This window comes from Bombyx mandarina, chromosome 01 (assembly GCF_030267445.1).
Source record: "Bombyx mandarina strain Sakado chromosome 01, ASM3026744v2".
NCBI lineage: Eukaryota > Metazoa > Arthropoda > Insecta > Lepidoptera > Bombycidae > Bombyx > Bombyx mandarina.
In genome coordinates, this window is record NC_143208.1 from 4,689,758 (window position 1) to 4,802,744 (window position 112,987).

Consider the following 112,987-nt stretch of genomic DNA (forward strand, 5'->3'; position numbering starts at 1 on the left):
ATATAGTGAGATATTTCTTTTTTACTTCCATAGTTAACAATTGTTGGAATTGTGTTTTTGAAAATTTTAACAATCAGGTAAAATGATTGAAGTTATTATAATTATTAGACATGCACTTCTTGTATGTATGTACGTGTAAGAACTGGGCGACTTCCTACTCTCTTTTTTTGCAATACAACTCCATATTATTTCGAGTATTTTATAATAATACATTTTCAGCTGAAATTGTTATGTATCTTCATCCTTTATTTTGATTGTCACATTCAAATTCCATTTTGAATTAATATTCCATTTTAAAACCTAAAGTAGCTGCAGTGCTACCCGACTAATTAAAAAAAATCAAATTACGTCTGACATGATCTGGCCAATACGTGTATGGCTTACCCTATAACAAGTGAGAGGGGTCTAAAAACATATATGGCAGGCGCAAGTGCTACTTATAAATCCCACTATGTGGCCCCAAGAAGATGGGTATGGAATATCAGTCTTAATAATTCCTATCTCCTTGTGTTGAACGAGTCAAAATGATAATGATACGAGATTTGAGTTATAAAAGAAATTTTAAAAGATTCTCCCAACTTCTTAATATATTATTAAGAATTTATAGCAGAATGTCTCTTCAATCTGAGTCGCCATATGATTTGTACCAATATAGCATGTATTTCATAATTTTGTGTTGATAATAAGCTACAATCAAACAGCGGTCTAATTTATTTGATGGTATAATTGATACACAGAAATACATGAAATGACAAACTCTAATAAGTATGCTTATACTAAATAAGGATCAGCACTCTTATTTAAAGTAAAACTACGTAATTTACTACAAAGATTTTTTTTCTATCATACGAAGAAGAAATTTCAAGTTGTTAACTTTCTTCCGTAGGTTTATCTGAGTTAAATTAAAAAACTGATTTCGACACTTATGTTGACGCATCCATGAATTTTTACTAAAGTTCGAATAATATTCAACACAATCTCAGCACAGTGCATAAAAGTTAACCCATTTTGAGCGTTACCTACATCTTACATACAGATCATTTGGATGTATCGGATTAGAACAAAAAACCATTAAAAAAATTGGCTTTATGAGTAGTCCCTATTAATAGCAACGCTCTTGTAAACAAATGTCACAACGTCATTTGGTTTGTCGGATCAGCTGAATGTAGTAAGTTAAGGATCCATTTTGTAATGAGTTTCACAAATGATTTACTGCAATTGCCTATTTTAGACTGCATCTGCCTATTTTGAAAAAGGTAACTAAGTAACTAATTTAATATGTGTTCATCTCTACAAAGGCGAATAACTAAATAAATAAAGGTACTTGAAGCTAAATTTAAAACTGGATTTCGCTCTGCTCTGTTGCGACTTTGTGGAAAAGAACACATACAATAAAATAGTGTAAAAGCACAAAAATCTAAAAACAGTTACAGTGCTATGCTTTCTAGACAGAGATGAGTCTTTTCAGAGACGCCATCAGAGTGCTATAATCCGTCCTTACAACTAAGTAGGTTTCAGTTACTGAATGAATGTTGGCTACTGTAGAATATTAAGATATTAATTTCACACATAAACACTACTAGCTATTAATCGATTAAGTGTATATTAAACATCAGCGCTTCTAAACTTTGTAATTGATAGAACAAGCCAATGAAATTTTAATTAAATAACGCTAATATTAATTATCACTTACGATGAATTTCAAAACGAATCTAATCATTTGAAGAACCCAACGATATTTACTATCAACATACTAACGTAACTAACTATCCTCTATAATTAACAGAGTAAAAAGCTGCAGATATAAATTATCTCTAACATATCAATAAATTCTAATTAATTGAAAAACACTCATGCTAAATCTTTGAATACTTAAACGGTTACGTGTTTAATTCTAGAACACTGACTATAAATTGAAGCTTTAATTAAATAACATCGATTAAAAATTAAAATGCTTACTGGATTTAATTGTTGGGGTTTTGATTGGCCTATTCAATGTACATATTACGAACACGGTTATAATGAATGTTTATTATTGTGTGCATATCAGAGAAATTGGTGACACCCTGTATCATCCTTACTGTCAATGAACTTCTACGCTGTCCGAAGGTAGAAACCGACAGTAGAAAAATTCATTAATGCTCACAAAGCTTCCATACGTAAACAAACAACGTGGCCGACAATCTTTTGCATCAGCTTCAATTATCCATTCAAAATAATATATAATTTATTCATATATAGCGTGTTCAAGTTGTTGTCGTTGTGATTTCGTGTTTATTTGTCGACCAAAATGTTTGGTTACGGTTCTGGCCTCCAATCCGTCAACAGGTGATCTGTCGCTTTTAATCGAAATTTTGAATACTGTTTGATTCACATCTGTAAGGGTTGCGACCGTTTCTCTATGCACCTACGAACGTTTCTGTTGTCGATTGTAATGAAGCATGATTGGTTCAGTAATGATTATTTATCGCGCTTTAAGTTGGTTATTAGTATATTTTCGCCAATCAACAACAAAAACGATCACAATCAGTAATGTATCCTACTTTATTTTCTACTCTAATAATTATATGTAGTATATTTATTAAATTAACGCATAGTTTTTCTAACATTAATACATTAATTGTAAATGTAATGTAAACACGTTTACTAAAAGTATCAATATGTCGCTAGAAATGTTTTTGCAATAACAGGTTGAAAGATCGCAGAGCCCCGTACAAGCAGTCTCAGTTCCGCGTTGTCAAAGCTTGAAACTGAACTCCTCAGAAACAGGTAACAAACGAAGATACATCGTGCTATTTGGAGACACGTCTACTGTATAAGGTGAGACCTGAAAGGTGGAAAATATGAGAATTCGCTCAATGCAAAACCGCATAGCAGAGAAACGGTCTCGGATTGACGACCGGATCCGTTCTAGATGGAGGATACTTGTTAAGGAGAAGTACGTCCGAATCCTTTAGGCGTTGGACTCCTTGAGGTCGGTGAGTCTCGCCAGCTGGGCGGGCTCTAGTTCATCGGGGATGGAGGCGCGACCGGCTCGTGGGGCAGCGGGTGGGGAGTGCGGGCCTGTTGAGTCGCCCTCCGAGCCTGTGGAGCTAGAGGTCGGCTGCGGACGCACGCACACCGCGGTCTGCTCGGACAGCGACGACTCCTCGTCGTCGTCGTCGATCTGCGGTTGCGGCTGCGGCTGCGGCTCTGCAGGCGGGAACGGTAGTTCCGGCTCCTCGACCATCGGGGTGGCCGCTGTGATCACAATCTGCGCGACCCCCAGCCCGCACTCGCCAGCACTTGGCAGCTCAACTGGCGGCGGCACAGGCTTTACCACCGGCATCGGCTGCGGCATCTCTTCTTCGTCCTGTGGTAAATTAATGATTAATATTAATACGTGAAGCAAAAACTTTGTATCCCTTTTTACGAAAGTTGCTCGGACGGAGGAATATGATATTTTCCACATTTATAGAGAATATAGAGAAGAAGTGCACAATGCTAATAATTTTTAAAATAATGCATAAAAGATACATTAAATCAATAAAGAAAACATTACACACACTACCATGTATTTGAGACACACGCATGCATACTATTTGTTTATTGTCAAACTTTTCTTTGCAGTCTGTCAGTTATATGCTGTTAAATTAAGAATAGATTCAATATTGTTTTCTCTTAATTAATATTTGTTTAAAGTGTAGTCTTGACGAAATCTGTGATTATTAAAGAAGTATAATAGTCCTTGACAATAGAATCATAATAGTGTACAAACTTATAATTTCCATTAGTTATAGTCGAATTTCGACTACCAGGGGACCACTAGTGATTATTAATAATTATAACTTGATTTACGGTGATACCGCCTAAGTAGTAGATAAAATTATGGAAATAATAAACAGATAAATAATGTAAAAGACGTCAATATCTAAAAACAGTGCATATGTTACGGTAAAAGTAGATATTGCGGCAAATGTACACATTTTCCGGTAAATGTGCACATTTGCCCCTTCGTTTGGCTAATGTGCATTCAACTAAAATTTCCAATTTCAAAGAAGGGTAATGTACATTGAATTCAATTGTAGTTGAATTCACAAGTACATATACATTATATTCAGTTCACATATACCTAACTTTTTGGCAAATGTGCACATTTACCGGTAAAAGTGTACATTTCCTAAGAGTGTACATTTACCGTAACACATACACATTACGAAATGACTGTTGTTTCAATATTATCATGGGAAGTTCAATAACATTCTCAGATTGGATATTAATCAAGTAGTTAAGCTAAAGGCTATTGACCTACAAAGCGGTAAGGATTTATGAACCTAATTGATGTTCGGTGACGTAGCTAGGACCGTTCGTGACTCCGTCCAGCCGGAACTCATGTATTGAGTCATTTAAGGGGCAAGATACTAAATCAAGTCAAAGGCTTTAAAATTCGAATGAGTATTTCATATAGACTCTCATATCGTGGCCCTAATTACGCCACTGTTGATGGCGGGGTAACTTCATTGCAACTTGCCCAAGTTCCCTTGAACTATGGTAATATAGTAAATTATACGTAAGGACATGCTAATTGTAATTGGTAGTGGACTTAACGCACAAACCGTTAATGTTATTGGTATCATTTTTAAATTTATGCCATTCCATTGTTTACTATTAAAGGTCACTGGTGGAATCATATTATATTGTAGTTAGCAATTCACAAAAAATATTAGGTCACTATATGAAAAGCAGTCACGCGAGCCGATAACTTACTAATAAAAACTCAATTTCAGACAAAATTATAAACAGACAGAACATTCACAAGCACATGCCTGAAGAGAGGTGAGCTAAAATTATCTCCTAAAAAAACGTTAAATTCTTTAGCCATAACAAAACGTAAATATGTTTTCCGAACAATAAGAAACATTTAAATAAATTGTTTCAAAACTCATATATCCGATACGAACTGAGCGAATGCTTTTACGTTTTGTTATGACGTTCCTTTTTTAATTAATAACTTTATAAAAGCAACATAAAAATAACAGGTCAGCACGTAAACGTTACACAGACGTCACATAGCGATTATATTTATATCAAACCTCATCATCGAAATTATCGCTGGCAACCTCATCAACTGTAGCATGGAAGAGAACGAATTATTTACTAATAATATAAAAATAATTTTCACAAAGAAATTTACTGTAATCATTTAATTCGTTTTTCTACTTTTCTTTCTTTTTTACTTTTCTTTTTTCTGCAGAATAAATGGCGATACAAAGTGTTTTATGTCTAAAATATCTAGTCGGAAACGAGATCTGTATGTTGAAAAGCCATTCGCTTTCGTGTTGTCGAGGACACTGAACCGAACTTTTGTATCGTAATACACAGCAATGCAATTCTAAAGGCCTACAAAATCCCGGATATTTGAATATACCTAGTCAGGTCATAAGTATTGTCACACAGTAAAAACTTTTCTTTTAGAATGCTGGCCACAAAAAAGTTTACTGAATTCGAATTTCGAATTGTTCATGAAAATAAAAATGTATACTTTATAGAATTTTACTCATTTTTAAATATGGAGTGGACGCTTAAAGAAGACCGTGTTGCAGTTATTGCGTTGCATCGTTGCGGTTACGCGCCAATTAAAATTTTTAACATACTGAAAAATTTGAATGTAACCAAAAGATTCGTTTATCGTACCATCAAACGATACAATGAAGACTCTAGTGTAGATGATAGGTCAAGAAGTGGTCGCCCTCGGTCCGTTAGGACTCCAGCAGTGATAAAAGCTGTGAACGCGCGAATTCAAAGAAATCTCAAACGTAAGCAGAAACTGTTGGCCCTTCAGATGGGGTTAAGCAGAACCACGGTGAAAAAGGTGTTAAATGAAGACTTAGGGCTTCGGGCATATCGAAGAAAAACAGGACATCGTTTGAATGCTCGTCTAATGGACCTGAGAATGAAGAGATGCCGCGCTTTGTTGAAGCGGTATGCGGGATAAAAATATCGGGAAATTCTTTTTTCGGATGAAAAAATTTTTACCGTAGAAGAGAGCTACAACAAACAAAATGATAAGGTGTACGCACACAGTAGTGAAGAAACGAGCAACCGTATTCCGCGTCTCCAACGAGGTCATTTTCCATCTTCGCTCATGGTATGGTTAGGAGTTTCTCATTGGGGCTTAACAGAGGTACATTTTTGTGAGAAAGGTGTAAAAACGAATGCAGTTGTGTATCAAAATACAGTCCTGACGAACCTTGTGGTACCTGTTTCTCATACCATGTTCAATAACAGGCACTGGGTATTCCAACAAGATTCGGCGCCAGCTCATAGAGCGAAGAGCACACAAGACTGGCTGGCAGCGCGTGAAATCGACTTCATCCGGCACGAAGACTGGCCCTCCTCCAGTCCACATTTGAATCCATTAGATTACAAGATATGGCAACACTTGGAGGAAAAGGCGTGCTCAAAGCCTCATCCCAATTTGGAGTCACTCAAGACATCCTTGATTAAGGCAGCCGCCGATATTGACATGGACCTCGTTCGTGCTGCGATAGACGACTGGCCGCGCAGACTGAAGGCCTGTATTCAAAATCACGGAGGTCATTTTGAATAAACTTTAGTGTCATAAGAATCTATGTTTTGTTAAGTTCATTTTGGTATATAAATGGTTACATAATGAATAAACTTGTTTCAATTATTTTACATTAAACATGTGACAGAATTTATGACCTGACTAGGTACATACAAGGTTTCAAAAAGATAAAATCATTTTCACTTTCTGACTATATCACGTATCCGATTTTCAAGAAACTTAACTTCCATCTTGCTTTATGTATTTCAGGAAACTAGATATACCTATTTTTTATTTGTTTAGGCTTACAACTTACGAGCAAGCCCTTAGGTATGTACCTTCAAAAGATATCGTTACTCAAATATGTAGTATCAGTGCATTTATGGGTGCATTTCGGCTGTGTAATGTAATATGGAATCTTTCATTGTATGAATTGAACATAAAAAATAATGTAGTCAACTTTGATTCGGGGAAACCTATATATGAGTATATTTTAATTGTATATTGTATAAGTGTAGCTATAACAATCATTTAAGTATATATTTCTATTGTTATAAACAGCTACGTCAAAAAGGCGAGTGCGGATCTACAAAAATGAAGAAATCTCAGCAGACATATTACGGAAATTCTATTCTTCTAGCAGTTAATACTAGTTTATATTTCAATTGTACCAAAAGAGGAAAATTATGACGAGAGGCATTTGATTTGTTAGTTCCAGTAGTTTTTGAAACAGTACTTGCGTAGGTTTAGTTAATTGAAAATCAATATCTTGGGTTAGCCTTCTAAATGTCTTGGTTAGTCTTTTAAAAAATTTTTTGTTATTACTCATGAAAATCGTTTGAATACGTCGCTTACCAACAATAGTGACTGGGGGCGGCACGGGTGGGCCCGCGGGCTCGGAGAATTGCATGCCGTATTGCTCCTGCTGGTTCCTGGTCAACTCCAGGTTAAAGCTAAAGTCGGGCTGGCTGTCCATCGAGTCACCGAGATCAGCTGGCGGCGGTGGTGGTGGTTCAAGAGGAGGTGCCGCGCTGCTCTCGTTTACCGCAGCTAGCAGCGTCCAGTTACCAATTTATGATCAGTGTTTGAATTCGGAACGTCAAAAGTGTCAACGAGCGACGTCTGCTATGACACTTTTCCTTTTTCAATTCCAGCCGCCAAGGGCGACGCATCTATTTAATATTTATTAAATTCATATATCTTTAATTTGTCATGTATGAACTAATTAAAATATCAAACTAATAATACAGTCCACTCTCATTCACCAAATCGCAACAATCAGCGTTCCAAATATGAACGAGTGCGCGAAGAAAAATCATAATTTTAATATAACACGAGCTTATAAAAGTATTGTAAATGCAACCGAACATCCGATGTGACAAGTCTAGAGTACATACGCGAGTCACGCAGAATATTTAAGAGTCGTTCTGTTCTGAGGGACGTCTGACTATGAACTGATACAGTCATCTGCGAGCTCTCGAGACTAGTGTGGGTAGTTTTAAATCAATCAAGGCCCAGGTGGGGTGTGCTGCACAGTGTCCTAGTTAAACTGAACAATTTTCTGGAAATTTCTAATGAATTAACAAGGTGAAGCTTGTATCCTGTATGCCTGGTTCGAGAAAGCTACGGGAAATTCACTTTAAATTATACGGAAAAGCCAATTATTGGTGTAGGCCGGAAATGTTGCTACGCTTGCTTCTTTAATATGATTTACTCATCGAACCCTAATTGAAATTGTTAATAGTATTATGGGAAACAAATGGGACCACATACTTCGCGTCCATTACGACAACCATTAATCGAGTTTCACGACCATTTGATAGTTTTAAATTGTTAGAAAATTTACTAGACGACGTATTCAGGTTCCATTACTGAATAAAACAAGTTTTCACGCCAATTTCTCGCACTGAGCGTACTCCACTTTCTACCTATTGCCATAGGTTTATTCGATAAAGCGGTTGCGATACGACTCTGAAAATGTTTACGCAAAACCGGTACTGATTTTCACGTACAGCTTTATTAAAATCAATACATTGTCTGCTCCGAGTATACAATTTTACAATTGCTTAAATAAGCCCCGTATATTCCATAATGTTATAATCCATGCAAATTTAGTTTGGCAACTCTAACTCATATATGTATTTTGACATGAATATGGAGTGATGTCCTAATTGTGTTACTTGTAACTTGCGTAGAACTCCGTTTCAGACGAACTATTAATTAAATGCATCTCTCCCAGTCGCTAAACGTAATATCGTGATCGCCTAATTGCCTCCGGAGCCAATAGAAAATAGTTTGTATTTTCAAGAGTCACTTTTTGGGGGATATTTATATTAATTTCTGTTTCATTTAATTGGCCTTTATATGAATTTTTAATGGTACTTTATTGTATCTGATCTGACTAGCATGAATACTATTAGTAGGTATGTGTTAATTAATTGCAAGTGGCTATTATAACTAGAACGTTAGTTTAATTCTGATTATAACTGGAGTCTTTTACTGGGTATTCTCACAGATTATTACAAAACGTAGGTACTACAAAATTACATGAAAAGTGAGATTAGGGAACTCAAAACGTATTTATGTATGGTGCAGTTGCAATGAATTAGCTCTTAGAGACTCGAGTTAACAAAACTCATTTATAATGGGCCTTCTTGGTAAGTTTTGTTGAATTGTAACACAATTTAATTCATTGCGTTTAACGTGGAACTTTCTTGAAACTTGAATTTCTATTTTTACTTAAAAGTTTGTTGTTTGAGTCAGTTCAGAGAGAAAAAGAGAGCAGCCGCAGGGAATCTACAATGTTCGTCGACAAAAGGGAGAAGTTGACATTCTTATGAACACCAAACTACTTAATATATGTAGAAAATGTAGATTGTAGACAGTCGAAGTCGTCGTAGCCTAAAGGATAAGACGTCCGGTGCATTCGTGTCGAGCAATGCGACTGTGTCGGTGTTCGAATCCCGCAGGCGGGTACCAATTTTTCCAATGAAGTACGTACTTAACAAATGATCACGATTGACTTCCAGGGTGAAGGAATAGCATCGTGTAATAAAATTCAAACCAGCAAAATTATAATTTGCGTAATTACTGGTGGTAGGACCTCTGGTGAGTCCGCACGGGTAGGTACCACCACCTGACCTATTTCTGCCGTGAAACTGTACTGCGTTTCGGTTGGAAGGGTGGAGCAGCCGTTGAAAGTATACTGAGACCTTAGAACTCATATCTCAAGGTGGGTGGCGGCACTTACGTTGTAGATGTCTATGAGCTCCGATAACCACTTACCACCAGGTGTATCGTGAGCTAATAAAAATAAATCGACCATCTAAGCAATAAAAAAAATATATATTCAAGATTTCATTACTGAAGGTCAAAGAGGTTAAAGTACTATGATTTAAATAAAATTTCGTATAAAGAATTGAAATTTGATATGAACGGTGTACCATTTAAAAGGAGAGCTAGTAGCACGTATTGTGGCAAAAAAACATATACGAGTAGATAACAATACAAGTTTAATGTCCATATTTAACAAGAATTATTAACAACATTGTTATTGCAAACTTAAGTAGTATTTGAGTAGCATCATATTTATCGGACCTGCTCAGCACGTGTATGTACCGCATGTATAGTAGAGCGAAATGCATATCTATAATTTATATTGTGCACTGAGTTTCTCGCCGGATCTTCTCAGTGGGTCGCGTTTCCGATCCGGTGGTAGATTCTGCGAAGCACTGCTCTTGCTAGGGTCAGTGTTAGCATCACTCCGGTTTGAGCCCCGTGAGCTCACCTACACGCTAGGGAAACGCTGATATAGCATAGATAGGAAAAAAAAATTGCGATTCCATAGCCCCACATAGAACAATCAAGTAAAGAGTTATAGTTTTTATATACCTTCATCTGAAGCACCCGGTGGTGAGGTCGGTGGTGAAGCGAAGACCGGAGGAGCGCATCCAGATGGGGTCCAGTCCTCTTCAACGACACTCAGTGGTTCTCCATTCTAACAGTATATGAGTTTTAGATTAGCTGATCCATTTCAGAAGTTGTACCACATTGAACACAACATTAATTGAGTCCGAGGAATGGTCCTGACGCTAATACTGAGATCTTTTTTTTTATTGTTTAGATGGGTGGACAAGCTCACAGCCCACCTGGTGTTAAGTGGTTACTGAAGCCCATAGATATCTACGACGTAAATGCGCCACCCGGCTTGAGATATAAGTTTTAAGATCTCAAGTATAGTTATAACGACTGCTCCACCCTTCAAACCGAAACGCATTACTGCTCCACGGCAGATATAAGCAGATTGTGCTGATCAAGAGGAATCTTTCTTCAAACGACATTTGAAGTGTTTCCCAAAGTGATTGTGACGGGCAAAGTAGAAGAACAGCTCACGAGACAGGCAACGGTCAAGTTTCAGGGACACGACCTTCAGCAATGAAGAAAGCGGCAAAGAAGAAGAAGAAGTGTTTCCTCAGCCGCAGGCAGTGACTAGCCTATGTCCACGAGAAACGGCTATAAATTACCATCTAGTGGACCTTATTATATAGTATGCTCAAATCGGCCATGAATTAAAATAGGAATTTAGAAATATATTTATTGTATTTTAAAATGAACATAAAGTAGAACATTTCTTTTTTTTTTTTTATGTGAATTACGTACTAACAAAATTAGCATTCGTATATGTACCAATTAAGACAACTGTCAGAAACTCAAAACTAAAGTTTGGTCGCTTCAAAAGTTCGCAAACAACATACAATGTTGTGTTATATTAGGAGCAACTACAAAATACATTATGCGTGTATCTGACATCGTTGTGGAGCGAAATTCAAATTGAAACTGAAAAACAGTCCTCTCTGTACGAGTCGAGAGGCTCTACACTGAGCTAATTAAACTTTATTGTCTTTGTTTGAATTGTAGGATGTTTAAAACTCAATACACAATTTAGACTGCTTTCACCTACGTTTGTTTATATAAAGACGACCCGAAACATGTTTCTGTGTGCTTAGTGCGAGTTTTTTAACTTCTCGATCGCGTAAAAGTTAACTCAAATTTGCATGAAGTTGGAACAGCTTCCCTTCGTTTTCCGTTGTTTGATGTTCCTCGCATGTTTTCGTTTTCCTTTTAGAATTTTAAATCCAGGATGAATGCTTACTTTGACATTTAATTCTGTATTCTTTATGAGATGTTTGAAATTTAACCATTGTTCATGTTAATGAAACTGACGACTTGCTTAAGTAGCGGTTGCTACTTACAGTTTAACCACTTCAAAAAAAGAGGAAGTCATCTCAATTCGATTTTATACTTTTATGTGTTATGTGCACAACTTATTTCTAGCTGACCCGATTTTGATAATATTTTTATTTATTTAAAATAAAGATAAAGAAAATAGGGTACAGAATACATTTTATTAAAAGAATCTACTACCCTAGAGATCCTTTTTTTACATGAATGCGAACAAAGCCGCGTGTAAGGGTAACGTTTCCTGTAAAAATAGATAAAACGCATGATCGTGACCCAATTTACACCAAATACATGTAAATTGAAAGGTAAAATATATTTATATTAATTGTAAACTATAGAAGTAGCTTACCTCGTCACATTCCTCGACAATGAGAGACGGAAAATTTCCCACAATGCCATTTGTCTCTCCGCGCCACCAACCGTCGTCCACTTCATGAGCATTACGGGACACAACGCGAATAATCTGAAGAATACACAATCCATGTTTTTATAATAGGTAAACAACATTGTTACCTCAGAAAACAATGGTAATTGTGTAAACATACCTGTCCCTCTTCAAGGTTGAGCTCATCGCACGCCTCAGCCTCGTAATCGTAAAGAGCAAAGCAGTAACCGAGAGTCGGTAGGTCGACTTTTGGTGGCCCCTGGGCTACGGCAGCAGCCTCGCCCTGAGCTGCTTCTGCGACTTTAGTCGGTTCATCAGGCTTGCCGACGGGGGCCGAAATCACAGAGATCTGATCCGGTGACTGGACAACGTCAGCGTCTTCACCCTCCACAGTGTAATCCACAGAAGAGAAAGATATTTGGCTTACCAAACCTGGAGCGCTAGATGCCTGATTGTAACAATTGAAGGTATGAATACTAGCTAAATAAATAGAGCGACAATTTACTGAAAAATCACTAACACGTACTTAATATTGTTTTGTAAACGGAAAAGGTAAATATCGAAAGAATAAAAGTTCATGATGAAAAAACATTTCCATGAAAATTAAGTAGTAATCATGCGATAAATAGACTATATTTTTCAGTAGTCTCTTAATTGTCCGAATTTCATTTCAGGACGTATTTGAATTGGAATGAAAAAACAGCAAAAAGTCAAAAACTGCATATATGTATTGCATATATCTGTGTCAAAAAACTTACCGATGGGCTTGTATTTTCGATAAACATTTAGGTAAACGCTTTTGTAATTACAAGTAATTAACTAATATAAGGTTTTTTTTATTTCGGCAACACATACTATATGATTCTCAAAGCTTATTTCATTACATCAATGTAAAGTACATAAAAAAATTAGTACAGCCACTATCATATGGTCATTACAGAGGACAAGCGCGGACGAATTTTGTTCTCGATTTTATTGTGTGTTTTCATAATAAATACATACATGTAGGTATATATAAAGGTATACATATGTTTAACCTGATCATGGTCGACATCGAGATAGTTGTGTGGCACGTAGCCTTCTTCTCCGCGATAGTTCCGAGCCTTCAGCCAACCGTCACCATCGCCTTCCCCAACCACTTCAAGCTGTTCATTCTCAATGATAGACAACTCATCCGGATTCTGAGCCTATTAACAGAAATGCAACAGTTTGTTTTCGATACAACTGTGTAGACCAAAGGTTCCCAAACTTTGAGAATAAATTATTTTTTAGCGCCCTCATTTTTTACCTACTTAAAAACCACTATAAAGAGAGCTCCGACAGTATCTAAGAGTCCTCCTGGATGAAATTACAAATCGCCTCCCAAGCCTCTACATAATGTCCCCTTTTTTTTCTGGCTCTCTTACCCCCTTTAGCCCTGCAACGCCAAGGGGGCGTTATCACCCACTTTGGGAAAGGCTGGACTGTAGAGAGAGAAGAAGTGTTAATATGTCTATGGGCTCCGGTAAGCACTAACACCAGGTGGGCCGTAAGTAACACCCATTAAAAGCAGTTTAATTATTATAAAAGTTTTAGTTTTGAGAAAGCACAAGAAAAGCATAAGTTTTCAGAATTGTCACACTTAGATGTTTTGTTATGATTCTCTATAGCTTCTTCTATATATAATTCGTTTATACTCACGGTGTAAGAGTAAAGAGCAGTACACTTGTAAAGCGGTGGTGCTGGTGGTTCTATAGGCTCTGAAGTAGAGGGCTCTGGGTCGGATTCACCCCAGTTCACTTGAGTGGGATCATCCCATCCTCCCGCAAGTTGCTCGATTCGCTGGCGTTCAATCTCAAGGGCAGCTAATATCACAATTTCAATTAAAAATTGTACCATTTTAACGCAATGATTATTCACAGAAGAGATTATTAAACTTCGAAGGCATCTAAAGACGATCTTCAAAATTTACCAAAACTTTTAACGTAAGTAGAAATCGCATTTAAGACATAAAAGTTCTAGAACTGTTCGAGAGTCTTCACATCAAATTAGTTCCGCAGGAAACCACTAACATTTTCAATTCATCCAAAAGTTGGTTTCAAATGAGTACCTGCAAAGTTTGAAATTCCACTCTACAAAACCGTTGGTGAAGTTCCTCGACTTAATCTTAAAGTTTTAAACGAGAAAGGCGCATTTCCTTGCCGCGTTCTAAGTTTCCGTCAGGATCAGAACTAAAAACCGATACGACCTAGACGACGTTAAGGATCAAACTTTCACATCAATTTTTAACGTATACTAAGCAAGTGATGTCGCGGTCCACTTTGTCTGAGTTACTGCACCTTAAGTGCCGACACCCTTCATCGCTCACCGCGACGCACGCACTGCTCACGAAGATGAAGTCTAATTGCAGGGCGTCATATACCACGTCATATACGTCAAATATACCATAATTACTTCACGGTATATTTTGAAGTCGTTGTGACTTAAGCTATATACTCGTATAAGACGCTCGGTTTACACATATCAACCGATGCGACCATGTCGGTGCTCGAACGCCGCAGGGCAGATAATAAGCCTTTTTATTTTTTGTTTTACAATTTTAGGTGGATTATAATATTACATTAAACAACAAATATTATGACTTTTGTTAGCAGTTAGCTTAAATTATGTTAGTAATATAAATACGTGTATTAAAATAATTGTAACTTAACAAGAAATCCCGGTTTGGGTTGAGGCCTCCTCCAAAGACGTGTATTAAGAATCCCACCCCAAACACTAGAGGGCAGGGCAGATACTAGTCGTAAAACAGCCATTGAATAATATTTTTATTATTTTTGTAATCTTTGTAATATAGATAAAATTCTCCACTACTTTTTATATAACGGCTCTTATTTGCACTTAAAACAACGCCATACAAAACGGCGTAGCACCAATATACCTAAAAACGTAAACGTACCGTCAACCTCATCTTCATGATCGTCCTCATGCTGAGAGCCCGAAGTGGTGCGTTGGTGGCCACCAGAGCCACTGGTGCCGGCCACCGAAGCAGCTGCTTCACCCTCAGTATTGTCGCTATCATAGAAAGAGTCCGAGCTCGGCTGATCCTACGAGGAATACGTAATGTTCAAGTAGATCACCTTTGCTAAAAGGTTGCTAAATTTAATCTAAGCCACGAATATTGCTTAGTAACATAATTATTTCATACAATTTTTTCTTAATTGAATTCAGCTAATCAAGTTCTTGGTGTTAAAAATCATCTGACTGTTGTTGTTTTTCAAATATATTGTAGTTGTAATTGTTTATATTGAACGTGGTGTATTAAACATGGCTGGCTACTCACGGCGGCTCCGGATGCATCAGTTCTAACACTCAGCAGGCTGCTACTGCGTGGCAGTGTCTCCTGGACAGCCAGCAGATCGATTTCCTTTAGCCAATCATCTACAGGAGCACCTCCGACTCTTAAGCATTCCAGTCGAGCTTCGTACTTGGCCTTAGATATTTCAGAGCGACGGATTGTGGCACGCAATTCATCCATCTTTACTTCCAACTCAGGTCCGTTGGGTTCGTTCGGGTCCACCTACGTAAATAAGTTACAATACACTTACTATAAAAAATAAAGCCGTGAAGTTTCAAAACAGCTACAGAATTCAAGTATGGAAATTGAGCTTGGTACCAAACGTTTTGTAGAAGGAACGAGAAGATTGTGAAGTGATTCTCATTATGGTTCATGGACCAAATATTTTAATAGTGACTTCTATGAATAAAATTGCCCAATGAAATGAAAAATTCAAAATCATTCTAACATTCTGAGTGTAGTAAAACAATATGTTTATGGGGCCATAGCCCTGAAAATGAGAACCTTAGGAAATCTTAATATCTATCTCTCTATGTAGAGTCATTTACTTTTTATGTCAAGACGAGTGAACGAACCCACGGCTCACCTGCTGTTAAATGGTTACTGGAGTCTTTAAATGTGAATATCACAATTTCCATTGTGTAGAATAGTCACTGCTCACCCTTCAAAGCGGAATCTATGTACATATAATACGCTTACAATATGCCATACCAGCAGGTAAGTGGATCCCGTATGGTAACTTGTAGTAGGCACTAAGCAATTTTACAATACAATAGATTGTCAGCAGCTGACATCGATACGAACCGACCTTTCATTAAGAGTCACGCGAAGCGATAGTGCGCCTGTCAGTAGCATGTCAAAAATGTGGACGTCTAAAATTTAATCAACAATTTTCTAGAAAACTTTGTTTTGCTATTATTAAGGGCTGACGTTACATTCAGTTTTCTTTTGCCTATGGATGCCTTTAGCTTAGAATTAAGCTGGTTATGTCAATATATTGATGCCCTCTTAATGATATCCAAGTATGACTGATCAAGATTTCCAAAATCACTAGTGCTGAAGCAAGTAAAGACAAAGTTTGATTTTGAGAAATTCTTTAATATAGTACAAAACAGATGATAGATGCTAATTCTTTTACCTTATGTCCAGACTCCCGCATAGCTTGATAAGAACTGATTTTGCGATTCGCATCCCGGACGAGGGATGCCTCGCGAACTACGCGGGTGGCCCAGCGGCGTGCTTCTTGAGCCAAAGTGACAGCCACGGATTCGTGCTCCATGGTGATAGTGTCAATCGGATCATTGTCGCAAGGCTCGAATTCGTACTGTTACGGAATTAATGAATCAATAAAGTACTTAGGAACATCAATCGGAATTATATTAAAGTAGAACGATTCTTTTCTTTTTTAATACGCTTTTATTAGCTTCAGACGTATGTATCTTTGTACCGGAATCTTTGAACATGATTTTTCAAAACGTCGGATTAACTCGAAATTTGGTATACTTATTAAGGACCGATTGAAAAAAAAAGATTGAAAAAATTGAAAATCAACTAAAAAATTGAAAATAAATAATAGTTTAAAAAAACTAACAAAATGCGCTTTTATAGAAAATCCAACAAAAAAATTGAAAATAAATTGCCAAAAAATTCAAGCATTTAAAATGAAATCTTCAAGTTTTAATTTCATCGTGTTAATGCATCACATAGCAAAACTATATACATCAATACGTATTAGATCACGTCACGCTGTGGTTTGCACGGCATTAATTACCGTTTAGGTCAATATTAGAATAGCCGTGCATGTGTTTGACGATAGCCAACAATGAGTGCGCTCTCGCCTCTTTGTCACAGATGCAAATTAGTCTGACCGAAGACCGAGTCTACACCGAAACGTTGGGATTAATTAACGCTCTACATAGCTCTACTATAAATTAAACAGCCTACATTTTAGTTTGTGGTTTTTAATCTGGTTCATTTGGATACCTAATAAATAATTTAATACGAACTATCAGTGAAGATTTTGCATGTACTTGGAATTTGAAGAATATAAAGGTTATATTTATAAACATAAAAGATATAAATTTACAAAATAAATGTATACATTATTTTACAAATTTATTAAAATAATTATATTGTTAGATTTCTCTATGTGTGTATTGAGTGCAATGTGTTGTAGAATTTAATAATTTATTTATTATAAAAAAAAAGAACACAGGTTTTCCTATCCTAAAAGTACATGTTATTATCCGCAACATGCTTCGTCAGAATTCGTTGTAGAATTGTCTTTCTCTTGTTGTTTAGTTGTCAATTTGTTTTAAACTGTCTTACCTGGATATGTTGCTTCAGCACTGGATAATATAAATACAAGCATTGCAAGTTATATTCCCTGGTCAGCTGCTGCGCTTGATCCCTGATCTTCCCAAATGAGTGCTGGGTGGCAGAGCAAGTCAAGAGTTCCGTGCGTCCCATAAGCGTAAGGTACTCAGAAACCTTCTCGTACACCGAGGACTCCATGTTTTGCATGCAAGTCTGAAGATCCACTAGGAAGTAGCGATTCTGAGAAGATAATCTATTATTACCATCTCTTATAAAAGGCTTATGAATTCCGTTGATTCAATCTTAATACATATGTATTTAGATAGTTGATTGTCGGATTGATTTGCTTAATAATAAATAGTGATATTATTTTCATAGTTATTTAAATCCTCCTCAAAATTTACAGAATGACACAATTAATAAACAATATAATTTATTTAGTACTATTAAATGGTTTATTCTAACTTAAGCAAACACCTCAAGTTTCGCTTGTAATATAAACATAAATTAATCAGTAATCAGAAATAAACGGTGTATAGAGGAACAATTGTTTTCTCTGTCGTAATTAGTATTTATTTCTTTGATAACTCTTGAGCGTTTTTTTTTTAATCCTAGAATAAAACGATACTAAACATATTATATCTAAAGCTTAGCTTGTAGTAGTTTTCAATACATTCTTTGGGCTTTCTAATTGAGGCACTGAAAATTTTATACGTGTTTTAAATATGGAATATTTTAATATGGAATATGGCATTTAATTCTGAAATAAAATTTATTATTATTATTATTAAATTCCGAACCTGGTGAGCATTAGCAGCTGCAATGCTTAGGATATAATCGTTCCTGGCGCCAGTGGATTTCTCCTCCAGTTGGTCACGGCGGGACGAAACCTTGGCGCTGTTCTTCTGCAGCGAAGTAATCGATTGGAAGAACGATCCTTTTTTCTTCTTCAACCTGGTAGGAACGATGCTTTTAAACCTCTAATAATCGGGCTCTATGTTTCTATAATTCATTTGACAAAATAACTATACAGCATCTACTTAATACTATAATAATAAACAAAGTGTAGCTTTGTATGAGCTACTGGCGCATTGCCTTACGCATTTCAAATAATATCTTAGCATACATTCGGAAGTTGGTAAATAAATGGAAGGAGCACTGCTGTTTCGTAATAGTAATCACAGTATAGGTACTTACAGGCTAAAAGGAAGAATATACCACAGTTAGGAGCACGCAATGCAATAGGGGGTAGGGGGCTTGGAACATGCAGAAACGGACTCATAACATACAAAAATTAAAAATAAATACATTCATGTACATCGATGTGAAATAGAATATGTTACCAATATTTATCTACAACTAGGTCATTCCTTTCTGGCGGTTGATGTTTCGGTGATCCCCGGGAGCTACTCGGTTTACTGGATAAAATGGACTCAAATGTATTATCGTAATGAATATCTCACAGTATTAAATAGTAAATGAGAGCGATTATTGCTTGAATTCTCATCTGTAAATGTTTAAAAATTCAAAATATTATTTGTCTATTCAGTGCCTTTATGCTGCCGTAAAAGCAAAGCCTTCTGTTATTTACATAATAATCCAGATCAATTTATTTTGATGTATATCGTTTTTTTATTAACTCTTGTCACATCCAATTTCCAGAGTATCTGAATTTAAAATATAATGTTGCGACAATTTCAAACTAATTAGGACCCACTCACATTCAATTCAATTAATGTTGTACTCAGCAGCTTTTGACGTGGACATTCTCAAATATTGAAGTGCTTTGCTTTAGGGCAACCTAAAAGCATGTCATTTACTGCACTTCCTTTAACCATATCACATCAGACAACACCAAATATGGTTAATTAATAATGGGATAATGCAAAAATGATCGTCACGAAAAAGCAAAATGAGAGATTTTAAATTATAAACAATGTTAATTGAACGTGACCCTTTAAAATATTAGACACAAAGTGTTTACTGATGATTCAACTTGGCTTAGCTTAAAATAAAAAGCAACTCCACAGTAATTGAATATTGTGAACAACACAATGCATTTCCGCACAAAACTTGTAGTTTATCATTGAAAACGTACATGTGAAAACCCGAGGGAATACGTGAGAACAAAAAAGACACTTCTTATATTTTTGTTTTCGACTAGAAAATTATTTTATACTTCGATGTTTTAGGTTCAGATTTCTAAAATGAACAACGGTACGAGTATGTCGTTTTACTCTAATATATATTGAATTTCAATGGTTTGCGCAGCTGAAACTTGTTTTCAAGAGACTCCTTCTGTGAGTTCAGCTACAAGGGCTTGTATTTGAAAACAATATAATAATATGGTTCTTCAGAGATTTTTTTAAATTAATATTATGTTTTATCGAAACGGGTTTCTTCAAATTCCATATTTTTCCATTCATCTTCTTAGCATTTTAGTTTATGATTTGCTATAGCATAACAAAATATTTACATACATTAAAATTTATGAACAGTCCCACCTTTCTATTTTTATGATTTTATTATTCGAATTTTATGTTTGTATTGACGTGTCGTTGGTTTTCCGAGGCTGTTAGCCATTTCATTCGTTTTGTGAGTAATTTCAAAAACCGATAATGCGTTTACCGTTTCAGTCAGATGCAAAATGAATGCCAAAACTGTGTTTATTGAAAGAAAATAAATCCGAACAATTTTGTGTTTTTGAAAATAAACTGAATCCATTTAAAAATCTACATAATTATCGATAGATTCACTTTTATATCATTTCACGTAACATATTGTGTTGTTTTATTTATTTACGGAAACATGCGGAGTAGTACATCTTTTCCCTTTATTAAGTTAAAATTTGTTATAAGTTTTTTGCAACTAGTTTTATTTTTAAGCCAATTCAAGTTTTTTTAATTAAAAAATTTAGAAAAAGCGTTTCTTGCCTGATTAGTTCTTCCACCATCATTCGTAGTCATCCACTGCTTGACATAAGCCTAATTAATCTACATCATTGAGCCGATCCTCCCCCTTTCCTAATCTATTCTATTTCATATCAGATAAGTTCTATTCGTGTTTTATTAAACTGTGTGCCGTAACGGTAATGCCCGTTATCATTCCCATACCGCCACATGTCCATACCGCCTACTTACCATTTTTTTTTATTAGTATAAAATTAAGTTCCTGTCTCGTAATTTTCACACTATCTAAAACTAGCACACTAGCTCTACAATTAATGCAGTGAGTAAACGTTAAGTGACCAATAATTTCCTACATTTTGCGTTTAAATATTTAGGGTTCGACAAAAAGTGGAAATATTTCAAATGCAAAAAACATAATATCGAGTAATCATAATGCGTTGTTATGCGGAAATCCATTAGCTCAAAAACTTCTCACTTTGTCTTTTAGCACAGAAAAGGAACAGTGCATGTTCTAAAAAAAATCCCAAAAATATTCTAGTATTCAACGCTTTCATTATAATTAAGCTGGAAAAATACGTAATTAAGCACGCTAAGATTTGACTTGGAAATATCAAAAAAGTTTTAACTTCAATCCGTCAAAGGTTGATGGTGCAGAAACAGCTAAAAAACTATCTTTCAAATAATTCTAAATAGACTCGTATGTAAAATTCAGCTCTTCGAATCTGCGTGATTGTATTTTCAATGCATAAAATGCAAATATAAACAGGACTTAACATATCTATGACGGCGTATTACTTATCTGGGAATGCAGTCATGTAAGCGAAGGCTCTGCACCGATATCCGAACAAATAGCTCAACGACTTCCCTATCTTTTCCTCCGTTTGTATGTGATTCAATTCAAGAGCACTTAAGTGAGAAGCTTTTGACTGAGCAATTTTAAAATAACGTACGCCGCTTAGCTCTTTTGTTGGGAATGCCTCGACTTACTTCTCCTCGATGTCTTTAGCTTTGTCGCGCACGTCATGAGCAGTATGCTCCTCGTCGAAGTACAGCTTCTTAGTCTTGTCAACTTCACCTACAGTCATCTGCAGCTCCTTGTGGGCTTGAGCAAGGCCCTCCGTAAACTGAACGATAAATATTTTCTTTCATCAATTTCTACTTGAAGGGAAATTAAAACAGAATTCCTAATGACGAATTTCTAAAAGTAACAAATTATTGGGTTGTTCGGAAAGTAATTTCGTTTTTTTTTTGTGGAAATGAATCCATATATCGAGCTTCGAGGACAATCCCAGCCCTTTCAAGTGGTCATAAACTGTTGAATTTGATAAATTTAACCTCAATCCGATCTTACGTGTTGTTATTTTTTTTTGTGCTTACATGAGTGGCCTAGCTCACGTCCTTAACGTGGTGTTAAGTGGTTACTGGAGCCCATAGTTTTTATTACACGATGTTATTTCCTTCACTGTGGAAGTAAATCGTAAACATTTGTTGAGTACATATTTCATTAGAAAAATTGGTACCCGCCTGAGATACGAATACCGGTGCATCGCACAACACGAATGCACCGGACGTCTTATCCGTTAGGCCACGACGACTTCAAAACTGTTATTCGCCGGTTCGCATCAACTAATGCCGTTATGGCGTCTTTATCAGTTTCAACCGGCCTTCCCGAACGTGGTGCATTTTCGACAACAAAATTGCCGGATCAAAATTTACCGAACCAGTTCTGGCTCTGGCGTACTGTCAACACATCTTCTCCATACACATCGGTCAATTTCTTTCTAGCTTGAACAGCATGTTTACCCTTTCGGTAGTAAAAGAGTAAAATATGTTGAAAATACTGCTTATCACTCTCCATATTTAAAAGGGCACCAACCAAAAACTACTGCGTAGAATTAATTGGATTTTTTTACACACAAGCCTTGCTATATGAGCTCTCAAAGCACATAAAAATTATACGGCTTCAATGTGAAGTTGGGTGCAAAAAAATACAATTAAATCCTCTGTCGAGAAAAAACGAAATCACTTTCCGAACAACCTATTAGTTTGTTATTTGAAAATAAAATCTTAATTGCTGTCTCTACCCAAGAAAGGTCAATCCTAATTCAGTCACTAGGTATTAATTGATAACGTTTACGCATAAACTAATTATAGTACAAACAATATAAGCTTAACGTTAAGCCCAATCACATGTCAGGTTTGCGAGAACCGTGCCAGCTTAATAGCTCAACGGCATTTATCATCTGCAACCAGCTAAATATATACATGCATGCAACATGATAATATGGGAATTGCCGACAATGAATGTTCGTAACAGTACAGTTAATTCCTATACGAGGTGTTTCATGTTATTGTTTATTGTGATTAATTCATAGTCACAATTGATGCATGCTATAATATTTACGAAATAATTAATGCAATTCAGATATGTCCATATTCGTTTCGTCAATAAAATATTATTTATATAAATGATTTAATTGAGGCTCCCTATTTGCTTTCGCCGAACTCGTCGGCTATGAGTTCGACGAGTGAACTAACCCAGATCTTCTTAGTGGGTCGCGATTCGGATCCGACGGTAGATTCTGCGAATCACTGCTCTTGCTAGGGCTAGGGTTAGAAAGTTATCTCAGGTTGAATCCGTGAGCTGACCCATCCGTCGTCTTAGGCTACCAAATAGGTAGAGCCTACCGGTTAGCGATTGTATTTTCTAAAATAGCAAGCCCAATGTTTGTAGCTTAGAGATACGTACGCAGCTTATAATTGGACGTCTGCCAGAATCTGCTGTCGCTACCAAAAATTCATCCTAATTGCCAAATAATATTACTGATAAAATTAGTCAAATAAATAAAAATAACCTTAAAAAGAACTTTTGTTTAGATATTGTAAGTTATTATAAACATCGAAATATAACCTAAAAATAATTTATATACGATATTAACGATTATTACATACCACAATCGATCAATCAATGAACACAAATTTTATGAATTTTTTTTTCTACAAAATTTAATGACTATAATAAACTACATAATTATTGATAGTACATATAAGTGGTTAGGCATTCGTAACCATGCTAAACCACATAAAAATCGGCAATTTGCTGTGACCAAATAATGATTAAATTTTAATGATTTAAATTAAAATATTATTGATATGCAATTTTGATTACGGATATTATGATTTAATTAAAACTACCTTTAGGTTTAATTTTGCGTTTTTAAATCTATCTGACTTTCAGTCGTCCGTTGCCAAGAAAACTGCAAAATATTCAAAACGCCGGTAATAATTTAGTGATACAGTACAAAAAATACATATGTATCATACATTGTATCATACATTTGTATTTTTTGTACCAAAACTGTAAACAAACCCTAATTAATTACAACCAGAAAATTTTAATTGGGCGAAATTCAAGTATAAATGCATGGATAAGGTATTTTATGAAAGCAGACTTCACAAGCGATGACTGCAATCATTTTGCTAAAAATAAGTTGAAGAGAAATCCACGGTGATGCTTTTCACTTGGAAGCGAGGAGCTTTAAAGCTTAATACCTGAGAAATATTGAATTTCAACGTAACTTTCTACCGTAGCTGGGAGACAGATATTTTTAGAAATAGAATTTCCAGATATTAATATGTGCCGATGTCGCACAATAAATGTCAAGGGAGAATCATAGTGTATTATTATACATTTTCCGAGCATCTCCCAAGTACTTCTATATATATACTTGATGTGATAATTTAACGCTGAAATTTTTCGAACTAATTCACTGAACACAGTAAATGAAAGGTCAGGGATATATAGTTAAGATGACTAGTATTGTTGGTATCGTAGAATTCATTAGTATTCATATCATGATCATCTAAATTCATTTAAAATAATCTGCCAACTTCGGTGTGTGTAGTGATATTATATCTAGAAGTATCATTGATAAAAGACATTCATTTCATAGTTAAATTTCTCAGATTTTTCTATAAACTTAACTCTTTTTTGAACATAAAAAATATCCAACTATTAAAAATGGCAAAGTACGGCAGATAATCCAATGAATACGCAAACTGTAGTATTATAACTTTGTAAACTATGAATGATGATTGGATATCAAATAGTATATAATATAATGAATGATGATTCCTATGTAAATGCGTAATATTATTAAAATGTATACCTACATATTTATTAAAGTCACAGCAATAAACAAAAACATATTCTATTCGAAATGGCCACCTTTGATTTTTATACAGGCCTTTAATCTGTTTGGCTACGAATCTCGCCACTGTTTGCTCCAAAGATTTTTTAAGAGACTCAATGTCGCCATGTCGTTCAGAGCAGGCCATGTCCTCTAAAACTGACCACAATTTGAAGTCTAGAGGGTTGAGGTCTGGACTAGATGAGGGCCAGTCTTCAGCTCTTATAAAGTCCGGAACGTTAGTTTCAAGCCAAGATATCATATATCATGTACCTAAATTTTTATGTGACATATTTTGCTTCGTACTACGACTCTTCAGATTACTGTGCGGATTTAGCGATATGCATCAATCGAAAAAAAACCTTTCATGTTATTAAAACGTTGAATTCGCAAAGGATTAATTTCGGTAAAACCGAGTGATCTGCTCAAAACTACGGAGGCATATTTTTTCACAATACGATTCGTAGAAGAATCATCGATGCATATCATAGTTATAACTTATTGATATTGTAAACATAATAATTAATTATAAGTATTAGCTGTTTAAAGGCTATGTTGGAAACGTCTTTTTGGAAATAGAGAATATTAGTTATTTTAAAAGTTTAAAAAATTTTTAAATTTAATTTTTTTTTTTAATTGCTCATGTAAGGCTTGCTTTAGGTGTCAACTTTTTTTTAATAAAAAATACAATTTAATGCGGTATTCCTTATTTTATTTTGTTGCTACAGAATTTATATTTAGCTCATAACTAAACAATGTAATCGATATTAGTTACATTAAAGACCCAGCAGTTCTAAAACAAAATAATAAATAACAAATCATAAATAAATCGCGCACCGTCATCTGGCCTCAAATATATACTAATATATAAATCTGGAGTGGTTTGTACGGATGTTCCGTTATAACTACTGAACCATGCGTCCGATTGACTTGAAACTTGGTATCCATGTAGAAAATACATGTACTTAATGGATAGGCTAATATTTATATGAGTATTGGACTTCCTAATAATAATGACAATAAATAATAATGTTAATTTTAAATGCCTAGCAAAGCGGGCGAGTATGGCTAGTATATGAATATTAATCATCCACGCATAGAGCAAACAAATGTGTTCGTCACAAGAATATGTGTCTGAATCGAACCCAGGGCTCTCGGCCCAGCGTAATAAACACCACGTTAGTATTTTTAGTAATTTAGTTTGCACCTTCGATTTTCATATTTAAGCAAATTCTAAACGTTGAACGAGGTCTAAAATTGAAAACTTCCCAATAAAATTGACCTGTGGTTATCACAGTGCTCGAAATCCTACACATCTAATTAATAAGGAATTGATGTTTCTCAAACTATGTTTAAATAATCATTTCGATTAATGGAGCTTCATTGTTAAGTAGATAATATAAATAACATTTAGCATTTGTTCTTCTTAATTTATATTTATTTACTTACTAGCTGACACGGCAGACTTCGTAGTGCCTCAATCGAGAAATAAAAGACCTAAACTTTTATAAAATAAACTTAAAACAAACAAAAGGAATCCGTTCTACGGGGGACACATCAAAGGAAAAACAAACAAAATAGTTATTTTTAATTATATTCCGAGCATTTTTATATTTATCTACCCTTTAAACCTTCTCTGGACTTCCACAAATAATTCAAGACCAAAATTAGCGAGACTAACGAACAGCAATTCATTTATATATATACCTATTCATTTATAGTTATATAGATAAGAAGATAAGATAAGATTAGAAAAATTCCTGAGCAACAAATATTTTATAATCCTTCAGCTAAATCTTTCGGTTCAGCGATGTGAAATCTATTCCTTTGTGTAGCTCAGCGCCATTGTGACGGCTCATACCTTTTATGAACTTTTAGCCGGCAATCAACCGAGTACTTTTTATTGTTTCCGTCGGACTGCCGACCGAGACACGGGAAAAGCGTTCACATCACAAGTGATATTTTCGACGGGAAAAAAATCGCTCAAATTTTCTCCCGCTTTTTTAAATATAGTTCGTTACAACTGTATTCATGGGACGCGGAGGCGAACTGTTTCTGAGTGCATTCCACACGGCACTACCAAGGGTTTCAATTTTGCGAGAAAATAAATGTGTACGTTTTGTTGGTATTCGTTTTTTTCATACTGTTTATCTAGGTTTTGTGTATAAGTAAAATTTTATTATGTCTTAGCTAAGAATTTATGTTAAGCGTACTTACCTCACGTTAGAATAAACAACGTTATAGAGAGAGAAACGAATCAGTGCAGAATTTGGTAGTGTTGCATAGTATTTCATAATTGACTGATAAAGTTTGATCGATTCTACAAATTGCGCTGTATGACATTTTTATTACAAATGTATAGTCTGTTTAGTAAACAAAGATTTTACCTTCCTAGCAGAGCTGAGCTTCTGGTGTCGGAGCAGCTTCGCTTCATCAGTGATGTGCTGTTGGAACACTTCGACGGCTGCGAGACGAGCGCGTGCTAGCTTCTCGTTCTCTTCCAGCACCGTGCGCCACACATTCCACATGTTCCTGGTTAATGATAACCGGACGGGTTAATTAATAGTAATAAAACTAAAGATTCATCATTATTGTTTTTAACAATCCCAAACTCTCCGCTTGCAAATGAATAGTAACAAGTGATAAACGTATTTTGTAGACATCACAACTTGAATGTGAAAATTCCATTTGAGACAAGTGACAGATTTCTTGTATGATATTCGTCCAACCACTGCAGCGAAAAAAATGTGTAGGGTAGTGGTACCTATCCGTGCAGGTCCAGAAGATAACATATTAAAAGTTATTCAGCAAACCTCATTAGAAACAACGGTTTCTGTCTGCGAGATTTGAATAGCCGCATAGACTTGATTGATAATATTCGCCCAGGTGTCCAAGTCTAGACTAATTAAATGCTACTTTTACTTCAACAAATACTGTGGACAATAATCAAACACCGACGAACCGAATTCAGAAGTGATAAAATAGAAATTAATGCGAGATTAAACTAATAGTAGTTTTGATTATTTTTACGATTAACAAAAACTTACTAACGCTACGACTAATTATCAGCCCGACCGATAATGCATATTGTATATTAACTAATTGTATTTTCCTTTTGTAAAAAAAAACTGATTGCTTTTACAAGAATATTTGGTTAGATCAGAATTGGCTTTTCATAAAAACAACGTGAAATTTCAAATTCGTCCGAGGATTGCATACGAGCTTTCTGAAAATGGTTACGTCGGTCGCGGCTGTCAGAATTTCCCGGCGAAAAGCTAAAACACTCTATACTGCTATATTTTTTGCCCTCTATTAATAATCTTTTGATTAGATTTTTTTCTCTGGTTTGTTAAAATAAACCTATTGCTGAATGTGGCTGATCAAAATAAACCTATTGATACAACGGGCAGATCTAATTCTAGAATTATTATATTCTGACCAACCTTACAAATAAACAGTAAAAAAACAAATTAACATACAAACATTTAAAGGTTTTTTCGTTTATATACATATATTCCATCCTAGTTCAGCGTTTTCGCAAAGCTAAATCACTGTATTAGGAAAGTTATGATTCAGGTCAAACTAATTAAACCTAAGGTAAGCGAATAGAAGCAGTTTCGTTTAGACACGGTGAATTATATACTCGTACACGGGTTCGTTTACAATGCTATGTAAAACATTATTTGGTCTCTCTCTCTTTCTCTTCTTCAATCCGTGTCCACAAAATGCTGAGTGTAGGTCTCTTCGAATGTACCCCATTCTCTTCGGTCTCTTGCCTTTCTAATCCAGTCTCTATTTGGTATCTCAATGTTAATTAAGCCGTGCTGACTGTGAATATGGCTAAACGAACCTATACATACTATACGGGCTTGATGTGGACACCATCGCCGATATAGAAAGAAAACCACCAGCAAATGGTTCGCTAGTGGCTTCTTTTGAGTTGTTGTTACTGGTGGTAGGACCTCTTGTGAGACCGCGCGGATGGGTACCACTACCCTGCCTATTTCTGCCGTAAAGCAGTAATGCGTTTCGGTTTGAAGGGTGGGGCAGCCGTTGTAACTATATTTGAGACCTTAGAACTTATATCTCAAGTTGGGTGGCACATTTACGTCGTAGATGTCTATGGGCTCCAGTAACCACTTAACACCAGGTGGGCTGTGAGCTCGTCCACCCATCTAAGCAAAAAAATAGTAATTGTAATTTATTTATTTTAATAAGATAATTTAAAAAGATCAAAGGCTTCTATCATTAGCTATTTACAAAAGCCGTTATCGAGAGAATGGCTCGATCGATTTGGCTGATTCCCTTTTTATTGTATTTGTAATTGTCACCAGCAGTTTTGTTTGAAAGAATTTTCAAAGAAAATCTGCTGGCACGTAATGAGAAATAAGCACACACTGTGAGTGGTCTGGTTTTATTACGTTGTTTATATGTTTATATTATGTTATGACCAAAAAAAAATCGTTTGATTCATGTGAGGTCCGTTTACAAAATCCATAATTAGAATAATCACAGTTTACAAGTGAGACTGTTTGTCATTTTTTATTAATTGAAACTCGAGATGAAATCGCAATGTCCTTATTATCGAAATAATTTTCAAAAAATATATAAAGTATAATACAATCAAGTAACAACTATCATCAAACATAATGGTTTGTTCCAAATCAAAATTTCATTCATTGCAGTTGAACCTCGAATCCGGATTGGGTTGCATCCTGAAACATTCGCCTAGAACTACCATTGAATTATTACAGAATGCCGCGGCTTAATTAATAGTTCGAGACGACCCGCATTCAGAAATATAACAAAAGATCTCTGGCGTTCATTTCAAAGTTTTATCTAAAGCTTCACAGTTATGGCATTGCATTTAAGTATACTAGTGATCTCCTAGTAGTCGAAATTCGACTATAAATAATTGAAATATAAGTTTGTACACTATTATGATTCTATTGTTAAAGACGATTATACTTCTATAATCACAAGTTTCCCCAACATTACACTACAAAAAAATATTATTAAAGACAAACAATTTAATCTATTCTCAATTTGACCACAGACGTCAAGAACAAAAGTTTGACAATAAATAAATAGTATGCATGCGTGTGTGCGTCAAATACATGGTAGTGCGGCTTATGTTTTTTATTGATTTAATGTATTTTTAGGCATAATTTAAAAAAAAAAATAGCATTTGGCACTCCTTCTCTATATTTTCTATAAGTGTGGGAAATTTCATACTCCTCCGTCCGCGAAATCTATATATTAATACGTGAAGTAAAAACTTTGTGTCCCTTTTTACTAAAATTGCGCGGACGGAGGATTATGAAATTTTCTACACTTATAGAGAATATAGAGAAGAAGTGCACAATGCTAATATTTTTTTTAAATAATGCATAAAAGATACATTAAATCAATAAAGAAAACACTACATACCATGTATTTGACGCACACACGCATGTCTACTATTTACTGTCAAACTTTTGTTCTTGACGTCTGTGGTCAAATTGAGAATAGATTAAATATTGTTTGTATTTATTATTTAATATTTTTTTATTGTGTAGCCTTGGCGAAATTTGTGATTATAGAAGTAGAAAATACAATCATAATAGTGTACAAACTTACAATTCCAATTAATTATAGTCGAATTTCGACTACTGCGGGGCCTCTAGTTTTCATAAAAACGGATACAAAAAATTTTTCCTTCACGTATTAATATATAGATTTCTATCAAAATAAGTACAGAGTAAATAAGTAGCATGACTGATAAGTAGAGCTTAGTCCGTGATTACATTGCTAAAGCATAAATAATACAATTCATCATCTATAAACTAGACGTGTTTTATCATTAAAATAATCTTGTGATTTCAACTCGCCTGGAGTTTATGTGAAAATAATAGTAAATTTCTCTTAATTAATAATTATTTTAAATTATTGTTTAAATGTTTATGTTCACTAAATTCTGAAGTATACATATATGGAGTTAAAAAAAACTCAACTGTCAAAATATTGGGTAATAGACAGATAATCCGAGACTCCAAAACTAACATTTTTAATACTTCCACAACAATTATTATTATCAAAGTTATATTTAATTATTTCAAAATAAATCTACTGAGTCCAACTAAGCTTATTGTTAAGCGTCTTTCATAGCTGTCTTTTATTTTACCATAGCAATGGAAAGGGCAGTAAAGTAGAATAAACTCTATTGTTAAGTCCCCAAAAAAGACATTGTCTCTAATTCAATTTGAACGAAGTACACAACTTTGTTTTTTTAAGGCTACCGACTCAAAGCCACAGTTTTTTTGCCGTACAGTTTGACATTGAAGATTTTTTTTTATTGCGTAGATGGGTGGACTAGCTCACAGCCCACCTGGTCTTAAGTGGTTACTGGAGCCCATAGAGTCTACAACGTAAATGCGTCGCCCACCTTGAGATATAAGTTCTAAGGTCCCAAGTATACTTAGTCTGGCCATAAATAGTGTTACAATTAAAAATAAACAAAATATTACATTATTTTATCAGTAGCAAGAATTGAAATTAATGATTCCTGATTAAGTATAATATATCGGTTCAACAATTCATTATTGTTTTTATTACGATTGAACAGGTGATAAACAGAAACCCTTGAACAGACACGACGACGTGTATACATTCTCTCCGAATCTCAAACTTTATTGGAATACCGTCAAAATTGCATTGTAAAATAAGTAAGTAAAACTTCCTATAGAATCTTTCTAATGAAACTCAAATATTTTTAAAGATTTCGAAAAGACAATAATAGCTCAAAATAAAGACGCTAATTGAAATTCGTTTAAATTCAAAATAATTCAATGTATCCCCGCATTGACATAGATTCAGTATTTTATTGTCGTAAAAAAAATATAACAACCGAAAGTTTTTCTTAACTAACATGTTAGTAAAATTAAACAAAATAAAACTTCGAACTAAATATAGAACAATAACAATTAAACTCATCACAATAAGGCTTTATGCAATCACAATCTATGCAGTTTGATCAATGCACGCTATTAACTCCACAGCCTTTGTTCAATCAATCACTGAGCGCCATTCGAGCTTATTCCATGAAAATATATATTGCTTTGAATATAGTTTAATTATGATGGTCAAAGTCGTTATTATTTATGTATATATGAAGTACTTAAGTGTTTTCTGCTTATTACCTTTATATTTTATAGAGTATTAGTGAACATATAACATAAATGGTATAAATAAACCGTGCGGGCTTTTGCATTTTCTACGGCCCCACAAGGGTAGGTACCGCCATCCTGCCTATTTCTACCGCAAAGTCGTTAGTTCCAGTTTTAAGGGTGGGGCAGTGGTTGTACAATTTAGTTGAGACTTCGACTTGATGTCATAAATTGTGTAGTGCCTATTGTCATATATCTGGGCTCCGGTAACCAATTAACATAATTGGATTGGGATATGAGGTTGTTGCTCATTAATTCCTTCCATGCTGTTTATTCTTTATTCAAATTAATATATTGGACTAAGGCTTAGTTTTGATAGATTTCTCTACATATTGTTAATAATAGAATTCCGCAATTTACCTGCTGTATATATCTCTATAAATATCTGTTTAAAAACGAAAAACCTACTATTATTAAACTATATTTACTTATGTGCATTTGTAATAATTTCTTTGACTTTTGAAAACCGAATTTGCTAGCCGACAATTTAATATCAAAGTGGTGTACTGGACACCTTTAGTAAATCTCATTACGAATTATTTATTGTTCAATTTTGACAAACAATTATTTAATAGATACGAGAACTGCGTCTTAAATATTTTAAAAGGAATACATTAAATTTTGTATTTCATTTTATTTTCATTGTCAATTGAGTTCAATTTGTTACAAAGGAAAACTTTTGCATTGAGTACGGTATAAAGTTTGTTTTAGTGACTACAGCAGTACCCACTCCTGTGGTTCAACTAAAGTCAATCATAATTAAGTGCTGACATGGGACATGCAAGTGCTCTTTGGTAAGCTTCTAATGCTACTCGACTTAGTATTATATCGGGAATGTATCGTATTTTACTTATTTTTACTGGTTGTAGGACCTCTTGTGAGTCCGCAAGGGTAGGTACCACCACCCTGCCTAATTCTGCCGTGAAGCAGTAATGCGTTTTGGTTTGAAGGGCGGGGCAGCCGTTGTAACTATACTGAGACCTTAGAACTCATATCTCAAGGTGGGTGGCAGCATTTACGTTGTAGACGTCTATGGGCTCCGGTAGCCACTTTACACCAGGTGGCCTGTGAGCTTGTCCACCCATCTATGCAATAAAAAAAAAAAATTACACATGTTGCAACTGTTGTACTGTAAAAACTGAGACTTAGAACTTATGTCTCAAGATGCGTGGTGGCATTAACGTTGTTGATGTGTATGGGCTTAGTGTGCTTAGTGCGAGTTTTTTAACGTTCTCGAACGCGTAAAAGTTAAATCATATTTGTATTTAGTTGGAACAGCGCCCCTAGCGGCAAACGTTCCAACTCCATACAGATTTGAGTTAACTTTTACGCTATCGAGAACGTTAAAAAACTCGCACTAAGCACACTGATGACCACTTAACGCCAAGAGAAACTGTGAGCTCGTCCACCCATCAGAGCAATAAAAAAAACTTTACTTATCAAGTAACGAACATAAGGCTTTGTTATGAACTCAAACTATGATACAATTATGTGAAATTTCGTACAGGCCGCGATTAACTCGATTTGCTTCTGCTATGTAAATTCGCGAAACACGGTAACGTGAGCTCGCATTTATAATTCCAAATTCACCAGAACGCTTCCGTGAATAGAAGCAATATCGACAATTACGTAAACGTTTGAACAACGCTCATGTGAATTTAATATTCGCTGGTCCTACCCGGGTATTGCTCCGCTTTGAACATCGCATCAGTTAAAACTACTCGTGCGTCACCAGATTAACATTGAATTTATTTACTATGACATATGTGAAAGAAATTTCATTTTTATTTTTTATTGCTTAGGTCAGTGGACGAGCTCACAGCCCACTTTGTGTTAAGTGGTTACTGGAGCCCATAGACATCTACAACGTAAATGCGCCACCTACTTTGAGATATAAGTTCTAAGGTTTCAAGTATAGTTACAACGGCTGCCCCACCCTTCAAACCGAAACGCATTACGGCTTCACGGCAGAAATAGGCAGGGTGGTGGTACCCACCCGCGCGGACTCGCAAGAGGTCCAACCACCAGTAAATTGTATAAAGTTTAAATATAAACGATAATAAGCGCGAAAACGACTAAAAAAAGCACAAACACAAACACACAAAGCCGCCACAAGATGGTTGTGGGTATTGAAGACATTATTTTATAATAATCTCATAAATATACCAATGCGTAATTTAGATATCTCTATGTGACTTCAACCCATAGTTAAATTCGACAACCAAATAAAGAATATTTTTCTACCGTGTGCAAATCTATCACTGCGATATTTGAAATACTGTTTTCTGGATTATTAATCCGTGAAAATTGTTGCAGTCATTATGTTAATTACTCTTATGGTTATTTAAGTTTTCTTTCAATTCTAATAAAAAAATGTAAATTTAATGAGCCTTAAGATAGACTTTACGTAACGAGATGTCATTGTAATTTCCGTTAAATAGTTCTCAATCTTTTCTTCAATAGTTAAGAATATGTTTAAAGATTTTGCCTGCATTGATAGATCTCTCTGAATATAGTAATAATAGTGTATCACAAAATATCAGCTGTATTTTTTTTAGAATATCCCTAAATGACAACGGCTGTCTTGGACAGATCGCTTTTAGAGATAAGACCGCCTATTGTGTAAATTATACCCACCTGTTTACTTATTTTCAATGTTAATTATTTTTTTGTATGCAATAAAATATAATCTTTCCCTATCTCGCTCTGTTTAAAAATTAAAATAAGAGATAGGAGATAAAACTTGTTATTTTATCATATCGGTATCAAATGAAAACTAATTAATTAGCAGTTTCTAAAATAATATATATCCCATGACATTTCTGCTATGGACATAAATAGCCTGTAACAGTTCAATGGTGTAATCGAATCGTTGACAATTCAAATGTGCCTGTTTCACGTAATTAAATTGAAACACTATGCGTATTTGAACTTTCATATTTTTTTCAAATCAAATCAAATAAAAAAAAAACTTATTCAACATAAATGAAAGTACATACTTGTTGAACGTCAGAAGAACTACCGCCAATTCACAAAAACTAGCCTCCGTCCTGAGAAGAATTGGCAAGAAACTCAGCGGACATGCCTTTTTTTTTTAAATATTAGATGATTTTTTTTAATATTAGATTTTTTTTTTAAATATTCATTCGTTCATTTTATCTTAAAGATACCTCGAAGTGCATGTTATTACGTGCCAATAATAAAATGTAATTACAAATCGATAAGTGGACATTATTTATGCGTAATATAGATCCGATGATATCATGAATAAATAATAGTTTAAAAAAAAATTAGGATATTATCAAAATAACTCTTCTACTCATATATGTCATTAAAATATTTATAACTACTGATACCATGCACCCCACGCTTTTTTACAATAAAATCATATTTTCTTGCACTATTTTTAAACCAAATTTATTAAAATTTATTTTCTATTTTTAGTCGGATTTTCTATAAAAGCGTATTTTGTTAGTTTTTTAAACTATTATTTATTTTTCATTATTTAGTTGAATTTCATTTTTTTAATATTTTTTCTATTTTTTTAGTATTGCATTGTCATCGGTTCTTAATAAGTATACTAAATTTAGAGTTAATCCGACGTTTTGAAGGGGGTCAAAATCATGTTCAAATGTTACGTTACAAACACACATACGTCTGAAGCTAATAAAAGCGTATTAAAACATGAGAATTATTATCATACTTTAAAAACTAAATCATAAATTTTTCGTTCCAGAAATTCCAGAAAATATAGAGTTTGGATTTCTATGATTAAAGGCTCTGCACGACCTGACTGTGCAAAAGGAACGCATTAAACTTTTATAATAGTCATAAAAACGAAACGCTGCAGCGCTGCACAGATCGGATTTTAATAAGAACTAACTTAGATTGGAGTTGAGAACGCCTGAATGTACAATGGACTTCAAAAGTGCATGTAAAAAACACAAAATCAGTGAAACACACGAAAAAATATTGCACACTAATAATAATTTATTTTTATTTTTATTGCTTTTTTTAATAAGTCGAGTTCGCGAATTAACTGGTGTTAACTGACTAGCTACTTAAGACAAGAGGTCATAATATCAATTAATTTCTATAGCATAAATACTAATACTATAAATACTATAATAATGTCTTATCCATTCTACAGAGTAGAATGCATAAGCCGTATTGGAAGGATGATGGATTTACTGTGCCCAATAACGCCATAACAACAGTCTTCAATGTACAAACACATTTCTATTACAGTTTACGACGATACATATTGGAACAGACAATGGAATTTTCTAGAACAAAAGCAAAATGGCGCTAAAAATCTAATCGAAATCTTAGATAAAAAATCTAAAAGACATTTCCGAGAGAGAAATATTAAACAGATTCTTTTTTTACAAAATTACGAATAGTAATAGTCATGTTGCGATGTGCTTCGATTTGAAATATTTTAATTCAATAATGTAGAAGTGTTATATAATAATTTGCATAAGGAAAATCCATGATGTTGTTTATATTGGTGTTGCGTGCCTACGGATCATAAATTTGTTTACAGTACTTATTTCATGCTACACTTGCAATAAGTACAGCAAGTAAAGTTTTATCTTCACTGAAACACATTCACATGGCTCTTTTATAGAGTAAGAGTACTAAATTAAATGCAATGATAAACGATTTTCTAAGCGCCCCATAAAATAACTTACGTGTGCCTATCAAATGATAGGTAGAAACCATCTTAAGCCTTCATCAAACAGAACGCGTAATTAGCGCGCGTCAGTTCGCTAAACAGACGCCGCGCTATGACGCCGAGATTTGTTGTACTACTATGGTAACATACCGTCAAACAGAGCCCCAGCGCAATAAGTACGCAGCGCTCTGTCGCGGCGTTAGGACGCTTTGACGTCAGGCGTTGTAATTTTTACAAATTTTATTTTAGCGTCCGAGTGAATGTGTATTAAAATACTAGATAATGCCCGAAAAAATGATATAAATACCCATGCTTATACAATGCCACATCTGAATCACTCGATTTCTTAATACTTTTAAATGTTGACACTGCTATCGAAAGGAACTATGATTTGGCGAATGCGTTGCGTCAAAGAGCGTTAGACTCATCTAGTCAATTTGAAGAGCGCGACGTTAAGTACGCGGCGCTAAGTACGCGTTCTGTTTGACGAAGGCTTTAGACAACAATAAACTAGGAAAAGTTTAAGCTCAATCAAGTGAACTGTGTGCTAAAACGTAAACAACGAACGCGTAAAAGTTTGCATTAATCATATCGTTTTTTAAACAACTCTATCCCACAGGAAACAATGTCCGCTTCTATCGCATCTAAAGGTACATAAAACTTTTACAAGATTAAGTAAGAAGCCAATACTGTGTTACAGTGTAGACAAATACATGTTTATAGTCTCTGTGGGCTTAAAGAATCTTTTATGAAGCTAGGGCAGTGAAGTTAGTGTTAAATGTTAAAGGTTTTTAAATTTCAGAGATGACTTAAATTTTACGGGGGCTTTTCCTTATTTTAGTGGGAAAGTAATAATGCATTCGAAGATAGGACAGTCCACTAAAGCCAATAATTGACAGTTTGGTCTTACGTGTTAAAGTTCCAAGTGAAGAACCTTTTCATGTTTTTTTATTAAATATTTTCTATACCTGTTCGACACTATTAAGATAAAGAGTGGAAATTTCTATTCTATTTATCCATAGTTCATATTTTTATCATTAGTATCTTATTATATACCGGAAACAAATACATTTTCTCAGATACGTGAGACGTATGATTGCAAAAATATATATACATATAATATGTGTTTGAAATTTAAAACGAAGAGTTCAATCAAAATGGCTCTCTGAGTAAGAAAACTTACGGGTTTGAAATAAAAAAATTTTTTTTTTTTTGCTTAGATGGGTGAACGAGCTCACAGCCCATCTGATGTCAAGTGGTTACTGGAGCCTATAGACATCTACAACGTAAATGCGCCACTCACCTTGAGATGTAAGTTCTAAGGTCACAGTATATTTACAACGGCTGCCCCGCCCTTCAAACCGAAACGCATTACTGCTTCACGGCAGAATTAGGCAGGGTGGTGGTACCTACCCGTGCGGACTCACAAGAGGCCCTACCACCATTAAAAATCCAAAAAAATCTAACTATAGTTTGAAAATAATTTTTCTGTTCTTTTTTGTACTTCAATTTTACTTGACTTGCTTATGCAAAGAGACTTTATACAATACGATAAAAACGTGAAGCGTTCATTTCCGGCTGGCTAACGTTGTTACCTTCGAAGATCGAATGAAGCTAGCGACGTAATTTCCGTCGGCTAGCTTCCTAATTCCATTGGTTATCTCATCAAGTCGACAGAAATAATAATCAAAATCTATTTTATTTCACTCAGAATAATCTCTTTAAGCGAGCGAGGAAAACTAAAGAGCCTTTTTAGTGTGATTTAATTTATGTAAATAGTTCCATCAATATCATTGCATTCCATCAATTTCGTTATCTGACGTACTATCTGAAACCGGTGCAATACAACAATACAACATGCTATACAATATACAGTGCGTTTCAAGACATCATTATTGCGATGTTCTATCCGTCTCTGGAATTAACTGGAATTTTCAAAATTGTAAGAGGTATTTCGATTTTCGAACGATTCCGTAACTTAAGCCTTGATTAGTGTTTAAAGCAAACCGTAGCTTCATTGTTAAAAGGTCTTGAAGCATAGATGTATAACAAACGTATATTTTCTATTTTTATTAAATATGAGTAATACAAGGACACTTGTATAAAACAAATTTATATATATATATATATATAAATGAATTGCTGTTCGTTAGTCTCGCTAAAACTCGAGAACGGCTGGACCGATTTAGCTAATTTTGATCTTGAATTATTTGTGAAAGTCCAGAGAAGGTTTAAAAGGTAGATAAATATAAAAAAGTTCGGAATTAAATAAAAATAACCATTTTGTTTTTCTTTTGATGTGTCCCCCGTCGGACGGAATCCTTTTGTTTGTTTTAAGTTTATTTTATACAAAAGTTTAGGTTCTTTATTTATCGATTGAGGCACTACGAAGTTTGCCGGGTCAGCTAGTATAAGTATAAATTTAAGATGTAGTAATAAAAGTATTTTTCACTGGTCTAATATTCATACATTCCGTACTAGATAAACATTAAATTCTAGATATTTCTGAAACGAAATAAAACATGGAATTTAAGCAAAAAATTAAAAACTTCACTGGAGAAAACGTTCTCATTTAAATTTAAAATTTTCTCATATTTTCTCAGCAAATACTGCGCTATAAACTCGATACTGGATTTATTCAAATTTACACTGAAACTGTATCAAGCTGCGCTTTACATACGAGATATAATAGGATTTTTCTAGCGGTCTTGCTTTAGCTCAAGGTAAACTTTGTAGATTGCCATTTCACGTTTATTTAAACTCGGCTTTTTTATTTTGTAGTCCGCTTTGATGTTGAATTCTGATGTGATTTAGATTCGATTTAGATTGTAAGTTATAAAAGGGATGTGAATAATTGACATCTGAACTCTATCGTCGAATACTTATTAAATTACATTGTTTATCTAATTAATATTGCATTAGACGCATAGCATCGGACATGCATTATTTCAACAAAAAAAATTCAACTTTTATATTGCAATTGTCCTTAATATATCTCTTTAAATTAGGAAGTAAACAAAAATAATTGTTAGTTGTTTTTGTCCTTAATGCTTAATGCATTCATCTGAATGTAATCACACTTAGTACTTGTTGGAACTGCAGGTAAAGTTGCTGTCATAGAAAAATATATTAATGACCCATTTTTCACTTGTGTTTTCTTTAATTATTATTGTTATCGTTAGATTGTGTTTTTATACTTATTGATCTAAAATTTATACTCTACCGAGTATCCCATTAGACGTTTGAAATAGACTGAAAGATGACCACGATTTTATAAATGAGCATGTAATTTTTTAATTAAGTAATACTGACAGTTTCATGATTTTTTTAACGTGGTTTTTTTTTGGATTATTATCTTTTATGTATTCGTTTGATTTATTACGCGAATTTATTTATTACTTAAAATTTATTGCTTAAGAAAATTCAATTTCAATAAACGAATTATATTTTGAGAAGACATATGATGGGGTACTTTTTAATCATTTCAGAAAGCCATGTTATCGTTGTTTGCTAAATAAGAATTAATTTCACTGTTTAGTGTAGTATAGGAAGTCTATAAATAAATGCTGAATTAAACTAGTCGCTAAGGTTTTTGTTTACAATAAAAGCGAAATTAGCATTTATCGTTGCACCGCTAGTACCTACGTATAGTAACCCAGCGTTAATACTGTAAACATCCTAGCCATAGAGTCGAAATCTCAATTGTATTCTGCAATGACTGCCTCATTATGCAAAGATCGCTTGGCGACAGATATAGCTATAATAACCGTGCAACTAAACTACCCGCGCGATCTTGTATTAAGTATTAAAAGTTTTTAAATATAAACGAATCCTAGGTACCTGGTATACTGGTGGTAGGACCTTTTGTGAGCCCGCACGGGTAGTTACCACAGCCCCGCCGATTACTGCCGTGGAGCAGTAATGCGTTTCGGTTTGAAGGGTGGGGCAGCCGTTGTAACTATTCTGAGACCTTAGAACTTATATGTCAAGGTGTGTGGCGCATGGGCTCCAGTAACCAATTAAAACTAGGTGGGTTGTGAGTTCGTCCACACATCTAGGCAATAAAAAAAGTGGTATTAAAGAGCAGGATATCCGTGTGTAGGCGGCACGACCAATGGTCAACCTCATCAATAATGTATGAGCCCACGGTCATTGCAGTCCATTGAATCGCGGTCCTTGCACTCAAAGGAAATACCTGTACCTATAAATATCAATACTAGTGTACGAAAATTGAATTCGTATCGATCTTCGTTCTTAGCAAAAATTTTAACTGTATTTTCTCTTAAGGTTTGGCCAGTATTGGCTATGTAATGTTTGTGAAAAGCTATTTTGGAAGAATCTGAAATTGTCTTATAGATCAGCCATTATATCGAACATATTTACAAATTATATGCGTAAACTTTCATAGTTTATAGATCTTTCTATTAGTGGAAACAATATTAAACTAGGTTACTTGGTTTTAAAGAAATAAGCGGTGAAACACACGTAATTAGAGACGATTTAAATCTCTTTAAAGTTTTAACCATAAAGCATTTGTAAAGTTGGGCATTTTTTTTTAATAAAACACATTTTAGATAAAATGCTGAAACTAAATCACGATCCTTCTAATGTTAAGTAGTTTTCAAATTTAATGGATATAATAAGTTATCACTGCTGTTCTTGTTGAAAAATAAAATATCATTAAAGCAAACTTTTTAACAAGATTGTATGATTGACTTCCCTTCAGTTCTCCTTCAAACGTCAGTGAAACGACGACTAAGTAGCCTTTTGAATAGTGAAACATATCATATGTAAGAAGAGATATAATATGTTTTAGAAAAAAATGTATATTTATATTACAGACCGGCAAAATAAAGCCAGAATAGATATTAATCATTTCGTAATCATCAGTCACAATCATCAGCATTTAATTTCTTCGAGCATTTTATTTTATATTTATATATATTTAAAAAATATATACGAAATATTATTTAAATAAAACCCATTTATGGCAATGAACTTTACTATATTTTCTATTCCAAACTAAAAATCTATGTAATAACGGTTGGTACAAATATTCTAGACATTTCTATAGCGAAGCTGTCACGCGTTAAAACCTGAAGGTAGAAGCAGCCGCTATACGATAAAATAAGGACTTAAATTTCGTGTCTCAGGGCAGCGTTTACTTTATAACTTCTAGAGCAGTGAGCTTGTTTACCCAGTTAACGCAATAAAATTAATAATCAACATATTAAAAGCGGTACAAGCAAATTAAGACATTGTCTGAGGGCTCTACCAAGCGCAAGGGAGAAAAGGGGTAGATATTTTAGTAATCATATTAATAAATCTGCGCAGGCGGGTGCCAATTTTTCTAATGAAACACGTACTCAACAAATGTTCACGATTGACTTCCACGGTGAAGGAATAACATCGTGTAATAAAAATCAAAGCCGCAAAACTATAATTTGCGTAATTACTGGTGGTAGGACCTCTTGTGAGTCCGCGCGGGTGGGTACCACCACCCTGCCTATTTCTGCCGTGAAGCAGTAATGCGTTTCGGTTTGAAGGGTGGGGCAGCCGTTGTAACTATACTTGAGACATTAGAACTTATATCTCAAGGTGGGTGGTGCATTTGCGTTGTGGATGTCTATGAGTTCCAGTAACCACTTAACACCAGGTAGGCTGTGAGCTCGTCCACCCATCTTAGAAATAAAAAAAAAATTGAAATACAAAGTTTTGTCCGACTGAAAATATTATGCTACTTTTAAAGAGAAACGCATTTACGTTCGTGTCATTGCATCTGAGGATTGGAAAACCACGACTGCCATTGTAAATGTCGCTAATCACCTTCAGACATGAGGTCGAAGTCTCAATTGGGTCGTATAACGGTAGTTCTATCCTTCGAACTGAAGCGAATGTCAGCTTCGCGGCAGAAATAGGCAGGATAGTGGCTTGTGAGAATATAGCTTACCACAAAAAAGTTACATAGATTTGTGAATTTTTTTAGGTTTGACTTTTATCACAGAATCATAATAGTGTACTTCAAAGATAACATCCAAATCCAAATAAGTAAATAAAAAGATAATAAATCATTAACCTTAATTTAATATTAATTTCATTTACAAATAAACCAAAACTCTAGTGTGACTTAATATCCTTTCTGAATACCATTCATTCCGAAAATAAACTGGTATATAATTCAATAAAGCCGTCAAATTACAAGCTAGACTGAATTCACTTCGTTTTGGGCCATCTGTGTGGGTGTTTTATAGGCTGAGAAATCATATTTCACTATTCAATTAACGATTCAGCGAATCACGATTTTATTTAATACAATACATAAGCCGTATGTTGCATATCGACAAAAATGATTCATAGTCAAGATTAACACATCAAGATTTTTGTTTTTGATTATATCTCCATCATTTTTATACATTTTGTTAATTTATAATTAAGGGCAAGATACAAGGAAAAATGAGTGTAGAAAGAGAGAGTTAATATCGTGGATTCACAACCTGCGCCATTGTTTTAATAATAACACTCTTTCTTTGTATAAAGCTGTTTTGACCGAGACTCGAGATGTTAGAAAACTTAAAAAAAACCTTGTTAACCTGGTTTTGAGCCCAAACTTACTGCCTGATCGGTTGCTGTACAGACGATCTGGGTTTACGTTATTCTGCCTTTCTTCTGTCACTACTAACTTTTCCGTCATAGGTCTGTAGAGTACTATCTTATTTACTACTATTGTATCTCTGATATCTTTCACAAAATTCTCGTAGTTTTAACTTAGAAGTTCAAATAAGAAGTAAATACACACAAGCTAATTCCCCCCATAAGAAATTGCGTATGTACATATATCCGAGATTTAAATCATGCGGTGTACTATAAACGAATGTAGGTACAATATATTAGAACTGCAAAAGAGAGTGGGTAGTTTGCTTAACACTAATCATTTAATTACTTTAATCTTTAATTACTAGAGGATGACCGAGCTTTTCTCGTTTATTTTTTTTTGATAAATAGTTTATTTAGTTATAATATATTTAGATACGAATTACGCATCTTATATTATATTATTTGTTGCTTTCTTTCAATTAAAATAAATTAGTTTATGTTTAAGTTGATTATCGTAAAATTTGAATTATTGAAAACACGAATAAAACAACATTTTCTGAAAATAAATCGTAGCTAGATCGATTTAACGCCCCCAAAATCCCCTGTATAGTAAATTTTATGAAAATCGTTGGAACCGTTTCCGAGATTCAGATTACATACAAGAATTGCTCGTTTAAAGATATAAGATATATAATATATCATCATTATTACACTATCGTCTACTCGCACTCGTATTTTGAATATTGGTGGTAAGAAATACCGAGACACCGCGCAGGGATTCCTGCCTCAAAGCAATCTGGAGCGTGTCTAGTTAAGGAGATGCCTAAATCCTTATTCCAATGCGACAGGGTCTGTTTCAAAGTAATCTGGAGCGTGTCTAGTTAAGGAGACGCCTGAAGCCTTATTCTAATGTAACAAGGTCTGTTTCTGTTCTATTTCTAAAACCAAAATCGACGACGTAAGGTTTTTGGTGAACTGGAGATCGCTGAACATCAGGAGAAACTTGAGCTCATTAGCATATCAATGGAACAAAAGTTATAGCCCAATATAATATTTCGAATCTAGTTTGCAAACTTTATCGATCAAAATACAAACCTGTGTAGTGAAATTTATTTCCGACGATGATAATAAAAGAGAATGAAAATAGAATGTACAATTAAAAATAACGAGAGGACTTAAATGTCTTAATTCAGTTGTCGCCTCCGGAAATGCAAAAAGCGTTTTTAAAGTAGCTGCCAGCGATACTGTTCGAATGTTCTTATTGTATTTTTTCTCTTTTGAAAGACTAGATTCTATTCGCGTTTTTTTAAGTCTTCTTTCTTTTCAGATCAAAAGTTAAAATGGATTATCACGAAGCACTTCAAAGTTAGCTTTCATACTTCAACTAATTAACAGATTCCTCTGACCCCGTCTGGAATTGATTACATTTTATAGTTATTGTATTTTTTTATGCTTTCACCAACTAATTTCATTCTAAAACTGATCTGACTGACTGATCGAACTGACGTAGTTTTGATTATTGATTTATTGCGGAGTATGAGTTCTTTGATGTTTTTGCTTCTCATCACAAGTGATGGTATGAAAAACCTATGAACGATGTGCTATAGAGAAAAAAAAATAACTTCGCTCTGAACCAGCAACGAACTTAAAGAGAAATTTTGACTCTCGCCCCAGCAAAGCGTTAGAGACAGGGTTAAATTGAATTATATTCGAATCTATGGAAACAACGTAGTACACATTCACTACGGCTTCTCTCGCTCTCCAAAATTGAATTTGAATACGTCGATTTTAAAGTTTCAATAAATTCAAAGAATTGCTTAAAGTATTTCTGATTTTTTTTTGGAACGAAGTTCCTTACGGCAAGCTTGGCGGGGACAGGGATTTTGCTGCGCGACCAAACTGAAAAAAATGTGATAGTAAAACCGTAAGAAAAAATCCGCGGAAAAAAGTGCGTGGAATAAAACCGTTAAATGAGACGTGCGCAGGCGCGACAGTCGTATACACAAGCGAGTAGTGTATAATACCTTTCTCTTTCTCCCTCTTTCGTTTCGTTCTCTCATCCCTTCTCTCTCTATTTTGTAATTATTTCTATTTCTATGTAATTTTATGTTGTCAAACAAAAATAAAGAGACATATTTTGTTATTTTAATTGATAATTTGAATTACGATTTTATTTTTATTTTACGTAATTTATTATTTCCTAAAATACTGAATTTCCTAAATACTTTCCTGTACTTAAATAAAAAACTAAACAGCAAAATTTAAGAGAAAAATCAAGAAAACCAACATAAAATTGAGCACGTTTTTTTTTTTTGCAAATTGTGTCGATTCTACATTAGCCGAAGGAACTTCGTTCCTACCTGGTGTCCCACGACACCACATTTATATTTATATATTTTTGTAATATTATTTTACAAGCGTCGTATTAATAAACCAGCAAAGCTTTCAGTCACAATAACTTAGCAATACTCTCCCTCGGTCGCGTAGTATGTAAATTATTGTAGCGTGTGCTACACGAAAGCTACGTAGTTTCGTAGTACGTGCTACAGACTAAAACATTGTTCATGAATGAAGACATTCAAAGTTATACACACCAAGCAAGGGACAGTTACAATCCTGGTTTCCCGTACAATAATTTATACGAAGAATTTGTGTCGTCATTAGAGTCATAAAGTCGGATATCCACGATTCAACACTATCCTTATTATTAAATATTGATGCGTTATGTGATTATATATAATTATAAATTAGAGGTCAAGAAAAAACCAAAATCTGTGTACAAGCGATCCGAGAACAATCATCGACTTTGTGTAGTCCAGTGACCGATAGGAACACCCCACATCTTTTTCATCGTTGTTGTAAAAGGTAACTAAACTAAAGTAGTGCGATCGTAAACCGACATTTACTGGTGCTAGGGTGTATCGCAAGCTCGTGCGTTACGGTAAGCGGTTGAGATTTCGACTTCATGTCTTAAGGTAGACCTAAATCATAAGACCAGATGAGTCATGACCTATAATTTTTATTATTGCCCTTGTAAGGAGACGAGCCCTCTGATTGTGAGTGGTTACCGTCGCCCATAAACGTCAGCAATGCCAGGGGCAGAGCCAAGCCCCCGCCTACCGCTTAAAACGTAACCATCTATGAAAAAAAAAAGAATTCTTTAGCGTCTAATGGAGATTTAGAATATCATGAATTATATCAATCCTAACTATTGGTATGTAAATAAGTTTAAAAATAACTAAAAGAAATGAAACCGAAGCAAATGTATGTATGGCTAATAAGAGATAATTCGAATTATGAAAATTGTGAAAAATTCAGAAAATATTTGTTTACAGCTTTACTCTCGGCTTTGGTAATAATCTTCTAAAACATTTAACCTGGACTCGACAATTTTTTTCAAGATCTAAGGAATGAAAAAACAAATGTTCTGTGCCCATGACCTCAAAATATTACGTGGAACTTAATGTTTCCACATTATACCAACGTTGAAATAATAATATGTCCTGGATCGTCCACCGCCCTAAATTATTCATAGCATATCGATGAGTTGAAGTCTCGGACCGGCTTAATGGTCCCTGAAATGTCATGATAATAGTATCGGTGTTATAATATTATCAATTTCAATTAGGTAGCGTAGTCTTTTTTAATTTTGTTAATTATAAACTGGCCACAATCCGTAGGTTTTATCAAATCTCAGTAAGAGGTTCGGTTATTTTTCACAGTGGCTATCCCACCCTTGAGATCAGAATGCATACCTGATTTGAATAGGAACAGACGAAATACGTCCTACCGTCTTCTGATATGACAATAGTCTATGGATGAAGTAATAAGTATACTAATATTAATACGTGAAGCAAAAACTTTGTACCCCTTTTTACGGAAATTGCGTGGACGGAGGAGTATGAAATTTCCCACACTTATAGAGAATCTAGGGAAGGAGTGCAGAATGCTATTTTTTTTTTATTTTACATTAACAATACATTAAACAATAATAAAAGCATTACACACACTACCACATATTTGACACACACTCAAATAATTTATACTCTTTGTTTACTGTCAACCTTTTGTTATTTAAAGTCTGTGGTCTAATTGAGAATAGGTTAATACTGTTTGTCTTTATTAATATTTGTCTAAAGTGTATGTAGCCTTGACGAAATATGTTATTGAAGAAGTATAATACTAGTAATAGTCTTTGACAATAGAATCTTAATAGTGTACAAACTTATAATTTTAATTAATTATAGGCGAATTTCGACTACCGGGGGACCACTAGTAAGAGACCTCAGTTTACTGGAGCTATTATCGTTTGTTTTCCATCATTATTGCGTAGAAGCTTATTTTTATTGCAGCATACGGCCCAACTAATGGTTGGGTTGGTTACGGGCGTTCACAGACGGGCGTCACGGCAGAGGCCTAGTCAAGTCACAACCGCGTCCAACCTTCCTTTAGTGTCTTGCAGTTACTTTCCTCATCTACTTTAATTTTATACATTAAGCATTAGAAGTGACCTGCTTTAGCTAAATTTAGGAATCTTTGTTTAAACGACATTATTGAAGTTCTCTGAATTTATTGAAATAATGCCGTCTTCGCTTGCAAATATATGCATCGCCTAGTTCTATTGGTGCTCACTAGTTTTAATGTCGTTACAATACAAGAAGCTATTGGCGAGATTAAAAGTTATGTGTATAAGTTGACACTTATATTACGGCACATTTAGCGGCCCTCTGGTGTAGTGGTAAGTGACATAGTCACTACACAAGGGGGTTGCGGGTTCGAATCCCGCCAAGGGAAGATATTTGTACGATAAATATAAAATGGGTTATGGATGTATATTAAATATATTATTATCTATGTGTATAATAAAAATCTTACATTTACAATTTCAGTTATCTGGTACCTGTAACACAAGTTCTTTACGAACTTAGTACGGGACCACTTAACGTGGCGTGATTGTTAGTAAATATTTATTTTATTTATTTTTTATTATTTGATTTTATTTACTTCCAAATTGTTTATAAAAAGTGAATAATAATAATGTAGGTAGTGAAAAAAAAATCACAATCTTAAAATTTTCAACTATTCCGTATTCATGGAATATGTAAAGAAAAAACCTTTTACACTTTCCGGTACATTGCGCGCACCGGAAATTGTGTGATTTGGTATAGTTAAACTTAGTATGAAGGATGAGTGCACAAAAATATCTGAAGATATATTTTTTTTTATTGCCCTTGTAGGCAAACTAGCATACGGCCCACCTGATGGTGAGTGGTTACCGTCGCCCATGGACTTCAGCAATGCCAGGGGCAGAGCCAAGCCGCTGCCTACCGATAAATCTTAATTATTGAACACGTTGAGCGAACAATTTTGATACAATTAAAGATGCAGAGATAATCCATACGGTGTGCTTAATTCAAAATCCTGTACCTATGATACATGGATAGATCTTTAAAAATATTCAAATTTAATTAATCATGGTCAGATTTCAACTCCTGTCCACTAGCAGCTCCTAATAGAAACATGGCATTCGTAAAATATTCTCAGACGCAGTTAATATTTGATTTGACATTGTCTATCGACATTTGATGTATCCAGCAATTACTAAATTATTTGTCAAGCGAAATATGTCGACTATTGTTTGAGACGATGATATTTACCTTGTAACATTTACAATGTTCAGTTAAATTACGGACAACAGTAATGTTTCTTATTGTTTCCGTCTACTCATAATTGAATACTGATCTGAATTTTATACGATTCTATTGAGTAAAAACAATTCATTCGTAGGCACTGAACAAAGTTTTACACAGAGTTCTTAGAAGGATTCTCGATGAAATACCACAATAACTTCCGAGAGCTATTGGGCTCTGTACAAGAATTCCGCTCTAATACTGCTATCATATCACACGACGATTCCACACGAGTGCGCTGCATCGGCTCACGTACTCCGAACGAAACCATTCAGAGAATCCAAAGCCGGATGCACCGAGAATACCTCGATTCTTCAATACGTCGAAATTCAGGCTTCAGCTTTAAAATTTTCCCGCAAAACTTGTATCCAACAAGAAATACAATAGATCAAACAATGAAAGTTTCTAATTCGTGAATCAGATTATTACTTCAAATTGCCGTTTAAATTGACATATCTGTTGGGAGTTTTGTTAGTACTCTCCCAAAAGTTAAATTATGAGTGTTGGAAACAATTATTACGCTTTGGAGTCGAACAATCAACGTCGTGAATAGCTTAGCCACAATGGGACTAAATTTAAGACTAAGGACATATAAATTACACATAATTCCGACGTACGGATATTAACAAAAGCATGATGAAACAATTAGGCAGGTTCATCTTCATTAGTCTACGTGTGCTTTTTATTGTTACATGTTGTTTGTGAATTCCTATACTATGACAGGCGTTCATAATGATTTAAAAAAATAATTTTTTTGCGTCAAGTAACGATCCATTTTAGAATACAACATATGTATATGGCATATATCTTTCTAAACAAATCAGCGTGCCTAAAGCATGAAGCAAGTGGCGGTATTCACGTGGCGATGTCTATAGGCTCCAGTACAAACTTAACAACTGAGTGACCGTGAACACGTGCACCTATCTAAACAATAAATAAATAAAAAATGTGTATGTGTGCAAGTCACACACGGTAGAAGTGAACCTCATAAAAAATAAGAATGATCGCAAGGGTCAACCACCACCCACTCCGGAGTGCAAAATCGCGATTCAGGAATTGTTGAATTTACGCGCAGCGACATCTGTTGATAACAAACTAAATAGAAATAATTGTAAATCATCTTTTATAGTATGAGGTAGCGCCCTCTGTGAATTTATATTTTAGGTTCACGTTTCATTTTTTCGTTTCATAGAGTTTGAAATTACATCACAACGATTCTAAGGAAGTTTCACATCAAAAAGAAGCCACTTCTATTTCATTATTCAATATCATAAGCTCGTTCTTTATTTTCTCGTTTGATTCGAGCTATACTTAGAAAACATGTGCGATACAAAAACCAATTAAAGGAAGCGTACTCATTAACACATCAGTAAGGTTCGTGAGTACGGCGATGTGGGAAATTCTGCTTCAGTCCCGGGTGCACGAACACAACGCCACCGTTATCCATTAATTGAATTGCTAGCTGTAAATAACTCTGTACTGACCATTTCTCCTCCGCACCGTCGACCTTTATGTCTGGAATGTTCGGTATCTTCCTGTTCAGATAAGCCGAGGATATTTTCAAGAGAGCCTGCGAACAAACAGATGGTCAGAGTTACGACTTAAATATCTATTGTTGCGGTGTTGCGTCTCCGCAAATATATTTCGTTCAAATTTATATTTAATATTTGAGAATCATCCTGCAAACAGTATGTAGCGAATCTCTATATATTCGCTATTGCGATTGAGTTATGTAACTAACTTCAGCAGTAATATAATTAAATCAACAGCGGCAACAATATATTCACTCAAGTTTGGAGTACTGTACCTACCGATAGCGTGGCTATTTATAAGTCTATACAATCTAAGTGTATTTTTATAGAAACAGAAAATTACGGGAGTTTAAGTAAAATACTTTATTATTTATTGTTTTTAAAAATTATAAGTTAAACAAAAACCAACCAAAACCTGATTTTATTGATTCATAAATTTTATTACAATTTAATAATTACTGAAATATCGTGGACTCCTAATTTTCCAGTTCATATATGAAATTTTTGTATTTACTCGGATTTAATAGGGGAAGCAAAATCATTATAGTTTACATACCAACTCTTCCTATAACAAGTCTTATCCTGTATCTTAGTTCTTATAATAAGAGTTATATCTTGTTTTTCTTCGAACAGCACTTAATTTATCTTAGTTTCATGTCCGAACTCTGTGAAGCTCTTATTGTGTAATATATTACCACAAGAACTATCGGTAAGCCATAACATTACATGCTATTTAAGCTTGTTGTGATACAACATTTTATGATGGATTTGGTACGACATCGGTACAACTCATAAACTTACGTAGTTACTTTTCACTTCAATTAAAATTTTTAATGATTACGTCTAATAGTGCTAAACGCTGTTTTGCACAAAGCACTCCAGGAAGAGGCTCGACTTTTGGCTTCAGTAATAATAAGTTTTCTTAATTATCTCTCGATTGATTTTTATTAGTTCACTAATTACTAGTTTTTTATTACTATGTTTTATATAGTAAGTAATTCATACACATGTCGAAGTCGATAATTGTACAAAGTACAATGCATTAAAAAATCCCGCCTCTGAAATTCAAAAATATCGGAGCGTGGCGATCAGTTCTAAGATGTATACAAATTGAAATCGACCATATAAATGTCTACAACGCGATTAGTTTGAAGAGCTAAATAACAGTAACAAGCTATAAAGTTAGCTTCGCTCTACTTGAGCAGAGATAAAGAATAATTCCTACGCAAATGATTCGATAGCGGAGGGATTTTAACAAATATACATTTATATAATTGGAACTTGAACAAACACATAGGAACTTTTTTACGCGAGTATGCGGAGGCAATGGATAAGTATTAAAACTATTAACCGGTTCACTTTTTTGTGTAAATATATTGAATCGCGAAAAAAATAATTCTAAATGCTTAAAAACAAATATTTAATCTGTATAAATCTATGTTTAAAATTTTTTAAACGTAGAATATAAATAATTTATATTATTTCATGTTATTATCTCACGAGGTCACTTTTTTGTTTCCCACGATTATAATTGCTTTGTTTTTTTACATTGACGTCTGCACCAAACACATCTACAGCCAACAAGTGGTCAACTAAAGTGGTCATTGCCATCATGCGATACTATTATAATGCTAGTAGAACACAGCATACACCCTTGGAATAATTTCTAGCGTTTTTAAAATGCAGTTATGATCTCAAATAATAACTTTATTATAATGTCTAATTCATATTATATTTGTTACTAGCTGACCCGGCAGACTTCGTAGTGCCTCAATCGATAAATAAAAGATCTAAACTTTTGTATTAAATAAACTTAAAACAAACAAAAGGAATCCGTCCGACGGGGGACACATCAAAGGAAAAACAAAATTATTATTTATATTTAATTCCGAGCATTTTCATATTTATCTACCTTTTAAACCTTCTCTGGACTTCCACAAATAATTCAAGATCAACATTAGCCAAATCGGTCCAGCCGCTCTCGAGTTTTAGCGAGATTAACGAACAGCAATTCATTTCTACATATATAGATTCTTATTGTCACATGTTATAGTCTTGTAACTAGTGGATCGATAGTACTTCTGTGAACAGGCTATAAATAGACATAAACGAGTACGTGCTAAAGGGAAAAACGCTCTCGAAAATTCTAAGAGAAGATTATGCATATTTGAGATGAGGTTCACGTCATCATTTTCCACATGACCCCACTGACACTTTCGTTGGATGATTTTGAACGTGAACTGCTAACCTCGAATGTAGTGAAAGGGACTTCTTAAAGAATAAACAGCTCCGAGTTCTAGGGCATCTGTGCAATCATAGAAGCCTGGTTATTATGCTGTTGGAATAAGAACTAAAATGCCATGTTAGTAATGTTTTCGCGCACGTGCATAGATGAAGTAAATGCTGTCAGTATCTATGAGTCCCGTTTTCTTTAGCACATGAATTTATATTCACACTTACATAGCCTCAGAAATATATTGGTATTTTCATTAGTATTGAACGATGAAGAATGCTAACTACTTACAATAAAATAGAACGTAAAATCGTTTTTTTTTAGTTTCAATGAAAAAATTAAATACTTTTCGGCTCCGTTTAAAAAAAAATCCAAAATATAATATTAAAAACATTTCAATTATTATTTTTAAAAGGATATTATAATAATAAACCGATTCATTTCTGAACCTTAATCTTATCGTAAATAATAAAAACAGAAAAAATAAAAATGAGCACACAAAGGCACCACAACTTTAGAAATAAGCTGCTTAGGCGATGTTTACTTGTCTATAATTACTTCGAATTTTATATAATTCTACGTTTCAAGTTGATCCTCTCAACTTATAAAGCTTAATTACATTTCATTTTATTTTTTATTTTATTTTTACTTAATGATAGACAACGCTTTGTTCGGTGGACCTTATTTTTTTACGGAATCGACAAAAGAATTGAGTTGATGATGTTATCAAAATGTGATTTCAGAATGGAAATATTTCAGTATTTACAATAAACATCATTTTAGTATACCAAATACTAATCGGTCCGTTAGATTACCCTTCACGTAGTCTCCGACTACGATCTACCTACACTTTTCAAATATCGAATAGGTGGAAAGTAATCGGTCGTCAGAGCCTTTTAGAGGACAAAGGTTTGGCGGCTCCTTTCAGTGATAACGACCACGTGATCGTACTCAATAAGATGACAGGATTGTAACCGATTTGAGAGAAAGAGAAAGAGAGAGAGAGAGAGAGAGAAAATGCACTGCTTTGTAAATACTGAACTGTGCAAATGACCGTTGACTTAGGAGAACTGGGTTATTGAAAAAAAAAATTGTCATAAATGGAAAGATCAATAAAAATGGATATATTAGTTTTATAGCAAAACAATTTTTTTTAAATTTTTTTTCGCACTAAATCAAAAGTTATTTCAAAATAAAAATTAATTTTTGAATGAAGTACCGAAGGCACGCCAACAGCTCCCGATCAAACCAGAGTGCGTGCGACGTCATAATGTTAGTTTTCCCTCATTGCAGTTCATATAGAAATAATAAGTACAGTGTTTTGATCTATTTAATTTTGTTGTCATTGTTAAATATTCAAATATTTATATTGAAAATGTCGAACCTCAAAAGTTATCGTTCTTGTGTTGTACCATTATGCATGAAAAACAACTCCTGAAAAAATGTTTTTAAATGTTTCCCAAGATGACAAACGTCGAAATAAATGGTTTCAAGCTGTGCACCGTGATAATCCCAAAGCTTCAGACTTTGCTTTAATAAATCCTTTATCACACATAGCAATCGTAACCAATTAACAACTCGTTTTTTAGCAATAAATTTGCCCTGTGAGCTCACCTACACACGTTAGGATGAAGCTGAAATAGCCTCTCAAGGCTATCAGGATAGATAGGAAAAAAACAAAGCAATAAATTTTCAATACTATTGTCTAGTCACGTGTATTAGCCGTAAACCCTGTACTGTTATTAAATAGCTATAAAATTATGGTGTCACAACTATGGTGACCAATGATGGGGCGTTTATAAGTCACGAGATTTTTTTTAAATTCTATAAATTTTTAATTTTTTATAAAAAATTGAATTTTTTTTAATTTTTTTTGCATTAAACATTTTATTAATAATAATAAAAGTTTTAAAATACAGTAAAAAATCGATTTTTTTTTTAAATCCCAATTGCTAACGCTAGGCAAGAGCAGTGCTTAGCTGAATCTACCACCGGATCGGAATCGGGACCCACTGAGAAGATCCGGCGAGAAACTCAGTGGGTTGTGTCTATGGGTTAGTTCGCTCGTCGAACTCTTCGTCGTGATCGACGACGAGGACAGTGACCGATGCTTGAGGGTCCTAAAAGCACCGAGGGTGAATCCGAGGGATCAATAACTGTTGAACAATGGTGAGTATCGAATTGTAATAAGCAGTGGATTTTCTTAGGTTCTCACGAGTCGTTAAAAACTCAAGTAACCCGAACTTCCTACGACGCTGGTCTGATATTCCGAGAAAACGTAAACTAAAAAGAATCATATCGTGAGTTCTTGACACAATTTAATGTTCCTGACGTTTTTAATCTAAATCTCGTTATCGAAGCGGTTGAATCTTTATAAAATCTTGAACGAGTTCCTATTCAAAGTTTATTTGCAGATAAATTAGCTTGGAGTAATCAAAAAGGAAAAATCAAATCGAAAACGCGAAGTTCTTAAACCGGAAATCGGCTTAACGAGTTTTATACTGGAGCAATCACGGAGCGAAAGCATTTTCTCTATTGATGCTCGCTTTAGTTTTGAAATCTTCTATTCTCTTCTCTTTAATGTTCAGATGCTGTTTTCGTAACTGTTAAATATTCACATTTGTATATTATGAGCACAACTTCGATATTGTTATTGTTGCAATGTAGTGACTATAATAAAAATACTAGACTAGAATGGTCCCTAATTCAATATTTGCAAATGTTTGACGAAACGGAATCTAGATAGCTACTTGTATACCCAACGCGCTTTTGCGCTTGGACATTGCTACATGTATGAAATAAACCAACTTTTTAAACTACAGACGCGCCATGTACATGTGAAACTCTAACATACATTTTAAAGTGAATTCATATGGTGAGGTTCGTTCATCACAATCGGGAATATGGATTAGTAACGCATAGAGAACAAACAAAATAAAGTTTATAATTTTTATCAACATTGCTGGGTCGAATTTTTCAACTTACACTTCTTACACTTTTTCGTTCCAAGTTCAAAAGTACTTCAGGAATCATTAATTGCTCCTCCGAATTAAAACATCAACTCTTTAATTAAAATTTTCAAGCGCTGATTCTAAGCCACATGCAATGTAACTTTGTACTAATTTATTCAGATGAGAGAGAATTAATATTGTGTTGATTTTTATTTTTATTGCACGTCCATTGCTTTTTGGGGTTGTCAATGTTTTTTGATTTATTTAAAAGAAAGTAGACGAAGAGATAGAAAATAGTTAAAAATAAAATAATTGAATTTATTACATTAAAGTACTTTTTTTAATCAAGGATTATACTAGAGGCTTGAAGACCTTTCCAGTTTCACCAAGACAGATTGGCGAGCAAGGGCTGAGTCAGGAGGGGTGGGACTTGCTAACAGCTGCCCGAGCACCTCCGAAGGAGCTGAAAGGCAACTGCTTCTAATGGATCTACATTAACTGTATATTTTTGGTATATAGATGGGTTTTGTGAACCCGCACGATTAGGTACCGCTGCCCTGTTTAGTTTTGCTGCGACACAGTAATGCATTCCGGCTTAAAGGGTGGGTGGGACAGCCGTTGTGACTACTTGAATCTTATTATCGTGTCTCAAGATGGGTGAAGGCAAAAATTTTGTGATGTCTATGAGCTCCGGATACCGCTTAACAATAGGTCACCCTTGAACTAGAAAACCCGCAATAAAAAAATCATAGTATTGAGTAATATCAATAATCACGTCATGAATTGTAATCTCATAAAAATATTAAAAGAACCATCATTGCGTATTTGAAGCCCACTAAGTTTCTTGCCGGATCTTCTCAGTGGGTCGCGTTTCCAATCCGGTGGTAGATTCTGCGAAGCACGGCTCTTGGTAGGGTTCGTGTTAGCAACGTCATCAGGTTTGAGCCCCGTGAGCTCACCTACTAGTTAAGGTTACGGTGAAATAGCCTCTCAAGGCTACCAGCTTAGGTAGGAAAAAAAGGCGTATTTGAATATTAGCTTTTCAACATTAAATATCTTCAAATTAAAACAACAAAACTTCTCCGGACGTAGATGCGATCCAATTAATTATTTCCACAACAATAATATGATGCTCATTTAAATCCAAACTGGCATTTTCAATTGTTTTCAGTCGCGGTTCCGAGAGGGAGCTTATTATGATACCAATACATTATAGCGTATTTTGAGTTTCCATTTTAATTATCATAATACTATTGTATACGAACAAACCGACATTGCGAACTAATCATTATTATTTAAATGCGATTACAATTTTAGACTGGTGGTAGGATGTATTCCGCACCACCACCCTGCCTATTCCTGCCGTGAAGCAGTAATGCATTTCGGTTTGAAGGGTAGGGTAGCCTTTTTACTGTACCAAAACTGAGACCATAGAACTCATGTCTCAAGGTAGGTGGCGGCACTTACGTTGTAGACGTTTATGGGCTCCTGCAGCCATTCAACATCAGATGGGCCGTGAGCTCGTCCATTCATCTAAGCAATTAAAAAAGATTTTTTTTTTTTATGTAATCGCAATATATATACATATGATAATTACATTGACTTTTTTAAAGCGTAACATAGCGTTCATAGGCTAGAATAATTTCTTCCAAGTCGGTTCGCCTTTTTGTGGCGAAGGAGCTCAATAGTGCTGAACACATGGATAAGATTAAGGCCACAATCACCAAGTGCTTTTAACGTTACTCGTAGTAGACAATATGCAGAATGGCATATGGATGAATGGATGTTGCGTCTGAGGATCGTACTGTACTGACCATAACCATATTATAAAAACTGTGCCAGCCCTTACTTTGAAATTCCGATGTTCTTATAGCCCGTTGGGAAAGCATTAGAATAAGGTCAGAATAATATATGTATTACAATAATCGGATAATTTCTATAATCAGAATAACTTCTGAAGGCATCTAGAAAATATTTGGGATTTGCCAAAAAAGTTCTTAAGAGTTTTCTCTTATCTTTTAACGATAGGTTAAAAAAAAATTTTCAAAACCTTTCCCGATCACTAAAGCTAAATGTCTCAGTGTTTTTACTGAGTACGACGATTAAAATAATTTACATGAAAGCTTGCTTGCTCCTTGCAAGCAATTCAATAAGTACACAGCTTGTGATTCAACAGCTTGGTTACTCAAGGTTTTTTCTGCTTCGATTCAAAGGTACTTGACCTATCAACGTTACTGAATGTTATATAACATATTATGTTTCATGCTTTTTTATTTATTGCTTAGATGGGTGGACGAGCTCACGGCCCTCCTGATGTTAAGTGGTTACTGGAGCTCATAGACATCTACAACGTAAATGCGCCACCCACCTTGAGATATAAGTTCTAAGGTCTCAGTATAGTTAAAACGCAACCCGAAACGCATTACAGCTTCACAGCAGAAACAGGCAATCTAGCCGTGGGGACTCACAAGAGGTCCTACCACCAGTAAAATGCCTATCATAAGTACACGTTCTTGTACTGTGAGCATTCATTTTGTAAGAAAAATTGAGTTCGTAACTGAGTAAATTTATAGGTATATTATCTATGTATTCACAACTCGTTAGTGTGACGTCTATTTGCGAACCCTCAATATTTACGGGTCGTATCGTATTTGTAACTGTAACTTCGGACGTCTCATGCTTCAGGCATGAGCTCGTTCAATCGTTTACTGATATGACAGACATACAGACAGAGAGTATTGTTGAGTTCATAGTATAAATTATTAATATCCATTCTGTTTCAATATTGTTTTTCATTTTTAATTGATTTTATACATACCTAGTCTACTCAGTTGCTGTTGCAATTAAAAACTTCAATATTTATACGAATTTATAAATCTACAGTGGTTTTTACGGATGTTCCGTTATAACTACTGAACCATGCATCCGATTGACTTGAAGCTTGATATCCATGTAGAAAATACACGTACTTAATGTATAGGCTAATATTTATATGAGTGCTGGACTCCCTAATGATAATGACAATGAATAATAATGTTAATTTTAAATGCGCAGCGAAGCGGGCGAGTACGGCTAGTCTTTAATATAAACGTTAATGTATAATTTAGTATAAACTGCTGTAATAAAATTTTCATTCTTGTAGATTTTTCTTTATGCTTTTGATTCTATTGCGTCACTGATTTTGTTACTGAGAAATAATTTCCGTTCACAACATTATTATTGACGATTACAAATTTTATTAGAGTTAACTCTTAGTTAACTTATTAGAGTTAACTCTAATAAAATTAATTTTCCCCTATCTTCTTGTAAAGGTACTGTTTTCCACACGTTTTCCACAAAATCGAAATTCTCGATCATTTAATATCAAAAGTTCACGGTGTAATACATTGTGCTCACAAACCTTTGCTATCTCAGCTTATTAATAAATTTCCAGGGACATCGAAATTGGAGTGTTTTAAAACATGTTTTTATACATTTTCCCTAGTAACAGTGCATTTTTACATTAAATTTTTTTTATGTATTATATGTACAGTTATTCCTTTATTTTGAATGATCTTCGTAACTGTACATTCAAATTTAAATAATCCAGTTCTAGTAATCTAGCCTATATTTATAGAGTTGACCTGATTTGGCGACCAATGCTTAAATAAATGAAACTCGTTTTTGCATACAATTTGTCCCTACCAAGAGTAACAAGTATAGAATGTTGGACAATTAATTTTTATTTAAAAATCAAGGATAGATTTTAATTTACAAACGTGTAAAGAGAACAGAGCACGCTTGTAGGCTTACTAGGTGCAAATATTTCACACCAAAAAACCGCAGTTGTGCTGGCGCTTTCCGGGAAATTCTATTAATCATTCTACGTGTATTTATTATATTATTACGATAGAGCAGTACAAATATCATCTGCTTTCCATATGTTTTGATCGGAACAATACATTTGATGATTTTCATTTTACTAATGGACTATAAGCGGATTTTCCACGAGTCGGGCTATTCATAAAGTAGAAATGCAAATTGCAGTTGCCCGTAGTTTTCAGTTGATAACGCAATTGCTACACCAATATCGTAATCCTCTTACCTTTATACATATATAGGTTTTTTATATGTATTGAAAAGTAATTATATTTTATTATTGGCTTCAGATTTTGTTGAATTTGTTGGAGGCGAAAATAATAACTTAAATATTCCAAACTTCCATTAAATGCATAAAATATACTATTCATTATGATATATAACAGGTGAAATGTTTTAAATACATTCATCGAATTAACGATAAATCCATTCATAAAAAAAATTATATTCTGTTATTTATGAACAACTACGACACTTAATATGTAACCCTGCCTATTTCTGAAGTGAAGCAGTAATGCGTTTCGGTTTGAAGGGTGGGGCAGCCGTTGTATCTATACTTGAGACCTTAGAACTTGTATCTCAAGGTGGGTGGCGCATTTACGTTGTGGATGTCTATGGGCTCCAGTAACCACTTAACACCAGGTGGGCTGTGAGCTCGTCCACCCATCTAAGCAATAAAAAAAATATATATATATATTTATAACACTATACAACCTGTATAGTGTATAGTGCTTACAACGGTGCTTAGTACTAATTGAAATATTTTGTTACGAGTACTTCACTATCCGTGTGAAATAATACAAAAATTATACGAATTATAAACGAACGTAATCGTTACTGAAAATCCGCTGAAAATCTATAAATCGTTAACAGACGAAATAATATCGAATATCGTAATATTAGCTTACAAGCTCAACTTTATCTAGACATTTTCGGGCACATACCACTTATTTCACTATCGGAATAGCAACTAAAAGATTCTCATGTTGTCATCAATCAAGTCAGAGCCATAGAATTCTGAATGCAGAATAACTAAATGTAAATTTTATACGCTTTCATTTAGATGAATATTTAATGCGTGAGAATAAAATATTACTACTATTGATATCCTCGATTTGAATCTTAATAATCTTAAAGGACTCAATAAGATAACCGTCGCTTTATAATTAAAGTTCTTTCGGAGGACTTCTACTAGACGATAACTTAGGACAAAACAAAAACTTTATGTTTATCCAAAAATAATTTGTTACAAATTTCGAACGCTTTCCCTTAAAATATTTACAAATTTAATAATCAAAAAGGAACTTTGGTTATAGATGGAGCTGCGAATAACAATATAAACCAGGCGTGAAACTTGTATAATCTTGTGTTGTTTGCAAACCGCCACCTCAGGCGCTTGTTTCAAAACTTTGTATGACGGAGTTGATCGCGTGAAACTATAAAATAGGCATCATTTAATTTCAAATTTGGATACAGTAAATCGAAAATACATAGATTGAATCACGAACCTTTGACAAACTAAACTGTTGACAGTGCTTTGAACTTCTATAGACTGAGATATTTTAATGCTTCGTTTAAATCGAAAACTTAATATTCTTCGTCAAATAAATTCATTAACTCTTTCAGTGTCAAAAAAAAGTTTCTCGAAATTATTGCGGCTTTTTTTACGATGGTAGGATTACTTGTGGCCCAGATGCCTTTCCAGTTTCACCAGGACAGGTGGGCGAGCAAAGTCTCAGCCAGGAGGGGTGGGATTGCTAACAGCTGCCCGAAGGAAACCTAACAACTCAAGAGCAACTGCTTCGCGAACGAATCTACTACCGGATCGAAATCGCGACCCGCTGAGAAGATCCGGCGAGAAACTCAGCGAGCTGATGCATGGGTTAGGTTGCACGTCGACGTCTTTGTCGAGTTCGACGAGTACGGTTACTGGGGTCCCTAACGGCTAACCTGCAAAAGCGGGATTGTAGGGATTGGAGGGTGTCAATATGTGTGCGGGCCGCGTAAGCTAACACCACACTCGCGTAAGTGATAATGGGTAATATGCAAGTTTTGTAAAGTGTCACCTTGTTCTGAAGGGACATTTTACTCCGCTTATAGATCATGGGGTAGAGTCTGCCGAGAATAAACGCGGCACGGTCACTGACTGTTTTTATATGCGGGCACAATGTCATGGATGCCTCCAGGGTGGTTCCCAGGTACTTGACCTTCCTGGGCCAGGGTAGAGGTTGGCCGAAGAGGATGTTCGGGGGTGTGATATTGCTAAGCGGTGAGTTTCCCCTTTGAAATAACACTGCTGTGCTTTTCGCTGGGTTGATTTCTATGCGCCATTTTCAGAACCACTGTCCGAGGGTTAACGCTGCGCTCTGGAGTTTACTCGGGATTCGGGACTTGTCTCTACTTGAGTAGTAAACGGTTGTGTCGTCAGTGAATAAGGCTAACTGGGTCGGCGGCGAGCGTGGAATGTCGTTAATAAATAAATTAAATGAGAGAGAACGGAGCCTTGCGGGACTTCAGCCGTGAGTGGTCACGGAGAGGAGCGGGTTCCTTCTACTCGATATCGAAAAGAGTGGTTCAACAAGAAGTTCCGTATGATGAGCACGAGACTGTCCGGACTTTATCGAACTCTTTTGCGACGTCGAAGAAGAGAGCTCCCGTGTATAACGGTTTTGGTCGATTAAGCCCTACCAGAATGTGCTCCGTGAGGCGGTGCACCTGTTGTTTTTTTTTTTTTTTTTTTTTTTTTTATTTTTTTTTTTTTTTTTTATGATTGAAAGTTTACTGGTGGCCCGAAGGCCTTTCCAGTTTCACCAGGACAGGTGGGCGAGCTAAGGCTCAGCCAAGAGGGGTGGGATTTGCTAACAACTGCCCGAGCGCCTCCGAAAGAGACCTAACAACTCAAGAGCAATTGTTTCGCGAATGAATCTACTACCGGATCGGAATCGCGACCCGCTGAGAAGATCCGGCGAGAAACTCAGCGGGCTGATGCATGGGTTAGGTTGCACGTCGACCTCTTTGTCGAGTTCGACGAGTACGGTTACCGGGGTCCCTAAGCCTGCCCCTAGTATTAGAGCTGAAGGCATCTAATGCAAAGGTTATTGGATCTGATGGATCCGTAAGGACGTGTCTAGGGCGTCGACGGTGACTGGCTCCTGCATGATCAGGATTCGGAGAGTAGTCAGCGGCGGCAACGATAAGGCGATTATCATGACGCATAGCCTTATCGAAGTATCGTTCCGACGCTGACTTCATGTATTTCCGAATTGATTCGAGGCCCAGGTCGTCGTGTAGGTCAACGTTCCTCACGAACCACGGAGCGCCGACAGCTAACCTGCAAAAGCGGGATTGTAGGGATTGGAGGGTGTCTATGTGTGTGCGGGCCGCGTGAGCGAACACCACACTCGCGTAAGTCATGACGGGCCTTATGCAAGTTTTGTAAAGTGTCACCTTGTTCCGAAGGGACATTTTACTCCGCTTACAGATCATGGGGTAGAGTCTACCGAGAATAAACGCGGCACGGTCACGGACTGATTTTATATGCGGGCGGAATGTCATCGATGCATCCAGGGTAACGCCCAGGTACTTGACCTTCCTGGCCCAGGGTATGGGTTGTCTAAAGAGAGTAATCGGGGGTGTGAGATTCCTCCTCCTAATCCGGGAGGAAATCCGTGTGGAGCTTCCCCTCTGAAATAGCACCGCAGTACTTTTCGCTGGGTTGATGTCTATGCGCCATTTTCGGAACCACTGTCCTAGGGCTAGGGCTGCGCTCTGAAGCTTCTTCGCGATTAGGGACTTATTTCTACTAGAATAGTAAACAGTCGTGTCGTCGGCGAATAAAGCTAAATGGGTCGGCGGCGACCGGGGAATATCGTTGACGAATAAGCTAAATAGGAGGGGTGAGAGGACAGAGCCTTGCGGGACTCCAGCTGTGAGAGGTCGTGGGGAGGAGCGGGTTCCCTCGACTCGATATCGAAAAGAGCGGTTCGACAAGAAGTCCCGTATGATGAGCACGAGACTATCCGGCACGCCCATGTTGAATAGTTTGAAAATCAAACCATTGTGCCAGACTTTGTCGAACGCTTTTGCGACGTCGAAGAAGAGAGCTCCCGTGTATAACGGTTTTGGTCGATTAAGCCCCACAAGAATGTGCTCCGTGAGGCGGTGCACCTGTTGAACGCATGAATGATTTGTACGGAATCCGAATTGTTCATCGATGAGAATGCCCTTGGATGAGACGAAATCTCTGAGGCGCTTGTAGAGCAGACGCTCATACAGTTTGCCTAGAGACATGAGGAGGCTAATCGGGCGGTAGCTCGTCGGATGATTTTTTGGTTTACCGGGTTTATGTATGCCGATAACGTCCGCTTCTTTCCACACCGCGGGAAAGATACAGTTCGCCATAGCGGCATTGAAAATAGATGCCAACATCACGATGAGTTGGACGGGTAGAAGTTTAATAACGCGGTTAGATATACCGTCGGAACCGGGAGCCTTGCGAGGACGTAGGTCTTTGATCAAGTCTTTGCACCTGTTGTACGCATGAGTGATTTGCGCGGAATCCGAATTATTCATCGATAAGAATACCGCTGGATGAGACGAAGTCTCTAAGGCGTTTGTAGAGCAGACGCTCATACAGTTTGCCTAGAGATACGAGGAGGCTAATCGGGCGGTAATGTATACCGATAATATCCGCTCTTTCCACACCGTGGGAAAGATGCAGTATTATAGCGGCTATATTGAAAAGTAATGTGCCCGTTTTATAGACAGTGAATAATGAAGAAAAAATGTATTAGAAGACATGGATGGAGTGTGTGGATGACGGTATGAGAGAGAGAGGAGTGAGTGTTGAGCTGACGGCTGATAGAAGAGAATGGAAGAGAAAAATGAGCTGTGCCGACCCGGAATAGTGGGATAAAGTGAGGAAAAAGAAGATTCTACAATTTTTCAATAGCTTTAACTAAGCGCTGGATATATTGTATAAATGTTTCATTTTCGCGGCGATAAAGTTTCCAGCCTTGGGCATAGAGCGGAAATTATAAAAATTCAACCTAAGAGAAGTAATTAATCTGGTTGTTATTTTCGGTTATGTATCAACATCATGAAGCTATTATTACAACGCATGTTTTATTGTAATCGGCTTATGAGTAAAATAAATGTTAATGTTTTTTCCTTTTTTCTTTTTATTGCTTAGATGGGTGGACGAGCTCACAGCCCACTTGGTGTTAAGTGGTTAGCAAAGCCCTTAGACATATACAACGTAAATGCGCCACCCAACTTGAGATATAAGTCTATAAGTTATAGATATAGTTAAAGTCTCAATATAGTTACAACGGCTGCCCCACCCTTCAAACCGAAACGCATTACTGCTTCGCGGCGGAAATAGGCGAGGCGGTGCTACCTACCCGTGCGGACTTACAAGAGGTCTTTCCACCAGTAATTACGCAAATTATAATTTTACGGGTTTGATTTTTACTACACGATGTTATTCCTTCACCGTGAAAGTCAATCGTGAACATTGGTTAAGTACGTATTTCATTAGAAAAATTGGTACCTGCCTGCGGGATTCGAACACCGGTGCATCGCTTTAACACGAATGCACCGGACGTCTTATCCTTTAGGCCACGAGGACTTCAAATGCTTAATCATCAAGCATCATGTTTAATTGGTCAATGACCAACGGTCGTTCACTGATTAGTAACCATGACTGCTACACCACAAGCTCTGAGTTCGATTCGGCGAGAAGTCCTAGCTTGACGTGAGTTTTTTTTTTTTGCTTAGATGAGTGGACGAGCTCACAGCCCACCTGGTGTTAAGTGATTACTGAAGCCCATGGACATCCATCACGTAAATGCGCCACCCTCCTTGAGATATAAGTTCTAAGGTCTCAAGTTGAGTGCTGATAGTACTGAGTTTTCATAGTTTTTAAATACGATAGAACCGTACTCGAAGAAAGCGACCCGTAAACAAAAATAAAATGAAACATAAAATAGACTTGTAATTCGAATAAAGAAATAAACTCGTCGCGTTTTGTTCAATGAGAGCGTTTGTCATGTTTCCTGTGTAAATGCTTTTCAGGGAAATAAATCCGGCTTTTTTATTTATGTATTGTGTAGATGGGTGAAATAACTATTGATCCACCTGGTATAAAGGTGTTACCAGAGCCTGTAAACGTCCAAATATGAATACCGACACTTACTTTGAAACATAAGGACAAAGTTTCTAATGTATTATATGTGTATAAGGTATTATTTTATTTACATAAAAATAAATTTTAGCCTAGTAAAACTATAGCACAAACTGAGTAGCTCAATAAAGAGAAACAACATTTAACCATAACATATTACCCTCTTTTAAGATTTATATCATAAATCATATAGAGGTTACATGTATAACAGCTTTACCACCATTAAAATCAGAATACATGGCTGAATAGGTAGAAATAGGACAGTATTATACAGGAAAGTACTACTATACTACTAAAGTACTTTTATCCCGCCTATTTCATGGCTAGATGACTTCAAGCCGGCATGAATAATGTTGTGGTGCTGTGTAATAATGTGTTGGTTCACGATGGCAGTACGTTGGTATAATGCTCAGAGAATGCTGCTGCTCATTCTCCAATAAATTCCTTACTCGCTGCTTAGTTACTTACTTATCCTCACCCACGGCAAGAGATGCAATGGTGGTATTCTGGGCCAAGATCACGCAGCGTATTGTTAAATTTTAGTGTTGTGAAACCAAATATTTACATGTTCATCAAGTATTTTGAGGTAAGTTGCTTAAGACAAAATCTAAAATAAGACGTATCTTTTTTTGTTATTTTTTATATAATAGTTTAACAAGTGATAGTTACTATATAAGGTCGAGAATACAATAGCGTGATTGATACCGATTACATTGGGAGACATGAGGTCGGAGCGGATTCCTAAGCCGTGACTGACGCACAACTGAGACTGACTCCAATGTGATAGTCAAGAAATTAATACTATGTATACAGAAATACACGTATGAAGCTACAATACACCAGTCACTAGTAAAACCTTAATACCTCTTTTTATTATTGTTCTAATGACAGTAAGGTTTTTTTTTAAACTAAACTCAACGGTTACTAATGGCAGCTTCTGTGTGTTCGGACGTTTTCGCCATAATAGTTACTGGTACCGTAATTGGCATAGCAGCTTACATTCTAAATCTAACTTTTCTCGACTTCGTATCTCTTTCTCAGTTTAAAGCCAATTTTCGCTTCGTGAATCCTGCGTCTCTTATCATATTAGCTGCGGTATCCGAGTCAAATCAAGTTTCTCTCGAGTAACTTACGTTACGTCAACGTTCAGGGCCTTTTCGTGTGATCAAGGTTGTCTTGATCTTGGCTACACAAAAGAAAATGCCTAAAAAGATGTACTCTTAATTTTTCTTCAAGAAATAGTTTTTCTTATTATTTTCTGAGATTATGTAAATTTAAGTTCGTCTCCACACTCGGAGCTTTTCCTGATAAATGTTGTCAGAGTTTGGGTGCCTTTTCTACCTCTTTCGAACTCTTTTTAATATGCTTTTTTTTTTTATTGCCCTTGTAGGCAGACGAGCATACGGCCCACCTGATGGTGAGTGGTTACCGTCGCCCATGGACTTCAGCAATGCATGTATGGAGTCAAATGGAAGAAGCTGGTATTAGGGAACCCCGGCCCAGAGATGGGAGCAGTACTCCACGCGAGGCCGGACTCGTGCTTTATAAAGCAAAAGTCTTTGTCCAGGCGTGAAGTACCGCTTTGCTCTGTTTATTCGCTTCAGACGTATATATGTATGTTTGTAACGAAATCTTTGATCATAATTTTGACCCCCTTCAATACGTTGGATTAACTCGAATTTTGGTATATTTATTAAGGACCGATGATAATACAATAATAATAAAAAAATTGAAATTCAACTAAAAAATAAAAAATAAATAATAGTTTAAAAAACTAACAAAATACGCTTTTATTAGCGTGGGGTGCTTTTCATGATATTAACAAAATAACTCTTCTACTCATATCTGTTCATAAAATGTTTATAACTACTGATACCAGGCACCCCATGCTTCTTTTACAATAAAAAAAAATTTTCTTACACTATTTTTAATTCAAATTTATTAAAATTTATTTTCTATTTTTAGTTGGATTTTCTATAAAAGCGTATTTTGTTATTATAGTTTTTTTAAACTATTATTTATTTTATTTTTGTTTAGCCCTCAATAGTATTATAATGATCTTACCTCAGAATAAGATCTCTCGATAGACGAGCGTTTGACGATGTAACAGCGCAGGTCTTCAAGCAGATCGCATTCATGTTGATTCTTCGCATGGAGCTTTGCGATCTGCTCCGTGTGCAAGTTCTTTAAGAACTTCGTATAGTTGCTCTGTAACAAAAATATTTACGTTAAAACTTTAAAAAACTTTAAAATTTAGTATTTTCTTTGATTTTCGCTAGTCGTAGGCAAATTAATTTTATTAAAAAAAAAAAAAAAAAAACGCCTATTTAAAAATACATAAACGCTCGTAGCCGAGGTCCAGCTTCCTCTCCAGCTACCGGTTTGGTAGGCAAGCTCACGGAGCTAAAATATGAGACAACTTCCTAACACTAACCCTAGCAAGAGTAGTGATAACGATACAAAATGTGAGAATATAGTAGAAAAAAAAACGTTTAGCAATGTGTTTAGTAATGCTTTAGAATTTTTTTGTATTCCTTGATTATATCATGAGTCATAGATCTTTTATAACCAAAAAAAGAACAATTGAGGCCACGACAATTATAAAGAATTAGAAATGTCGAATTTGTATACTGCGCGTACCGAATAGACGGGCATGCCGATTGTATAACCTCAAGAATTAGAATTATTTTGTATCGTTTATAATAGAATTCAAGGTTGTCTGGTGGCCGCCGAGCAATATGACCAAAGTAACCAAGAACCTTCTGGTAGCAAATCGTCGACAGTCTCGTTTCTATACGAAGTTGCTCGAGGACAGATTTGTTTGTTCTCTTGGCGGTCCACGGTATGCGGAGCATTCTTCGCCAACACCACATCTCGAACGTTTGTTTTTTTTTCCGCAAATAAAATATATTGCTCGGCGGCCACCAGACAACCTTGAAAGATTGATTGTGGTGGGCAAGGTGGAAGGGAAAAGACCCGCCGGCCGGCCACCAAACCGTTGGTCGGATCAGATAACTGCGCTCACTGGACTCTCTGTTGCGAACGCCCAGAGAGAAGCCGAAAACCGAAGCAAATGGAAGCCGAGGGTACAAAGAGCCACGAAGGGCTTTCAAAGACACGACCTTCAGCAATGAAGTATTCGACTAAGAAGAATAATAGAATTCAATAATTACTATCTAATCTTAGAATAAAAATTAAAATTAGAATTAAAATTCCATACACCTTAGAACTATATCTCAAGGTGTATGGCGCATTTACGTTGTACATGTCTATGGGCTCCAGTAACCACTTAACATCAGGTGGGCTGTGAGCTCGTCCACACAGCTAAGCAATAAAAAATAATAATAATAAACGAATGCTATTCGTATATTACATGAACCTGTTTGATGTTGAGGCTTCTTTGGTAGACAATAAGAACTCCCGAACGCACACGTTATTTTAATGTTCGTATTGCACACACAATGTAAAATACGGTCCGCGCCATTTTAACTATTGACCTGTTTGGTTAGATTAGTATATAAGGAATTCTCTTTAAGTTAGGTTAGTACTAATACTAATTTCGTCGCGTTTCGTCGCAAATTTTGATCGCGGTTAAAGAAATCTGAACAGTTAAACATTCTCGTTCGTGCATATTGCCGGATCGTATTCACTTTGACACGGTTTTGCTTCGATTGACACAGCTCGAGTGGGTATTGAATAACTTCGACACTAATTAACTTCGAAATCGTCCAGCCCTAAAGAATTAGTTAGGCAACAGTGCATTATTAAAGTTGCAAACGGTGCGACCGTGCTAATGCTAAAAATCTTGAATGCAAATAAATAGAAAATCTTAACAAATACTTATCACGTATTTACGAAAGATCTTCGCAATTATTTTTATTATCGTATATCGATGTAGTTTTTCTGTAATTAAAATAACAATAATTAATTACAATCGAAATCTAACAATAAATTTTATAACATTGCAGAATAATTCAAAATGTAAGATAAACGAGGAGAGAAAGTAATGAGATCCATTTTGTACTAAAAAGCGAAGTCAACTTCAATAAAGCTAAGCAGATTATGTGAAGCTGCATTTAATTTTTCCACAAAATGCTTGAAATATGCTTAAACTGGAGATTGCTGCTCTGCAAGTATCTAACTTAATCCAAATATAATTAAGTTTTAAATTACATTCCCGTGAGACGACACGATGTGCCCCGCTTTATGAAATACTAGATGCGCTCCGCGGTTTGGCTTGCGTTATATTTCAAATTCAGAAAAAATGAAACATGTTACATTTTGCCGGAGTAGAGAGGTGCTCCTGTCACTTTCTAGTCCATAAATTATCAATCGACTAGCTGACCCGGCAGACTTCGTAGTGCCTCAAGTGATAAATAAAAGGCCTAAACTTTTGTATAAAATAAACAAACAAAAGGAATCCGTCCGACGGGGGACACATCAAAGGAAAAACAAAATTGTTATTTTTATTTAATTTCGAGCATTTTCATATTTATCTACCTTTTAAACCTTCTCTGGACTTCCACAAATAATTCAAGACCAAAATTAGCCAAATCGGTCCAGTCGTTCTCGAGTTTTATCAAGACTAACGAACAGCAATTCATTTTTATATATATAGATTTGTAGATCTGTTGGTACGTAAAATCACGAATCAACTTATAGTCGTATTCACTATACAGATATACCCAGCTTCAATTAGATCATTTCATTTAAAATATTAAAAAATATCTAACGTGCTGTGTTTATTCTGCCTAAATTATAAACTATATCAGTGTTAAATTTAATTTAAATCCATAGAGCCATTTATTCGTGATTGAGTAGCAAATGTCCAAACATAAAAACGTTCACATTCACAATCTTAGTATATGTATATTCAGGTTAATTGTTAATTTAATGTGCGGAGTCACGCACTGCCGTGTCTATAGTTAATATGTAGTATAAAGCACATTGATTTCTTGAAACTAATCGCGCGTCACCTATCATACGCTAAAAGTGATGTCATAGAAATATTCTATAGAGTGCCAATAACAACTGTATCAAATTTTATTTCAATCGGATTAATAGCTAAAGTGTCCATAGAAAACAAACATATAAAAACTTGACTACAAGCTTTGATTCCTATTATTACAGCACTATTATACCGTGACGTTTGCAACTCCAGCATCAGTGTCGAAATATCAGAAATTCGTGGAATCTGAATGTCATGGTAGTAAGCCATTGATCAATAGTAGATGTAGATAACCACAAAAATTTAAAGGAATTTTGTAGATGTCACTTAATAATTTGAGTGTCATTTCCAACTTCTGTTTGTTTTCAGTATGTACCTCTCTTCTTTTTCTCCACCTCATCCCACTAGGTGGGGTGGGCACCGCTAATTTTTCTCTTCTATTCTCTTCTATCAGCCGTCATCGCAACACTCACTCTCCTCTCTCTCTCTCTCTCTCATATCGTCATTCACACACTCCATACATGTCTTCTTCGGTCGACCTCTTCTCCCTCTACCTTGCACTACCATTTCCATACATCTCATAGTCACCTACATCTTCTCTCTACGCATCACATGTCGACGCTAACCGTCCGTCAGTATATGTAGCTCTGTTTATTTAGAAAAAATATCTCATAGATATAACAAATTACTTAAGATGCTCTCGAATTTTACATCGATAGTATAGTTATATTCAATGGTACGTATACAAAGCAAGCTTAACCCAGAAATGAGTTTATTTCCAGCAAACCAAAATCGGAACCTATTCGATAATGGAAAGTGGAAAAGTTTAGAACAAAACGGTAAATACACTAAATATATGTGGGCGCAAACGCCACATTTGGCAATAAATAACATAATAAATATATAGTTTAGTTTATTTACTTATGGATAACGACTTTAGTAATATTAAGACATTGTTATGATTATTATTCTAAATGATAAAATGTTGTTTTGATAAATATCACAATAATGTAGGGTAGACACCGTAACGCCACAGTATAAAACGGCGGTGCGTGAACAGTATCGTCTCCTCCAGAAATACATGAAGTCAACGTCGGAACGGTACTTCGATAAGGCTATGCGTCATGATAATCGCCTTATCGTTGCCGCCGCTGACTACTCCCCGAATCCTGATCACGCAGGAGCCAGTCACCGTCGCCGCCCTAGACACGTCCTTACGGATCCATCAGATCCAATAACCTTTGCATTAGACGCCTTCAGCTCTAACACTAGGAGCAGGCTTAGGGACCTCGGTAACCGTACTCGTCGAACTCGACAAAGAGTTCGCCGTGCAACCTAACCCATGAATCAGCTCGCTGAGTTTCTCGCCGGATCTTCTCAGCGGGTCGCGATTCCGATCCGGTAGTAGATTCATTCGCAAAGCAGCTACTCTTGAGCTGTTAGGTCTCCTTCGGAGGCGCTCGGGTAGCTGTTAACAAATCCCACCCCTCCTGGCTGAGCCTTTGCTCGCCCACCTATCCTGGTGAAACTGGAAAGGCCTCCGGGACACCAGTAATCCTTCAATCATAAAAAAAAAAAAGTGTCGTCTCAGTCTGTCTCAGGCAGTCAAGTCGGTCGGTCGCTCTGTCGGTCTGCCGGTTTTATTGACTTTTATTGCAATTATTGCAATACACTGGGTTCAACGGAATAAGAGTGATGACGGAACTGCCGCTCAGCCATTCCTGGCGCCGTCATATACTACGATATATACGATAAACGGTAAATACTAAAGAATAGTAAACAAACTAGTATTTGGAAATTATATATTGCAAATACAACTATCTGTTTATTTAAATTACTGTATTGAAAACCTTAAATCAAGATCATATTCTTTTTCTATACAGATTCTTCGCACTTCGAGAAATTCGAGACGAAAATTATTTTGTAACCAAAATCAGCTGAGTGATCAACGACAAGAAAATGGCTATTAACTTAATTATCTACACGTTATAGTTATTTTATGTTAATATTTAATTAATACCATTTGATTTTATTTACTAAATTATTAGAACGTTCTTACGGATGATTTCAAAAACATTCTTCTGCTATTGCTTACTTAAGATAAAGACTCGTTTTGGCTAATTCTCAATGAACTGAAATCGAAAGTGATCGAACAAAAATCTTGAATCGAAATTCGTGTGAAGAGAATTGCACAAGTATCAAGAATGGAATAAACTGTTTAGTATTAAACACACAAAGATAATTCAGTGAGCAGAATTTTCAGCAACAGAATACACATAGTACATACATACGGGGTGTTTGTTATACAAGACTCTTCCCAATGCCGAAACGCCTATAAACCACAACCCTAAATTAGATGAATAGAATTTTTAATTTACTTAACTAAGTAAAATTGTTATTAGTGTTATAAGTATATAATTTAAGGCAGTTAGTAAGGTGAGTAACGTAGGTAGTAACTGCCCCACGTGTTCCCTGGAGACAGCAGATTCCCCATATCACGGTTGTGTTATTTTTCGTGCATAGAATTTTTTTTTATTGTGTTGAGAATCATCTATAGATGATTGAAACTGCTTTTATGATATCATTTGGTGCCTACTACTATTTTTATTTTCGCATTTCCAGTGTTAAAAGCAATAAAAATGGCAATAATTAATAAATAAATAAAAAAGTCGACGAATAATACGTCCGTGATCGTAATAACGATAAATAATAAATACGAAATTCGACGAAATTTTGTCTTGGCTTTGGTTACGGCAGTTTGCTTTGTAATGGAGCCTGTATATTTTTATATAAGCTTTAAAAATTTTAGGTAACTACATGATATTATGTACCTTAATATTTGGGTATTTGTATAGAAGTTTTTTTTTATTGCTTAGATGTGTGGACGAGCTCACAGCCCATCTGGTTTTAAGTGGTTACTGGAGCCCATAGACATCTACAACGTAAATGCGCCACACACCTTAAGATATAGTTCTAAGGTCTCAGTATAGTCACAACGGCTGCCCCACCCTTCATACCGAAACGCATTACTGCTTCACGGCAGAAATAGGCGGGGCGGTGGTACCTACCCGTGCGGACTCACAAGAGGTCCTACCACCAGTAATTGTACTTAAATATGTACAATGCGTTCTATATAAATATAATGAATGCATTTACAATTTCCGGTAAGGTTTAAATTCTTCTGAAATAAATTTCTGTCTTGAAACAAAGATACAAATTCTCAGCTTAAATGCTACCATGAACGTGCTTTAAGCAAACATAAAAAATCCCGTCTGGCTTGTCGGTCTTATTCAGTATGGCATTGAACAGAGAGTAGAGGATTTTATGAATATGGTGTATTTCGTAATCCGTAGTAATAAAGTCTAGATTTACCCTAATGACTTCAAAATGAAATTGACATTAAGACTTACAAGTGAAAAGAAAAGCGATTATTTTTTGTTAGCAGACAATTGCTACGGCCCGGTCGCAACATATTACAATATTTTTGTTTAATTTCGATATCCGAACGCATTCAATTCAATTTCATTGAATGTAAAAAATTTATACGCTGGTAATTCTTTTAATTGAAACGGTATTTGTTTTAAGCTATTGCATAGCTTTTATCGTGGGCTTTGAGCGCAGCGACCGAATCAAGAAATTCCGTAACGAAAACAAAACCTAACACCCCCACTCCACCTACCATGTAGTTCACGTTCAACACATTCACACGTTGCGCTTGTGTAGTGTTTGTGAATAAGCGCGCGGCGCACAGTGGGTCGATTCTATGATTTTAGTGACTTAGGGACCAACTTTGTTTTTTTATATTTTTTTTTATGTAGATAGATAGAGCTCGTTAATCTCAATAATAATTGTTTTGGGCAAAAATTACAAAAACTTTATAGTTTGGTCAGAAAAATGTGTTTTGTGATTTTTTTGTATGGAGCGGGTCACATTAAATTAAATTCCTGCTAAGTACCGCGAGGTCCCGCTTTGAAACTTTATTTTCCTTATACCTTGTCTAGTCTACTATCATTTGATGCTATGAACATGTGCATAAAGTTGCAACTCTGCCAAATAAATGGATCGAAAAAAATTAATAAATACATAGAATAAAAACCTTTATATTTTTTTTCGTAAGTGCTTTTAAGTTAAATTTGATATGGATTAGTAAGTAAAAGCACGTAATGATACCCATAATTACATAATACCTAACAACAATACATTTAGTAGGTCTCTAATTATGCAATCTCTCTAAATATTATATATTTTGTTTCATCTTTCGATCTTTGGGTCAGAAGACGAAAGAAGATTGTGTAAAATATCCTCATTAGTCGACGTTCTACTTCTCATTCTTGAATAACATCTCTCTGTATATTTCCGAAAATCTTTATTGCGAGCTTCCGCTGCTTCTTCCGAGAGTTTACCTATACGAATGGCACCAAAGTTCTTCATTATTATATATCACTGCCATGTGCTAACAATTTATGGATACTGGAAGGCATATATAATACCAGGGATATACATTAACATACAATTCTGCAGTATATCAAAAAAATTCCGAAAATTTGGAAACGCGCTCTCCAGATGCAACAGAGTGAAGAATCACGTGAAGCCTCTCTATTAAATCTTTACGTATTCCTGTTATGCGGGCTGTTTCTTCTGCATCCCTGAAAAATCTTCTGGCAGTATTGTCATCATTGGTTGTTCCTACTCCTTGCTTGACAACATCTATAAGTAAACCGCATTCCTTTTTAAACGCTTGCTGTATAGCGCTCTTTCTGATTGATATTTTTTCTTTGTCATCCCCCTTGCAACCCCATTTCTTGAAGTCCAAACGATAAGACGCAAACAAAAAAGTGTCATATAAAAAATAATCTCACAGGAAACTACATATGATGAAAAAATTGTGAAGTAATAAAATTATATTTACCGATATGAAGTAAGCACTCCATGCATCTTATCCAGGCATGTAAAGATGGCATTCCATACTGGAATATTTCTTCATTATTTTCTCTTTGATAAGCAAGTCACTCCAAAAAACTCTGACGGTTTTGCTTTGCAAATATCACAGACAGCAGAAAATGTTTCTGAAAAATATGAGGTTATTTTGCTGTCCATCATCATCATGTGCAATTGATGCTTAACTTCAACTTGTTTGATTTTTGATGGCTGAAGTCTTTCTATTTCTTCTGTTATGCTAGCTTTTATAATTGTCACTGTTGACTGCGTTTCTTTTGTAAATTTAAACATTATTGGACGGCAATAAAAAGTTGATGAGGTCGTTTTCCCAAACAATTGTTCCATCAAATTTCTGAAGCCTTATAGGAACTAGACTGACCATGAAAATAGATGAATCATCAAACTCTGTTTCAGTTTTTTGTTTATAATTACTTTGACCTGGGGCTCTATCAAAGCCTATTTGCTTATAAGCAGTAGCTCTCTTGCAGAGTCCAAATCCGAAGTAATCACATCTAAAAGCCTATATAGCGCCAAGTTTAGTAATGCTTGCATTTTAATAGCAGCTCCTTCTTTAGTAATAATTACCTCGTCTTTCCCTGGATAACATTTGGTCTTTTCTTGCTTAATTTTATATTAAGAAGGGTATAAATCAGACCCATTTTCACTTGCTGCTTCTCTTAGGTTTATATACTGCCACTTAATTTAAGTGAAACTAATATTGCCTTATCGGGAGAATATGTACTACTTTTCACTTTACTTGTAATTAAATACTCATTAACTTTTTCTAGATCTTCGGGGTGATTTGACAAGTGGTTCATTATTTCTCCTACATCTTCATTTCTAGTGTTTCTCAAACTAGTAATTGTAGTAGTTTTCATTTCATCCGGGGATAACGAAAGCGATTGGTAAATTTTTTCAATGCGTCTTCGTTTTTGCCTGGATCCCAATTCTTCAAAAGGTTTTCGAGGTGCAAAAATAGATGTCGAGGCTTCTGTAGTACATTTGAGGGTGGTACATTTTCAACATCTTCAGTATTAGAAATCTCGAGCCTTTCATGTGCAGTGTTGATAGCTTCAGGTATCATTCCTTCAGGCCAGTTTATTGCACATTCTAACCAATCACATTTTTTTCTTATAAACTGTGCTAACATGCGACTACTTCGTTTCCATATTGCACTTATATTTGAACAAAATTGCGTACTGAATTTTTGGAGCTCAACATTTTTCTCTTCGGTCACGTTTATTTGATTTTGTAGGAATTGAAAGAGGTTTTTATTATCAGACAGCGACTGTAGTTGCTCTCTTAAAATCATAAATAATCCTAAATTGTTAACAAAATTATCAATTATAACGGAAACAGCAAGATCACAACGACAATCACGAGATGTTAGTAGTAGTACGAATAAACGAACACTAGTTAGTATATAATAAACATGGTCACTTTATACTTCCAGAGACAAACAAATGTTTACTATATTTTCTACTACCCAGTAATGGCTACTTAACTAATTATCCTCATTAAATAATGTTAACTATCTTAATAATTAGAGAGATTGCTTAATTAGAGACCTACTAAATGTATTGTTGTTAGGTATTATGTAATTATGAGTATCATTACGTGCTTTTACTTACTAATCCATATCAAATTTAATTTAAAAGCACTTACGAAAAAAAATATAAAGGTTTTTATTCTATGTATTTATTAATTTTTTTCGATCCATTTATTTGGCAGAGTTGCAACTTTATGCACATGTTCATAGCATCAAATGATAGTAGACTAGACAAGGTTTAAGGAAAATAAAGTTTCAAAGCGGGACCTCGCGGTACTTAGCAGGAATTTAATTTAATGTGACCCGCTCCATACAAAAAAATCACAAAACACATTTTTCTGACCAAACTATAAAGTTTTTGTAATTTTTGCCCAAAACAATTATTATTGAGATTAACGAGCTCTACCTATCTACATAAAAAAATATATAAAAAAACAAAGTTGGTCCCTAAGTCACTAAAATCACAGTATCGACCCACTGTGCGGCGTGACGTCGCTCTGCATGCGTGAAAAGTCTGCCCATCTCTCTCTCGCACGGTCTAGCTTATGAGTGTGAAGGGGACAGTTAATGTTTTGCTTTTGTTAATGTTTATAAATATAGCGTCGTCTTATTTTATTATTGTTTTAATATTCAATTATTATTGCATAAGTTGATAAAAAAATGCTATGCAATAGCTTTAACGCGGTAGTCCCCGAGTGCCACACGTGGTTTTTCTTTAATAGGTGGTTTTCGATACTAACGGTGAACTCTACAGAGCCTAAGCCGCTGTACGTAATAACTAATAATAATGACAAATATTATTTAAGGTAGTATTTACTTCGAAAAAAAAATATTTTTTTTTGTTTGAGAAATTATCACAAAAAATACATGCTAACCAAGTAAAAACCTCAAACGTTTCTTCGATGAAATTTTTAAGATAAGGAATTTTCTTTTCAATATATTTTTTTTAAAAGTTCTTCTGAATGATTTTTTTGGAAAAGAGAAGAATTCTCAGAAGAGTTACCCAATATTTAATGTATTGTTTTAACATTGTGAAATAAACTGTCAAACCTTATAAATATTTCTCGGAAAAGTATCGCGGCACGAGAAAAACATTTTGTATTTAAAGTACAATTGGCCCCTTGAGGTACAACATTTCTGAGAAATCTAATTACACCATGCTCTCGTAAATATGTAGTACCTTCGTTCTGAACTCGTGTTACTTGGTGCTTTAAATTTTCGATAAAACCTGTTTTACGATACATACGAATTTAAAATGTACAACATGACATGGATTAAGCGACACAACATACCGATCTTATTTAAGGGATTTTATGACCAGGTAACTAAGACCTTTAAGTCATGTCTTAATTTAATTTATTTTCTTATTTTTATGAAAAATTATGAAATGAAATGAAGATGATTAATTTGAGACATAAATCAACTGGGATGAAATCAAATGAAATGAGATGAAATATGGGAAAATATGGGATGAAATAATAATATAATCCCAGTAAAATGGTGGTCATCTACTGAGACTTTTTTATTGGACTTTTTGGAGGATCCCGATAAGTGACGTCCAGCGGCTTTGTTTCCTTTTCCCACATTTGTGCACTTTCACAGATATTAAACAGTTAATAAGCCACCGTTATTACACATTTAAACCTGAAGAAACACTAAATAGACAAAATAAAACAAATCACACAACTTCACTCCTCGCGTTCCCGCCAAAAAGTCCTTACATACCGATCTGAACTAATTTAAAATCCATTAGACCGGCAATTATTAATATTGATAAAGTTCTTAGACAATTCTGAAAGTACTTGATTAGGATTTTTCGTTTCGAATACACGTGTCTGATTCTGCTGGCATTGCCATCAAAACTATGCTTATCTACCGAAATTTAACATGATTGAATTAATTATGTTTATTTATTTTGTATAATATTTAATTGATTAATTTGAGAAAATTAACTATATTCAATTACGAGTACTATTATCTGTCTATCTATCTATTCATCTATCTATCAGCCCACAGAACTCAGCATATTATAAATATACATTATTAAAACGTGCATTAGAATTAGCTACGAAAACAATATGAATACGTCATTGAACTAAAATGCACATAACCCAGTGCTCTAGGGCTAGAGATTATAGGTTATTCGGATAACTCGTTACCTGTCCATAACGGACTACTTCCACCCCATTACTAGTGCAATCGGTGTGCCATCGAGTTGAGTGCAACGAGAGAGAGCACAAAACGACTAATCCCATCTGATGGAACTACATCGCCTGCCATCTATAATGGCATCACTCGATACGTGGAGCAGAGCGTTCAATGATGCATCGCACCTATCTCTCTGTCAGTTGCTGTGACTGAAAGCGCGTTGATTGAAGTACGGTAGCGTAATGACGGCGGAGTGGCTAGCTCTGTGTGTGACTTTGATTGGCCTTCACCCCACAGCTGCGGTTTACCTAAGTTACTGATATGAAATGGTATGCACGACTGGATTAGTGTCACTGCACGTTGTGGGAAATTTGCGGATTGCAAAATGAGTTCACTGTTAATTCTGCAGAGTTATTTTTTTCTTCAAAATTATATTAGTTTACAATAATAGAAACGAAAATTTGTTTAAATAGATAAACTGAGTAAAGTCGAACTCTGTACCCATGTAAATATTTTTGTATATAAATAGACAAAAACGATGGAAATGAAACACAATTTTTTCCGCGGTTTGGTAAACAATTTTTTTTGGTAGCAGCAACTATAGTTGCTTTATCTTTTTTTTCAGCAATCATAGTATTTTTTTAAAATGCATCCATAAAACAAAACCGAAAAATTTATATATGAAATGAAATTTTATCTTCACGTGTCATTGCTATCGAATTTTGATCATTGAGCGATAGTTTAAATAAAAATGAATGTGTCGCACTAAAACATTGGTCTTCGATAAGTAAAGAAGATCAAAATGTTCCAGACGAAATCGGAATTGTCAGAATGTCTTTTTTCAACTGTTTGACAGGATTAAGTCTCAGGCCGAAACCATTCAAATATACGTAGCTATAATATAACTGCACGTAATACTTTATCGATGTCCTCCCGGCCTGGTCTCCGATATCTTTTAAATATATTCGATTTGTGATGACGCCTTTGACCGCTTCAACATTTCTTTATTCATTAGATTTAGCCTTTTCATTACGCTTCATTTATTTTTCAATTCGAACATCGGATTTTTGAACAAAACGTAAACATATTTTTAGTCAATATTTAACCCAACGAAACTGTTTTTAGTTTCTATAGATTTTTTTTATTGCTTAGTTGGGTGGACGAGCTCACAGCCCACCTGGTGTTAAGTGGTTACTGGAGCCCATAGACATTTACATTGTAAGTGCACCACCCACCCTGAGATATAAGTTCTAAAGTCTCAAGTATAGTTACAACGGCTGCCCCACCCTTCAAATCGAAACGGATTACTGCTTCACGGCAGAAATAGGCAGGTGATGGTAACTACCCGCGCGGACGCTTAAGAGGTACTACCACCAGTAAAATAGTAATGTAATAATAAAATAATAGGTAGTCAATTGTATTGTATTATATTTCTTGTACTTTATTGGAAATAATATTTTTACAATACTAGCTGGTACGGACGCTCGATTTATGGCAAGTCTAAATTTATCGCTCGTTGACATTCGGTCCTAATCGCCGACAGTCGGTCGTAGCGTCCCTCCCAGATCTGCGCGGCTTATTGTCAGGCCGCAACAGAAACGGAATTAATCAACTTTTTAAATCTTACCTACGCCATTGCTATACACATAATAATGGCGTAGGTAAGATTTAAATATTTAGCATACTCTCAAATCACTACACGTCGACACTAAATTAATTATTCGAGTATTCGTATTAAGTCAATTGGCCTTTTTCATGCGTTTACGAATAAGACCTTTATTATACCAATCTTACTAAAGCACCTGATTGCTTGCACCTGAGAAGCTTGATAATGTCTAGGTTATAAAAAAATATGTTCTAAAAAAATATGTCTATTTGAAAGCTGTACAAAAATATGATATTTTGGCACAAACTATGTACTTCGAATAATCTGAAATGGCCTACAGCATACCTAGATAACATTTGTGATATTCGCAATTAATGTCTTAATGAAACATATCTATCGTTCGCACTGAAGATTTCGATTTCAAGCCCAAATCACCCTTTAGCGACACCAGGATTTCGTTCTGATATTCAAAATAAACATGAACGAATACATATGTGAGTGATTTCAAAATACGAAATCACGTTCAAGATAAAACTAATAATCTAACTTTGCTTTTGTTAGCTGTATTGATATTTGATTAATGTTTATTGTTAAAATTTGTTCAGAACCCGGAAGAGAAAAATTGTAATAGCCTCATATGCCTGAAAATTTTGTAAGTTTTATGTATTCAATCTGGTGTATATAAAACACGTGGTTACGAACGACTTCCTCGATCGAGAAATAAATTAATGTAACAATTTACTAGCTATTACTGATTGTTTATGGATTGGTTATAGGTACCACAACTTGACTACGTATGCTACAAAGCTATTATGTTTTTCAGTTTAAAAGGAGCCAGCAGTAACATGGGGTTGTCACAAAATGGGTCTAGAAGCTGCATCTTCTTTGTGGCCTCATCCCATGTTATGCGGGTTTGATGCAACATGTCCTCTCAACTACCTACGTTATGTATATCTACATCTGCTTAGACATATATCTGAAAGACTGTTTCTTCTGTCCATTTGCTATAATTTAAGAAATCTCCGTGAAATCCTACCAAAATACAATGAATGTACTTTTGCACATGCACATATTTTCATTTGTACTCTATACAACATGGTTTTTACTACTATAAAAATCCTTTTTTTTTTTTTTTGTTTTACTATAAATATCCTCACAATATTTCACACCGTACTTTTATCGAAAATGGAACACGCCAGTAATAAGTATAGTTAATGGAGTTTCTTGTTTTTTATTTAGTCAAACAAATAAGAAAAATAAAAGAAATATCAACCGAAACGGACGCAACTAACACAATGTAACTAAAACGAGAACAATAATGGTCTTGAACCCTAGCCTTTAAATGTTATCTCCAAATATTACGATTTTCATAGTAACAAAACATAGGACCCCAATTTAGATCGTTCCCTTGACGTTAACGGTAATGTTTTGAGGATTATTTATTGAAAGATAAATAAATAAAAATATGTATTAAAAATAAGCAGTGCTAGAAATAAGGATAATACTTTTTTTAAATCTAATAAATTGATTAGTTACATATTTCACTTTACATGTGAGTGGACGGTTAGCGTGGTATGGATATGTGATTAGTAGAGAGAAGACGCATGAGACTAGGAGATGTATGGAAATGGCAGTGTAAGGTAGAGGGGGAAGAGGTCGAACGAAGAAGTCATGGATGGAGTGTGTGAATGACGATATGAGAGACAGAGGAGTGAGTGTTGCGATGACGGCTGATAGAAGAGAATGGAAGAGAAAAATTAGCTGTACCGACCCCACTAGTGGGATAAGGTAGCGAAAAAGAAGAATAGACATGTTTCACTTTACAAATAAACAAATCTATGTTTGATTTAAAATAATGCGGTGATTAAATAAAGTAATTTTATGCGCACCAAAATAATGATGTGTCTAACTTTCTCTTTGATCGCATGAAAAACTATATTCAGTATTTATCTTCGGTTTTAGCGAGTTAAATTATTATTACGTTAAATTATTATTTAATTAACACGATTAGAATTACTTTTACGTTTTGATCTCGTCTCATCGCCTTTATTGTTACCCTGTTATTTCGGACGTTTCTCCAATACTTTAGTGTTTTTATAGTCACGGACGTCTGAGGTTCATGTATGTATTTATACATATCGAAGGGTGACCTTTTTGTTAATACGCTACATTTAACTTTGTAATTAAAATTTGCGTTTTATTTGGTATTAACATAAAAAATTCGATGCTTTTAATTGAACTCCAAATAAGTTTACTCCTGTCAAATATCTGAAGAAGTTTTGTTGTCATGATATTGTTTTTTTCCAAATTTTAAACTTTAAATGTCTCTCCTCTAAAGTTGCAAAAAAGTCGCTTAAACTAAATAGCCTTTCACCCGGCGATATGTATATAGACATATTATTTATTATAAACAGATATGAATTAAATTTCAACATGATGATGTTGACCCTTTGTTATATTTTTAATAGTCAATGTAGTTCTTTTGACGTTCAACAAGTATGTACTTTCATTTATGTTGAATATTTTTTTTTTATTTGATTTGATTTGATTTGATTCAATCCAAGGATTTTTACTGTATATTCTATAAAATTTAAACAAATATACTGTTCAATTTATTTAAAATTTCAAGTTTCGAACATTAGTAGTCATTTGAAAAAATAATTAATATCAATCGGAAATATGGAGAAAGAAGAAACGTATCGACAATATAAATCCTAAATGTCAATCTCTAAAAATTTTCGCGTGATTTTACCCTGAAGCAATTAAATAACTGTTAACATAAACATAGAAAAGAATAATAAAACATATCAAAGAAGAATAAAGTAAAAAAACAACTACTATCTCAAGAAGTACTAAACAAAAAATCAGAAATTTGTTAATTTTACTCAACAAAAAGACGCATTTAAACAAACGTTTTTCAACGAAACTGCATATCTTTAAATTCGCTTCGAAATAAGTTGAACAATTTGACAACAACGCATCATTTAACAAAAAATAAAGTACTTTATTATTATTTGGTAGGCAGCGGCTTGGCTCTGCCCCTGGCATTGCTGAAGTCCATGGGCGACGGTAGCCACTCACCATCAGGTGGGCCGTATGCCCGTCTGCCTACAAAGGCAATAAAAAAAAAAAAAAAAAAAAAAAAACTTTATTTATGAACTTTATTAATATATTTAGACTATAAAACGTACTAAACTTTAATATTAAACTATGAAGCCAAAGTTTGGCCGAGATAGAATTGGCCGAGTGAAGAATTTCAAAGTAGTAAACCAAACTAGCTATCGTTTCTTAGCGGTGATAAAATGAATGAAACGAGATGCAGCACCGCTGCTCCCATTGGGCACCTCGGGAGATGAGATTATGACTTCACGAAAGGAAATAGGAATTCCTAATGGAGCGTAATTGTACCACTTTGCTGATAGTTGAGTCTGAAAATTGCATTTGTCGCAGCCGTCTTGGAATTTTTGAAGTTTTTTTTTTAATTCTCTTATCGTTCACCCTTCTAATATTGAAGATTGAATTTATGAATTCTGACTCTGCTGTAGACGTTCAATTAATCTGTGACTTTAATTTCGATCGCACTCATGTTGTCGTTGTCACGCGTCATGGCAGAAGACAAAATGTATTTAATTAAAAAGCTAAAGAGACCAACGGTTTTTTTTGTTCTTATGTATTTCCATTAATATATTATGTACTTATTCCTATTTACTGGAATATCAAACTTTTCTTAAATTTAGCACACGATTAAAAACGTATCAGAAATATAAATGTGCGAAATGAGGCGTAACGCGAAGAAACACTTAACAAAGCAATTTCATATCGATTGCACGTAATTAGTTAAATGACTCAATTTAAAGATTACGTTCGTAATTTATCCATCATTAGATCTTTTATTATTTACAGAATAAATCGTTCCTTTATACTGAACAACAAGAATTTAATTAGGAAATTATTGAAATTGCGCAATTTCTGCAAACATTTAAATCCATTTTAGTGTCCTAGGTTACGATTTGAAACGGACATTGTCTCTAAGAATTTTTTTTTATTGTTTTCATTTTACGATTAATGGCATTGAACTGATAATGATAGTTCATCTTAAAATTTTGAACAGCAAAACAGCTTAACCGGCAGACTTATGGCGTTCGAGTCGTTTCGACAAATAGACACATTTAAAACATTCAATGATAGTCACAGTGTGTTCTGATAGCGTTTCCCACTTGTAATTACAAAAATGTTTGTTAAGCATTAACAAACAACAAATCACTAACTCAGATTGTTAGATAAATTGATTTTCTTATACTTTAAAATTAGTTTGAGTTATTTTCAGAAACATATCCAAGGATATCTAATAAATAAGTATACACCAGTATAGTCGTAGAATCCGGTCGGAGAACTAAAGGCAGACTCAAGACAAGATGGAAAGATGTAGTCCTGAAGAACAAGGGGGAATCCAATGTTACTGACGATAACTTCGAAGACAGAGCGAAATGGAAAAGAAAAATGGAGATAGCTCACCCCACCACCACGAGGGATGAATATCTAGGTAGAAAAAGAGTGTCATCAATCTTTCTACGGTTAAAAATGTTCTATTCTTTCCTCCTTCCCAAACTATTTCGTATCCTTTTTAGTTGTGATACGGCATAATGTTGGTTCAGGTGAGTGGCGATGGCCACCATCGTTCCTGTTAAGAGTAGGAAACACAGTCACTTTGTGATGTCTCTAAGGACTCTAGTTTGCCACCAAGGTCGGTACCTTCCCACGATAGTGAAGTAAAAGGCATTTTACAGAATAATTTCGGTAGTTTCTACGAGTAATTACCTAACACAAAGAGAATAAAGTAAAATACATTTGCAACTTAATTTAATAATTACCTACATGTAATCCGCCTATTTACAGCTATTAAAGCAGTTTTGTATGACGATATCATCCCGATGTGTGGCTATAAACCAATCAATTAATAACTTACCAACTAATTATAGATAATATGTGATCTATGTTCTGTATTTACCAGAAACAAGGCCGCGTATCGTGTGAATGGGCTATTATACCATCATCTCGATTGAACATTGCTACAAATTACTAATTAATAATATCGTAAGATTTTAGCCTAATTATGCGATGCTTAAGTGAAGTAACTAGGTCGTGGTTTGTTTGTCACTTTATAGAATTTTGCTTCTTTATAAAATCTGCTTTTTTTTATGTGTGAAATTATCAATACTATTTTTTACTTCAATTCACAAAACACTTACTCCTGTAACAAGTTTGTGTCCATAAAAACAATCCAAGTAGATTTTACCTATATAGATAAAATAAATTGAGTATTTCATCAATCTAGTTTAAATTTTTACCTATATCTGCCGTAAACAATTTCAGTTTGAAGGGTAGGACACTAATGCAATTGAATATGTATGTCATGACACTCACATTAAAAGCGCATGCAGTGTTAGCTTAGTGGCTCCGCATGCCGCGCATGGAAATTAGCTCTACGAAGAGTACGACTGTGCTTTACCAACTCCACCTTCGTCAACCTGGTCACGTCTTGACGAAGCTGTTCGATATTACTAGTTCTAATGCTAGCAGCAGCCAAAGTATAGGTTTCAATGGTGTTAAAATCATCTCGAGACGTGTCCAAGATAAATTATTATAAATAAATACTTTTTTCGAGTTGCGAGATTATCATTGTACGAGTATAAGAAATTCCAAATTATTTTAAAACAAAAATTGCGTAATGTGTGCGTGTGTCAGTAAATTACAATCCTAAAACGTGATGCTTAAAAGGCTAGTACGTGTAACCTTTAATAGATATCTACCAGCTAGTGTTTGGTTCATTTAGACTTAAATATCGTTTCATCTTTAAGTTACTTTATAATAAATGTCATCATTGTTCAAAAATCACAAAAAAAACGAATGCTTTGATGTAACAGAGTCGAGTACTCCATTATCAAAAACTTTCGATAAAATTATAATTCCTAATCCATTTTATCTTAATAATAAAATAATAGAGAATACGTCTAGCAACGAAAAACGTTTTCCAACGGTATGCGGCTATTTAAGTTCAGCTTCGATCAAAAGGGGAACAGCACTGGGCGACTCATTGAGATCAAATTGGAAATTATTGAGTAGTTGCCGAGTTACGTTGTGGCGACGCATTGTATTGAGCTGGTTCTGCAATCTGACATTCACGCTTCGACAATAAACTAAAGTGATTATTACATTATTAGGTTGTTAAAAAACATTGTGTAAAATTTATTTTTGTTCTCGTAGTCCTAAAACATATCAATTTTTACTAGATTAACCACTTGGTAAGACTCATAATCGAAAAACTCTTTCAGAATGGAATAAAGTAACAAAAAAAAACGAGCAAAAGTACTTTTTTTAAAGGTCCGGTATTCAGTAACAGAGGGGCTCAAAGCCATTGATTTTTCGTACTGATGCGACTGCGTGTGACAAGTGACCAAACGTCAACTCTCCAATGAGAAACCTTTTGGTTAAAGCAAAGCTAGTCCGTGCATAGTTAACTACGCAGATACGTATTGTGAATTTTTCGTTTACAGCTGAATGTTATTTATTACGTTTATGAATTACAAAAAGTTACGTAGGTACGAGAATGGTATAATCAAATTGCTCGCTACGTTTCCACGTAAAAATGAACGCAACATAAAGAAAAGTTTCGTAACTTTTTCAATTATTTAGATACTTCATAATTACTAATGCCGACTACGCAAAATAAAGAAAAAATTTACATTTTAAATAATTTACATACTTCATAATTACTAATGCTGACTAAGAAGTCTTTAAATAACTAACTTGCTTATTAAACCGACTTATTAAAACTTATGACTTACACGTAAAACAGAGCGCTTTAGTAAATAACATGGAAATGATCAAGAAGGTCGGTTGGTACGTAATAAAACGAATGTAGGAGACCAGAACAAGGTCAGACAGGAGACGGGCATGCCGACGTCGACGCCGTCGCGACGTTCTCAGAAACCAATCGAGAAGGCTTGTCAAATGTTCATAACGACTTGTATATTTAGATTGTCGACAGAAAAAGAAAACGGCTTTATAAAGCGTCTTTTCCTCCTCAACAGGCATTCCGTTTTGAATGGTTAGACAGCCGTAAGGGTACCTTTCCACCGGAGTGGAGCGTGGCAGTGGAGCGGAGAAACGGAAAATTAATAACCAATAAGATTGCACTAAATCATTTTGCAATCATATAATTGACCCTAATACTCAATAATTCTACCTCACGTATCAAGCGGCATTTACGTTGTATCTATGAGCTCCACAACAAATTCACGCCAAAAAAATATTTTCATCGACTTTCGAATCACGGTCATAAAAATATACCTTTTTTTTTTTTTAACGCTGGGGAATCCATTTACGGATACCCGGTCGAGATAAAAATATATAAAAATATACCTACTGAATATATTTAAAAAAATCAGAAATAATATTATAATGTAAATAATAAACGCGTGATTAAATCATGACAAATTATTATAAAGACATTTAAACACAGATGACTTGGCAAAGTCCACAGGAATCGAAATGCGGGCCGCATCGTCCAAAGTCACTATAATAATATAATATGTATAACAAATAATATGGGGGAGGTCTTTGTTCAGAGCTGTATTACTTGTGACACGCACGATTGTGATTAAACCCATTAATCAGAGCAATCTTAATACTTTACTAAAAGAAAATATTGAAGCCGTTCACAGATATTGAATCAAATATTTATCAAACCAAAACCAGATTCGCGTAATGTTATCTTGTACAGGAGATTAAAATTACAAATCACTCCGGTCGTGCTTGTGATCAACGTTTACATTCCTTTTCAGTTATTTGAATAAAATCTGTATTTCATTAATATAAAATCAAAATGAAGAATTTTCTCGCTAAATTTTCGGCATCATTCAGCAAAGTCTCTGATGGGAATAAATCGCGGAAACCAATAGATCCGTTTTAAGTGTTTTGGTTCTGTATAAAGCTTACATTTTTAATTGATTTTATCGACTTCAAAACGACTATTTTTCATTATCTTAGAAGTCGTCGTGGCCTAAAGGATAAGACGTCCGGTGCATTCGTATGACGCGATGCACCGGTGTTCGAATCCCGCCGGCGGGTACCAATTTTTCTAATGAAATACGTACTCAACTAATGTTCACGATTGACTTCCACGATGAAGGAATAACATCGTGTAATAAAAACCAAACCCGCAAAATTATAATTTGCGTAATCACTGGTGGTAGGACCTCTTGGGAGTCCGCACGGGTAGGTATCACCACCCCGCCTATTTCCGCCGTGAAGCAGTAATGTGTTTCGGTTCGAAGGGTGGGGTAGCCGTTATAACTATAGTGAGACCTTAGAACTTATATCTCGAGGTGGGTGGCGCATTTACGTTGTAGATGTCTATGGGCTCCAGTAACCACTTAACATCAGGTAGGCTGTGAGCTCGTCCATCCATCTAAGCAATAAAAAAAAAAACTTCATCAGCCTGTAGCAGTCCATAGCTGGACATAAGATTCTCTAATTGCACATCACTGAGTCTCTCTTCACTGAGATCTCATCACTGATATCCTTGGTTTGTCTCACCCAGCACTGGCCAGCCACCCTGCAGATATCGTTACTCCATCGAGCTTGAAAGCCTCCGGTGTGCTTAGTCCGAGTTTTTTAACGTTCTCGATCGCGTAAAAGCTAACTCAAATTTGTATGGAGTTGGAACGTTTGCCTACGCTTGCCGCTAGGGGCGCTGTTCTAGCTGCATACAAATTTGAGTTAACTTTTTCGCGATCGAGCACGTTAAAAAGCTCGCACTAAGCAGACTGTACTACGTTTATCAATTCGCGTTATCCACTCAAGAACATATTTGACTGTATAAATGTATTTTTGTGTTCGTTTACCGATTTATCAGTCGTTTTGTTTTAAAGGTCTTATTGTTTAATTCACGTATTTTCAAATTGAAATCGATTTAAAAATTTTTAGCCACATGTAGTTTTTGTATTTCAATGAATGTGTAGTCATTATTAAGTTATGTACCATTTCAAAATTGTTCAGTTGAATCGCATTAGTTACATTAGTAAAGGACAATGCCCATTTTCTATGGGCGTTTGGGCCCCTAAAAAAAGTTGTCCTGTCATGATGGTTTTAACTTAATTTGATAGACAAAGAAATATCGTTTCATATTCAGAAAACGATTTTTATATTCTCACCCAGGCTTAAGAGAAATCTGTTTTTTTCTGCAGCTAAAATTAAGTTGTTAATTGTTTTCTTCGAAATCAATAATCGCTCTCATAATTATTTACAGTATTAAATAAGTTAATTGTGGTTAATGTTGCTAGAAATAAGCCCTTACGTACATTTTATTATTATTATATCCTCATAATAATAATAAAATGAAATGAAAATCCGGAAGCCGGCAACGATATTGTTGTTGCTGTTTTTAAATTCACCAACAAGCAGGAAAAGAGCGTAGCCTATACAGCCTAGTCTATCGAAGTTATATATATTTTTATGTCAATAAAAAGCCGGTGTATCTCTTTTTATTGCTTTTTGGGAGTTTTGACGTCAACTCGACGAATACCACATTGACTGAGCATGAGCTTGCGCAGACCTTTTATACACAATATTACAAATACAAATAATACAAATTACACAATTAACTATTAAAAAAACATTAAAATAAAAATTCAAGTGACGCTTCACTCGGGTTGCTGCCAAAACTCTCTGATCATATATAATAAGAATAGAGTAATGGTAGGCCATTGATATTTTTACTAATGGAATCATTAATACCTAAAAATATTAAATAATTCATGGTTTTAAGTAATAATTATTATTACAATAAATATTGAATTGAACAAAAATAAACTAAGAAGCCTGTGAATTATAAGCATTAGCTATTTGTTTTTTAATTTTTTGTTCAAGTCACAAACAACTCTTTCGTTTGACAGCATATAGGTTTGCTATAAGGCTGTATGTGCTAAGCCCTTTGCCTATTGGCGATTTAAAAACTATGGCATGGATAGTGTTGGGATGTTATCAATAAGTAATTTTTTTTTTGGAAAACAATGCCAGGTTGAAAGAAATGTTGATACATAAACTAAACAACGTGAAAAAATAAGGCATAGTTTTTCAAGTACAAATAGTTTTGACATAAAGTTGGCCCACTTTTGGGCATTGTCCTTTGGTGTGTGAAATTAAAAAAAACATAATTCTCTAGAGCACTATCACCTTTGGGTCACGGAATATTATACATTTAAATGTAATATAATATAATTACAGAATCATTTTATAAACTTTAAGGCTTATTCGTTTTAAAGGATTAAACAGAAGGTGTGTAATAAAACTTCTATTAAAAAACTCTTATAAAATTTCAAGGAATCCAATTGCTTAAACGATGATGTACGTAAAGAGTTTAGTATTCTAATTAGTGAAAACATCAACAGTAAGCTGACCGAATTGAAACGATAAAAAGTTTCGAGTTTTAGTGATTAGTGTTCCGACTCGAACACAAAATATCGCTTAGGCTTATCTCTAGCGAAAGGCCGATTTTCCTGTGTCCATGTATCACTCTGTTTTCCGAGTAAATAGATGAATAACGTATCGTTAAAAATCGGTCGGTAACGTGGAACTTTTTTACTTTTAACAAAGTACATGGATATTAAACCAATGTGCGGTAGGCAGCGGCTTGGATCCGCCCCTGGCATTGCTGAAGTCCATGGGCGACGGTAACCACTCACCATCAGGTGGGCCGTATGTTTGTCTGCCTACACGGCCAATAAAAAAAAACAAAAAAAAAAAAAAAACAATATTCCGCGTAATATTGCTTTTCTGTTTTTATGTTGTAAGAGAATGTTTTTTTTTGCCACACATCACTATTGCACTTAACACTGGTTAAAACTGAAGTATCTTTAAAACTGCCCAGAATAGTTGGAATCTCGTTGGAATCAAAATTAGCGAAAGTATCATGTTATTTTTATCAGAGTATTGAAGCTATCCACCGGAATCGATACTAATCGAATTCTAAATCAACTTTTTGAATAGTTGTTTTATTAAGCGTATTTCAGTTTCAGCTTACTATGCTTTATTTTTAATATCGACGCTTAAAAGGCAAACGTGACTAAGCGACAATGCGTGAACTTTACAGTAGACTAATTTAAAGTTGAAATACCTGAAAAAAATTATATTTTAACGAATCTAGCTGTAGGATTGAAATGATTTTAATAGACCTAGAAATATATATTTTTTGCGCATCGAATATGGTTTATTGCCTATCATTTATGTACAAAGCAGTTATTGTCGCTTAGTCACGTTTGCCTTTCAAGCGTCGAATTATCTTTTTAACCATCATATACTATTAGTTTACAATATGTAATAGTCAATCCAACATTGACATCACCCAGTTCACTACGAAGTCGTCGCAGCCTAAAGAAGACGTGCTATTAAAATTGCGCAGCCAGATTTTTCTTATATAATACCCACTAAACACAATCTCACGAAGGCTCCTACTATGTATCATTAACGTGTTGTAAAAATCAAAACCCGTGAAAATTATAATTTAGGTAATTCTTTCTCGTGAATCGTTTAGACTACCTTCATTTCTAATATCTGTATATTTTCTATTGAGACCTTCTTTATAAATTATTCATATTGAAAGTGATCCCAATACTCTCTTTGGAAAAATACTAAGAACCGACCAAATCGTTTTGAGCGACCACATTAATTATTCGTTGCTTAGATATTTACATTAATTTCCGTAAGCCGCTTTATAAATAAGATATCGGGTAATAAAGTTGTAATTCTTTATTCAGTTTTTACGAAATTAAATGAATCTAACATCAATAAATAACAAAAGTAAAAAGCAGTCATAATTTATTAAACTTTACCCCAACTACAAAATTTTATAAATTATTTTTGTATGTTCAGTAGATTGATTGTAGAAGCCGATAGATAATCACAGGACTCGCCGATTTTGACTTCTCTGGAAGCAAGCTTGTAGATATATTATTATATATAAATATTACATGCTATAGAATAACCGACACAATATGCTTCATATTCATATAAATTAAGTACAGTAATTGATGTTGCTGACTGCCAATGAAGAGGAAACATCATATTTATAGTCCGTTTCGAATGTTATCAATCCCTCGCAGTATAGTTTTTCCTAGACAATTAGTTTTAGAATGGAATTCGAGTAGCCAGACATGTATAAAATTACATATCTTGCTTACTCGCCATTTTTTAAATCACAGTTAATGTAGGCGAAACTATATTTTCCCATTTTTATTTATTTATTTTTTATTGCTTAGATGGGTGGACGAGCTCACAGCCCACCTGGTGTTAAGTGGTTACTGGAGCCCATAGACATTCACAACGTAAATGCGCCACCCACCTTGAGAAATAAGTTCTAAGGTCTCAGTATAGTTACAACAGCTGTCCCACCCTTCAAACCGAAACGCATTACTGCTTCACGGAAAAAAATAGGCAGGGCGGTGGTACCCACCCGCGCGGACTCACAAGAGGTCCTACCACCAGGTAAAACGTATTAAATTTTTTATCGGTGGATGAAGTTGTCTATTGGCATTCGGTAGCCACTTAATATGATTTTACTAGGTTTTTGCTAATAGTAGACATAATCAAACTAAAATAAAGCTCATGAAAACCCTTATCTTCTCCATATTCTTGTACGCTTCTGAGACGTGGACCCTCAAGACCCGTACCCGATAGAGAATTGACGCATTTGAAACGTGGTGTTGGCGCAAAATGTTGGGCGTATCATGGACGGAGCGCAGACAAATGTGTCAATTCTCGAGGAGCTAAACGTCAAGACCCGTCTATCTACAATCTGTACGCAGCGTCTCCTTACGTACTTCGAACACGTGGCCCGACAAAATCCTGAGAACTTGGAAAAAATAATAGTTGTAGGTCACGTGGAAGGAAAGAGAAGTCGAGGAAGATTGCCAACCCGGTGGACGGACATTATCAAGGAGGCCACAAACACCAGCGTCCCGGGCGCCATTAAGCAGGTCGAATGCAGGCAACATTGGAGGAAGCTGGTGCAAAAACTGGACCAAGGTGGTCACGACCCTCAGTAATGAGGAAACGACAAAATAGAAGAAGAAGAAGACATAATCAAAACTACTTTTACAGCCTAAGCTCGCGCTTGATTAAGCTGTCAAATTAGTTTTAATTGCGCTTTACATCAGATGAATCATGAGACTATACCTGGACCTGGAGCAATATAAAAAGATAAATTTGACATACCTACTTATTTTTGACATGTCGCTTCATATTTTCCTGCAAGTTATGGATTGAGTTCCGCAATATGTCCAAATTTTTTATCGATTTTTTTACATCCAGTTCTTTATATTTTAGGATAACTCACTTAATGCTACAAATAAAAGTAATTTACAAAAAATACACGCTATTCTGTTGCTCCGATATCATATTCCTTGTGACACGGAGAGATACCAAAAACATTAAACCCGTCGTTATACCAAAAAGCGATGACACTATTTTTTTCAAATCATTTACTTACCTTGCATAATTTCATTACAAATATGAGTTGTTTCCCATGCGATCTTTTTCTTGACGTCTTTATCGTTATGAATAGTTATTAACAATTAAAAAAAAAGCTCGATCCCGTATTTCCCGATTACTAAATGTTTTTCTTCTACCTGAACATTAAATGTTTTTAGTACGAAGCGCAATCTTTCTAATTTATTATTTGCTCTACTACATATTACTCAACTAATTTTATGTTGTGTATAAAACTTGGCTGCCAATATGTAGAGTGACTACGGTAGCGGTGAGCCTACGAGCTCTGATAAATTCTGTCGCTTCGGTGTCTGCATTGTAGGATGAGAATCACACGTCGTTTATGTCAAGGCTTTTATAATACAGCCCTATTTCTTTCCATAGTAAACGAATAAGAAAATCGGAATAAACAATTATAATACAAAAATACAAATACACAATAAAATATATTGTATCGTCCTAATGGTATTTTGAAAATGTGCCAACGAAAAGTACACGGATATTTGCTAACTAAAAAAAATCACCCCACATCTAACGCTCGGAACCGTTCACAACAAACATACACAGGCATGCCTTCTATTATATAATATTGTTAGCGGCACGCACGAAACAAAAGTGAAATTCTTTCAGTAGTTGACACACGCATTGTTGGTGTTTAGTTTTTTTTAAAGTTTAATAGAATTTATATTTTATTTTTAAGTGGTAAATTAAAGTGGACTTACCTTCCTAGGAGGCGGCTGCATGGCGAGTTCTTCGCCGCTTAGGTCGCGTGTGTACGAGTCTCGTGAGCTATGTCGGGAATCAATTGAAGTGGAGGCAAGCGTGTCCGCCCTCAGTCGCGTCCCAACTCACTTGGACGGCACTGCGCTAGCCACGCATGCGTACTAAAACTACGGCCATAGACTAAATACTTTATTTAACATTATTTCTCGATATTTCACATCACTAATTAATACTACACTTAAACATCAACATTGTTGCAGCCTTACAAGCCCTAAGATAAGAAAACTGTGTTTTGACAAAGAAAAAAAAATACACGTGTAAAGAATTTTAGGTTTTTTACACAAGCAATCCTGCCATCTAGCGGCCTAAGATTACTTTCTTGGATATAATTTTTTTTTGTCCCATGGATTAACTTTTGTAGAAATTGCGGATTATATGTATGTGTTACCGAAAAGCTTTTCACTAAAACTTAAAACTAAACATATTACAGAGAACTCAGATCAATTCAAATATAAATCTAGTAAATATTCTAGTAAAAATCTAAATAATCTACTGCATCAACAGAACAAGCAATTTTGTAAACTCCAGAAACACCACAAAGTTGAATGGAGTTGCACTTCTGCAATGCTATTATAAAATCTAGATTTTCCGTTGCCTGAATTTCCCGCACACGTATAAAATTTTCTTCATCGTGTGGGTACTGTAATTCAATAACAACTATTGTTAGTTTAATATTGTTAAATAATGTAAATAAATAGTCTATAAATACTTATTTTGATTTCTTCTGAAATTATCAACAACAAAAAGAATTAAAAGTACATAATATATTATAACATATAGCACTTTATTTTTTTTTAACTATTCTAATGTTTACTTTAATTAAAGTGTTGCGTTAACAGCGACAATTCACTTTTAGAGTTGTAAACTATTTTTTTTTTAATTCGACGAGATTTTCCGATATCATATTTAGTAAGAATAATGTATATAATGTAAATAAGAAATTTTAATTGCATATTAATAAAATATAGAAACATGTATCTAAAACACGATCATCTAATGATCTAGCCAATTATGTAAGCTAGTTAGCGTGACGACAACATAAACCTCATATAACAACCTTATATACCCTTACCTCGCCCTGTCCTTATATATCGCCCTCATCCATTATGTAATTATGTAATTACGTAAGGTAGTTAACGTCATGACAACACAAACCTCATATAACAACTTTATATACCCTTACCTCGCCCTATCCTTATATATCACCCTCATCGACGAGGAGTCAGGTTACACACACCTTATATTATTATCAATACTTGTAACGTTCATTCGTCAAAGCTCACCGTAATTAATAACGGAGCTTAAAATATACAACCTTTGACCTCTATAAATCCAAAGCAACGGATGAAAACATATAAATGAACCGCACACACGGGCCTGAGAACACATATCGTACCACGGTTTGTGTGGTTGTCTTAGCAGTTCAAAATATAAAACATATCAGCATTATAGCTAACGAAGTTTTAGACAGTAAAAATATTTACATAGCTCCTGCATTATACTCTGTAATTCAAAATTCCAAACCTGCCCGATGTTACTGATCACTATTATTGTAATTATCATTTAAAAATATCGACGTTGTACTACTTCGAAGCAAAAACTTACGTTTTTTTTCTTCATATCTGCCGATAATTTATTTATTATATTTGCTGCATATTTATCAACAACAACATTAGACTCGCTGGAATTCTAAAGTCGACCTCTTGGAAATCATGTAGGTCTCATATTTCAGGGAGTCAGGTATTCTTTATAAGTGCACATAGTTATAATTGCGTTAGAGGAAATAGAGGAAGTCTGAAAGTGGCACCTGTGACAGAGAAGCTGAGAAGTGCGCGTTTGGGATGGTATGGACATGTGATGAGACGAAATGAAAATGAGGTTAGTAAAAAAGTGTTAGCTATGAATGTGGAAGGGTATAGAGAAAGAGTTAGACCTAAGAAGAAATGGATGGATTGCGTGAAAGATGATATGTGTAAGAGGGGAGTGAGCGAAGAAATGGTATATGATAGAATATTATGGAAGAAGAAAACACGTTGCGCTGACCCCAGGTGACCGGGAGAAAGGCAGGAGAATGATGATGAGTTATAATTGCGTTAATGAACGTTATAATCCGTTTTAGTTGACAGTCAATCCAGTCTTTAAGATGTAAATAGTATTGGCATAGTATCAAATTCCCAATAACAGACTAATAGAAAACGAACGCAACAAAAAATATTGTGCCAATTATTTTGTGTTCGTTACAATGAAACATTTATTATAAAAGTGCTCCCGCGGTTATTTTACGAATATAACAAAACTTTTATGTGCTCTACAGGATAAATACAAAACGATAGTGCTTGAATAAACAAACGAACAGCGAATAAATATTCGATATTATTTCAAGGTATCGCCATTCGGATTTATTTTTTTCTTTCAATTAGTTCATTCATTGAATCTCGTCCGTGTTACTTTTTTTCAAACATTCGAGAATGTACCCGCGGGTGTCAGGAATACGATTTAGCGAAGTACGTACGTGGATGCTATTATGTGACGAAATATGGCGTTATGTTTTTGCTCTCTTGTCGATCCTTTGAAAGTGGAAACCGGGCATGGTCGCGGCACTCTATACGAGTACTATGCTCGATATTATTCACTCGATAATCATTCGCCGAAAGTTGACCAACACTAAAAGTCGACATCGGAAATTTCGGCATAACGATCGGTCCTTCGCGTTTCATTATTTATTTTAGAAACTAATCCAAACCATCAGTTTATTACTCCTATCCTTAATAAGTTCAAGACTTTAATCGTAGTAAATGCGGAGCGGATGAATTAAAAAAAAACAATTCCAGATCGCTGAATTTCAGTTATTAATTGTACAGCGGAAAACACAAATTGCAATTTTTAAAACATTTACGAAGCGACGTCAGCATTGCACACGAGTTAAACGCATAAAGTCTCATCTCATAACAAAGAACACAAAAATAAACCTCGTGAATCGGACACGGAAAACTCGCAGTTTCATTTTAATTCCTGATGAGATATGAATGTGTACCATGTAGGATTTTGTTTTTTATTTCGTTTATGATGCAGCGATATTGCATTTACTTTCGTATTTTCCTATTTTTCTGAGGACTGGCAGTAGGGTAATAGCACAATTTAGAGACGAGAATTTACTATACTATACTATACTATACTATACTATACTATACTATACTATACTATACTATACTATACTATACTATACTATACTATACTATACTATACTATACTATACTATACTATACTATACTATACTATACTATACTATACTATACTATAGTAATATAGTAATATAAAATTTATATAAATGTAGTGTTTCTGTGTCAGAATAATTATGGTCCGTAGTAGCCTCTGCAAAACGTCTCTGCCGATAGTCCCGTTGGCAGGATGTCAGCGCTTCCCGCAGTTCTAATATCCGGAGGAATTTACTATCTGATCTGGAACTGTTGTGGAAAACATACCAGATATGAATGCAGTACATACAAATAGTCAATTCCCGAATATACCTACACTTGCTTAAGATAAAAATTATTTTAGTGTAGTATTATTACTTATCACTTCCTAAGGGAACCTTTCGGAGCTTACTTTTCCGGTACACAATAGCTTCTGTAAACATATTAAATTAGAATAAGGTATATTTTTCAAGTTACTGACATAATTTCAACACCCACACACTGTTGTCGACCGCCGCCGACTATTTGCAAACAGGAATAACTTCGCGCGTTTGATTTCAACTCCATCAACCGGATAACAAAGGAAGTCATTTCCATTCTTCCTGCGTCGGGACGACAAAAATAGCAACCTCTATGTAGAAATGGAATGGAAATGAATTTTGACGTCACATGCTGCTTTCGAATCAACACAGAGTAAGACTATCTTTTATTTGTTGCTTTAAATCATCATAAGTAAGAATAATATTGTGAACAATATATTGCGTAATATTTTTATTAAATAATGCATAAATGGGTGAACGAGCTCATGCCGCACATGATGCTGAGTGGTTCGGGAGCCCATAGACATAAGGTACGACGCGAATGCCGTTACCAACTTTAAGAGATGAATTTGAAACCGGAATGTACATTCGCGGCCGGTATAACCAAAATTCCGGAACGCGCCACTAGTGATTACAAAAATTTTATAAACACTCAGGTTTTACTGGTGATAGGACCTCTTGCGAGTCCGCGCGGGTGGGTACCACCACCTTGCCTATTTCTGTCGTGAAGCAGTAATGCGTTTCGGTTAGAAGGGCGGGGCAGCCGTTGTAACTATACCGAGACCTTAGAACTTATGTCTCAAGGTGGGTGGCGCATTTACGTTGTAGATGTCTATGGGCTCCAGTAACCACTTAACACCAGGTGGGCTGTGAGATCGTCCACCCGTCTAACCAATAAAATAAAAAGTTTTATTTTAATTACAGGATACCATTCTTTCAGCGTGGGAGTCGTATGTGAAGGTGTCCAAAAGGTATTTCCTTAGAAAAAATGATAACTGCCTGCTAGATTTGATAAGCACCGTCGCATCGCTTTGTGATATGATATATACACCAAGATTATTCCCGATCCTGCGTAAAGAATGGAAAGCAGTCGACGTCAACCACGACCCCAAACACGTCATTTCGGATCCTCCGGATCCACTAACGTTGCTTTTAGGAAACTCAAACATTGGTCACCTTTCTCGTCGAACCCGTCGCTTGTGACGAAGGGCTCGACGAGTAAATTAACCCTCAGATACAGCTCACTGAGTTTCTCGCCGGATCTTCTCAGTGGGTCGCGTTTCCGATCCGGTGGTAGATTCTGCGACGCACGGCTCTTGCTAGGGTTCGTTTTAGAGGTTTGAGCCCCGCGAGCTCACCTACTAGTTAAGGTTACGCTGAAATAGCTTCTCAAGGCTATCAGCTTAGGTAGGAAAAAAAAAACACCAAGCGTCTCATCCTCTAGGCCACGAAGACTTCGAATAATTATAAATAATCACTACCATGCCGTAAATATGCAATTATTAAGGATACAGCCATAAAAATCTTGATTCATTCTGACTCACATCTATAGTAAGCTCTCTTTTTTTTCTACCTATGCCTTGAGAGGCTATTTCAGCTTCTCTTTTACGTGTAGGTGAGCTCACGGAGCTCAAACCGGGAGTGTTGCTAACACTGGCCCTAACAAGAGCAATGCTTTGTACCAGATCGGAAACGCGACGCACTAAGAAGATCAGGCGAGAAACTCAGTGGGCGTAAGCTCTCTTTTACCCGCCATTTCACACACGTTAATATGGAGAGAAATATATCCCGCGGCAATAATACTTTTTTTCTAGGTGAAATTCACATCACAAATTCTACGATAGTCAATTGATAGTTAAGACATAAGAAACGAACAAAGATACATATATTCCCATTCACAATATATGGTATGGATTCGATCGGCTATTAAAAGTAAATTACGTACCTACAAGCTTTGTTCGGAACCATACAATTAAAAATTCAAAGTATAATTTCCTTCACATTAAACATCTGTCTCTTTTCTATGTTGGGTTATTACGACTACCACAGAACAAAATATGAGCTGGCTTTCAAACAGAACAACGTTTACAATTCAGTTATGGCGAACATTTATGCAAAAAAATACATTCAGAGTTTCCTCATAATACAAATAAAAATATTATGTTATATAATTGAGGCTTCTAACGACTCAGTGCCGGTAGTGGCACTCATGCTGTAATATCTAGAGGTATTACTGCCCGTGGAAGACTAAAAAATCGCCTACCCACTAAAAAAATTACACCTGATTATCGCATGCGTTCCCTTGGCCTTCATACTATGAAATGCCAACAACAGAGACTTATATTGACCCAAAAGATCTTGGCCCAAAAACAACTGTCAACTTTTCAACTTAATTGGATGCGAAATGTACATATAAACCATGAACAAACTGGTAAATATTACCTACATATTTTCCTATAAGATTCAACTGTGGGGGCGAGTTTAATACGATTCTCAATATTGCTACGTAAAATCGATAGTATGTAAAATGTGTAAAAATCTAGTATGTAAAATCGGAATTTTTTATCGTTTTCAACCATAGATTAACGTGTACAAAGACCTTGTTACGAACTGCAACATATTCTTAGTATTGTTAATCGGGCCTCGATTATTACGTCAAAGACTAAATCGATAAATGCACTAAAGGCTTTTAGGTTACTATTTAAGGCTTTTAGTTAATTTCAAGCTTCACTTCTTTATTGTATTATACATTACTATCGCATTTACAGAACGACCAAGTGACTCGCTTATGAGTAACGCTCACTAATGTATCATCAATGTCAAATGGTCAATTACAATCGAACTATACATACTAACTTTACTTGCAGTACTGCCAATTTACATTAAACGAATCAAATTTTCATTGCTCACTTGTACCATTTTTTTTTACTACTAAAGAACTGTTTTTAAGAATCGGATCGGATGATTGCTTATTATTTAGAAGAAATGTCACACTTGCAGAGAAAAGCACTTAGTCTCCCCTGAGGATATTTAATAACAATTATAAAGAGCCACGACCCGGAATTTGAACGCTCCGCAAAAGTGTAAACTGCAGTCTGTGCAAAGAATATTTCTGAGAAAATACATCGGTCACTAATTGTATTGTTCTCGGGTGTCACTGAATTAGCTTGGTTGGAAACAAAATAATAACGTTGCACTATTTTTATTGATAAGGTGCAATTGGAAGAACCTAGAGCTTCACGTTGTACTCTCCTCTCGTATCAGTTTTTTCGTGCCTCTTGCCTAACCTAGGAGGCCCCTGTACGCAGGGTATGTGGGATTGGTCCGCGACTGCGAACCTCGGGGCCAAGGATATTTTTAGGGCCCTACCGCACTATGCCCACTGAGTTTCTCGCCGGATCTTCTCAGTGGGTCGCGTTTCCGATCCGGTGGTAGATTCTGCGAAGCACTGCTCTTGCTAGGGTCAGTGCTAGCAACTCTCCGGTTGAGCCCCGTGAGCTCACCTACAAACGTTAGGGTGAAGCTGAAATAGCCTCTCAAGGCTATCAGCATAGGTAGGAAAAAAAACCGCACTAAACGACTCCCCTGCACGCTTACACCCGATGTCCGATTTCCACCCGTGGTCAGAACATGGTCAGAGTAGGGTTCCGGTGGTGAACACTACCACCAGATTCGCGGCGCCACCACTAGGACGCCCGACCGAGGGGTTGTCGAGGCGATCATCAACAACCAACGAAGGCGGTCTCCGCGGTACGGCGGCCTGCTAGGTCGGAACGCGATACACCTCCTCTCTATCTTTTTCAACTATTGCAAGCATCGTGTGATTCATGCGGGCATTTATCTGGGTAGCTAAACATTTCTTAAATATGAACAAGCCTTTGTAACTACTCGCCTTTCTTACGTACATAAATGTTATCACGTAACTTTATACCTATCTGGCATGATTGAAAACAGACTTTATTCCATTATCTGCTGCTAAATATAGAAGACAGCCTTATTACCAAGCAATGAGGCAATACCATAGGAATGTAACCTAATTTTACATCGCATTATCAATTTCCTAGAAAATTGTGTACCTTGAAAGAAAATTTCATTCTCACAACGTACGAAGCGTGTATTATGCTTTAACAAAGTTTACGAAGCAACGCTCTTTGAAAATAGTGTCTCTGTGAATATAGTCTCAACGAAATTGACTGCTAGGAAATATAGCGTAGCTAAATATATGTATCAGTATATATAATAACTAGCCGTACTCGCCCCGCTTCGCTGGGCATTTAAAGTTTACATTATTATTTATTGTCATTATTATTAGGGAGTCCAACACTCATTTAATATTAGCCTATCCATTAAGTACATGTATTTTCTATTTTCTACATGGATACCAAGTTCCAAGTCAATCGGATGCATGATTCAGTAGTTATAACGGAACATCCGTAAAAACCACTAGATTTATATATTAGCATAGATAATACATAATATGGTAAATTTGAACAGACGAGTGATTTTTTCAGTACATTAATTATTCTTCTTCGCTGTCCTCCACATAGTTCTGACTTTTCACATTCTTCGTTCACTATTCAGTCTATTCTTCTATGGAATGCGCTCCCACTCAAAATAAGGTCGGCCACTACACGTGAAGCGTTTAAGACGAAGGTTCGAGAACTGTTTCTCAGAGGGTTAGCAGAGTAATCTAATTGATAATATTTGTTTATATATGTTTTTATATGTATATATTTATGATATGTATATGTATATATTTATGTATATGTATTTATTTAAGTACGAGTATTTGTATCTATAAATATTATGTATGTTATATATACACATATGTTTAAGTAATATCACCTTCACACTACACCTACCAAGGTTCATCTCTGCACTCCCCTAAGGTAGACTGTTAGAGAATGCCTATGGCATTAAGTCCGCCTTTATTCCGACTTCGGTTCCCTCTGTATTCTGTACCGTATGTTCCATGGGGAGTGCTCTGAGGAATTGTTCGAGATGATACCGGCATCTCGTTTTTACCATCGCACCGCCCGCCACCGGAGTAGAGTTCATCCATACTACCTGGAGCCACTGCGGTCATCCACAGTGCGTTTCCAGAGATCTTTTTTGCCACGTACCATCCGGCTATGGAATGAGCTCCCCCCCACGGTGTTTCCCGAGCGCTATGACATGTCCTTCTTCAAACAAGGCTTGTGGAGAGTATTAAGCGGTAGGCAGCGGCTTGGCTCTGCCCCTGGCATTGCTGAAGTCCATGGGCGACGGTAACCACTCACCATCAGGTGGGCCGTATGCTCGTCTGCCTACAAGGGCATAAAAAAAAAAAAAAAAAAAACACTTTCTAGAATATGTAGCTATAAATAAATAAACGAAAGTATTCTTTGAATCACAATTTTTCTGTTAACTTTTATATTCCAGTTCGGAAACTGATTTAACTATCGTGGAAAAGAAAAAGAAAAGATAGAACTCTGCAATTCGACATTTTTAACATTCTTCATTGAACGATAAAATCGTGCTGGATTGTAGAAAGCAAATTGTAATTTGTTTTGCTTCCATTTCACGTAACGTGGAGCCGCCTGCAAGCATTTCCCTTGGCAACGGATACAGATTACATAAAATACAGTGTTCAGCATTTATATGCAGGTTTAATAGATTTCCTGGTATAGAGCAGTCAATCTTCAATAGGTGAAGGCTTCACGTATTCAATTCGTGGAATACTTGACACGCCCAAATACATTGCAAAACGAAAAGCTTAGATTACATACGTTCATAACACAATTCAAAATAACAATAGCTTATCCATTTTAAATTGAATCAATTTTTTTTGTCATTTTAAATTTCATTACATTTTATTTCAAATATTATAAATGTTGTATGGGATAAAATTTTAAAAACGAGCCTTTTATTAAATTTAGTATATGTTTTAATGTATTTTTAGTGTTAATATAAATCGTAAGGATAGAATTATTTATTGGTACTGAATATTATTTAAAATAATTATCGACAAATGTTACAGGAGTGAATATATATACTGAATGGAGCCAATGAGTGAATTTCTTACCTGTCTCTCGCACATGCCTCTTATTTGGGGCCGCTGCCACTAACTATAATAAATACGGATTCTGTGTTTTTGCAAAATTTTGACATATTCCGATTTAAATAATAAGGTTTCTAATATTTCTAAATGCGGTCCTAAGCTCACGATATCACGATGAAAAAAAACCTTGAATCAACACTAAAATTACGTAAATACTTTAAGATAATATATTTGTCTTATTTCAAATGAATTCGTTCGTGAAGAATAATTATACTATACTATAGAAAACGATAAACGCAAAGCAATCATCGCATATACGATCGATTCTACGTAATTAAATTGAATGAAACTTGTAAATTATTTAACCACTAGCTGACCCGGCGGACTTCGTAGTGCCTCAATCGATAAATAAAAGACCTAAACTTTTGTATAAAATAAACTTAAAACAAACAAAAGGAATCCGTCCGATGCGGGACACTTCAAAGGAAAAACAAAATTGTTATTTTTATTAAATTCCGAGCATTTTCATATTTACTTTCTACCTTTTAAACCTTCTCTGGACTTCCACAAATAATTCAAGACCAAAATTTGCCAAATCGGTCCAGCCGTTCTCGAGTTAGCGAGACTAACGAACAGCAATTCATTTTTATATACATATATAGATTATCTGTATATACTGGCTCCATAAAATAACGCTATTAATGTTATATATATAACGCAGTAAGAGATTCCATAACCATATTAAAACGTTCATGATCGTGAGCAATGATAATCACGGCTTAAAATGCTGTTTAAGAAAACTTATCTGAAACTATCTGAAAATGAAAATCTAATCACAACAGGATCAAAAACTTAGAGAAATGTGTTATTAAAAATAAAAGAACTTGTGGTTTCATTCAGGTGCAGATAACTACCAGTGCTTAAGAACCATTGTTTTGAAACCAACAACATATAGGTATATTTGTATTGACAGCTGATCATATACTCGTATATAGTCAAAGGCGAATCTTGTTACTTTCCAGAGATAACAAATCAAACAAAAGCATGAGATGCTTAAATGAAAAAGGCATTATATTTTTAAACCAATTTTGTAAAAACAACCTAGGGTAAATCAAAAAAATGTATATATACTTACCAAGACTCTGGATTTCCTCGAGGTAACATATTTTTCAACAAAATATCCACTTTCTTCCTTTATATTAATCACGACCGGCATTTTTTCAATGATAACACACTTTTCGCAAGCCAAAATATATTTTTTATTAGAAGGCAATAAAAAACTCGGAGTAAACTATGACTGACGCTCGACTCGTGGTACCTAATCGCCTGAGCTATTATTTAGTAATTGTTTGATAAATTGCTAACTAACGATATCAGATAACCCTGATAGAGTGTGTGTTAACGATAAAGATAAATGGTCAGATCATGTTTCAATAAACTATCATGTTGATCTAAGCTCTTAATTCTATATTGTTGATCTTACTGATTAATAGGTAAGTTAGTTCAGTTTAAAATAATTGTGAATCCAAAGTGATTAATTATTTTTTAAAAAGTTTTTTTTTTTACTACTCCAAGACCCAAGAACTAGTATTCCTCAATTTAAAACGGAAGTCTTATTTATTTATTTTGCTGTGCAAATTCGTTGCTTATATCGTTTGTATTAGAAATATTTTAATGTCCAATACCTTTTAAAGATTTATTGCACAAGAATATTTAAAAGCAAATTACGTTGGACTTAACCCTATTCCTAAAGGAAAAGGAAAATACCAGAGCTAGTTATTTATATTATGCTGTATATCCTTCATAACTATACTAATATATACTAATATTAAAAAGCTGAAGAGTTTCTTTGTTTGTTTGGTTGAACACGCTAATCTCAGAAACTACTGGTCCGGTTGGAAAAAATCTTTCAGTGTTAGGTATCCAATTTATTGAAGAAGGCTTAAGCTATATAACATCACGCTGAGACCAATATGAGGGCATCATTAATAAAGAATGTTTCCAAATCGTTTTTTTTTTCTTTAGATAGCTTCCGCTACGTGCGCTGCGGAAACAGTTAAAGTTTCGCTAAAATAATGTATGAGAGGACTGTTCCCCTTTAGAAGTTGTTTAAATGGTCCGCGACAGCTTATGTCTATATTTTAAGGTTGGCTTACTATGACCTTTCTTATGCTAACCAAAATTGTAAAGCATTGTTAATTTTAATTAAGTAATTTTACAAAACAAGTTAACGTTATTACGGAAAAGTTAGTCATACAACACTCACGTAACACAACAATCGCTAGTTTCAACCAATAGCCAAAACGTAAATTTATATTTTTTACGCCATCTCACCCTAAAGATTCAACAACTGTTCCCGAAATAGGGTATATCTCAATATAGCAATCATATTATTGTCATCGTAGCGAAAACAGCCTTATGCTTGCACATGCGCATATCTTTACTTTAAAACTAAAATGTTCATTAATGAATATTGATCACTTCAGCTTCACTGCCTTAGTCGACGCGGTGGTTTATTTTTAGGTAATAAGGTGAATTCACCGGCTCCATTTATCGTACGAGATCAAAGTTTCAGTGCTATAAATAATGCTATTTCTGCCTTTAAAACGAAACAGAAAAAGTTAGTGATGGGGGGGGGTAGTATGTAGTATTTGGGTGCTAAAATATACACGGCCTATTTTTATCATCCAAATTACATATTATAGTTTTTTTTTTTTGCTTAGATGGTTGGTCGAGCTCACAGCCCACCTGGTGTTAAGTGGTTACTGGAGCCCATAGACATCCACAACGTAAATTCGCCACCCACCTTGAGATATAAGTTCTTAGGTCTCAAGTAAGTTACAACGACTGCCCCACCCTTCAAACCGAAACGCATTATTGCTTCACGGCAGAAATAAGCATATTATATAGATTCTCAACATCACTTAATAAAATATTAAGAAAATGTACCTGCATTACAAAATTGTTTCTTTAGAAACCTACGACTTATTTTTCTTTCTCTAATTAAAGGTTGTTTTATCAAATTCTAGTTACCTTTAAAATGTTAATGTTAGAGTTCTGGTCTCCAAACCAAAAAAAGGAACCCTTTATAAAATCAGTCATTTGTGAGCCTCATCCATACTTAAGACCGATTTCATAAAAAAATGCTGAAAATGTCAAGTTAAATTTTGTTCCTGTACTAAAGTCTGTAAGATGTCTAAGACGTAAAGTAGTCATAAAAAAATCAACCACCTCAGCCAAAGCTATCATAGCCATATTTGGTCAGTCATAAAACCTATAGGGAAGTTCCTTTTGACCTAAAAACTTGAAATTTTGCCGCAAGGTTTTATAGCACAAATAAAGGAAATAGTCTGAAAATAGTCACCGTCGTCGCCCTAGACACGTCCTTACGGATCCATCAGATCCAATAACTCTTGCATTAGACACCTTCAGTTCTAACACTAGGAGCAGGCTGAGGAACCCCGGTAACCGTACTCGTCGAACTCGACAAAGAGGTCGACGTGCAACCTAACCCATGCATCAGCCCGCTGAGTTTCTCGCCGGATCTTCTCAGCAGGTCGCGATTCCGATCCGGTGGTGGATTCATTCGCGAAGCAGTTGCTCTTAAGTTGTTAGGTCTCCTTCGGAGGCGCTCGGGCAGCTGTTAGCAAATCCCACCCTTTCTGGTTGAGCCTTTGCTCGCCCACCTGTCCTGGTGAAACTGGAAAGGCCTTCGGGCCACCAGTAATACTTCAATCATAAAAAAAAGTCTGAAAATAAAGTATAACATCGATCGATACTTATAAAATATCTGAGATCTCTCAATGTTTATTCAAGTCTTAAAAACAATCCTTGTTTTGTCCAGTATTCAAGAAATGTTCTTATTCGTAAAAAAATACTTTAATTTTTTCCGTTGCATTCCTCTATAAATTTGTTTTAATTATGTTTTTTGGACAGACAAAATTAGCGTATATAATGCATAGTCAACTTTTGGAGTAATATTTAAATCCTTTGGTAATATAGTCGCCCTAAAGATGTCATGTCGGATTCTCCTAATCCACTCCCAATGCTTTTACGACGTGTGATCAAAAAATAACGAGGCTTTTCGTTTTTATCAATGAACTTATCTGCCATGTTACGCGACATTGTTTTCGAACAAAAGTCTAAGAAACGGCCCTTAAATTTGGGAACAATCGAATTCAGTGAAAAACCAATAAAATTACTGATTTTTCTTCTTGATTACCTAGTCGACGTATCTCGCGGCTGTAAGATTCATAATTATATTTTGCTGTTGAAATTAATTAGGTGAGTGACAGCTGTTAATACCAAAAATGCTTTGAAAATGGTTACAGCAGGTTTCGAGATACACGAAATAAATTTAATACATACAGTGGTGGTCGTATAATAAGAAACACTATCAACGGTCCTTGACATTATGTAGTACACTTCACCGCAATCGTTTTTGTTTTGATATGATATTGTTATTTTCGAAATGGCTACCATCCACAGCCTACCAATAATTATAATCAATATTTAGTGTCGTATCCCTTATTTGTAATAGCTGCAACGACTTCAACAAATTCTTCATATAGTTTTGACTGGTGTTATGTTTGCTTGAAACTTTCTTTTTAACAATATACCAGAGATTTTCTATCGGGTTTAAATCCGAACTATTTGCTGGCCACTGTCGCTAAGGAAACATTTGACGGTATTGGCCGTATCTTTAGGGTCATTGTGATGCTGAAATATCCAGGTTATAGGCAAATTATCGTCCAAGCAGGGAGTCATTGTGTGCTCTAAGATATTTTATCCATTGTTACTTCAATCTTCTGACCGGGTCCAACTCCACATCCGGAAAAACACTCCCAAATTTTAATGTTACCGCCACCGTGCGTGCTACTATGCTCCTTGTGTGTTTATAATTAAAAGCATTATTTACAGGTCGTCTAACATATCACTTTCCATCGGAATTCACCATATTTATTTTTGTTTCATCTGAAAATAACACTTTTTTCCATTCTCGTACCGTCCAATTAACATATTTTTAACGAATAATAATCGCTATACTCGGTGTTGCTTGGTAAGAAGCGGTACCTTACGAGAGGTTCTTCCAAACAATTTAGTTTCCACTAATCTTCGGCGTATCAATCTTGACGAGATGTTTCTAGGATCATTAGGCGAAAAAACTTCATTTTTAATCTTTAGCAGGGAGAGATGGCGCGACATCGTGAGACGCATCAAGTCTGCCCCTTCCAATACTACATGACGATCACGACCACTCTGTCAAGAGTGACACGACTGAGAAGAAGAAGAAAATCTGGTTGGAGCCTTTAATTGGGTCTTTTTTAGCAACATGAACGATTAGCGTATCCTGTCTGGGAGAGGTTTTTCTTGGCCAAGCCTTTCTAAGAACATTTTCAACAAACGTTTTATATTGATCGATTACATTAAAAACTTTCTTAACAGAACCATTTCAATGCTCAGCTATTCTTCTGTATGCCCACTTATGATCTATATGTAAATTAACAATAAAATTATTTGCCTTGTTGACGCGACTACTTTTATTTTCGCACATTTTGAACAAAATAAAATTCAGATTAAATTTTGAATTGTTGTCAAAATAATAGAAAAAGCCAAGAAAGAAATGCTATTCTCCAATTTCAAAAACAGAACAAGATTATTTAAAATGTTTCTATATAGGCGACCAAGCGGTCAGTATATGTACCTAATAAAAAATAAACTACATGTGTAAGTCAGTTTGTAATTAAAAGTAAGATATATTTTGTATTTTATGCATTTAATGAGTTTTTTATTTGAGTGGCTATATTATTGCATGATTATTAATTATATTGAATGTGTATATTTTTTAGGACCATTTGTACGTTGAAGTTATACTTTATTTATTCATAAGAAGTGCTTCTAATTATATGACAACCACTGTATTACCAAACGGTTTTTTTTATCGCTTAGATGAGTGGACGAGCTCACAGCCCACCTGGTGTTAAGTGGTTACTGGAGCCCATAGACATCTACGACGTAAGTGCGCCGCCCACCTTGAGATATGAGATCTAAGATCTCAGTATAGTTACAACGGCTGCCCCACCCTTCAAACCGACACGGATTACTGCTTCACGGCAGAAATAGGCAAGGCAGTGGTAACTACCCGTGCGGACTCACAAGAGGTCCTACCACCAGTAAGATACTTAAGACTACGTAAGATGCTTTATGAATTCGGCTTATGCTATGCGGCACTTTATTGAAATATTCAGAGATTGCTGATGGTAGTAATCAGCTTATATTTAGTATTATTTTAATGTTAGGCTAGATACTAGCTAGTTTCAGTGGAAGATTCCTTTGTGTGGTTACTCTACACCAACCGCTTATCATCGACGTCGACTTATTCAACAACCCATTAATCTTAGTCAACCCACAGTGACATTCCTGACCCTGCGGACAGAATGGAAAGCAGTCAACGTCGCCCAAAACACGTCATTTCGGATCCTCCCGATCCACTAATGGTGCTTTTAGGTACCTCAAGCACCGGTCATCATTCTTGTCGAACCCGTCGCTTGCGACGAAGGGCTCAACGAGAAAATTAACTCACAAACACAGCCCACTGAGTTTCTCGCCGGATCTTCTCAGTGGGTCGCGTTTCCGATCCGGTGTTAGATTCTGCGAAGCACAGCTCTTGCTAGGGTTCGTGTCAGCAACTTCGTCAGGTTTGAGCCCCGTGAGCTCACCCACTAGTTAAGGTTACGCCCAAATAGCCTCTCAAGGCTATCAGCTTAGGTAGGAAAAAACCCACAGCGGGCAAGATCCTAAACTGTCTCATCACGGAGCTCATCGGCACTCATGGCCTTCGTCCACTCACGACACTGTCGCAGTATTGCGAAGAAGAAACTTGAGTTTCGACTCACTATCTTTGGTTTTATTATTATATATTACAAATAGTTTCCTAGTATTGTCGAAAATAAAAAATATATCAAAATTCTGAATTGCGCTCACAATAAATTCATTTAAATTTACTAAATATTCCGAATATCCTTTTTGTTTTAATTGCTAAACTACAATACATTCGAACCATCTAGGAGCACTAAAACGATAGCTGCTTAGAGTAAGATTCCTATATTTCCTAATTCACATATTAAAACACTGGTATAGGTTTCACGTTCATCATAGGTTTCTAAGTTGTCGTGGTCTAAAGGATAAGACCTCTGATCTACTTTGATTGAATGACGCGACATTGCCGGATTTCAAATCACGCAGGTACCAATATACCTAATGAAATTCGCACTTAGTTCATATTATTATTTACGAATGACTTCCACGATAAAGGAATAACAAGGCCCACAAAAAATTTAAATGTTAAATAAAATGTGTAATCGTGAACGAGGACTGTTGGTTTAACATTAAAATCGTTCGTTAAAATAGAAGTATTTTTATTACTTTACATACATACATTTTATTATATTTATTACCATCTAACATGCAAATAAAGTGTTATACCAAAACACATTCATACGAGTAGAGTACTAGTTAGTGAAAGATTTATGGTATCAGATTTACTGCGTATGCAACTCTCGAAGAGATAACGTAGAGCCGACCTCGTGTGCAACCAAGTACATATGTCAAGTTAATGTTCGAACTATACATTTTCAGTGTCACATCAAATGATTTGTGTTTGCATATTTTTAAATATATATTTCTTCTGTGCCTGTTTGTCACTGAACTCTTCCTAACCGGCTGGACTGATTTTAATGAAATTTTGTGTGTACCTTCAGATGGATTCAAGAATGGTTTAGATTTACAAATCAGCCCGGCAGATGGCGTTGCAGTCGGTGTCTAAGTTATTTATCTTTCATAAAAATAATTTATTTGGCAAAACAACGTTTACCGGGTCAGCTAGTTTATACGTATATTGCCTTTCTTCGCAGAATGAATGAGGACACTTGGTCATTGATTGCGTCCAAGGCTGAGGGAGTATTAAATTATATGAGAATTGATCTTAAGTGATAAATTGCAGTCGCTGTTCTATTATGTATCAATACAGTATACGATTCACAAGGCTTATTTGTAAATTTGTCCTATTA

At 35.2% G+C, this 112,987-nt stretch overlaps 1 protein-coding gene across 4 annotated transcripts; it reads right to left on the bottom strand.

Moving 5' to 3' along the window:
• Window positions 1-706: 706 nt before the first annotated feature.
• Window positions 707-95,463, bottom strand: nwk (FCH and double SH3 domains nervous wreck). 4 transcript variants are annotated; one of them, XM_089727639.1, is made up of 19 exons: window positions 95,304-95,463; window positions 67,912-68,055; window positions 50,574-50,659; window positions 27,310-27,454; window positions 21,720-21,856; window positions 19,167-19,241; window positions 18,624-18,777; window positions 17,836-18,063; window positions 16,646-16,831; window positions 15,493-15,729; window positions 15,109-15,256; window positions 13,854-14,017; window positions 13,211-13,360; window positions 12,334-12,621; window positions 12,138-12,251; window positions 10,439-10,544; window positions 7,403-7,597; window positions 5,073-5,107; window positions 707-3,352 (listed from the first exon to the last, which is right to left on the bottom strand). In XM_089727639.1, exons 1-19 carry the CDS (start codon window positions 95,322-95,324, stop codon window positions 2,954-2,956), a joined length of 3,012 nt encoding a protein of 1,003 aa, XP_089583765.1. In that variant the 5' UTR covers window positions 95,325-95,463; the 3' UTR covers window positions 707-2,953. The 4 variants fall into 4 exon arrangements, with proteins under 4 accessions (XP_089583765.1, XP_028035696.2, XP_089583774.1 ...); XM_028179895.2 differs by lacking the exon at window positions 19,167-19,241; XM_089727648.1 differs by lacking the exon at window positions 5,073-5,107 and having other exon boundaries at window positions 3,159-3,352.
• Window positions 95,464-112,987: the final 17,524 nt, after the last annotated feature.

What these genes read in the sequence shown, in the direction of transcription:
- nwk (XM_089727639.1), bottom strand. Translation starts at nt 95,324, where the DNA reads ATGCAGCCGCCTCCTAGGAAG. An exon ending in AGCTCAGCTCTGCTAGGAAG is followed by an intron (nt 21,857 to 27,309) that starts GTAAAATCTTTG and finishes TTTATCGTTCAG; the next exon opens with TTTACGGAGGGCCTTGCTCA. An exon ending in GCCCCCAGTCACTATTGTTG is followed by an intron (nt 5,108 to 7,402) that starts GTAAGCGACGTA and finishes TCCATGCTACAG; the next exon opens with TTGATGAGGTTGCCAGCGAT.